The 121,896-nt window shown below is 37.2% G+C and overlaps 2 protein-coding genes across 3 annotated transcripts; one reads left to right on the top strand and one right to left on the bottom strand.

Annotated features, from left to right (window-relative positions):
- Positions 1-63,283: 63,283 nt before the first annotated feature.
- On the bottom strand, positions 63,284-77,832 carry ARL6IP6 (ARF like GTPase 6 interacting protein 6). Of its 2 annotated transcripts, none has more exons than XM_070957002.1 (5): positions 77,751-77,832; positions 77,217-77,331; positions 72,405-72,455; positions 70,131-70,263; positions 63,284-63,670 (listed from the first exon to the last, which is right to left on the bottom strand). In XM_070957002.1, the coding sequence occupies exons 1-5, from the start codon at positions 77,775-77,777 to the stop codon at positions 63,577-63,579; spliced, it is 420 nt and encodes a 139-aa protein (XP_070813103.1). In that variant the 5' UTR covers positions 77,778-77,832; the 3' UTR covers positions 63,284-63,576. The 2 variants fall into 2 exon arrangements, with proteins under 2 accessions (XP_070813103.1, XP_070813102.1); XM_070957001.1 differs by having other exon boundaries at positions 77,424-77,788.
- A 65-nt stretch (positions 77,833-77,897) lies between these two features.
- PRPF40A (pre-mRNA processing factor 40 homolog A) lies at positions 77,898-119,938 on the top strand. The gene is made up of 27 exons (XM_070942052.1): positions 77,898-78,607; positions 85,849-85,986; positions 88,790-88,870; positions 95,420-95,450; positions 97,623-97,645; positions 100,386-100,460; positions 100,543-100,653; positions 100,952-101,072; positions 103,658-103,682; positions 105,000-105,296; positions 106,224-106,332; positions 107,032-107,096; positions 107,201-107,365; positions 108,345-108,453; positions 108,893-109,043; positions 110,338-110,471; positions 110,806-110,920; positions 111,078-111,169; positions 111,367-111,483; positions 111,986-112,123; positions 112,820-112,915; positions 114,001-114,087; positions 114,186-114,282; positions 114,382-114,443; positions 115,967-116,095; positions 116,604-116,666; positions 118,657-119,938. The coding sequence occupies exons 1-27, from the start codon at positions 78,200-78,202 to the stop codon at positions 118,747-118,749; spliced, it is 3,132 nt and encodes a 1,043-aa protein (XP_070798153.1). The 5' UTR covers positions 77,898-78,199; the 3' UTR covers positions 118,750-119,938.
- Positions 119,939-121,896: the final 1,958 nt, after the last annotated feature.

Here is a 121,896-nt window from a genome sequence, read left to right on the forward strand (position 1 = left end):
TTGATACTTTAATGAAAAGTTTGGACAGAATGGATTTGTTGAAAACAACTATCAATCAATCAATCAGAATACAGCTGGAAGGGATCTTGGAGGTCTTCTAGTCCAACCCCTGTTCAAGCAGGAGACCCTATATCATTTCAGACAACTGGCTGTCCAGTCTCTTCTTTAAAATTCCAGTGATGAAGCAGCCACAACTTCTGAAGGCAAAGCTGTTTCATTGGTTAATTGTCTTCATTGTTAGGAAGTTTCTCCTCAATTCCTGGTTGCATCTCTCCTTGATAGTTTCCATCCATTGTTTCTTGTCTTGCCTTCTGGTACTTTGGAAAATAAGTTGACACCCTCTTCTTTGTGACAGCCCCTCAAATACTGGAATACTTTTATCATGTCACCCCTTGTCCTTCTTTTCTGGCCATACCCAATCCCTGCAACCATTCTTCGTATGTTTTTGTCTCCAGTCCAGTGGTGGGTTGCCCCCGGTTCGGACTAGTTCTATAGAACTGGCAGTAAAACCGGCGGGAAGCTCTGCCCACTAACCCCAACATCATCAGGAAGCTTCTGTGCATGCCCCATTGTGAACAAATCCATCAGGCTGAGTTTAATCCTGACCGGCTCAAGGTTAACTCAGCCTTCCATTCTTCTGAGGTCAGTAAAATGGGGACCCAGATTGTTGAGGGCAATATGCTGATTCTGTAAACCGCTTAGAGAGAGTTGTAAAGCTCTATGAAGTGGCATATAAATCTAAGTGCTAAGTGCTATCCTTTTTGCCTTTCAGTTTATCAAAGAGATCTTTGTGCAACCATGCTGATTTCTTCTTCAATTTCACTTTTTCTTTTTCAGTGGTATTGTGTTGGACTGGGCTTTTATGATCATATTTTTCAGAGTTTCCCATGCTTCTTTCCCTCTTTAGGATTTTTTATCCATGGTATCTTTCCCAAGCTCTCTCTAAGTTTGTTAAAATCAGCTCTTTTAAAGTTTAAGACACCGGTTGGATTATATTCTGTTAGAGTTAGGGTTAGATTAGACAACAAGATTAGGTAAAGAACTGACCCTTGTTCATGTATCTGACTGAAGTTGATTAATTGATCATGAGGAATGAATCTGGTTTTATTTGTAACTCCAGTGTTCAAATCCATATCATGGTTCGGTTAAGTCTTCATTATTTGCTGAATGAAATAGTGAATTTCCTTGATATTGTACCTTGTCTTTAATACATTGGTTTCCACAGAAACCAGTCGCCATATCTTAGGTAAAATATGCCTATCATGTCCTCCATCAACACTACCTAGGTGACAGCAGTAATTATACTAATTGCTTTGAAAATGAAAAAGTGCAGCACATTCTGAAAATTAATATGGGGTGTTCAGGGAAGACAGTAAACAAGTGGCTTTATTCCCTGAAAATTGTGTGAGGAAATATTGCCTTGGAAGTCTAAGAACTTTTACTAACCAAACAACAGAGAATTCACAACTAGGTCCAATTGTTAGCTCTAAATCACATTGTGATTTGTATTGTGCTATATTGTTCTATGCACCAAAAGGTACATAAAGTACAATAGTTGCAATAAGCCAAAGTGTTGAGAAACTGCTGTCTTAAATGGACTGGGGTAAGAGTAAATTTGTCTGCTTATATATAGGTTGGGTTTAATCAAATGCCTTCAAAGAGAAATGTAAAAGTAAGATAAACTTCAAAAAGTAAGACAAAAGCAAGATAAACTTCAAAAAGCAACTCATGAATGTTAAATCCTGCAACTGAACTATCTTTCTGGACTCCAGAATAAATTAATTTCTTGTTCACATAAGATCGCTAAGCTCTATCTGTCTATCTAACTATCATTTCTCTAATATCTATCTACTATCTATCTATCTATCTATCTATCATCTACCTACCTACCTATCATCTATCACATTAAACTTACATAATTTTATTTTAAATATTGCATATTATTGTTTAAAATATGAGAACTAGCTCTAACTCTGACCACCATGGTAGGAAGTAATATGGTAAGGACAGTATGAAGCTGACAAAGATGTTGTCTCATAAATAAGCATTTGACAGATCATCCCAAAGTAACCATTTACAGTATGTAACATTAGTGTGTTACCATGATTTGTATTTGGCTTCTCTCACACAGTAGTGATTTACACTTAATCTAAGTGTCCCTAAAAAACAAGAGATGCCAAGGCCTGAATGCTTGGGTGAAAAGACAGGGCTTCCAAAGGAAAATAATATCAGTGATAGCCTGGCTTCCAGGGTTTATCAAAGGAGTACTTTCTATTTGCCACATAAGGCCTCTCTCCCAGCTGTGGGATAGACAAAATAGACAAAGAATTCAACATTCTAGAGGCATGTATTGGAAGAGATGCTCTCACAAATATCAAGATACTTGTGTCCTCAATACTTGGTATCAATGTGCCCATAGACATTTCTTTTAATTTCCAGCTGGCTTCCTGACCTACTCTAGTTAGCTATCCTGTGGAAAATGCAAAGACCCAGCCTCCAGAAACATCTACACCTGTACTTTTGAATTCCACATAGGGGCCATAGATATTCTCAGCAAACAAAAATGGTGGGAGACTAAAAGGTAAAGGTTCCCCATGTACATATGTGCTAATTATTCCCGACTCTAGGGAGCGGTGCTCATCTCCGTTTCAAAGCCAAACAGCAAGCGCTGTCCAAAGACGTCTCTGTGGTCATGAGGCCGACATGACTAAACCCCAAAGGCGCACAGAATGCTGTTACCTTCCCACCAAAGGTGATCCCTATTTTTCTACTTGCATTTTTTACGTGCTTTTGAACTGCTAGGTTGGCAGAAGCTGGGACAAGTAATGGGAGCTCACCCCATTACACAGCACTAGGGATTCGAACCACTGAACTGCCAACCTTTCGATCGACAAGCTCAGTGTCTTAGCCACTGAGCCACTGCATCCCTCTGGTGGGAGACTACAGCCGGGCATTTTGTAGTGGGGTCAATTGGTCACTAAATAAGACATCACTCAATAGGAGGTTGAAAGTTGCTATCTTTAGAAATCAAAGACGATGTCAGGGAGCAACATCATCACTTGCTTTTTGATAAATTTATATTTTATAAGTGGCACCATCTACTGTGCATTCATTATGTGAATGGGCAAGCCCTGTGGCCCATTCCTTTCTTCACTGCCTCTCCTTGCTTCTGGCTTCTATTCATTCATGGAAGAAAATTGTCAAATGGTTGTTTCTATCTCTGGATCCATTTTCACTCCAGCTGCCAGCTTTATAGTCTCATGCTATGCCTAAATGAGCATGCCGGCCTTAAGCACTTTCTCCTGTCAGGCATTTAAAAGAAAAAAAAAACCTTGCTGAATAACCAACAGCAAAAGGTGTCAATTCATCTCCACAGTGCTTGCCTAATGCTCAGAATTACAGAGCTGATGGAGAGGAGAAGAATGTCAATTAGGATGTCAGATCCCAAAAAGTATAAAAGAGACATTTTCAGCCAAGGGGCAGCAAACAAAATGAAAGAGTGAATAGAATAATGGAAACAAGGAACAAAAGAAATATCTCTCTTGCCATTCACTTTGATTGATCCATGGAGTAGCTAAAATGATAAGTCTGATGCTGCGAAATCCAGATACATAATGAACTCAGGGTTTCTAAGGCATTCTGCTAAATAAAGGTAGCTTGGGGTTTTTTTCTTTTGAATCCCTAACTGAATTAATTATTCTGGAAAAGACAAGTAGTTTGACCATCTTAATAGAACAGGTAAAGCATGGGCAATGAAAGATCATTTGCTGCCCTTTTCTTATCCAGTGGTGGAGATCTTATAACCTTATACCTCAACGGGCTGCTTGACCACACTTTCCAGCATTCCTCACCACTAGACATCACTGGGATAGCAACTGAAGTTCAGCAGCATTGGAGGACAATATTGTTACCCATGTAGCTTTCCAGTGGGCCCTGAAGATGTGGCTCCCCCCCCCCAGATAGTGGGCTAAGAATGCTGTTTGGCTGGTGCCTGGAAGGCAAAAGGTACTTTAGCTATGCTTTTATGGGTTGTTGTGAGCTGCTTAGAATCATTATATGAGATAGGCATCCATATCAGTGGTGGGTTGCTCCCAATAGTAGTAAAAGCGGCGGGAGGCTCCACCCATCCGCCCGGACGTCATAATGCGCATGCACAGAAGAACACGCGCTCCCGTTACGAACCGGTAGTAAAGGTAAGTAGAACCCACCCCTGATCCATATCACTCCTGAAAATAAATACATAAATAGATAAATATCTTCCCACCTTTGTTGCAACAGCTAGAAACAATCTGTGACATTGTGAGATCCACATGACATGTTTGAATATATTGACTTTCCCCCCACTTGATTCATTACCACAAAGCAGGATCTTTGCACATGCATACCTTTAGACATAGGAAGCTACTTCTTAAGATGAAATGTAGCTATGTGTATATATAAAAGCCTCAATCTCTGCAAAAAATCATTGGTTCTAGCTAGGAGCATTTTTATTCATACCAGGTTTGCTACCATTGTAAAATAACAACAGAGTAACAGAAAAAGACAGTGTAGAATGTAGACAAAAAAGGGAAGGCTGAAAACAATATGAGCCTCCTTTTTTTACACTCCCACATCCATAATGTGGACTCAGATTTGATTTCAGTATAGCATTAATTATAGAGAAAACATGTATACATAGGTGGTCACTAGGAGTGAACAATGACTTGATGGCACATAACCAGTCATTCACAGCATTAAATCGATAATTATAATTGATTAAAAAAATGCATTGTTTGTCATAAGTAAATGCCTTATTCTCAAATGGGGAAAATGTATATATATGGGATATCAGGGGTTAATTTATTCTTCCTTCCTTAATGTATTCATATGTAACCACTCCCATCTCTTACTCCTCCCTATTGATATAAAAGGGGATGCATGCACCTCCTTCCTCGCTTCTATCTACAATCAGCAGAGAATATAGAATGCCTACTGTAAATAAATAGTGCTTTGTTTGAATACTTAGTTCCTGAATTCTTTATTGAGTCTGATCCTCAAAATTACGCAACAAGCTGGTAGCAGAGGATGGTTAAACTGACTCAATAAAATTAAATATGCCTAAGAAAGGAAACTCTAAAAACAAAAGAGAAAGACCCAACACCAGGGCACATGATAAAGATATGGAAACGGATCAAGAAATGATCGATGAAACAACGACCACAATAAATAAAGAATCTGAAGATTGCATCACAGACAACGAAGAGGTAACTAATGAAATCGATGACCAAGAAGAGAACGAAATAGAGGGCAACGATCTCAGATCGGAGATACTGAAAATACTGAAAAGCCAAAAAGATGACTACAATCTCATCGCGAACCTCCGAGACATCATAAAAGACAACGGAGCAGCGAGAGAAAATCACACAGTAACGGCTGAATCTAAAGAACTAAAAATGGTGAGCGAATCAAATGTAGACGAAAATGCAACGAAAAGAAAAACTAGCGATCCCGCTCAAAATTTTGAATGGCAGCCATCTTGGTTTCAACCGACCACTAAGATGAGAGAAGCAGAACCAATCAGGAAGCTAGATTCAAAATCCATGGCGCGAAAGGCCATACTTAATGTGAAAAATAAAAAAAAGACTCTATTCTTCTGAAGAATCAGATACAGACATCGAAGAAACTTCTACCAATTTAAAAATAAAATCTGCCATGAGGACACTATTCGCTACATTTGGCCCAAATTTAAAAATTACAAAAAAGTCAACAGAAGCAGCTGAGCAAAAAATAAAGAAGAAACAAGCAAGCAAACAAACTCTTCAAAATTCACCGGCTTCTATCCGGACGACGAAAGCACCAGCACCTGAACCCAGAGGACCCTGCAAATTCTCCCCCACGCCACAGACGCTTCCGAGAACCAGAGACTTCAACCGGGACGGATCCAACAAAAGAGAGCGAGCGCCGGCCATCTCCTGGACACCCAAGCTCGAACCGGAGACCGAGTCGTCGGAGGAAGAGCTCTGCGACAAGACCACAGCAGCGAGAACCTCTCCCGACGACTTCAGAAGCGAAATGAGCAACGCGCATGCGCGAACACAAGCAGACATCTACGAAGGACACGAAGAACAGAGAGAACCATTCAGACTCGTTGCGAGCATACCCACTCTATTCTGCAATTATCAACATTTACAAGATCATGGACAACCCCCAGTTGTAAGTAATGGAACTAATAATATTGGGACCGTGCCCAATGACTTCCCAAAACTAAGAATAGACGGTATTAATTTGCAGGAATGGTGTCAGCAACTTCAGGTTGTTTTTCTAAAAGAGAATTTATTGTTTTTTATAACTAACCCCCCCAAAAGGCCTTGGACTCTAAAGTTGGACTGCCTACACCATAGAGCATTCTACTTATTAATATCTAGCATATCTCCTGCTATGTATCACAGTATTAAGCGTAACTTGACTGTCTCAGAGATTATTCACTGCATGTTTAAATTATTTCATAGTGATAGTGTAGCAACCACTACAAGAATGTCTAAAGATTTCTTCTCAGCTAGGGTAAAACCTGGGGTTACCATAAGTGAACATCTAATATCTTTAAACAAAATCAGAGCAGAGCTACATTTAAGGGGAGAAATAATTTCAGATCAGACAATGAAAAGTGTCATCATTAATTCATTGGACCCATCATGGGATAACTACATATCACATTTGGACACAATTAATTTGGGATATTTATCCATAGAAAATTTGTCAAATAAATTAATAGCTGAAGATAATTTAAGAAGAAGCCGCTACAATGCACACATAGAACATAGACAAAGTAAGAGAGTAGTGTTTCAAGAAAAATATAGAGAACCTATTGAATGTTTCAATTGTGGATCCAAAGAACACTGTAGAAGAGATTGCCCTAAATCTTTCAGAGAAAGACAAAAACATGATCATAGGAGCAGATATAATAACAGACAATCATCTGCTGATAGACATAGATATAGAAACTCACCCAATTTTAGAGAACGTAGAGGGGGCAGAGATAATTCAAGAGATAGAAAGTCTGAATCACTAAATGGACTAGATAAACAAAATGTAACTAACATACAGAATCCAAAGGATAATACTTGGCTCATTGATTCTGGGGCAACAAATCATACAACAAATGACAAAAATATATTATCTTCCTTTATAGAAGATAAATTTGTTATTAAGGTAGCCAATCAAGAAAAGGTCCAAGTTATTGGTAAAGGAAATGTAAACTTACCCGGTCTAGGAAAAATAGAGGGGGTATTATTAATACCAGAAATACCTCATAATATACTTAGTGCAATAAAACTAAGTAGAGACTCTGACATAAATATAGTATTCTCAAAAGGAAAAACAACATTAGAGAAGAATAAAATCAATTTTGGTAATGTGGTTATCAAAGGAGGCCTACCATATTTAGTCATAGAAGAAAAATGGCTACACAATATTAATTCCAACATAGAAGATGACACTAACATAGAGAATGAGGACAATAGCAATAGTGATAATGAAGAACATGAAACAAATCATAATCACAAAAACACATCTACCAATGACACACTCAATAACAAAAAACCTACAATTGGAAAACCAATTCATGATGAATGTGCACATATATTACATAGGAAATTGGGACATGCTAGTTTTCCTGTAGTACAAAAAATGATTGAACATGCTGAAGGTGTTAAAATAAAAAATTGTAAAAATTATTTGGAATGCTCAGTATGTAAGTCCTCAAAACTCAGAACTAGTCCTAGACCAAAAAAGGCAACAAGATCAACCAATTACATTTTTGACCTGGTACACATGGATCTAGTTGGTCCATTAACCCCATCAATCACATATAGAAAACGATATTTTCTAACTATTGTAGATGATTATAGTCGTTATGGTTTTGTCTATACTTTGAAACACAAAGATGAAACATTTCAAAAATTTAAAGAGTTTTACAAGTGTGTAGAAACACAGCATAATATCAAAATAAAACAAATCATGACAGACAGGGGATCTGAATTCATGTCAAAAGAATTCTCCCAATGGTTAAAAAACAGAGGAATGCTACACTTCACATCTAGCCCTTTCTCTGCATTTCAAAATGGAGTAGTAGAGAGAAAGAACTCGACACTACAAACCATGATTAGATGTACATTAGAAGATGCTGGCTTAGGAAAACAATTCTGGTCAGAAGCATTAGTATATTCCAATTATACTCAAAACAGAACTTGGTCCAGCATAGTCAACAAAACACCATATGAACTAATGTACAATAGAAAACCCAAAATAACACACATGCACATATTTGGAGTCACAGCGGATGTACACATACCAAAACAATTAAGACGTAAAGGATAAAAAACATATCAAGAAGACTTAGATTCATGGGATACGAAACAGGCACAAAAGGATATAGGTTTATTGATAATAACAACAGATTTATAATTTCTAGAACAGCTGTATTTCATGAACAGGCCAATTGGTCCAAAATACATCTTAATGAAATATTCCCAACTACAAAGACAGACACTGAACATCAAAACGAAACAAACAGAAAAGAACTCAATCACAATACATACAAAAACAAAAGTAAAACATGGACAAATAGTCACTACAGAATAAGAACAGATTCATTAACAAAAAAGGAAGCAAGATATCTACACGATAATGATAGTGAACCAAAAATAACAGTCAGAAGTAACAGAAACCAAATGCCAAACAAATATAAGGATTACATAATGCACTTGAATAATGAAACATCAACACCTAACACTTATGAGGAAGTGTTAAAGCTTCCCATTGAAGAAAGAAAAAAATGGGAATTAGCTATGGCCAAAGAGATGGACAGTTTGCGAGAAGTAAACGTATTTACACCTACTCCTGCTCCAAAAGACAAAACTATCATAGGCACCAGGTGGATATTCAAAATTAAAAATTTAGAAGAAGGCAACACACTATATAAGGCTAGATTAGTCACACAAGGTTATGCTCAAAAGTATCCTGAGGATTACACAGACACATACTCCCCCACAGTAAGGACTGAGAGTGTTAAGACAGCTTTAGTCATAGCATCTGCACTTAATCTTGATGTCTTTCAATATGACATACAGACAGTATTTTACACGCAAAACTCGATAAAGAAATATATGTAAGGGCACCTCACAGCCAATACACTAACAAAAATGAAACTTGGTTATTGAATAAAAGTTTGTACGGACTAAAACAGTCTGGCAAGCGTTGGTATGAATGTTTAGTCAACGTACTCAAAACTATGAATTTCAATGCCACAACTGCTGACAATTGTTTCTTTGTTAAAAAAGATGGTGATTCATTAGAATTTGTGTTAATTTATGTGGATGACATTTTATATATAGGTAAACATAAAGAGAAAAGAGATACATTTGTAACAAAACTAAATGAACATTTTTCTTTAAAAACATTGGGGAAGGTAAACAAATATCTTGGAGTTCAAATCAGTAAAACCAAAAAAGGATTTAGACTTTCTCAAAAGGATTAAATTATAGAACTCTTGAACAAATGTAATTTGAATGATGCCAAAACTAGTGATACTCCAATGCAGGTTGATTTCTTAAGAAACATGGATGAATCATCCCCTGAATTTAAAGACAATACTCTTTACAGATCAGTTATTGGTTCCCTTTTGTACATATCCAATTGGACTAGGCCCGATATTGCTTTACCCCTTAATTTGTTATCCAGATATGTTGGTAAACCCTTGATGTATCACTGGGAAGCCATTAAACGAATACTAAGGTATTTAAAACACACCTTAGATTTCTGTCTACTACTGGAACCCAATAATATTAAAGAGCCCATTCTCACTTGTTACGCTGATGCGGATTGGGCAGGTGATACAAAATGCAGAAAGAGTACCTCGGGATATATATTCTTTCTTAATGATTGTCCAGTCTACTGGTATACTGGAAAACAAGATTTAGTAGCCACCTCAACGACTGAGGCAGAATATGTTTGTTTGTCCAAAGCCTCTAATAATCTAGTATGGTTTAATGATTTATTAACAGATGTTTGGAAAAAACCTTCATTACCATTTATAATACATGAAGATAATAAAGCTGCTATTGAGATATCTAGATCTGATGCCATTGGCCAAAGAGCCAGACACATAGACATCAAATTCAAACATGTAAGGCAATTATCTCAAGACGGATTCATTAAAGCCATCCATTGTGAAACTTCAGAACAGATAGCTGATATATTAACTAAGCCTTTGCAATCTAAACAACATAAATACTTAACTTCAAAACTACAAGTCTTATACTGCTCTGAATCTGAATGTAATTATTGTATATCGAATCGGCATTTAGAGGGGGATTTGTCATAAGTAAATTATTCTCAATTGGGGAAAATGTATATATATGGGATATCAGGGGTTAATTTATTCTTCCTTCCTTAATGTATTCATATGTAACCACTCCCATCTCTTACTCCTCCCTATTGATATAAAAGGGGATGCATGCACCTCCTTCCTCGCTTCTATCTACAATCAGCAGAGAATATAGAATGCCTACTGTAAATAAATAGTGCTTTGTTTGAATACTTAGTTCCTGAATTCTTTATTGAGTCTGATCCTCAAAATTACGCAACATTGTTCAAAAGCCAAGACAGAGTGAGGACAGTATTTATGATCTCTCCCTGGCACACATCCATCCTCCTTTTTCATGAGCAAAATTCAACATTGATAAATTGTTACATTTAGAAAAGCAAATATATTTTGCATGGTTGCTTTTCTTGATAATCAGAAGCATGCCTTCCTTTTTCTTACTAATATATGAGGGTGAAAATTATTTTTTGTCATAACTTATATAGCCCAAGATATAAAGGACTGATACAAAACTTTTGTCATTTCACAGTCATATTTGAAAAAATAGCCATGTTTCCCTCAAAATCCTCAGATTGATCTAAGTGTGATTATTGTTTATTGTTCTATCAGTGGCTAATACTGGGTTAACCAAATATGTTCAATTCAAAGTAGGGACAATTATCCATATTTTATTTATTTCCTTTTCCATGTTCTTCCATGTTTTTTACTTTTTTTTCAAATAAATCACATAAAATTGCTTTTTTATCCACAAATATAAAACTCAGTTCTGTGATGTTTTAATTAAGAATATTTGTGAATATTTATTCATGTATTTATATTTATATAGCCTTTGATTTGCATAATTTATTCTATTTCTACTCATGATGGACAGGGAAATAGATTAAATATTATATTGAATCCCTAACTCCATAGAGATTTTACTCATTTTGCTAAGAACTGGTCACTGTATAGAATGGAGTGAGATCTACAGTAGACAGTCTAAGGTTAAAGTTTTGGGGATTTGGGGAAGAAACCACAGAGTCAGGTAGTGCATTCCAAGCATTGACCACTCTGTTACTGAAGTCATATTTTCTGCAGTCTAGTTTGGATCGGTTTACCATGAGTTTGTATCTATTGTGTGCTCTTGTATTGTTTTGGTTGAAGCTGAAGTATTCATTGGCTGGTAGGGCATTGTAGCAGATGATTTTATGTACTATGCTTAGGTGAGACCGAAGATGGCGAAGGTCTAAGTTGTCTAAGTCCAAAATTTCGAGCCTGGTGGCATAAGGTATTTTGTTGCGAGCAGAGGAGTGAAGGACTCTTCTTGTGAAATATCACTGGACTTGTTTTATTGTATTAATGTCCGATATGCAGTGCGGGTTCCAGACAGATGAGCTGTATTTAAGAATTGGTCTGGCAAATGTTTTGTATGCTCTAGTTAGTAGTACAATATTACCAGAGAAGAAGCTATGCAAGATTAGGTTAACAACTCTTAATGCTTTTTTGGCAATGCTGTTACAGTGAGCTCTGGCACTTAGATCATTTGAGATGAGTACTCCAAGGTCTTTGACACAGTGAGGGTGGTCTGTTAGGGCTTATCCGTCCAGGTTGTATTTTGTGTTACAACCTGTGTTGTTACAAACTGTGTTACAAGTTTGTGATTTTTTTTGCCAATGTGTAAGACAGAGCATTTGTTGGTTGAGATTTGGAGTTGCCAATTGTTTGACCATTCTGACACATAGTCAAGGTCTTTTTGTAGAGTAGCAGCATTGTCAATGGTGTTGAATAGTTTTACATCATCCGCAAAGAGAATGTAGTTGCTTATAATAAGATCGCAAAGGTCATTTATATAAAGTATAAAGAGTGTGGGTCCTAAAAAAAAAGTTTCTAGCCTGATGCCTTAACTACCACACCAAACTGACTGAATGCGATTTTGAGTTTCTTTAAAACTTCATCCAGGATGAAAATTTTTTATATATTCCCAATCCCAAAATACCAAAAGACCTGAAATTTGGCAATGCCATTGGGTAAGCCCTAGAACCACAGTTTGCCCATTTGGGAATAGACATAGCCCTAAGTAAGAAAAATAATTTTGAATAGAAACCTCAACTACTATTAAAAGTAGCTTTTAGTAAACTAGTAAAAGTAGTTACTATTAACAGTAGCTATTAAAAGATACAGCAGCTTGGATCAAGGAACCCATTCATGCCCATGTACCTGGTCCTATTACAGAGTTAACCTAGCACTATCCTGCGGCTATAGGATCTGTAATATGAACAGCAACCATGTGGGAAATTAAGATCCTTCTGCAGCCATAGCAGATACACTTGCCAACCATATTGCTTTCCCTCTCCAGTCCTTTGTGGGCAGTAAATGAAAAGAAATGGAAAGAAACCTGTAGAGAAACAAAAACAATTCTTGTGAACAAGTGGCAAATTTTCTCAAAGATTGCCAACAGTTTATAGAAGTAATGTCCCAAGAAACATGTACTAAATCATAAGAGAAGAAAGGGGGAAAAGCAAAATGCTGAGTCTGTATTTTGAGCTTTAAAAAATAAAATGGAATTATAGCTATTGTTTTAGTTCTGTAATTTTATTTAGTGAATTACAATATTTCTGTGTCTCTCAGCAATTACCTGTAGTCTTTGATTTATGACCATGATGAAGCCTGCTCATTAGTCATAAGATGTGACAGTTGTAAAGTGATTCACTCATGACCAGCCAAATTTTATGAACCTTTTTTTTTTTTTTTTTTTGGTCATTAAGTAAACACAGCAGTTGTTAAAGTTCACTAGGGGGCATTTTTTGCTGAAAACCAGAAGTAAACACTAGTTTTTAGCAAAAACATAGTAAAATGTGGTCACATGACTGCATAATGCAGGCCGGATGCCAAGTGCCCAAAATGCAGTCTTATAACCATGGGGGAAGGGCAGCTTTCGGGAACTTGGGAACCAGATCTTAGGCACTTTTGGGGGAGTCCATTGTAACTTCAAATGGTCACTAAACAACCTGATTGAGGACTATCTGTATAAAAACAAATTTCCCTCCATTTAAAACATGATTGATATTAAAAGTAAAATTAACCATCAAGCAATAGGAAAACAAATGGTGGGAACAGAAGAATCAGGCTGGGAAACATGAGAAAAGAAAGATCAAGATTTTCTTCTCCTGAACCTGCAATGCAGCTCCCAAATTGCAAAGCCAAGTGAAGTTGGCTGAGCTATTCCAATACATTAATTGGCAATCCAAGATGCACTCCTGGAGAAGCCATTCAGAACAACACTTGTCATCTGGCAACTAAGAAATAACCACAGTTGACTAGCTCGGCTGAGAAAGATCTCCAACAGAGTGAACAATTTGTTTAATGGCAGCTGAAGAACTTTTCAAATATAATAAAAGTTTTTTAAAAAGTTTATTTAGCAACTTCCTGTTGTGTTTTTGTTGCCTAAAGTTGAATTCTGGGATAAGAATTAACATTTTTGTATGCATTATTTCTTACTTGTTTTACTTTGTTTTAGCAGTAAGTTGAGCGGAAAGGAAGAACTTACCATGCAGACTGAAAATGCATGACCACCATTAAACATTTGTTTTAAATAGCTCCATAAATTATGGATATTCTTAAAATTCATGAAGATCAGTTCCCAATTGAATTGAGATTTTTTTTAAAGAATAAATTAAGGAACAAGACAATGAAATCAAAATTAGATCATAAGAGAAAGTATTGGAATAGAAACAATCTTAAATTACATACAAAACCAGCAAATTAAATGGTTTGCTGACCTGGAGAGAAAGTCTTGGGATTCTATACAAAATGAGGCATGTGCAAAAAGAGAAGAAGACCACAGAACACAAGGATGAAAGGAGGAGGAGGAGGAGGAGGAGGAGGAGGAGGAGGAGGAGGAGGAGGAGGAGGAGGAGGAGGAGGATTAAAGAGGAAGGAGAAGGAGGAGGAGAAGGAGAAGGAGAAGGAGAAGAAACAACTTGCAAAAAATGGGAACAAATAGATTTAAAGTAGTGCTCAGTTAATGATCACAATTGGGACCAGGACCTTGATTGCTAAGTGAAGCAGTTGCTAAGTGGAAAATTACAAGACTACAGCCATTTTTACTTCAGCTTTCCTTTGTTCTCACTCCCAGGAACCAGCAAGCAGGTCTGCTTCACCAGTGATTTGGCTGGTGATGCAGTCTGGTTGGGAGTTGCCCAGTTCTTATTGGACCTATTAGGCTGCCCTCCATGCACTGGGAACTGCCTACATGGCCCTTTGGCCTGGGCCACAAAAAAGACAAGATGCCTATCTCTCTGAGTAGCACCTGAGAACCATGTTTAATAGCATCTCTCAACTCTTACTAAGATTCCTTATAAAACGGACTTAGCACTGTTTATCGACACAGCATTTGATCTGATTTTTAAACATAGGACCAACGCTGTCTTGACAAAACATTAGTGTTGTGCTACACAAAAGGACAAACTAGAAATAGACCCAGGTTTGTCATCGTTGGGTCCATTACAAGTTTTCTGCTATTTCTGTAAGAAGAGATGCCACACAGTCATACTTTTGACTATTTTTATAGTTTGGAGGAATGGCTTTTTGCCTATTCCATTCCAATTTTGGCACGACTAAATGCCGCTTTACCTGAGCTCAGAAATAGACTCCTTGATAGCACAGGTGTGAAAGAGAGGTTGCATCGAGCAGCAGATTGAGGGCCACACACCCTCCACTTTTTACCTTTTCACTTTTCACTAGAGGTTCACACCTGCAGCCTCTGGGTTGATTTGTCTGACAATCCATTTGTTTTCAGGTTTATCCATAGTATTCTCAGAAGTCTCTTCTAATTGTTTATGACTCAACATGAGCCAGGAAAGTACTCCTCAAAGGTCCTGGAATATAGTTCTCAAAAATCTGAACTGACCTTACTTCAGGGGAGCAGACTCAAGAAAAGGAACTAACTGAATACAGCAGCTCTATCAACCTACTTGCTTCAGATAATTTGACAGCATCAGGAGTATAACCTCTGTCTTTGGATCTCAAAAACTGAAGAACAATAATTGCCTTTGCCTGACTGTTAAGAGTAGTGTACAGTCAGAGATGCAAAATACTATCCCCAAATATTTGAAGCATGTCAATTATGAATGCTGACAAGAATAAGGAACAAAAGCGTTAACTGCACATTTGATGACTGATATTCTCCTTTGTACTCCTATTTCTGCAGGTAGCATATGTGCACAGAAATTTGTCTTTGATAGATTTTGTCGAAAATTACCCTTTCTCCATACCTCCTGTCTTAACAAAGGACATTTGGTAATAGATCATAAGAATTAGTTACAGTCTTGAATTGTTAGAGAAGAAGAGCTTATATGTGTCCTTTTAAGAAGTTGCAAAATAGAAGGGCGCTAACAAAGGACACAAAAGAAGCTCAGTGACACTGCAAAGGAAAGGGCAAAAATCACAAAAGAGAAAGAATAGATAGAATTTCAAAAATGAAGAAAAAGAGAGCTGACCTTCAGGATTTCACTGCTAGGCTTGAGACAACTCCAAATACAGAGCTATATCCAAGCAGTGCTTTAATTTAGAACATGGGGGATTAAAAAAGATATTTAAAATAATCACTTGCAGGTATGTGCCCTTCAAAAATATTCAATCTGCCAATGTAGGAATCTCAATAATGTCCTTACGTCACCCTGATATAGTGCAGCTTGTGGTTGCTTAGTTACAAGAAAAAGAAGTCAGAGATCTGCGTGGTATTTTCCTGATGCCCAAGGCTCCCTTTTTTCTCACCAACAAGGTCCAGCCAACCTGTGGGATGGGTTCTGGCATTTTCAAAGTGGGAGGGAACAACCCTGAAACCCTGCTGCCAGCCAGGAGTGATGATTCTTATTATAGGAACCAAGGATTGACTTGGTATAAAGTAATGTTCTATGTTCTGAGACCAGGACGGAGGACACAAAATATATAATCTATTGATAGATAGATGATAGATAGATAGATAGATAGATAGATAGATAGATAGATAGATAGATAGATAGATATGTCAGATGTAAATGCCTTATTCTCTAATATGTAAATAATGTATATATGGAACATCAGGGGTTAACTTATTCTTTAGACTTTAATGTATTCATAATTTACAACTCCCATTCCTGGCTCCACCCCTTGTATATATAAGGAGCCATCCTCCCCATTTTCCTTGCTTCTATCTTGAATATTCAGCGAATATAGAATGCCTATTATAATTAAAGAGAAATATATTTAAATCTCTAACTTCTATTATCTTTATTGAGTCTGATCCTGAAAATATTGCAACAAGCTGGTAGCAGAGGATGGTTAATTGACTCGATAAGTAATTAAAAATGTCCAAGAAAGATAGGCCCAACACCAGGGCCTACAGCAAAGAAATAGAAACTGATCAAGAGATGATCAACGAATCCACTAATGCGATTTCGAGAGAATCCGAAGAATACACCACTGAAGAAGAAGAACTGATGAGTGAAAATAACGACCAGGAAGAAATTGAGATAGAAAATAACGAACTCAGGTCAGAGATATTAAAGATACTAAAAAGCCAAAAGAATGATGAAAGCCTCATCGCGGACCTCCAAGAGATGCTGAGGAACAGCGGAGCAGCGAGAGAGAAAAACGTCATTAAAGAAAAACCCAAAGATCAAAAAACTGTGAGTGAAATGACTACTGAGAAAATAGTTGTAAAAAAGAAAAGATGTGACCTCGCGCGAAATTTTGAATGGCAGCCATCTTGGTTTCAACGAACTTCAAAAGAGAGTGAAGCAGAGCCAATCAAAACGCTCAGTTCAAAATTTCTGGCGCGAAAAACGCTATCAGACGAAGAAAGTGAAAAAGAAGTCTCAAACTCTTCAGATGAATCAAAATCAGAAAGTGAAGACGATTTAACAAAGTCTCAAGTAAAGTCAGCAATGAAAACGCTTTTTGCTGCTTTTGGGCCAAGATTGAAAATTTCCAAGACATCAACGAAGAAGCAAGAAATCAAACCGACAACTCAAGACCTGCACGCTCCCATCCTGACTTCGAAAACGACGACACCCGAGCCCAGAGAGCCATGCCGATTCCGTCCTACACCGCAGACAGAATCGAGTGCCAGCGCACACAAGAGAAAGAGAAGAACCGTCGCCATCACCAAAGCCCCAAAAACCGAGCCAGAGACCGACTCATCTGAAGAGGAGCGGATCGAGAGAGCTGAAATGGAGAGAACCTTCCACAACGGCGCCAAAGAAGAAATGAGCAACGCGCATGTGCAAAACTACGTAGACGGCCCCGAAAGACTTGAACTGGCCAGAGAACCGCGCAGACTCGTTACAAGCATCCCAATGCCGTTCTGTAATTTCCTGCACTTGAGAGACCACGGACTGCCTCAGGTTGTAAGTAATGGACAAAATAATGTGGGGAACTTACCCAGTGACTTCCCAAAACTTAGAGTTGATGGCATTAATTTACAAGAGTGGTACCAACAGCTTCAGGTTATTTTCATGAAAGAAAATTTACTATTCTTTATAACTAGTCCTCCAAGAAGACCTTGGACTTTAAAAATAGATTGTTTACATCATAGAGCATTTTTCATAATAATTTCTAGCGTGTCTCCTGCAATGTATCATAGCATCAAACCAAACCTAACTGTATCAGAAATAATTCAATGCATGTTTAATCTATTTCACAGCGATAGCGTAGCCACAACCACAAGAATGTCTAAGGATTTCTTTTCTTCTAGAGTGAAACCAGGGGTTTCTATAAGTGAGCATTTGATAAATCTAAACAAAATAAGAGCTGAGCTGCAATTGAGGGGGGAAGTGATTTCAGATCAAACAATGAAAAGTGTTATTATCAATTCACTTGATCCATCATGGGATAGCTTTATGACACACTTAGATACCATTAATTTGGGATATTTATCAATAGAAAGTCTATCTAACAAATTGATAGCAGAAGACAATTCAAGAAAAAATCGTTCCAGTAACCAAACAGAACACAAATCTTTTAGGAAAGTAGTCTTTCAAGATAAATATAATGAGGCCTTTAGATGCCACAATTGTGGATCCAGGGAACACAGTAGAAGAGACTGTCCCAAAGTCCCAAGGGAGAGACATAGGCCAGAATATAGGAGCAAATACAATTACAGACAATCTTCCACAGATAGACACAAATATAGAAGTCCACCAAATTACAGAGAAAGTAGAGGGGGTAGAGAAAATTCAAAAGAGAGAAAATCTGGGTCACTAAATGGGCTAAATAAACAAGACAGCACCAGAACACAACAAGATGAGAACAATAATTGGCTTATTGATTCTGGTGCAACAAATCACACCACTAACAACAAAAGTATATTATCTTCATTTACAGAAGATAAGTTTGTGATAAAGGTAGCTAATCAAGAAAAGGTTCAAGTATTAGGCAGAGGAAATGTGACCTTGCCTGGTTTAGGGAAAATAGAGGGGGTATTATTAATCCCAGAAATACCTCACAACATACTGAGTGCTATAAAACTAAGCAGAGAATCTGACATCAATATAGTTTTCTCAAAGGGGAAAGCAACTATAGAAAAGAACAAAACAAATGTAGGTACTGTGATGATAAAAGGGGGTCTACCCTATCTGATAACCAAAGAAAGATGGTTACATAACATTGATTCAAATATGGAAGATTGTATTGAAGCAGATGATGAAAATGTCAGTAACAGTGACAATGATGAATGTAAAATAACTCATGATAACAAAATTACACACAATGAGAAGAAACCAAAAATAGGTAAACCAATTCATGATGAGTGTGCTCACATCTTACATAGGAAGTTAGGACATGCAAGCTTTCCCGTAGTACAAAAAATGACTGAACACGCAGAAGGTGTCAAAATAAAAAATTGTGAAAATTATTTGGAATGCTCAGTATGTAAATCCACCAAACTAAAAACCAGTCCCAGACCAAAAAAATCTAACAGATCAACTAACAATATTTTTGATTTGGTACATATGGACTTAGTTGGTCCATTAACTCCATCAATTACCTATAGAAAACGTTACTTCCTAACAATAGTGGATGATTACAGTCGCTATGGTTTTGTTTACACATTAAAGCACAAGGATGAAACCTTTCAGAAATTTAAGGAATTCTACAAACGCATAGAAACACAGCATAATATCAGAATAAAACAAATTATGACAGATAGGGGATGTGAATTCATGTCTAAAGAATTCTCCCAATGGTTAAAGGATAGAGGGATGCTACATTTCACGTCCAATCCATTTTCTGCATTTCAAAATGGGATTGCAGAGAGAAAGAATTCCACACTACAAACCATGATTAGATGCACATTAGAGGATGCTGGTTTAGGCAAACAATTTTGGTCAGAAGCCTTACATTATTCAAATTACACTCAAAATAGAACATGGTCCAGTATTGTGAATAAGACACCATATGAGGTGATGTACAATAGAAAACCCAAATTAGCACACATGCACATATTTGGAGTTACTGCAGACGTACACATACCTAAACAATTGAGGAGAAAGGGAGAAAACGTATCCAGGAGGTTAAGATTCATGGGATACGAAACTGGAACCAAAGGGTACAGATTCATTGATAATAATAACAAATTTATAGTATCCAGAACAGCTGTGTTCCATGAGCAGGCCAATTGGTCTAAATTGCACCTTAATGAAATATTTCCTAATAAAAGCAAAGATAATATATCTTGCGAGGAAGGAACAACAGAAAATCAAAATATTAACAAAAGTAAGAACAAAACCAAAACTTGGACAAATAGTCAGCATAAAATAAAGACAGACACATTAACAAAAAAGGAAGCCAGATATTTGCATGACAACCATAGCAAACCTGAAAGAAATATTAGAAACAATAGAAACCAAATACCAAATAAATACAAAGATTACATAATGCATATGGATGGAGAACAAATAACACCTAATACATATGAGGAAGTATTGAAACTTCCCCGTGAAGAAAGAGAAAAATGGGAACTAGCTATGGAAAAAGAGATGGAAAGTTTACAAGGATTAAATGTATTCACACCTGCGATCGCACCTAAGGATAAAACAATTATAGGTACCAGGTGGATTTATAAAATTAAGAATTTAGAAGGAGGTAATACCTTATACAAGGCCAGACTAGTTGCACAAGGTTATGCACAAAAATATCCAGAAGACTATACTGACACTTATTCACCAACAGTGAGAACAGAGAGTGTCAAAACAGCTCTTGTAGTAGCATCTGCACTCAATCTGGACGTGTTTCAATATGACATACAGACTGCATACTTACACGCAAAATTAGATAAGGAAATATATGTAAGAGCACCACACAGTCAATACACTAATAAGAACGAAATTTGGTTATTAAATAAGAGTCTGTACGGATTGAAGCAATCTGGCAAAAGATGGTACGATTGTTTGGTAAAAGTACTTAAGACCATGGATTTCAATGCCACCACTGCTGATAACTGTTTCTTTGTAAAAAAGAGTAATGATCATATTGAATTTGTATTAATTTATGTGGATGATATTTTATATATTGGAAAGCATAAAGAGAGCAGGGAAATCTTTGTAAATAAGTTAAACGAACATTTCTCATTGAAATCACTAGGTAGAGTGAATAAATACCTTGGTGTACAAATTAACAAAACTAAAAGGGGATTCAAACTTACTCAGAAAGATAAAATCATTGAACTCCTAAACAAATGTAACTTAAATAATGCCAAAACATGTGACACACCTATGCAAACTGATTTTCTTAGAAACACTGATGAATCTTCCCCTGAGTTTAAAGACAACACATTTTACAGATCAGTTATAGGTTCGCTCCTTTATATATCTAATTGGACTAGGCCAGATATTGCATTACCTCTCAATTTATTGTCAAGATATGTTAGCAAACCAACCTTGTATCATTGGGAAGCTGTCAAAAGAATTTTAAGATATCTGAAAAGTACATTAGATTTTTGTTTAATATTGGAACCAAATAATGACAAAGAACCAAAAATTACTTGTTATGCTGATGCAGATTGGGCTGGTGATACATCATGCAGAAAGAGTACCTCTGGTTATGTTTTTCTATTGAACGATTGTCCAGTTTACTGGTATACTGGTAAACAAGAACTGGTAGCCACTTCTACCACAGAAGCGGAATATGTTTGCTTGTCTAAAGCTGCAAATAACCTTGTATGGTTCAATGATTTGATCACAGATGTTTGGAAGAAACCTACTTTACCATTTATTATGCATGAAGACAATAAAGCGGCCATTGAAATATCTAGATCCGATGCAATTGGACAAAGGTCCAGGCATATTGATATAAAATTTAAGCACGTGAGACAACTATCTCAAGACGGATTCATCAAAGCAATACATTGTGATACTTCTGAACAATTAGCTGATATATTAACAAAACCCTTACCTTCTAAACAACACAAATATTTAACTTCTAAATTATATGTATTATATTGTCCTGAATCTGAATGTAACTGGTGTTGTATAACGAACCGGCATTTAGAGGGGGATTTGTCAGATGTAAATGCCTTATTCTCTAATATGTAAATAATGTATATATGGAACATCAGGGGTTAACTTATTCTTTAGACTTTAATGTATTCATAATTTACAACTCCCATTCCTGGCTCCACCCCTTGTATATATAAGGAGCCATCCTCCCCATTTTCCTTGCTTCTATCTTGAATATTCAGCGAATATAGAATGCCTATTATAATTAAAGAGAAATATATTTAAATCTCTAACTTCTATTATCTTTATTGAGTCTGATCCTGAAAATATTGCAACAAGATAGATAGATAGAGATATATAGAAATAGATATAGATATAGATATAGATATAGATATAGATATAGATATAGATATAGATATAGATATAGATATAGATATAGATAGACAGATATAAAATAGATTCTAGTTCTTTTTTTCCCAATAAAACCTCTTCCCTTTAGGTCCTTTTGGTTTCACTTATTTGGAGAAAACTCCAAAACGTTTGCTGACTATTTTGTAACTTTTAGGTTGGTCATAATAAAAACACAATGCTGTCCATGTTTTGAATTAAAAAAAAAATACTGGACTCACTGCAAAGCTCATCAATTTGCTTTTCTGTCATGTGTTAAATCACACCTTGAATTAATCTTGTCAAATTCAGTTTGTTCAATTCCTAGCTGATGGACAAAATAATTTAATAGACATCATCATTTTGCTTAAGAGTAGAAAAATTTTTGACAAATACCAGCTTGTTAAAAGTTCTTTCAAATTCAACATTACAACAGCATGCTTAGATTTTGTTTCAGAAATGTGTGTGTGTGTGAACAGCTTGTTCCCATTTCAAGTCACACAGTCCTTTGCAATCACAGTTGGTTACTCAATAAATTACCTTAATGCAGCCAAAGCCACATCATGAGCTCAGCTAGGAAAGAAGCAGCATGAAAAGATCAAATTTAAATAATGGTTCTCACAGCACTGAGCTTGCTCATTGACTGTAGAGTTGGGAAGACAAATACAAAGAAGCCTTCATAATAGAAGCAAGGCCTGCATTAAAAAAACATGACAAAACAAACTGTTTAAAAATGCATTAATGGCACACGGTTACAAAACAGTGGAGAAAGCCCCTGTCCAAAATGCTAGATAAAATAATTGGATGCCTCATTTTTAATAACAAATGTGATGGAGGAGTAAATGTTAACAGCCTGCAGCCAGATAGTGCATCTATAGGTTAGTTCCTTTAAAAAATATTGTTAATGTGATGCAATCAAGTCAATGCAATTGATTAGCTACTCTCTTGCATTGCTTGGGTGACAGAGTAACTAAAGAATCAATACCAACCCCCAGGGAAGGATAGCTGAGGACTGCTAAATGCCATGCACCTCCCTCGGTGCCCTCTCCTGGGACACTAGCCCCTGGGAAAGCAGCATCAAGTTTCCACTCATAATGTTCTCAAAGCAAAAACTCTGAAAGGGGAATGATAAGAGTACCAGATCAAACATCTTGCAAACGCCCAAGCATGCTGATCTCCCAAAAGGCTACTCACCAGGGGTGAAATCCAGCAGGTTCTGACAGGTTCTGGAGAACCAGTAGTGGAAATTTTGAGTAGTTCGGAGAACCGGCAAATACCACCTCTGGCTGGCTCCAGAATGGGATGGGAATGGAGATTTTGCAATATCCTTCCCCCAGGAGTGGGGAGGGAATGTAGATTTTGCAATATCCTTCCCCTCCCATGCTCACCAAGCCATGCCCACCAAACCACACCTTGCCCACCAAGCCACTCCCACAGAATCAGTAGTAAAAAAAATTGGATTTCACCACTGCTACTCACCTCAATCACAGCACACCTAGAATCTATGTAGATGGTCAACTATAAATTGAGGAGAAGAAGAATAAGGAGATAAAGAACTAAAACTATGGAGTCCTTGATGATCTCTGAACCCTGAGCTACATATATTCTCTTCTACTGAAATGAGTAAAAATCCCACTTTCAAATCCCAGGGAGCCAATGGAGATTTAACTCTGGCCATAGATCTGTCAGGGGAATTCCCCATCCATCCTGAGATGAACTATGCATCCAGAAATCCCTCATTCCACTTCACCTCTAGACTTAAACATGCTTTGGACAGATGGTTCCTCTCAGCCTAACTTTTTCTAGCTACAGAATGGGGACAATAATACCTATTTATCTTACCAGGCTGTTGCAAGCTGTAGAAGATGGGACTATGCAGTACTTTAAAAGGTTCTTGACAAGGTCTTAGTGAACTATGTTGTTGTAAGAAGAAATCTTATTTTTAAAAAAACAGGATCAAGTGATAGGGATGAAAAAGAGACACAACAGAAGCATATCTGCCTTTACTGTATGCTTTCAGTTGTACATTTGGGTTAAAATGTGCAGTATTACTAGCATTTAAAACCTGAAGATAGTGCTTGACCAAAGTTCAATGCTACATTTTGTAAATTTACATTTTCTGTAAACACACATTATGAAAAAAATGGTAATTCTGGTGATATTTTTCTGCTCTTTTGAATAGCTAGCCTCCAGTCAGAGATTAGGAAAACTGAATTATCTGTCCCACTGAAATACCACGTGCTACCCAACAGGCAAAAGAAAAATGGTGAAGCAAGAAATCATTCAGGGAAGATTAGATTAACATTTATGCTGCATACAAGACTCTCCTCCTCCCACACAATGTGCCATTCTTGAAAAATGCCACAACAGTCTATTATTAAATGTTTACTAACATAATAAATAAATATGGTACATATGAACTCCAGTAATAGTAGTAGTAGTAGTAGTAGTAGTAGTAGTAGTAGTAGGTGCCTTGGATGCAATCCCAAAACAACTGGAGCACCATTTGAACACCATAGGCATTGACAAATTTGCTATCAGTCATTGCAGAAGGCAGCTTTACTTGGAACAGCTTCCATCCTTTGACAATATCTGTAACACTGTCAAATATCCAGATTTAATACTCACTACAAGATACTACAAATATTACAAGAACAAACACTACAAACTAATACCATGAAAGCTAAAATACAAAAATCGACTGACAATCCAAATTGCCGACTTTGCAATGATAAAGTTGAAACTGTTTCACATTTAATATGTGCGTGCAGCAAAATCGTGCAAACTGATTACAAAGCTAGACATGACCAAGATGCTAAACTAATCCACTGGTCATTATGTAAAAATACAATTTACCTGTATCTGAAAAGTCATGGGAACACAAAGTGAAAAAGTTGTCAAAAATGAGAAGGTGAAGAGCTTGTGGGACTTAGAACACAACATGCCAGATATCACAGTTGTCTAAAACTGAAGTGTATAATTTATTGATATCGCTGTACCAGGAGACGCCAGAGTCGAAGAAAAAGAACTAGAAAAAATCATGAAATATCGCGACCTGGCCATCAAAACTATACAATTATGGATGAAACGTGTGACAATGATACACATTGTCATCGGGGCACTTGGCACTATGTCCAAGAATTTTACAAAATACATTAAGAAATTACAGCTTCCTACGATAACACCAGCGGAATTGCAAAAAACTGTGCTACTCAGAACATCATACATTTTAAGAAGATACTTGGTCGATATCTAGGATGCTGGCAGCAACTGTATCAACCATCAGTGCCAAACAATAATATTTGTGATACATTTTTAAATGTTCAGTTGACTGAGTTTCATGTTTAATGAATAAAAGTATCATCATCATCTTTACTGTGCATTTAGAAAATATTCCACCAGCACCAGGAAAAGCTTATGACAACAAGGTGAAAGTGATTCTTAAATGTTAACAAAGGCTAGCTGCAAACAGGCTTAGTTTCTCTTTGTGCACCTGAGCAAAGTTGTCAGAGACCATTTCAGTTGCCAGTTATACATTCTTAAGAGAACAATTATTCCCACTGCCAAGCTCTTAATATCTTCATCCTTTCATCCAAGTTATCAGAACCAGAATCTTCCTGTGAACATGCAGGTCAGATTGGCCAGGATGTGACTTTCAACCAAGAAACTTAACCAATTGATTGTTCTACCTTTTAAATGTCAGCCTGTGTTCTTCATAATGAGCATCACAAGAAGCTAAATGGATTTGTTATTAACAAGATTTTATCTACCACACCCAACCTAAGCCTTTATTTTAAATATTTATATACTATTATAACTCTGTAACTTAGCAGTGGTCAAAACTGCTTTGTTCTGATCAATGTCTACAAACCCCACTTCCAGACAAAGGGATCTTCCTCAAACATCCCTTGCATTGTGTAAAATCCATTCTGTATCTGTACAATCCCACAGCACCATCTGTGTTCAGCAGCTAAGCTGTTTATTTCTATTCAAGAGTGATGGATGTAAAACAGCACTATAGACAAACTTTTTGCAGAAGCCATCTGATTCTCCAATTTCTCAAATATGTGAGAACTCTTGCTTCTTCCTAGTTACTGGTCCCTTACCAGTCTCCCTCCCCACCCCCCAATAAAGGCTCAACTATTATGTTTTTCAGATCTTTTACGTGCAACTAAGAGATAATAGCTTGGTGGCTTTATAACTCCCTTTCACTAAAAGTGCTCAATCTCCAGAGTACTGAATCTTTACAGAAAAAATGAATGGCAGGCCAGAGTATTGATTGAATGCTGTCATTTGTGCTATCTCATCAATTGCAGAGAGCAATTATGGTCTCCTCAGTATTTTGAAGTTAGCAGCACTGAATTTCATCACTGGTGAACTAAAAACTTCTTTTGAGGTACAGGATAGCAGAAATGCTGAAAGTACTGAAAAGCTCCAATAGGAGATCAAGTCCAATGTTTCCATTTATCAAAAACAGGACATCACTTTACATGATTGAAAATAGGCCACGAAACATTCACACACTGCTCAGGTATATCACTTTCCAAGGTATAATGCATTGTCCAGGTCAAAATAGGCAGGAAGATTTGTCTATCACTTCTGTAAGAAAACCATCACCACTATTTTGTAAGTCAATGCAGGGCCTCATATTTTTCTGTCTTCTCCCTCCCTCCATTTTACCCTTAAGTACAATTTCTCAAATGTGTTAGGTTACAGGAATATTGTTTGCTTCATTTTTCTTTCCTAGTACACCATCGTATCTAGGACAGTAGATTGTCCAATAGATCAAGATGTCACAGCATATAAAAATGCTCACACTCTCACTGAGAAATACAAGAAGCATTAGAGAGAGGTATAGGTAAAAACATAATCTTGGAGTAAAGAAAATAAACATAATATATAAATTAAACCTCATTTATAAATGACAAATAAGTGTTTGTCTAGTGAGCATTCAAAATTAACTTGTGAGTCAATGATCATCTAGTTGAAGGTCATGTGCTTTGACCACAAAAAGACCTTTACTGGCTGCCTTCTCAAGTGCCACTGAATTGGGGATGCTGGAGATTTCATATTGTGGCTGTGATGGAGGGGGGCCTCGATGGACCTTATCTCTTTTACAATCTACTAGAACAAATGAGCCTCACAAGCAGTTTACACTAAACTGTTTTTATTTACATAAAATAAAACAAGGTCTATTCAAAAAGAATATTAGATGTCATTCTCTTTCTTAAGAGTCCTGTCAGCTCTCTGGTGTAATCGCTCTATGCGATTGGAGTTCAGGCTTTTCTTCCTCAGAAGGAAGAGGCTTTAGTGACTTCAGCTCTGCCCCTGATCCCAAAGAGAAAGTCTGCTGGCAAGCATCTCCTTTTATACTGTCACAGTGGCAGTTAGGGGAGGGCATAGAAAAGCCCAGGAGATTCAAAGCCAGGAGCTTCTCTCTGATTGGCTTATTTAATTGTCTAAACCAAAAGCCATTAATAGGCACAGCAACTGTGAGGGAATTTTTCTCTCACAGTGGCACAACGGTGCCACCAATTTAAGCCTACTCTTAATCAGAAATAATCTCACAAGGACCCTTCCTTACTGGAGCAGAAAAATTGCTATACATGCTGCAATGAACTCCCAAAGAAAAATGAAGAATATTGAATGAGTGAGTGAATAAGTGAGTGATGAATGAATAAAAGCTCTTCTACTGAACCAGGCCCCTAGCAGGGGTGAAATCCAGCAGGTTCTGACAGGTTCTGGAGAACCGGTAGTGGAATTTTTGAGCAGTTCAGAGAACCAGTAGCGGAAATTTTGACTGGTTCGGAGAACCGGAAAATACCACCACTGGCTGGCCCCAAAGGGGGGTGGGAATGGAGATTTTGCAATATCCTTCCCCCTGGAGTGGGGAGGGAATGGAGATTTTGCAGTATCCTTCCCCTGCCATGCCCACCAAGCCACACTACGCCCAAGCCATGCCCACAGTACCAGTAGTTAAAAAATTTGGATGTCACCACTGGCCCCTAGCTCTATTCAAAAATAACAAAATTCAGCTGAATTTGAAGACTTCCAGTGGCTCTGCGGACATCGAGGACGGTCTCCATTGACCGCCAGCCACCCGATCTGTAAAAACCGCCCTTGCAGCGCTAAACTGCTGTCCGGCGGTTTGATAAAACTCTCCTTCGGGCAAAGAAGGAGAGGAGAGTCAGAGGGGGCGGGTAGAGCTCCCCGAAAGTCCCTGGATTAATTCCAGGGACTCGGAGGGTGAGAGCTCCCCAGTTCAGCCCTCCCTTTGCTCCGGATCGCTGGTGCCTCTGTTAACCAGAGCCAGACGTCTGCGTCCAATTCTGCCGGCAAACAGTGACTTCTAATGATTTCTAACAAGGCAGACAGAGCGGAAGCAAGAGTGCAAGCTTTTTAAAAGAAACAGAACTTAACTCCGTGAATACATTGTTGCAAACGGAGCTCTCTTGAGCTGGAGGCTGGAGAGGAAGCCTTTGTTATGGGCGGAAGGGAAAGTTAAAGTTAAAGGGAAACTGCTTGTTAAGAGTCTTCTGCCTGAAGAGAAAACTGCTGGGGACTGAGAATAGTTTGAAGAGAGGACTGTTTATTTTGAAAAAACTCTGAAATAGACATTGTAAGACTGTTTATAAGATTTTGTGACTGTAAAAGGAAAAAACTCATTTTAAAATAAAATGGCTGCTAAACAACTAAAGCCACCAATTTCTAAAGGGGGAGGAGGTTCCCCTGTAGTGACTCAAAAACAACAACTTCCGGCTGATACACAGTCACAAGACCTTAAAGAATTTATAATGGGTGCCCTGAACAACCAGGCAGAAATGATGAAAGAATTCTCAGAGGAGTTAAAGAAAATTAAAGATGTGGTGGAGGAAAAACATGATGCAATAAGAGATGACATTGTTTTTGCAGTTTCAGGACTGGCTACTCATATGTTAAAGATTGAGGAGAGAGTACGGGAAATTGATGATGCTAACTTGGAGCTTGCAACTAAATTAGGAGAGGTTATGATACAAACAGAGAAAGTGGATGACGAAATGGTTATGTTACAATACAGATCAATGGAATTTGCCCTGAGGCTGAGAGGTTTGAAAGAAAAGAGTGGTGAAAATTTAAAAGATATTTGTTCCAATGCTTTAGCAGAGCTGATTTCAGAAAGGCCAGAAGATGTGGCAATTCAAATGGACAAAACCTATAGGGTTAACTCCTGGCTGGCAAAACAAAAGCAGCTACCAAGAGATGTGGTGATTTATTTCACAACAAGGAGAATTAGAAATGACATTCTGCAAGCTTCTTATAGAAACAAGATTAAAGTGGATGGACAAGAGCTGGTGGTCCTGAAAGAGCTTCCTCCTAAAATGTTAAGAGATAGAAAGCAGTTTGGTTTTTTGGTGAATGAACTAAGAAACCAGCAGCTCCAGTACAGATGGGATGTCCCATTTGGGATAATAGTGACATACGCTGGGCAAAGATATCGCTTAAACACAGTTGGAAAGGCAAAAGATTTTTATGCCAATGTTTTAAAGGCTGGAAGGCCACCCACACCAGGGGGTGCTAGAAAGCAATTGGAAATGATACAACAAGAGAAAGATGGAGGGCAACCACAAACCTATGCTCAAGCTTTAGCTGGAGGAGCTAATTTGGAAGAAGATTTATTGTTGAGTGGGGGTCCACCACCAACCCTTGAGCCATTAAAGATGATAGAGTTGCCAAAAGATCAACGATTGACAAGAGCCACTTACAAACAACATCTGGCATGACAGCCTCAAGATTCAACCCAACAAGTCCAAAAAACACAAGCAGTGGGAGGAGCTAGGCCGAAGTCTAAAATGGCGGGGGAGGTTCAGCTGATGCTCTCAAAGCTTGGAGGGCCCAGAGATGGCAAATAAATTCTTATCTTGGAATGTCAACGGTTTAAATTCTCCACAAAAAAGAAAGAAAATATTTCACTACTTGAAGCAATTTCAGAATGATGTTATTTGTTTGCAAGAAACGCATATTAAATCCTCAGATCAGAAGTACTTGATAAATTCGAAATTAGGTACACATTTTGTGGCATCAGCACCAGAGAAGAAAAATGGCCTAGTTATATATGTTAAAAGAGGCTTATTGGCCAATTTAATTGAGGCTGACCCTCAAGGTAGATATATTGCAATTGAATTAATAACACAGAATGGGAAGCTGCTTGTAATTGGAGTATATGCACCTAATCAACAACAAGACAAATTTTATAAACTTTTACATACTAAAATACTACAATGGGATTATAGATCTTTACTTCTAATGGGTGATTGGAATGGGGTAATAAATACCCAGAAAGATAAAAAAAGTCTTTCCAAGATACCCATGCGTGCTAAGTTGCCTAAATCTTTTTTTGATATTTTGGAGGATATGGAGCTCAGAGACATTTGGAGAAAGGAACGTATTGGAAAGTGATTTTACTTTTTTTTCAGATAAGCATCAATCTTTTTCTAGGATTGATTTTATATTAACCACAAATGATCTTTTTTCTAGGGTGAAGAATACGAAGATATGTCCAAGAACTTTAACTGATCATAGCCCGGTTTGGGTGGAACTAGAGCAGGAAAGAGGGGAAAGGAGGTCTTGGAGGTTAAATGAGAATTTATTTAGATATGAAGATAACTTGAGTGAACTTAAAAAACAAATGAAAGAATTTTTTGTTAACAATATGAATAAGGGAACTTCGATGGAGATGGTATGGGATGCAAGTAAGGCATATATGAGAGGAACATTAATTTTCTTGAACAATAAATATAGACTAAAACAACAAAACAGACGGAAAGAGATAGAGGAGGAAATTAAAAAGAAAGAACAACTGCTTATAATTAACCCGGGAGATAAAAAGGCAAAAGATATGATTAATATCTTAAGAGAGCAATTTAATATGTTAATGGCTGGGCAAGTAGCAACCAGCATACAATATGCCAGACATAATACATTTTGTAATGCTAATAAACCTGGGAGATGGTTGGCTTATACGATGAGAAAAAAACAAAAATCACGTGTTATAGACAAGATAGAATTTAGAGGTAAGGAGATTTACCAACAGAATTTAATAAAAAAGGCTTTTTTGGAGTTCTACACAAAGTTATATGCTAAAGATGCAATTCAAGATGTTGATATTGATAGATATTTAAAGATGGAGATTCCTGAATTAACGCTGGAACAGAGAGAGAGATTGAATCAGCCAATAACTTCCGAGGAAATTGTTGGGGCAATTAAACAATTAAAAATAGGCAAGGCTCCGGGAACAATGGACTAACAGCTGTTTATTATAATCATTTACAATCTGAAATGCTAGAACCACTCAAAATCTTATTTAATAAAATACAGGTAGGAGGAGGAGTACCACCTTCCTGGAAAACAGCCTTTGTCTCACTAATTCCAAAGGAAGATCAAAATTCCATCAAACCTGAGAATTTTAGGCCAATTTCACTTTTGAATACTGATTACAAAATTTTTGCTAAGATACTAGCTAATAGATTAATGCCAGTTATGCAACAAATAATTCATAATGACCAATCAGGGTTTATAAAAGGGAGACAAATGAAATATAATGTTAGACAAATTGTAAACTTACTGGAATATTTGGAAAAAAATAATCAAGTCCCTGCAGCGTTTATATTTTTGGACGCAGAGAAGGCATTTGATCGCTTGAACTGGCAATTTTTGTTTAAAATAATAGAGAAAATGCACTTTGGGGAATATTTTACACAATCAATTAGAGCAGTGTTTCTCAACCTTGGTAGCTTGAGAAACACTGAATTAGAACGATATACCAGCAGCAAACAGCACAAATTATAGTCAATGGAGGTTTAACAGAGGTTTTTAGAATTGAGAAAGGAACAAGGCAGGGGTGTCCTCTGTCCCCATTGTTATTTATCTTGACCTTGGAAGTGCTATTGAATAAGATACGTGACTCAGAAAAATTGAAGGGTATTGTAATTAGACATCAAGATTATAGATTAAGAGCATTTGCAGATGATTTGGTTGTTACCTTATCCCAACCTATAGAGTCGGCTCCATATATATTGGATATAATTGATCAATACGGGAAAGTATCAGGATTTAAAGTTAATTCACATAAGACAAAGATGATAATTAAAAATATGTCTATACTTGAAAGAGATAAACTAGCAAGATTAACAGATTTTGAAATAGTTAAAAAGGTTAAATATCTAGGAGTGTACATAGCAGCTTCAAATACAAAATTATATAAAAATAACTATGAGGTTCTTTGGCAGAAGGTACAGAAGGATATGGAGAATTGGAAAAAATTACAGTTGTCTTTATTGGGAAGAATTGCAGCAATTAAAATGAATGTGTTACCTAGATTTTTATTTTTGTTTCAAATGATACCTGTGCTTAAGAAAGATGAAAATCTGAGAGAATGGCAGAAAGGTGTTAATACTTTCATTTGGGCTGGGAAAAAAACCAGAATAAAAATGAAAATTATACAAGATACATGTGAAAGAGGGGGTCTCAAAATGCCTAATTTAAGATTATATTATGAAGCAGCGGTCTTATCACAAATTAGTGACTGGTTTAACTTAACTGAGGTGAGAATTTTGAATCTAGAAGGTTATGATTTGTTATATGGATGGCATGCCTATTTGTTATATGACAAAAAAGTGGATAAAGTATTTAAGGCTCATATACTTAGAAATGCTTTGTTGAGGGTTTGGAAAAAATATCAATATAAGTTAAATTATAAGATACCTGTATGGGCAAATCCTAGACATGCAATAGAAAATATAAGTATAGAACAAAAACAGGAGGTTATTACCTATAAAGAGCTTCTTATTATGGAAAGGGGGGTAATGTATCTGAAATCTTTAGATACATTGAGAGAAGAAGGTATAATTTATACATGGTTTCAGTATGGTCAACTTCAAGCTAGATGGAAGGAAGATCAAAAAACTGGCTTCGTGCAAAATGAGGAGAATTTGGTGAAACAAATTAGAGATCAAAAACAAATGCATATTAAAAGGTTGTATAATGCTTTATTGGAAATAGACTCTGAGACGGAACTGGTTAAAGATTGTATGATTAAATGGGCACAAAACTTTCAAGAGCCAGTAATGATGGAGACTTGGGAAAAGATTTGGATTAGAAATGTGAAATTTACACAAGCACAAAATTTAAGAGAAAATTTTTATAAAACGTTTTATAGATGGCACTTAGATCCCAAAAAAATATCATGTATGTATCCTAATGTGCAAGCTAAATGTTGGAGATGTGACTGTGATGATGCAACTTATTATCATATATGGTGGACTTGTAGAAAAATCAAAGCATTTTGGATAAAGATCTGGTGGGTGATGCAGAATATTCTTTAAAAAAGACTGAAATTTACTCCACAGTTGTTCTTATTGGGTATAACTACGGACTGTACAGTTGCAGAGACTAAACTGATTTTGAACTTGATAACAGCAGCAAGATTGTTGATAGCACAACATTGGAAGAAGGACTTTTTGCCTACTATTGATGACTGGATATTGAAAGTAACTAATTTAGCTGAAATGGCTAAAATCTCAGCATATTTGAAGGATCACACACAAGAAAGGTATATACAGGACTGGAGAAGATGGATTGATTATATACAAAATAAGTATCAGACCAAAAAATATCAAATAGCTTATGAATGATTTCTTTTATCTGTATAAGCGCTATATAAGTGATATTAGAAGTTTTATGTCTAAGAAGCAGGATTTTATCTATGGAGGGTTAAGAATTTTTTTTTTAGGGGGTGTTAGTTTAATGATTGGTTAAGCAATTTAGTTTATTGTTAAAAGTTAATAGAAATACCTTGTGTTCTGCTCTGGGAAGTCGGGGAGGGGGAGGGGGGGCTGGGTGGGAGGGTTGTGGGGAAATTGTGTTTGTTTTAAAACTTTTTCAATAAAAAAAAAATTCAGCTGAATTTGTAACATTAGTCATTTAAAATAATAGAAATGGAGTTGGCTGTGAAAAGAAGAGAAAACTTAATGTGAAGAATGTTGTTAACGTCTCACAGTTTACTCAAAGGAAGCCTGCAAGGACACTGCAGGACCTGGTGAGTGACAAGGTGGTGGTAATGGTTGAAGCCCCACCTTTTTTCTTTTTCTTTACATGTGGGGTTTTGTTGCACGATAGAGATTCCCATCTTGACTTTTTTTGAGATATTCCCTCTCCATGGATAACCCTGTACCCCATGTGACATTATACTTGCAACAAAGGGGAGGGTGGTCTTTTAATGTTTTATGGTAGCTATTTGCTCTGTATCTCTCCTTTGGCACCCCCTCCCCCTAGAATGTGCAGCACTAGCTACAAGCAAGATAAAATTTTACATTTTCATTTTTATAGCTATCACATGTTGTACTATCAATTCATTCTCTATTTAATAATAGAATGGCCAGACTAGAAAAGTCTGATCTTAAGATCCCTAATGCCCAAAGTAATTTTTCCTTTAACTTCCCTATTGTTTCTCTATTGCCCCTTAGTTATGACAACTATTGCTAATGCACACAGACCTACACTTAGCTCTTATTGTTAATAAAATGGATAGGGGAGGCTACCGCTTTGTCTGCTTTAAGCAGGACCAGTCTCAAAGTGCACAGATGGTAAATGCCAGCTCTGCCTTCAAAAAGCGACAGGCTGCCAGTCAATAAGGAGACAGCAGGCACAGCAACACAATCAATCCATTGCTTTCAAAGACATCCAGACACTCTGACTTCAGTGGAAGCCTGTTATTAAATGAAGTAGGCCTTAACTTAAAAAGAGAAAAAGATTTTTCTCTCCACAAAATGCCTGCTACACTTTGTTTCCTTGATGATTCTTGGCAACATGCACTAATTTGATTTATTAGAAAGGCTGAAAAGCACAGACTCAAACCCTCATAACTCTCCTTCATCATTCAAGAACTCTCAAGCATAGTATTTATGATGCAATGATGAAAATTAACATTGAAAGGGGGAAAAAAGTGTGCACCATTTTGCCTTGTGACATGTATTTCTGGCTTGCTGCTAAGTTAAAAAGCCTCATAACTGCAGTCCAACTTTTGTATTACTGAGAAGACTGGCTGGTTTTAGAGAAATAGTCTAAAAAAGAATTAATAAGCCATGCTCACCAACATTATTAACAATTATGCCACCTTCCCCAGTTTGGCCATCTTTGTATATACCAGAACAATAACTAGGCAAGGAATTGGTGATGTTGTCCCAACACACCAGATAGGATACCAAAATAGATAAGATTTCATTGATCATGTCTTGGAGAAAGAGTTGTCACAGCATAGGACAAGTACACACAACAACACAAAGAAGAGGCCAGGCCATTTCAATTTTGTTGCATTGCAATTTAGAACTTGAAACTAATTGATCTTTCCTGTTCTTGGAATTTAAGATTGTTTTGAAAATGATTTTATGCTATGATTTGGATTTGGGGTGATTTCCATTATTTAAATATTATATGCATGATTTTTTTTTTGCAGTATGAATTTGATTTCACAGTCTAGTGAAATGTATAGAAGACATGATTAATTAAGCAATAAAGAAAAGCCATAAATAAGGTAAAGCCCACTCTGGAAAAATACCTGAGGTAGGCAACAACTTTAAAATTAACAATTCCTTGTAATATTTATGCAGCAATTAATCATTAGGAAATATGTTCATTAATTAACTACCGATTTTAACACCCGATGTGCTATTTTTTGGGAAAGAAACCTTTTAATTAAAATATATTATAGCCATCACAAATAAGAAAATAAGACACTGCTATTACATACATTATAATCCATACCTATATATGTGTGAATGTGCATATGTGTGCAATTTTTCTCAAGATTCATTTAGCCTATACATACACAAATATACTTCTATTGCTAGGCCAAATTACTGTTGAGGAAAAAAAATCAAGATTTCCTTGTAAATATAAAAAATGAGTAACAATTTATAATCAGGGTGTCTACCGCTACTGTCTCTCTAGAATGATCATCAATCTTTCTGGGGAAAAAAAAGATCACTGAGATCTTTTCTTCCAGGCAATTTATTTGTGAATTTGTCAATGTTGTAATAAGAACAGCAATGCCAAAAGAGAAGCATCCCACACATTCTTACTGCAGAATAAGAATTTTGGGGGCTGAAAGCCATATTATATTTTTCTACTCTGCATGAAATGTACACAGAGATGGCTGATGACATAGGGGTGTGTGTGTGTGTGTTTGTGTTGTGTGTGTGGGGGGGGATGTGTGTGTTTGGGCTTAGAGACCATATTGATGCTTTTAAGTCTCGTTGAAGTAGCATTGGTATCTTAAGCATTATAGAGACTTCAGACATCCATTCTACTCTTTAAATCCCTTCAAATAGACAAAAAAAGGTTTGGAAAAATCAGAGATTTTGAGGGCTGCAATGGATTTCCTAAGCATTGGCAAAGCTTAGGGCAGCCATTTGATTCACTCAAGTCCCCCTCCCTCATGCAAAACGGAACTCAAATGTTAGTTCCATTTACTCTGGTGAACTCCAGGGACAATAATAGGTTGCTGGCAAGATCATATGAGGCCGTCAATGCACAAGTTAGTTGGTCTGCTTTACTGCAATTTGGAATCTATTTTCCGTCCTCTACTTGCTGTTTATTTTGTATTCCTTTCTCCAAATAAAGATATTACTAAATATCGTATATTCACAGATAGTGAACTCTTCTGATTTTGCGCTGTCAATTTTCCCGGAATTTTTTCCAGCCTTTCTAGGCTTCTCAATTAATATAATCTTGAACAATACATATACATAAGGAAAATACAAGGGGCACGGTAATGGATGCTGTAAATGCAAATTACAATCAATTTCTACTGTATAGCTTTATTCCATTATTTCAAACGCTAAGTGCAATTACAGGTATGAATATAAAGAGAAGCATCCTCCCTTGTGCCAGCCAGCTCTCTGCTGACGATCAGCGGCATTTTTCCACAAAAATCAAAATAATATTGTCTTTTATACTTCCTTTATAAAAGGTCACACAAAAAAGGAAAATAATATAAGTTTATAGTTATACTTTAGCTCTTCAAGTTGTTTTTCATGTTGCAATTTCCTAAATATCTGTCATAGGTATCAGGGGATTTTTAATCTAAAAAAAGTTGTCTCTTGGTCTGAAGTAAAATGATACCTACAGGATAAGAATAGATAATGTACTACCCAGCCAGTCTTTTTAACTTATATTGCCCAGAATCCTTTGCCATTGATCATGCTGGAGTGTCCAAAACATCAAGATCAAGTTTACTCCTACCATAAGGCAAGATAAATTGCCTCAAATGAATTCATCTTGTAGTTGTTGGGAATGACATCATATGGACCTCAATCTCTTTCTTCAGCTGTGGATAGGGAAGAATAGAAAAAAACCTCAGTTGATTTTGTCTCTTTGATTTCAGTCCTTCAGCAGTAATAATGATTTAAAAAAAGAACATGCGGAAGACTAAAAGAAAACAGGAATACTATTAATTACTTTAAATACATTGTTAATCTCATTTCGAGTAAGTCCAAGCATACTGAACTTCTATGAGCACAGCAGTATTATTGTATCCCTCAGCTTCTCATATTAAATAACACGTCACCTTTTCCATATAGATGCTATTTAGCCCAGACTTTTAAACCAGCAGTCCTCCTTGTTGCTACACTTCTTATTATGAATCCCAATTCAAACTTTTTTTTTTTGGCCATTGTTCAATGACCAATTCAGGTGCTTCTTTAATCTAGGATGACATGATTAATGCTTGTAACAAAAGGACATTGTTTTATTTAATCCACAGGGAATTGCTTTACTTAATGCAAAGTGAAGCATGCAATTTTTTTAAAAAATTGTTTATATTCCTTTCCTGCCCAGCCCTCAATATATTGCTCTGTAACTGAAGATGTAAAGGAATGGAGCAGAAAGAGTAAGCACTTAGTAACTTTGCTTGGAATAGTATTTAGTCAGGAATACAAAACATCCCATGTGGTTCATCAGCATTCTTGGTGGCAGGATTGAAAAGACCTTCCTACCACCACATATAATAGCAGGAGGTTGCTGACGTCATTATATCTAATCTTCTCTAGATCAGTGGTGGGTTGCTACCAGTTTGCCCCGGATTGGGTGAACCACTAGTGGCAACGGCGGGAGGCTCCACCCACCCGCCCAGATGCTTCTGCGCATTGCACGTGCATGCGTGCCCACGAGCGAACCCGTAGCGACGAGTTTTGAAACCCGCCCCTGATCTAGATGTGGCAAACTTCAATCTACTTGGAAGGGGGGAAATTGCAATTTTCCTCTTTCCCCTCTATCCTTTCCTCCTCCCATTTTCACTGACTTCCCTGTTTTTCCCTCTCTGCTGTACCATCAGGCCATCAGGTAAGTAAGAAAGGCTATCAGGTTCCAAAGCAGTTCTTCCAAATTATCTTCAAGTATAGCTACATTGATGATTTCATGGATAGAAGATTACTTGAGAATACCAGACCTAAAGGTAGACTGGGAAGTAAAGCAAAAATAAATCAGAAATCAAAGGATAATCGTTTTCATCCTGTTGCAAAACCCCCGAAAGCAGGGGTGTCAAACTCGCAGTGTCACATTGTCATCACGTGACATTTCGTGACTTTTTCCCCTTTGCTAAACTGGGGGTGGATGTGGCCAGCACATGACACATCCGGCCCGCGGGCCGTGAGTTTGACACCCTTGCCTTAAAGGAAATTCACATGAACTCACCAGGGGTCAAGTTTGGCTTTTAACAAGAATTTGTTTTAAATGTTTAACATTTTATCTCTTAATTATTACAAATCAATAGCTGTGTTGTTTTGAGTTTGTGTGCTTCTCGTTTACTTTTTCCTATTCTAATCTTTTTTATTATCAGTACATTGCTGATTTCTGCGTGTTTCAGTAAAAATTAAAAAAGAAAGAAAATGAAACAGTAGGAGGACAGAACACTCCTTATTTCTTTTTCTAATTTTCCACTCAAAAGCTGACACCCTCAAACTGCTTTCCTAAGAGAACCTGAAATTTAGGAAGAACAATTTTGAAGTATGAATTTTGAAATTTGGCCCTTTTCTTCATATGAGCTAGCAGTATGTTGATGCTGATTTTAGTCCTTAAAAGTGTGAAAAGAAATTATGAGCAACAGCTCTTTCAATTGAAGAGTTTTGAGCGAGAGTTGAATTTCCAATATTGTAATGAGAACAGAAATACTGGACTCTTATCCATCAGATATACTACCGGTATATCACCCCCCCTTCAAATGGGTTCTGCTGACATTGGTTAGCAATGTCAATCAGCATAAAGACTGCAACTGTGTTTGTTTTAGTTTATTTAATCTATTACCTGTTATATTCTGCTGAGGTTGTAAACTGAGACTACCCTGTTTTCCCCAAAATAAGACATCCTCTAATAATAAGCCCAATCGGGCTTTTGAGCGCCTGGCAATAAAGGCCAAGAGCTTATTTCAGGGATCAAAAAAATATAAGACAGGGTCTTATTTTCAGGAAAACACGGTTTTGAGAATAAACTAAAACTGCCAGTACTGAAAAGCCTTTCCAAATATAGGCTGAACATACACCAATAACAATGCTGCACAAATGAACAGGATCAAAGTTATAAACTTAGTTCAAGCAGAAATCATAGGTTCCACTTGGTGGGGACACCCATTTTGCAGTTCAGGATTCTGCTTTAGATTATTTTCTAGGACTTGAAAGTTTTAAAAGGGATGGCAGCGACCTAATGCCACAGTCACTATTTCAAATTCAAAGACAAACATAACATGCCAAAATGTATATGGATGACCCGCTTACAACCTGCTTACAATCAAACATACCTTTTCCTGGGGCAGCTGCAGCTGCAGTGCATAATGCCAGGAAAAGAGGCAGCTACTTTCAGAAGTCGCAGTGAGTATCACATTTGTTACAGGGGTGGGTTCTACTTACCTTAACTACCGGTTTGCAACGGGGCTGTGTGCGCGCATGCTTGCTTCGCTCATGCGTGCACGCACTCTTCTGCGCATGAACAGAAGCATTTTGATGACGTCGGGCGGAGCTTCCCACCGGTTCTATAGAACCGGGGCAACCCACCACTGATTTGTTACCCTGCACACTCTGAACTACCTTTTGCCTTCCAATCTGAAGCACTGCACAGCCTTATCCTTAGGTTTTGAGTTGAGGTATAAATGAAAATAGATGTGTTAAGCCTCCATAATAACATACTTTTCTCTTGTTTCCTATGTACTACAACAAAATTATTTGTTGGTTTGCTACTGAATTCTGATGGTACAGTTAGGGGATGAGGAGGATTCTGGGATTGCAGAATAAGAGGCAGCCAAATATAGGCCATGGCCTGTGAACTTCTTCTCAGACCCCAGGTTTTGGCCTGAGGCCTTTGGGCTCTAGAAAGTCTCCTTTAGTTTTGTGTTTTTTGAAGAGTTCTTACTGTATAGATACAGAAAAAGAAAATCCCATTGGCTCTTTTCCTTAATAACTGAGTCAACCATGGATTGATGGTAATGTGAATTCTAAATCAAAGTTAATGAGTTCAGCCAATTAGTACAAAGACAGGTCTAAATCCTTAAAAAGTTTAGTTTCTTTAAGGTCTGTGTTATATTTTATTCCTCTGGTCAATTGTTCTTGTGTTGTGCTACATGAACTGATCTTTTCAACTTCTACGTTCTAGACAAGGGTCTGCAGAGGCATCAAAAGGTTTTCTAGACATTCCAACTTTACAGTTATTTCGGTGTTCAAGTGTAAGAGTGAAAAGAGGACAGTAACTGATGGAGAAAGTATAGTTTTCTTGAAAATGTCCACAGTGGGGTTACCCTGATATTGTCATTGCAAAGGGGAAAAAATAAATAAATGGTAGGAATAAAAAGGATAAAATTGACAGTCTCCTTGTGGCAGTTCAGTTTGTGGGCTAAAAATATGGCTTCTGGATGACTATCAGGTAATCTAGGATTGGATGGTGCCACAAAAGATGAGTCAGTAGACTGGGAGAGGGATGACTGGATTATTAGTGCAGGGCAAAGAGGTCCGAATGCCATCTGGACTCACTGGAAGAAATTTTTTAAAAAATACTTCTAAAAATAGGAAAAGAGATTATTAAAGGAGACAGTCATTTAAAGTATGATAGATGGTTAAAACGCAATATCACTTTCATCTGGAACAAAGGCTATCATATTGCATATACTCTTCAGATACAGTTTTAAGGTATTTTGGTAGCAATCCATCAAATACAACTCAAAGGTTGTAAGTGTTGTTCGGTACATTTGTTTCTTTGTCCTTGTTCAAGAACTTCCACTCCCAAATCTCCAGCTCGATTCTAACAACATATGGCATTTCATTTCTGAATTCTGTGAATGTCAGAAAATATACCGTGTCATCAGCATATGGTGGCAGCTTTGGATGAAGTCTGAGCTATGTGAATCTCCCCAGTCAATAGAAGTGACTCATTGCCTGAGATAATTTATTGTGCCATCTCAGGTCATTCAGTGCAGCGAACACTGAAAATGCAAAATAAGATAAATATAACATGAGTATGTCAGAGAGAAAGATTGATGGGAGGCATAGGACATGTCTTAATGGAGCAGCAAAAAGACCATCATCTGGCAGACAGTACCTTAGGGAAAAAGATAAACTTAATGGCAAACAGACGTGTAGCAACATGGAAAAAGATGTGTCGTGCTGTTTCCCCAGCCCAGAAAATTAGGCCAGAAGAACCACGTACAAAGTAGAGTTCAGTAATAATAGTGATAGGTCTGATGTTAATGGGGCACAGAAGAGAGCCTTCCCAATGAAAAGCAGGAGTTATTTTAAAAGCAAGATGTCAGTGCTGAGAAGATTGTCTATAATCATGCCTTCTGAAAGTTTCTCCTTTCTTAATCTTGTTATTGGGGATCAAATAGTACAGTATTATTGCAGGCAAGAACACAGGCCTGAATTCTAGCATAACAAATAGATTGTAAGGACTAATCTGAAGCTCAAATAAAACAGGGAAGCATGGAGGGAGGGAGGGGAAAAGAAAGAGAGAGAGAGAGAGAGAGAGAGAGAGAGAGAGAGAGAGAGAGAGAGAGAGAGAGAGAGAGAGAGAGAGAAAGAAATTTTGAATGAGAAGGCAAGTCGGACTGTATTTGTATCTTTAAATGTGCTGCAGGTAATGATATTGTATCCCACAAAGGAGTAAATAGAAAGAGAATTTATCTTTAGTTTGTATAGTAGCCAGCACTGTTCAGAGTGTAAGTCTGAACAGGAGCTCTGTTTCATATTGGTTAGGGATCATGTGGGGCTATGAAAATTTGTGTTGAGCTTTTTGCCAAGTATGCAATGCAGAATTTATGTATATTACTGTCTTGCTCTGGAACATAGCTTGTTTCACTCAGAGAACATTACTCTGGGTTTCTTCAACCTGTTTTTCCTTCTAACCAAGAAAAGGTTACACATTCCTATCCAGTCAGATTCATTTTCCAGATTCAGGATATGATACTAGCTAAAGGCAAAACTAAAAAAAAGTAGAGTGGGTAAATTTTCCTTAAATCACATCTAGATCCTAGTGACTAGACAGACATGTCCATTTTAGATGAGGACACATCATTTGGTTTTCAGTAATATAGCTGGTTATTTTTTCTAGTACTGCTATATAATCAACATATCCTCTGCCATTTTGCAGTAGAACAAGTATCAAAATATTACCATTCATTAATTTGTTAATAGACATGTAATATGTATTTCAGTCATCACCATTCATTTAATGAATAAAATTATTACACAGTTCAGGCAAATTCCCATTTTCTCTCCCAATCACTCTTTCCCTCTTTTTATATGATATGGATATACTCATAACAAACATTGCAATTATGTCTGCTTTTTGAATCTCACGAAAGATCTAAATGCAATGCTTTAAAAGCCTGATAGTTACACATTTGTTCCAGGTTCCAGGTATCTTTTTCTCCATTAAGACAAATTGTGGGAAAATTCAAAAGTACCAAACAAAGCAGCACCTGTGGCATTAATTACTGAACAATTGAACATTCAGCAATCTCATGGCTTTTGACTCCACTGTTTTACAGAAATAAAATATTTAGAACAATCACCAGATCTGCAAATTGAGAAGACTGCTTTAGAGCCTGTAAATTGAAGGAAAAAAAAAAAAGCAGATGTTACATGCATGGCTCTGTTCCCCTGCCTTCATTTCAATATTCACTTCCCTATTTTTTAATGTTTTATATTATTTTCCTTAGCAATTATGGCTAAAATATTTATGAACCTCAGGACAGCTAATTTGTCAAATTTATGGTTCACCAGACTGAGACCCAGAGTAATAATACTGAAAAAATCAGAGATTTCATTTAACATTTCCTGGCTTTATACAACTGGTAGCACTTTCTTGCCTTATGACTAATCAATATGATGTAATTTAGTACTTTACTTTTCTCTGAAGAGAATAACATTGAGCTGGCAAACTGCAGCCTTTGCTTTTCATGGAGATTCTCTGCAACCCATTTCTCCCCAACACACACACACACACACACACACACACACACACACACACACACACGCCCCATAGGCAGAAAGGAGGACAAGTGGCGAAACAGAATGACATCATGAATTTCTCCCCTTATGTATTTGTGTGTGTGCGCATAGTAATATAACTGCAAAAGGGCAGAATGCGTGTTACAACATGAATTTCACTAACATTATGGTTAGGCCATTCCCAAACGACTAAGCCAATATTTAGCAGATTTCAACAGCACCGTTTGACCTCTTTTGGGAGATGGGTTTAACAGTGGTGATATTATTTCCATTTTTCCATCTGCTCCCATCTCCAGAATGAAACCCTGGCCCACAGAGCAGACAATTTTTCACTCTGGGTGGGTTTAAAGAATGAAAATGGGAGCAATTTTCCCCTGAGGGATCTCCTGCTCTTACCCCAACTAACACCCCCCCCCCCCCAAAAAAATAGCCATGTCTGGTGAAGTGATAACATCCACAGATGGCCCTTGATGTCAAACCCCTCAACATCTGGAATAACAGTTTTTCAAAATGTTTCCATTCTGTTTATCAGAATGAAAGCTTTTTCTTAAACATAAAAAGGTACTTGCTAATCCAGATTGATTCGGTATTTAAAAAAAGGCTTCCTCAGAAATCCACTGAAGAAAACAATTGCAACCTCATTCTCTTTCCTGAGTGCCGCCTTCTCCTGTCTGCACTGAAATCTTAAATTCAACTTTGAGTTTCCAAGAACCTCTCAAGCTTGGATGCCAGATCTGCTTGCCCAAGTGGAGCAACATATATCGCCATTATTAATCACATTAAGACAGTAAAACAGGTGCCATTTGAAAACAAAAAAAGCAAAGAAATCAGCATGAGTGTTTCGTGCAAATAACCCTGCTGTACCCCGGCCTTCAAGAACAATTGTTCCTGATTACGGAGCCAGTGTCACTAGGCAACAGTGCATCTGATTTGAACATTGCCATCTTGTGCTGGAAAGGGTAGATTGGTTCAGGTGAGAAGATGCGTCTTATCTGTCAAATGACCCATATTGCTATTTTAAGTAAAGATTGCTACTAATTATACCTCAAGGCAAGATCTATATGAGATTTTATTGTTTTTCCAGGTCAATGTTATAATGCATAACTAGAAACATGGGACACTGCCAGTAGAAAACAGGTCTTCCCTGGTCATTTCCTAAAACATCTGAATGCTGATGTTGCAGGAGATGAATTATATTGACTGTTCTACCAATGATATCCCATCCCCATCTTTTGGCCATTCGGGAATGGAAGGCTGCATGTTTGAGATCTAATATGAGCCCAGAAATAGCAATTCATGAAAAAAACGAATATCTAAATCAAATATAGATAGAATATCTATCAAGCCATGCCTTTAGAGCAGGGGTGTCAAACCCAAGGCTTTGGGGCCGGATCCAGCCCATAGGTTGCTTAGATCTGGCCTGCGGGGCTGCCCTGGAAACAGCAAAGAACCAGTCCATGGTAACTCTGCCAGCAAAAATAGAGCTCGAGAGGGCCTCTGGCAGCCCTCCCAACTCCATTTTTGCTGGTAGAATGTTGCAGGAGCTCGGGAGCCCATTTTCACTGGCAGAGCACTCGGGTCACCACAGGTGCCACCGACAAGAGTGACGTCGAGCTGGCCATGCCCCCTTGGCCACATCCCCCTGCCCCCCCCAAGGTCAAACACAACCCTGATGCGGCCCTCAATGAATTCGAGTTTGACACCCCTGCTTTAGAGTGTTTTCTTACTTGAAAACAGCTTTGAATAATTGGAATTGGTCAGTATAAATCTACCGCTGACTGTACATGGAAGAGTGCAAGTCAACAAGTTTTGGACAACTATTGAGTGTAGAAGACTAAGGAGACAGACTTGAAGATGAAATACAAGAACAATTATGAAAATACCAACTTAATCATAAAAGAGAAGGGGTGAAAAAGAAGCCCAAGATTGCCCTGCCTTGATTCTTTTCTACACAAGAGGAGAAAGTGAAAGAAACTGTCAGATTTTCAAGATTCTGTTATTATAACCTCCAAATACAGAATTCCAGTAGTCTTTGTAGAAACATGTTTGTTGACTTGGCCTACCTCAAAGGGCTGACGATGAGGATGGCTGTAATATTTGAAGTGCTATGTATGGATGACTTCTTGAAGTTGTAGAACACATCCTGATGAAAGGATACCAAATTTTCCATATTGTAAGGAAGATACATTTTTCTTTGGTTTTGTCTTACTGCATTCACACATTGCTGTAATCAGAAATTAGGAAGATGCAAGAAAGATATCTATTTATATAATGAGTCCTTGAAAATGCTGTTTGTTGTGATTGTTCTACAAAGGACACCAGAGTCAGAAGTAGACTTTTCTACCTCTACTTTCCTGAAACTTCTATAACGACTACCGGAATTCCAGACAATCTACATCAAATACAATCCATGATAATAGAGCACCAGAAAATCATAGGCATGCTTAACTCTCCAAACTACACCTCTCCTTATCAAGATACATGCTATTTACAAATTTCATGTGATGCAGTGGCTTTTGTATGTGAATAAAGCAATGGCTCATCATCAACAGCAAGGTTCACTGTGTCCAACATGATTGTGATGCTGCTAGAACTATTACCAATTGTGAATTTATTTCAAAAGTAGGTAATTCAATAATCATAGTTGAGTCCTGAACACTTTAGTTTATCCTGTAGGGACAAATGAGGCAACCCACTAGTGTTTGTGTGATTGTGTCTCCTTCTATTTTGTATGTGTGCTGTCCAAGGAACAAAATCCAAGCTGCATTCAAGCAGAGGCTAGAAGCAGAATCCCCTTTTGTGGATTGAAGATTGACAATAGTGGATCATCAGTAATTAAGGTAACTAAATCCCCTATAGTTACTAGTTGAAGCATTTATCTCCCCAAACCATGCTCAGAGCTGTCTTGTCAATTTGTGCATATTTTTTCCTCTAAATATGGATTTTCACTGGGCATTGTCTGCACATCACACTTGTATTGATTTTATAGCAGACGGCACAGTTGCTATGGCTTCCCTAAAAAAAAGCTAGAAAATACAACTAGGTGAGCATATTGAGCATTTTTTTTTACCTTCCCATCCAGTATAACATTTCCCAGGTTCCCTGGGGACAACCAAGTCCCTGGAGACATGTAATGACTAGTATTCAGTCTGGTTAAGATTGTGGTGTATATATTCCAAGAGTTCCATCAAAGTTTTCCATCCTAATAGAAGTGCTTATCAATCTATTATTGTCCCGATGGTGGGTTAAATTGCCCTGATGGACAGGAATGATGTAATGGACTCAGAATGAAAGGTGTTTTGTTTCTGTCTGCCAAAATCATGCTCAGAAATAAGGTCTCTCTTATTTTTGAACCTTTTTTAAACTGTTGTTTATCAGGAAAACGCACCTCGTTTTGAATAACCAGGCTGTTTCAAAGTAGGCAATGTGATCTGGGGGGGGGGGACACTTCCAACTGACCCTTTTTTGAAAAGGATCACATACCTTCTGATTTACTAGAGGGATAGAGAGAGGGGGGAGGGGGAGGAGAAGAAGAGAAATGAAGAAAGGAAAGAAGGAAGGAAGAAAGGAAAGAAAGAGAGAGAGAGAGGAAGGAAGGAGGGAAGGAAGGAAGGAAGGAAGGAAGGAAGGAAGGAAGGAAGGAAGGAAGGAAGGAAGGTCTTTACATGGCAACCAGGAGATCAGATGAATATTTTACTGCTTCCTTTTTGTTAATTGTATGAATTTAGTTTTGTGCAGCAATGAAAAACAAATTGTTTTGGAGAAATTTCCTTTTCCTATTACCTCAGCTCTATATCCCCTCTGTTTTGGCAATTTAGTATTGCAAAGACTAAAATTAGTCTCCAGTCATATATAAATGTCTGTTGCCAGATGTCCATAATAAGAGTCATTTCTTGGAATAGCTTTCACCAGCTGCTTTTTTTACAGTCATGACTTCTGCTGATTACATTCTTTCTCACTATTTTACACTGGGATTTTTTCAAACATTAAAATGTCCCTTGAATTAATAAATACCCAAACTAGCTTGCCTATGATTTTATCTCCCTGTTCTTTACTTGCAAGTTCCTTTCTTGGAGCTCATAGCTATTGGTTAAACGCAGCAGTGATATTATCAGTTTACTTAATAATTCTGAAATGGCTTCATTAAAAATCAGCAGGAGAATGTGTAGTCCTGATGCAGATTTTAATTACTAAGTTCAGTTAAGGCAATATAAGGTTATTGATGAGATACATTTCACATATTATTTGTAGGTAAGAGATCAAACATCCCCAAAATTTGGAGATACAATTTTCCAATAATTATTGCCATTCATTCATGTTTGAAGGTAGACATCTGAACCTTAAATATACAGTTATGGATAGATGTTCAGGTTAGCATTCTTGGGTGCAAGATTTTGAGCATATATTGTTTCAGCTACTAAAAGCACAATCTGTTATGTTTTGCAGCTTTTATAAACGGATAAATCATTGCTGTGAATTCCACTGAGTCTGTATTTTATTTGTTCTGTTGTCCCTTTGTAGACTAACTTTCTTTGTCAGAAAACATAGCCAATAATATTTAAAAGGAGGGGGAATGCTCATGCCAATTTTTTGACATTGTTAACCAATATATTGCATCAAAAGAAAATCAAGTGAGCCAGCAATCTTTTAGGCAACACATAACAAGAAGCAGAAAGGAGCAAGGAGTTCTTAAAATGACAGCTCTACATGTATAATGCAGCTTTTCAGCTATCTAAGGCAGAGGCATCTGAACTTTTTGGTACAGCAATCCTATTTTTATTTGGGAGAAAGACTACCTTCCCTTCCAATTATATAAACTAGAAAATAATAAATAGCAATAATACTTGCAATTAATTTCAGTTCACTTAGTGTGTTGGGTGAATTTGTCAAATTTATTTTTAGATGAAATGAATGGAATTAATTAGAATTCAATTCATTTAAAAATAAACACAATACATAAATATATATTTAATGCAAATGTAATTTAACATTAAAAACTGAAATACAGTAAACAGAATTTCATGTGAGGAGAGAAGAGGAAGGCATTCAAAGGGGAAAAACATTTGAGCTGAACCACAAAATAAGATGACAGCTAGAAGATGACTATGAAATTTACAACAGACAACAATTCATGAAAGCAGCTGAGGCCAAAAGCAGCATGAAAACATACTGGAAGTAACTGAAAGGGGGGGGGAGAGACTTTTAAGGCCCTTAAGCAGGATAAGACATCACAACTGGTGGCATGGCATAGGACCCGAGTACCTTCGAGACCGTCTTCTGCCACCAATAGCCTCCCACCGACCAGTCCGCTCCCACAGAGAGGGTCTCCTCAGGGTGCCATCAGCCAAGTTATGTCGGCTGGCGACACCCAGGGGGAGGGCCTTCTCTGTGGGAGCCCCAGCCCTGTGGAATGAACTGCCCCCAGAAATACGTAAGATCTCCGACCTCCTGGTGTTTCGCTGCACACTGAAGACCCTGTTGTTCCGCCAGGCTGGGCTATCAACATAATAATTTTAAATTGGGGTATTTTAAATTTTTGGGGTTTTAAATGGGCCAAATCTATTTAATTATTTTAATTTTTAATCATTGTTATGTTTTGTGTTTTTAAATTGGCTGTACACCGCCCTGAGTCCTTCGGGAGAAGGGCGGTATAGAAATAAAATAATAATAATAATAATAATAATAATAATTATTATTATTATTATTATTATTATTATTATTATTATTATTATTATCTAACTGAGGAGAAATTGACAAAGAACACCAGCATCTTTACTGTGATCTCTTTGTCTTAAAATATCCATCTCCCAAACTAACATTTAGATGAATTTTTCAACAGTATCAAAAATCAACTCAGTTTGGGTTCACCATGCAATTTGACAGACAAATCAGGAAAAGCCTCAGGGCTAGAATGGTATCACTTTATAAATTGAGAAAGTTGTAGAGAATCCCAAGCAAAACAGCTGACTGAAGTCTTGAATGACTGCCTAAATAGCAATAGCATTTAGATTTATATACTGCATCCTAATGCTTTATAGCACTCTCTAAGCAGTTTACAATGTCACCATATTTCCCCCCAACAATCTGGGTCCTCATTTTACTGACCTCAGAAGGAAGGAAAACTGAATCAACCTTGAGCCAGTCAGGATCAAACTCGTGGCTATGGCAAAGCTAGCCTGCAATACTGCATTCTAACCAGTGGTGGGATTCAAATAATTTAACAACCGGTTCTCTGCCCTAATGATTTCTTCCAACAACCAGTTCACCAAACTGCTCAGAAAGTTAACAACCAGTTCTCCCAAATTGGTGCGAACTGGCTGAATCCCACCACTGATTCTAACCACTGCACCACCATGGCTCCTATGAATGATGTGAACATATGAATGATCGTCCTGAACTATGGAAAACTTTGTTTCTAATATTCAAACAAGACAACCTAGAAAACCCTGTTAACTACTGCCAAATCTCTCTTCTTTCTTTGGTTTACAAGTTCTTTACTCAAGTTATACGGAACAAAATAGAGGAAAAATTTAGATGGACATCATTCATGAAAGTAACCTAGTTTTTGCAAAGGATACTCAACCATTGACTTCTTCACACAATTAACTTGCTGATAGAACAAATAAAAGATATTCACATACCTTTCATGCATACTTAAGGTCACTGATTATGAAAAAGCATTTGACATAGAAATACACGCAAAGGTAAATGCTTAAAAATAATCAAGGCCTATGAAATTAGACTTGACACAAACTTGACATCATTCATTTTCAGTTCACCAATGACACTGTCATAATCCATCATAATATCCAAGAAGACAAACAGAGTCTAAATAACTTCAATATTGCCAATAAAGCAGCTGACCTGAAAGTTAACAGAAAATCAGTTGTAGCTTCCAATATAAATGGCTGATTGAAGATGTCTTTGCAAATGAGCAGAGACAATGATCATTGTGAAGAATGAATGACCAGCAAGTAGACCAGACCTTCAAGTTCTCAAGAAAACAAGAGAATAAGCAATTGCCCATGAGCGGTCTGAATGGCAGAGACTAAAACAGCAGTTTCCTGTAGGTTTGAGTGCCAGGAGCCAAGGGAGATGACATCTTTGTTCTCAGCAGCAGCTAAGCTTTAATAAGGACACTAAACCAGAAAAACTCACTTTGTAATCACATTCAGAAATGTTCAGTTCAAACACTTTATAGATATTAGAGAGAAAACCATAAAATGACAAGCTTAATTTGACATCTGGTGAGATTTACCTTTTTTTTTGGATTATTTAAAATAAAATACAATGGGCAAAAAGAAAAAGGATTTTGATCTAAGAAAGTTTTAAACAGACTGGGAGGCCAGTGAAGCTTTAAATATTTAAAAAAAAAAGATTTAAAAAAGATTTTTAAAAAAAGATTTAAAAAACAAGTACATAATTAAATAATGTGGAAAACAACTGAAGTATTAAACCCTTCTATCAATTGTGGCTTGATGGTTGAAAATGGACACTAGAGGGAACCAAAGGACTAAACAGGAAAGAATTTTAAAAATGATTTGTTCCCTTAAATTTTTAAAAACTTTTTAATAATTTTAATAACTAACATATCAGTAAGATGTACAGATATCAATGGATAATTTTTTTAGTAGATGAAATTACTTTTTTTTTTTTAACTAACATAAGATATTATAGAACAGGGGTCTCCAACCTTGGCAACTTTAAGCCTGGCGGACTTTAACTCCCAGAATTCCCAGCAAGCTGGCTGGGGAATTTTGGGAGTTGAAGTCCACCAGGCTTAAAGTTGCCAAGGTTGGAGACCCCTGTTATAGAAGACAACAAAATTGAGATTACCCAAATGGGAATACAAAAGACAAGATCTGATCTGAACAAGAAATCCTGGATGATGCCTCTTTGTGGGATTTATAAAATAGGCTGGTAATAGTTTGCAAAACTCCTCTTGAATTGATGAAACATCAAATCAATGTACATTAAAATAATGTAAATGTTAAGATTGTGAAAAACAAAACAAAAAAGGATATTTGATCAGATACACATCCTTTTTGTGAGTAATTTTGGTTATTTAAAAATTAAAAATATTTTTTCTTTCAATGAATGTGCATTATTTGTTCATATGGCTACTAAGTTGCTAGGACATACAGTATTTATTTAAGATGTTTGAACCTATCTATTTAATAAATGGAACTATTCAGTGTTTCCTTTGGCCTAGGAGCACTATGTAAAAAATATTGAGACATTAAACGTCCTATGAGCCAAGAAAGTTTATACTACTACAGCTCTCATGTCTTTTTGCAATCTTTAATTGGGTGAAACAGTGCATCGTGGGGCAACAATTTTTAAATCAAGGTATCTCAAATGGACAAACTTAAAAAATGCATCCAAACTTCAGGACCATTACTCCTGTGGTATTGAAATCTCAAAGATCTTCAGACCAGTTCCATTCATAAATTTATAGCTGCTGCTGCTGCTGCATCACCACAGTTAGCTATGTTCAAGTGATTGTGATTTTTGACTACACTTCTCAGAAATCCATAGGTTGCATGGAGCAAGGAAAAGACCCTATGTCCAATCGCTTGGTGGGAAGGCCTGACTGGCAAGTGACAATTGAAATGTCCTACTCATAGGAATACTAAACTATCCAAGGATCTCTCTATGTTCGTTGTATAATGTTTCAACCAAATGTTATCTGGCATTTTCAGTTAGACATTACCTACTAAATGTATTTTCATGTAGAAGAGGAGATGCCATTTATTATCCTTTTTATATCAATGAAAATATCAAAAGCACAAGGTAGACATCTCTTCCATGTTAAAGAAGAATGCCTGTGTGGTTATGTACTTGTGACAAACCAAAAAAAGTGCAGTGGGTTTTACTTTTGGCTTCATAATAAAATACAATTTGCATTTCAGCATAGCTTAGATCAAATAGCCCTAGAGAACAGAAATTCATAATGAAAAAGCAAATGCTTTGCTGCCTGTTTAAGCTTTGGCTATTGGGAAAAGATCATTTCCAAGGGCAACCTGGAAGATAAGTCATAAGTTTATTTGTCAAGCATATATAAGATAACAGGTAAAAGTATAAACATAATTTGAATACATGAAAAGAGTAAGTAAAAAGGAATATTAGGACAGGGACGGTAGGCATGCTGGTGTATATCTGTAGAAATCACATTTCCTACAGAATAAATTTGTTGCTGTTAGTTTGTACTAGTATAGAAGTATATTTAAACCTGCATTTTCTTTCTTTGAGAAGAATAGTGAATGAGTGCCTCAAAATAATCCCAAGCAAGAATGACAGTTGGAATGAAAAAGACAACAAAAACAACACTTATTCTCATTTAATTTGCAAAATGTGCCACACAAAGCAATGGAAACTGTCAAAATATATTATTTGTTCCATTTTCCAAGCTTTTCAAGATAATCAGTATGTGCTCACATGTGTGCAATTACTGAAATGCAAATTAAAAGTAGCAACACTGCTTAAAATCAAATAATGTTAAAGTTGCATTACTTAATTCTTATCACAACAAAAATAATACAAAAAATAGCAATCCCTTAAAAGTTTAATCAGTGTTCCACTCTGCCTCCTATGTTGTTATAATGTTTTAAATATCTACTTACAAAATGAAAAGTTTGCATGTAAATTGATTTTCTTTGTTAACAGAGTATAATTAAATTCATTCAACTTTCTCCAGATGTTTACATATTGTATATCAGATTTCTAGGAAAACACATGTAATAGTTATCTCATATGTTCTCCGGAGATATAAATTAAAGGAGTTTGCAACTACTGTATACTTAAAAACACAAAGTATCTGCAAATCAAAGTATGAAAATAGATTTCATTATCCTAAATTATGTTATATTTCCCTTAAGGTGCAAAGTGTCTGCATTTAATTAACATTTTTTATTTAAGGAAAGGTAATGTATATCACTCTTATCATAAAGAGTGATATTGTAAAACAGTATCACTTTTTAATTGTAAAACAACCAATAAATTTCCCAAGGTTGTAATGCTGACTTGTCTTCCAGTCAAAGTGGATAAATCAGTGGCACCAGCACTTAAGAATGGTAGAAAAAAAGTAGGATTTCAAAGTAGTCTGAAGTGGAATAGATTGGCATCTATTGAATCTATGAAAAAAAAATGGTTTTAGTTTCTCCTGGGGGGAGGGGGGAATGGAAGAGCACTTTGTCCTAGCAGATGTTTCTGATTGAGGGTATTTTGAAAGAGCCAGGGTGATCACAAGAAGTATGGCAAACAGTTAAAAATATGTGTGCTGAAGTTCAAGTAGATGTAAAAGTAGTAGTAATACAGTTCCAAAGGTGCTTTTCCACAAGGCACTAGACTTTCTTGGTTTTTTTCCTTGAAAACTCCTAGCTTTACATATATACAGATAGGGTGAGTGAGAAAGCATTTAGAGGTAATGGTAAAATTACATATTATGTACCTCTTTCATGTTACTCAGAAAACGCTTCTAAGATATTTATATGATATTAAATATAAGAAAATCATAGCTAGATAGCTAGATATAGATCTTTTGAGTAATGTATTTCAAGAACTTATTAGTTAACAATGTCTCATTTTAGATAGTCCAAGAGAAATCAGTGGGATTAAGAGAACTTCTGTAGGAATTATAAATTCACTGGCATTGTGATTTAAGTCTATCAGTAGTGGTAGTAGCAAACCACATGAGGGTTATAAATAGTATATATCTTTTGTGTTTCGTTTACAAGTAAAATTCAAGAGAATGAGATGGGATGATATTAAAAAAGCCTATTATATGTGTTTTCCATTAATTCTTCTTATAAGACTCTGGGCAGAAGTGGGATGTTGTTTACAGAACATGCAGCTGGTATTAATATAATTTTCTTTTGCTTGCTTTAAGTTTCAAAGAGCAACACCTAGCACCATAAAATGTGTAAGATATGAGATAGGCATAGATAAACAATTGGGAAATAAATGCCAATCTATATACTTGGCTAACCAATTCTGTTTCATTAGTATTTCATTTAACAGAACTGCTATGAAAACTAAAGGCGCAAAGCAATTTTCATTTTCTGCTAGCTTTAAGGAAATTCCCAGAATATTGAAAATGTGCTCGCTTTGACTATTTTTTAACAAGTTTACAGGATCTTAAGAAAAGGTCTACTGTACCAGCTAAGGCTTTCAGAATAGGTATCACATATTAAGAAAATGCTCATTTATTTTTCTTACATGATAATTTGGAATATGGCAGGTCAGTTCCATGTAGTGGTTAAAGGCCCCAGCTAGAAACTGGAAGACCATGAATTCTATGAATAAGATATATAAGTTGGTTACTAATTTTGGATGTTTTTTTTTATATTCCAGAAATAAAAAGATATAGAAAACATGGATCTTATTTCTTTTCTTTTTTTTCATTTTTCTTCTTTTATGATTAATGTATTTTAAATACTATAATATAGGATTGTTTTTTTTAATTATACAACTAGTACATTTTGTTGCTCTGGTTTGTTAAACTTCACCATTTTTTTAAAAAAAAAATGATGACTTACTGTATTAATTATACCTTATCAATGTGGCTTGGGTTTTTTTTTACCAAGTTTTAAGTTTTTAGTGTCTTCACAGAACCCTGGTTATTGTATAGATTGGAAAAAGAATAATGCAATAGCTTATGTAAACAGACATAAAATACTGATGCAAGACACTGCTAGTCCTCATCTTATGACACAACTGAGCCCAACATTTATGTTGCTAAGCAAGACAATTGAGTTCTGCCTCATTTTACAACCTTTCTTGCCACAATTGTTAAATGAATCGCTGCAGTTGTTAAGTTAGTAACATGGTTAACTGAATTTGCTTGTCAGAAGATTGCAAAAGGTGATCACATGACCCCAGGACATTGCAACCATCATAAATATGACTCAGTTGTCAAGTGTCTGAATTTTGATCACATCAGTGTGGGGATGCTGCAATGGTCATAAGTGTGAAAAACAGACGTACGTCCCTTTTTTCAGTGCCATTGTAAGTTTGAATACTAAACAAAGTGTTGTAAGTCAAGGACTACTTGTATTCAAAGCCTTATTTCACTGATTACATTATATTACACTCTGGCTCCAAGATTAGTACACATCCCATCCCATTTGAATCTTGCCACTCTCCTATGAAACAGCTAAGGCTAAATGGCATGAATTCAAATCCCACCTTAGCCAAGAAAGCTGCCTGGATGATCTTGGGCCAGTCCCTCTCTCTCTTCACCCAACTCACCTCACAGGGTGGGGAAAAAAGGAAGAAGTAGTGTTGGATATGTTCTCCATCTTGAGCTGTAAAAATAATAAAGGCGAGATATAAATAAATAAGCTTCCTAGTTTGAGGTGTGGTACCAGGATTGGGAAGATTAATTTGACTTATGAAACCTTTATGAAACCTTATGAAACCTTTACTTATGAAAGATCCCCAAGTGACTTTGGCCCAGTCATCCAGACCAGGCTTTCTCTTGTCCTAGTCTGACGCTGAATGCTATTACAATATCTTTCAGAGTAGGCATTTCAAGAGCAGGGATAAAAAATCTGCCTGGTTCTCCAACCACAGAGGACTGTTTTTCTCCAAGCAATGGCTCAGAATGATGCTTCACTCCAACTCTGGCACTCTTTCCCTTTCTTTGAAGACATCTCAAGCATAGATTATTGAGGAATCCATATAGGCAGCATGGGAGCATATCAAAGTCTCACATTGCTGATCCCAGTACCTGAATAGTAGGTAGAAGACTTATGTTCTGCCTCAGGTCCCCCTAGAGATAAACATTTGGGTGAGACAAGATTATGCTGCCATGAATGCTGAGCAAAGTACACCTCTTAGGCAAAATCTTACTGAAAGGTACAAAGCACAATAACTTTAGTGGCAATTATGCCACTTCTGCCTTTAGGCATTTTTTCAGTTGCTTTGGCTTTTTCTTCCTTTTTCATAATTCAAGGCTTTACCCCTTATAGTTCCTCATTACAGTGAAGAAACAGAAAGCATTCTGAGCACAAATGTTGTACTGCCGCAAATAAAATTGAAAGGAAGAACAGATAAATCATAGCTTAGAATCTAATTTCTATCACAGGCGTCACTCCAGTAAAGTGGTGTGCTTTCAAGATAAGCCATTTTGCAAATCTGATAGGAAAAAAAAACATTTTAAAAAGCAAAAACTTTAATGATTATCTTAAACCACAATCCCAAAGCTACATTAGCCAAATAGCATATGCTACAGAATAAAAATACTAAGCAATGAACCCTTCTCTCAGGTCACAAGCATTTTGCCCAACTCTTTGGTTAAACATGTTTATTCCTAACATGACAGAGGAAGTGCTTGTTCTAGAAAGAGGACAAGGGAGTAGATAAGAAGTCTTTTAATCTTTGCTTTATAAAATAAATCATATTTTTAAAAAAACATTTCCACTTCTTTTCTTCTCTAAGGCAGCAGGAAGCAAACTGAAGTGTTCCAAAATGTATTGGTCATCATTCCTTACTATTGTGTTAGCTGAAACTTATGGAACAAGTAGTGCAAAATATCTACAGAACATGTGTCTACCTTTGTTTTATACTTTGGATGCAGTAAGCAATCTGCAGATCACATATGACCCAACTTAATTTGCAGACCTCTAGCATGCTAAGAATATGACATTTGATTAATTTAATTTTCAAGTCTGCTATAAAGTATGTTAAATTACGTTATAAAACAACATAACATGTTGTTATATAACATGTTATTATATAATAATACTGAATATTTTCCTGCAAAAATGATTCTGCAAAGTTAGTGAGCTGTTCAAAACATGCAAACCTCATTGCTTAGATTCTACAGATGCCCATGTAATGCCCTTTGTATCAATGGTGAAATCCAATTTTTTTTTACCGGTTCTGTGGGCGTGGCTTGGTGGGCAGGGCAGGGGAAGGATACTGCAAAATCTCCATTCCCACCCCATTCCAGGGGAAGGATACTGCAAAATCCCCATTCCCTCCCCAGTCCAGGGGAAAAAGAGGTACATAATGTGCAGTGAAATCCAAATTTTTTTACTACCGGTTCTTGGGCATGGCTTGGTGGGCGTGGTGTGGCTTGGTGGGTGTGGCTTGGTGGGCATGGGAGGGGAAGGATACTGCAAAATCTCCATTCCCTCCCCACTCCAGGGGAAGGATACTGCAAAATCTCCATTCCCTCCCCACTACTGGGGGAAGGATACTGCAAAACCTCCATTCCCACCCCACTCTGGGGCCAGCCAGAGGTGGTATTTGCCGGTTCTCCGAACTGCTCAAAATTTCTGCTACCGGTTCTCCAGAACCTGCTGGATTTCACCCCTGCTTTGATTTAACAAAAGGAAGAGACTGACAGTGCATGGTTAGAATTTTTGAGTATATAGATTTTTTGTATTGCCGCTCAGGAAAGCTTTGATTTTACTTTATTTATATACTTCCTTTCATTCTGGACTTCAGAGTGGTGTATAAAATAATCCTTTTTTTTTTTTTTTTTTTTTTGTGTGTGTGGCTACAATACTGTGAGTGGTTGAGCTAAGCACCGGACCAAAATCACCTAGTATGCTTCTGTGCTTAGGCGACATTAAAACCTAAGTTTCCCTGCTTCTAGCCCAAACTTTAGCCACAATCACATACTGGTTCTGAAATGGCTTAGATCAGGGGTGATCTTATCTTTGCTATCAGTTCGCAATGGGATCGCATGCGCGTGCTTGCTTCACTCACAGGCGCACCAAGCTTCTGCGCAGATCGCCTATGACAACATCTGGGGTGGTAAGTGGAGCATCCCGCTGGTTTTACTACCGGTTCTTGTGAACCGGTCCGAACCGGGGGCAACCCACCTCTGTAGTGCCGTTGAATAAGGCATTAAGATCTAAGCCCAACGTTTACTTTTTCATAATAATAAAAGCTAGCCATTTCTGTAACAACAAATCTAGATCACAGTTTCATCTTTTTCCACTCAAGTACAAAGTCCAGAAATGATTTCCAAGTCAGACCTTCTTTTAAAATGCAGGTTAATTTGCTTCTACCTTGTTCCCTCCCTGACAGCAGCAAAGGAGAAATAACATTAAGAGCAAAAATGCTGCGAAGCCCCCTTCTGCAACCTTCCAGAGAGCTAAAGGGATGACAGCCAAGTTAAATAGTTTGAGACCTGAAGGCCAAAGGTAAACAGCCACCAATATTATAACCCAAGTGGTATAATAATAAAATGCCAAATTAAGCCCTAGAAGCATTATGCCAAACTCCTGCTCAAGTTGTAAATGTAAATTTATAATGAACTAAATGCCATATGGTTTTATGAGGTCAGGGGAGGTGGGACTGGTAGGTGAAAGGGTTTGCCTTCCAGCTGATCTTGATTCCTGGCACTACATGGACAATTCCATGCAGTTTTTAAAAACTGAATATTTTTCATAGTGGTTTGCTATGGACTTCTTTGTAAGGCTGAGGGACAATGACTGTCATAATCAATCATTTGGCTTTGTGCCTAAGGTAGGGCTAGAACTCCCAGTTGCCACATTTTTAGGCTGGTATTTAAACCATTTAAATCACTACAGCACACTAAACTGGCTTTCAAAAAGCCACAGATACTATGGTATTAATATATCCTAACATATGTTTATTAAGTTATTCAGTCAGACTCACTAACTATTTAAATATAAAACAGCTTCTATTTGGACAATTATGCAATTTAATGTTTCTAGGTCAATAAAGTAATATAAAAGCCAGAACAAAGCTCAATTGTATTTCTTAGAAAAGTAATTATCTACTCTATTCCAATTGTTTTAGTATATCCTTTGGTACATATCCAAAGGAATTCATGCAAGTTAATAATCTGAATATTTTTTTTTAAAAAAAAACACCAAATACTTTAAAATAAAAGATTTTTCTCCAAGCAAGTATGTATACTTAACAACTGAGATTAAAAGTACATAGGAAGTCCTGGTAATAATAAATCTATAGAAAACATTTCTAACATATGCTTCATTTGAATGGGAATAATTGATTTGTGAACATTATTTTATTCAGATATCAAGTATTACCTATAGTTGCTGTTTTACTTACCTTGGCTATATAAATGCCTTTTCTTTTCTTGTGTGAATTTATTTGGGAAAAAAAGATAAGAACTGCTCTAAACCTATTTTATTTCAAACTTTGCTTTTATCACATTCTCTACTATAAAAAACATATCTGTTTTTTACTATAAAAAACATATCTATGCATAGATACATATGGCTAATATAACATAGAAAATATCAAGTAGTGCACACACGAACACACACACACGAGAAGTCCAAAGAGAAATTTGGAATATACATATAAGCTTATTTTTAAAAATCTCAAATTTGGATTTCATTTTTTAAGCAAGTGCAGATTAATGTGCTTTAAAATCTTTAGACTTCCTACTAATTGAGGAAGGACCAGTCTGAAAGTCTTGCATATTTGTTCTTTGATATCTATCCAAGGACAGTCCTCCATCTCTTCTTCTATATTCCTTCAGGCCACTACACAAAATTTGATTATATTTCTTTATATTTCTCTGGTTGCTGGCAAAGTGTCCAGGTAACACTGAAATACTCTTCTTTAACTAACATTTTTCATGGAATGTGTTAACATTTAATTAGCTATCCACATCATAATTCCTCAAATCTCCCGATTCCTGTCACTGCAGTTCCCTTTTCTTCATGCAACATGGATCAGGAAAGCAAAGAGCTATAGAACTAATTATCCTGGGTTTTCTAATAATTAATCACACTTATATACCTTTCCACAAGCAATTCAGTATGGTGTTCAGGGTTCTTTCTCCTCCAACAGCTGTATTATCCTCTCAAGAACAATCTTGAGAGCTAAACCCATGCAGGCATTATCAATCTACAGCTCTTCTGGGAGGTAATCCCCATTCCCACTGACATCATTTGAATATCTCTATGCATAGCGGATTCCACAAAAGCCAAGCCCTGCCTTGTGTGGAAGTCAAATTGCTTTCCAGCAAATAAGAGGTTCCTGCTGAATTTGCAAGTGCTCCAAGGAAGCAAACGTCATTAGAATTATGGGATTAGAAGAGAATTTGAATAAGCAAATGCTGAGAACTCCAGCTTGACGGGGCTTGAACAAAGCATTCACCACTGTTCCAAAACTACACAGAGAGATTCAAGGTTGCATTGAGAGCCAGTTTGGTGTAGTAGTTAATGTGCCAGGCTAGGAACTAAGAGAATGAGTTCTAATGCAGCCTTGGGCATGAAAACCAGTTGGGTGATTTTGGAGCGATCATTTTCTCTGAGCCCAACTCACCTCACAAGGTTGTTGTTCTGGGGAAAAATGAAGGACAAAGGAGTATTAGGTATGTTTGCCGCCTTGAGCTATTTATAAAAAAGAATAAAGGTGGGACCAAAACCAACCAACCAAACAATAGATCATTGAAATTGGGTCTTCCAGTCCTAGTACAATCCTTTAATAACTACAGTACGATTGCTGCACGTGAAAAGTGCTGGCCAGATTGAGAATTAAGCTTAAAAAGCAATGCCTTCCTTCAAGGGATAAGGATGCATTGAGAAGAAGATGCAATTTCACAATGAGCTGTGATGAAATTTAATCAAATAATTTAAATAAAAAACTTATGCCTATTTTATAATGGAAGAAAAATTGCAGAGGGGGGGAGGGGGGAGAGAGAGAGAGAGAGAGAGAATAATCAAAGAAATACAAAAGCCCAATTGTAGCTCCACTGCATTCCAAGATTGCACTGCGAAGGCTAAGTGGCACAATGGTCAAATTTTGGAAGCATTAATTTCTAGCTATAGAAGAAAAAAAAAAAACTCCTGGGAAGTAGAGCACTTCTATTTTTGCCTAACACCTAATCCCAAATTATGCTGCTGAAGTTTGATTCCAACAGCACAATTTGGATCATTTTGCTGAGAGCATTAGAGTGCTTTTGAAAGAACAGAAATGGGAAACTGATTCCAACTGAGAGGCTTCATTTGCCGTTCCTACATTTAACCTCCAAAACATTAACTAACCTGGCCAAAACATTCATCCATGACTCTTTCTGAGCCCACAACCAATCCTCCGGCTGTGAGAGCAAAAACTGATTTAAGAATAGTTTAAAATAATTCAATTATTTGCTCATTGTAGACACCGGAAAATTAAAATAGTTGATAAATATTACAATTGTGCTTTGCTATTCATCAAATGGATTATTATCCAAATGTTTTTGCATGCTGTGTTATTAGTTTTGTGGAGAAAAACATACCAACAAAGAAGTATAAAACAAAGGATTTTTTTAAAATAATTTTTTACTGTATAATCAAAATGTAATGATATCATATGACATTGCTTAAGAATCAGAAAGAAATTAAACTAACATTTTAGATCCAAACTCATTGATGGAAGAATAATCGATAAGAGGGGTGAGCCTTTCAGTTCCTGCAGATACTGATACATTCTTGTAGCTGCTGAAATTTTGTTCGTGATAGTTAATGAATCTCTAGCACAGATTTTTGGTGAGTTCAAGGTATAAGGGGAAAAGACTTTACATCCATCAAACGTAAACTGGTTTCAACCAAATATGTTATCAACCCTTCCTTATGTTGAAAGAGAATAAACAGGTTTACACTGAATTAATTTCACTACAAAACGCTTAAATCACTCATTAAATTTTCCTGTTGTTCTAATGTGCAACAGGAACTTAGTATTTTAGAAATAATCATAATTCAACACATACATGATTTTTTTCTGTATCAATACATTTTAATAAGAACATGTACCTCTTTAAAGTAAAGGTAAAGGTTCCCCTTGCGCATATGTGCTAGTCGTTCCCGACTCTAGGGGGTAATGCTCATCTCCAATTCAAAGCTGAAGAGCCAGCGCTGTCTGAAGACGTCTCCGTGGTCATGTGGCCAGCATGACTAAATGCCAAAGGCGCATGGAACACTGTTATCTTCCCACCAAAAGTGGTCCCTATTTTTCTACTTGCATTTTTTACATGCTTTCGAACTGCTAAGTTGGCAGAAGCTAGAACAAGTAACGGGAGCTCACCTCATTACGTGGCACTAGGGATTCGAACTGCTGAACTGCCAACCTTTCGATCGACAAACTCAGTGTTTTAGCCACTGAGCCACCATGTCCCTTGTACATCTTTACTTATTACAAATAATGTAGAGTTCAATTTTTTCATTTTGCCTTATCAACTATAAGTACCTTAATTTTTAATTATTTTTAAACACCACAAAATACCAATTTAGCATCCAAGAACACCAAGCTATTTAGACAATAATTTTCATTGTTTCCCGTAATTTCTAGTCCATGGTAGTCTAGAAATGAGGCTACTCTAATACAAAGTATTTGAAGCATAAAGGCTGGGAAGGCAGAAGGGTTAATACTGCATATTGAATACACACATGGGAAAATACCACTTCAAATCATTGTATCAATGAAAAAAAAACCCTTTCAAAGCAATTTAAGCTCAATACATGACCTCCGTTAATGAATAATATATAAAAAAATCTAATTCCAGTAAATAAAACACTTTGAATTACTTAGTATATAGAACAAATCCAATAAGTTGTTGCTATATATATGAGGCATATTTTTAAATTTATTTAATGGTATACAGAAAATACTGTAGGAAGATCTTCAGAATTAAACATCACCATTCATTCTTAGTCGAGCCTGTCAAGTGGAATCTGAAAATGGTTCCTTAAATGCGTGGGTTGACTTTCCTTGTCAAATTCCATCAGTTCATGTGTTTTAGTATTTTCCCTCGTTTTAAACAAAACAAATTGGAAGTGTAGCAAATACCATATTGTGTACAAATGGCTGCCTGGTTGGTTTCAAGGGCTATATTCTGAAATACAGATTTAAAAGCAGATTATAAAAGATACCAGGCTATAGTGAAAGCTGCCACGATTCCATTCAATATAGCCATACTATAGCCCATATGAAAAGAGTGTCCAGTCAGTCGCCTGAAAAGAAAAGAAGATCAGTTAATTGATTAACAGATTAGAGAGGACAGATATTTCAAGCCATGAAACATTTTACACAGATAAGCTGGCTTCATTTTAATGCTTACTATATGCTAATATGTATCTGCCTCTGAACACAGTAATACCATCTAGTGAGCTGCCCTTTTCATTGTAAGGAGTTAACGTAAACGTTAACTCCTTCTCAGTATTTTAAATTTGTATACAAACTTTTGCATTTAGTCACCACCTAAGATCTGCACCAATGTCCTATATGGAGATCTCATGCACACCCCACTAGCCAGCCTTATAAACCATTATGGCAAATATTGCAGATAAATTTCTTACGTAGTGTTAAAAATGTTTGTGTAAAAGTTTTTGGGTGAAACATGCTGCCATATCCCAATCAAACAGGATTTGGATAATAAGGAATTGTGGAGGAATGAACTCACAGTAAGTTTTAAGACCGCCTAAATTATACAACTAATTTTTAGGCATATGTTTGTTCCAACATAGACCGGCAACTAGCCTAAAAATGTTTTTTTCATTATTTTAAACGATCACTACACAATATAGTCAGTGTATGAAAACACTAATAAATATTACTTAACTTGACACGTTTAGACTTACTGTATATGTTTGTCTATTCGTATGTACCAACACATACAATGAAAACTACACATAAAAATATGCTATTCTTGGCAGAAGTATAGACACTGTTTGCCACTGCCTTCTTTTGGAATATGCAAAATAACATGAAAGCTTGGAGTTTGCAAAAAAGCACCTGAAGGACTCTCAGACTGTGAGGAACAGGATTCTCTGGTCTGATGATTGAACTGTTTAGCCTCAACGCTAAACATTATGTCTGGATGAAACCAGGCACCGCTCATCACCTCCCAATATCATCCCAACAGTGAAGCATGTTGGTGGCAGCATTAGGACCTCAAGCTGGGTGAAGGTTCACTTTTCAACATGACAACGATGCTAAGCACACAGCCAAGACAACGCAGGAGTGGCTTAGGGACAACTCTGTGAATATCCTAGAGTGGCCCAGCCAGAGCCCTGACTTGACCACTATTGAGCATCTCTGGAGGGACCTGAAAATGGATGTCCACTGACGGTCGCCATTCAACCTGACTGAGCTTGAGAAGATTTGCAAGGAGGAATGGCAGAAAATCCCCTTTGCAGATGTGCAAAGCTTGTCATGCCATATCCAAAAGGACTCGAGGCTGTAATTGCTGCCAAAGGTGCTTCAACAAAGTGTTGAATGAAGAGTCTGAATACCTATGCCAATATGAGATTTCAGTTTTTTTAAAATAGATTTACAGACATTTCTAAAAATCTATTTTCCCTTTGTCATTATGGGGTTCTGAGTATAGATTAATGAGAAAAAAAATGAATTTCGTCAATGTAGAACAATGCTACAGCATAACAAAATCGACAGAAGTGAAGGGGGTCTGGATACTTTCTGAATGCACTGTATATTTTTTTAATTCTTAAGTATAGCCTACAACCAGGCACTCCATAGTGGCCTCCCATTTCAGTTATAACTAAATCTAACTGTTTAACATCCAAGATCAACAAAGTCTCTAGCTGTAAGATATGTATTATATTTTGATAATAAGAATAACAATGAATTCAAACTCAACTGATTGAATTCTGATTGGCTTATTAAGATCTATTATATATGGATTTTACATCTTTTTTATAATATTTTTACATTTTCTGGAATTCTCAAGAAAAGAATTTTATACTTTGGATTGTAAAAAATTATGCTACAATACACTCTGCTGGCCAACTCCTGAAACTGCTTAATTTGTTGTCTTAGTATACGAATGTGAACATTGCTCCTAATACAAAAGCCAACAAAGGGCCATTTCTATTAGATAAAAGCAAATTATTGAACTTATTTAAAAAGTAAATTTGTGGTCCATTCATTCTTAAACCTTATTTTCTTGCTTTACCACACCTTTAAGTACTTCGTGATTTACCCATAATAATCATGTTCATTTCTTTTGACAAATACAATTCCTTACAATACACTATATATTACACACATATTTTTCTGCCATCATTTCCACTTAAATTTTTTCCTTCTTTAAGGGACACAAATTAATCAGCTTATTCTGTTGTTGTTTTTTGCAACAACAAAAATTATAAATTACATTGTTTATATTACAGCCATTTTTTATCAAATATAATTGTGCGGCCTTCAAGAAATTTATTTTTAGATTTATATTTTTTAAAAAATACTTAAATTTCAAAGAAAAAATAAAATATGTAATAAAAATTAGGGGAAAAAATAAAAAAGAGGAGACATTTAAAAGTGTGAGAAAAGAAAGAAAAAATAAAAAAGACTTTCAACTTTCCTCAGTACAGATACAAATATATCATCGGTAAATCATCTCTTATTCTAAGTTAACCATAATATAACCATCATCTAACCCTAATAGCATTTACAATATGTTTACAATCTTAAACAAATCTAATTATCTAGTCATTAATTCAAAAATACTTATTCATCATTATCAAGATAAATTATAAAAATAATCAATAATTTAAAAATAAATCTAAACAAAATCTTAAAATAACCAAAGTAGTTAATTTCAAGGTCTCCATCAATTCATTTTTCCAAATCCACTCTTTAGTCTCTAATTTTTACATTTCTTTCATCTCTCTGTATTATAGTGCCTCATTGATAAAATCCTAACAAAAAACTGAGTCCCACATTTCCTCCATTCTATTCATCCATCATAGCAAAAAAAGTTCTAATCTCAATGACACAACTGTCTCTATATTTTTTTACAAAAATCTCATTAAACCTTAAGATTCAGATTTCACGATGCTTCATACAATCTATCTAAGCTGCACTGCAAATCATTCAGGTTCTCAGATAACAGCATGTCATCTGTATACGGGTATGTAATGCTGTGAATATACAAGCATTCACTTCTTTAACCAGGATGCTTCTGATGGCACAAGCATTCCCTATATACATTTATCCAAAAATACATTAAATCGAGGAGACATCACGCAACACAGACTTGTTCTTTAAGCAGCACTGAACCATTTGCTAAGCATTTCATTTAACTTTATGTCTGGTTATTCCTTTCATATATTTCTCTTATAAGCCTTCAAAAAAAGCTTCTCTGAGTGAGGGTGCCTTTCCCGCCGCCTTGAAAGAGGCGGTGGTGAGGCCCCTCCTCAAGAAGCCTTCCCTGGACCCGGCTGAATTAGCTAACTACCGTCCGGTCTCCAACCTTCGTTTTGTGGCGAAGGTTGTTGAGAGTGTGGTGGCACGACAACTGCCCGGGCACCTGGATGAAGCTATCTATCTAGACCCGTGCCAGTCGGGCTTCAGGCAGGGTCACAGCACAGAAACGGCATTGGTCGCGTTGGTGGATGATCTCTGGAGGGCTCGGGACAGGGGTTGCTCCTCTGTCCTAGTCCTATTAGATCTCTCAGCGGCTTTTGATACCATCGACCATGGTATCATGCTGCGGCGGTTGAGAGGGTTAGGAATAGGGGGCACCGTTCTGTGGTGGTTCTCCTCCTTCCTCTCCGACCGCTCGCAGTTCGTGTTGGCAGGGGGGCAGAGGTTGACCTCGAGGCGTCTCGCATGGGGAGTGCCACAAGGGTCGGTCCTCTCGCCCCTTCTGTTCAACATTTATGTGAAGCCGCTGGGTGAGATCATCTGTGGTTTTGGGGTGAAGTGTCATCTGTACGCTGATGATACTCAGCTGTACATCTCCACCCCAGACCACCCCAACGATGCCCTTGATGTGATGTCTCGCTGCCTGGAGGCCGTGCGGGTCTGGATGGGGAGGAACAGGCTCAGACTCAACCCGTCCAAGACCGAGTGGCTGTGGCTGCCGGCGTCCCGATATAGTCAGCAGGTGCCATCGCTGACTATTGGGGGTGAATCTTTGCCCCCCACAGAGAGGGCTCGCAATCTGGGTGTCCTCCTGGACGCACGGCTGTCTTTAGAAGAGCACATGACGGCCGTGGCCAGGGGGGCCTTTTATCAGGTTCGCCTGATCCGCCAGTTGCAGCCCGTTCTGGACCGGGACGCCTTGCGCACGGTCACTCATGCCCTTGTCACCTCCCGGCTGGACTATTGTAATGCTCTCTACATGGGGCTCCCCTTGAAGAGCACTCGGAGGCTCCAACTGGTCCAGAATGCGGCCGTGTGGGTGGTTATGGGCGCAACTCGTTGTGCCCGCGTGACACCCCTCCTGCGCGAGCTGCACTGGCTCCCAGTGGTCTTCCAGGTGCGATTCAAGGTGTTGGTTACCACCTTTAAAGCGCTCCATGGCATAGGACCCGGGTATCTTCGAGACCGTTTTCTGCCACCAATAGCCTCCCACCGACCAGTCCGCTCCCACAGAGAGGGTCTCCTCAGGGTGCCATCAGCCAAGTTATGTCGGCTGATGACACCCAGGGGGAGGGCCTTCTCTGTGGGAGCCCCAGCCCTGTGGAATGAACTGCTCCCGGAAATACGTAAGATCTCCGACCTCCGGGTGTTTCGTTGCGCATTGAAGACCCTGTTGTTCCGCCAGGCCCTGGCTATCAACATAATAATTTTAAATTGGGGTATTTTAAATTTTTGGGGTTTTAAATGGGCCAAATCTATTTAATTATTTTAATTTTTAATCATTGTTGTGTCTTGTGTTTTTAAATTGGCTGTGCACCGCCCTGAGTCCTTCGGGAGAAGGGCGGTATAGAAATAAAATTATTATTATTATTATTAAAAACATTTATCATACTTTTCTAAATCAGCAAATGATCTGCTGGGTAGAATAGTCTGCTTCCTCCCATAAAACTATATTTCATTCATTAAATTCTGCTCATAGTAAGTTATCATAGTCTTTCAATTAGATTTATGCCAAATAGCTTTCCAAATACCCTTAAACTTCTGTCATGCACACATGCAGCCTTTAAAGACAGATTAAACAAGTTGCACAGCCACTCCACAAGCAAATTACAGGTAGTCCTCGACTTACAACCACAATTGAGCCCAATTTCTGTTGATGAAACACTTGTTAAGTGAATTTTGCCCCATTTTATGACTTTTCTTGCCACAGTTGTTAAGTGAATCAATTTCAATTTTTTTCAATTTTTATTTATTGATTAGCCCTTTGGGCCATATCAAGTGCAGAATTACAAAGACAAATCATTACAAAGGTTTGGTAAAACAAATTAAGTAAGATTGGAATAACTCGCAATTAAAATACAATTAGAATAAAATACGATCTAAAATAAAATCGAGATAAAATACAATAATTTAAAGTACCATTTAAATATAATTAAATTTATATTATAATGTCGCCCCTGCATCTACCCAATCAATGTTAACTGCTCTGTTAAGTGAATCACTGCAACTGTTAAGTTAGTAACATGGCTGTTAAGTGAATCTGACTTCCCTCTTGACTTTACTTCTCAGAAGGTCACACAAAGGGATTGCATGACCCCGAGACACTGCAAATCGTCATAAATATGAACCAATCACCAAACATCTAAATGTTGCTCACAGGACCATAGGGCTAGTGCAACGTTTGTAAGTGTGAAAAACAGACATGTCACTTTTTTCAGTGCCGTTCTAACTTTGAACTGTCACTAAACAAACTGTTGTAAATAGAGGACTACCTGTTTATTGACATTTTAACATTTAACACAATATTTTAACATTTCTCCAGCTACATGATTACACCTTCAGCATTACAAGTTTTCAACATTCTCATAGCATTATAACTTTTAATTCTTCCGTTTTCTTCAACTGAGTTTACAGTATTCATTTCAATCTGACATTATTAGCCTTTCTACAAAAAATTCTAAAACTCTCCTCAAAGATTTCTTAGCTTCAGTTTATCCCATATAATTTTTTCACTTTAATTTTTAATTCTATGCATGGAGTTGGACATCGCTTCTTTAGGTTTATTCATCCAATTAAAAAAACATTTTTATTTCCAAATAAATTGCTGTATTTTTCTGCCTATTTTGATGCTAATCATTCTTTGATCTCTTTGGCTATACCACTAGCACATATCTTTCTCACCTTTTTTGCAGCAATATTTCACATATTTTCCTTATTCATAGACTCTTTTACTTCATCCTTCTATTAAACATTTTTTTACATCTGCCCTATCAGTACAGTTCCTTGAATCTTAATTTATGCTTGTTACTTTTTTTCCTCTAACATTGCAAGTCACAGTCTTCCATATTTATAGTCATCATTAGATGAGCCATTGCCCATTGTGACTTGCCAATCAAAGTTTTTACAATCAAATTTTTACAACTTTTACAAAGTTTTTAATACAATAAAAAGTATAAATTAACCAAGAAAACTCCTCAGTATTGCAGGAGATCATGTGAAAACGTAGCATGCATATTGTATCAATTTCTTAAGGCAGACTTTTAAGCCCAATATCCATTCACATTTGATACTTTCTAAACTGATACTCACTTAAATCGTGCAGGTGAGAGTGGAGTAGGAGGAAACATTCCTGGTTCAAATGAATCAAAATAGATAACTGTCCAGGAAAAACTGCAACACGACAGCCCAGTCATCATGGCTAGAACAAGAATACTCCAAAATCCTTATGGAAGAAAAACTCAACTGTAAACAAGGAAGACTAGAATGTTTTGGATGTAAATACATACACTGATTCAGAGGATTTTAAAGATCAATATGCAATTGAAACAAGAAGGTTATTTTCTTGGGATAGATGGACAAACAGCTGGAAAAAGTCAAGGATCTTTGTTTTTATATAAGATAACTGAAGTGAGATTATTATAGGCACAAAGATGGAAAGATTTGGCACCACTCAGAATAGAGGAACGGTTAGTAATGATGATGGAACCTGCAGAAATGATTAAATTTATTTCCTTGACCAGAGAAAAAACATCTATGTTCATTGCTGAATGGAAACCCCTGACAGTCTTTTTGCATGAAACAGAAAAAAATGAACTGATGACTTATAAGAAAAATAGATTGCAGAAAAAATATAGTTTTTTGATAATTAAAGAATAAGAGGGAATTTTGTATTTGTATTTGTATTTATAATTGCTGTAAAGAAAATAAGAAACTACTTCTAATTCTTTCCATTCATTCTTTTTGCACATTTAGCTTTTACAGGTAATCCCCAGGTTACCAGCGTTCCCTTAGCAAATGTTCAAAGTTACGCGATAAGCGCCCCCTAGCATTCATGAACAAGTTCCGAAACTACACATCTTGCAGCACCACAGCAGTTGTTCGCCCTTACAAACAACTCAGAGGCTCTGCAATATTCGTCCTGCACTTTGCCAGCCAAAATGGAGGTTTGGAGGGGCAGTCCTGTCCCTCTGACGCTCTGTTCAGGCCTCTGGAGGCCTCACCCAGCACATTGCAGGCCGAAATGGAGCGTTGGAGGACACTCCATTTTGGCCTACAATGTGCTGGGCGAGGCCTGCACAGGCCTAAATGAAACTGCACAGGAGTGCACGCAGCTGAGAGGCTGGAGAGGAGACTGCTTGCTGGATCTTTGCACAGTAAGTGACCCGGCATGGCAGGTTGGAGGGGGAAGCAATTGTGGGGAGTATGAGGTATTTCATTGGGTCGGGGAGGCCTGGGGTGGTCTTAGGCAGATGGCCTCTTCCACATGGCCTTCCCCACCCTGAAATACCTCTTGTGTACTTAACGAGCCTCACATTCGATTAGCGTTCAAGGTACGAGATTCACTTCCACGAATCCTTGGGTTACGAATGGAATGGAGAGGCCACATTCCATTCCTAACTTGAGGACTACCTGTACTTTCTTTTTTCTCCCTTTTCTTTATATTAGTTCTTGCTAGCTTTTAAGTCCTTTTTTGAATTTTTTAAAATAAAAATTATGCAAATCATGAAATCTCAAAATTACAACTTCAGCATTAACATACGGTATGCAAAATGCTGAATTCAAAATACCCCATTTTAAGTTAGAAAAAGCTGGACCAGTATGTCTGGAAGTATCCCAAGCTCACAACTTTCCTCTGTTTCAAAAAGAGGTCATCTTGACCTTGAACACACTTCTGATACAATTAGTATACATTTCAAATGTGCATATCCCTAACAAAAATGCCCGAATTCTACCACCAAGAAATAACAACTACCTGGAATAAACCAAAAAGTTAATGGACTTATATCATGTCCAAGGAAAAAACACAACATAACCCAAAATATATTTAGTTAGTCTCTTACTTATACTGGACCTGCCTCTATTTAACTGTTTTTAGGATTGCAGTCATGATTACTGTGTTTGCACTTTACTTTTTCAACTTACTGATCTGTAGAAAGTGTTCATCAATTTAAATTGAGAAATGGAATGGGTAGAATAAAGACTATACATAAAACTCTGAAACTCTTATGACTGCCAGCATACTTGGTGGATATTACACAATTTGATACAATTTGAAATTTAAATGTTTTTGTATGAGGAACCCCATCTATTCTACTCTCATAAAAATATTACTAGATATAGAACAATAATATGCTTTATTTTTAATAATTCTTATTAAAGATTACAATTAGAAAACAAAAAGTAACTACAAAAATTCAAATTTGTAGGTAAGAAAGCCGATCAGTTATAGGTATTTTAATGATACAGCAGCATACATTAATTTATGAATGAATTGCAAAATGTTCCATTTCTGTCAAAAGGAATACCCACCAAATATAAGGAAATTGTCACAATTCCAAAATGAAGTTACAAAATAAGCCTCACCTAAAATGCTGGTTTCTGTACTATCCATTTTCTCTTTTTCATGTCCTGGATCTGTAAATAAAAAAAGTTTATTTTTACTTTAATTTTTAAAATTTAAAATGTTTAAAGAATTTTAAAATTTACAAGGAATTTTAAATCAAGCCAATTATTATGGAATGGGAGACAAGAGATCAACAACAGTTTTCCTACTAAACGAGCTTTCAGTTTAATATTCAGAGAAAAGCATTGAGTTATATTTTGAAAATTCAAAGTCTTTATTGTCATTGTACATCATGTATACGATAAAAACAAAGAAAAAACAACAAAAAAAGATGTAATTAATTTTTTCTGCTATTGTGTGTCACTTAAGCTAGATGACTATGATCTCTGTAGTAAGACATAGTAATGTGAAGAAATATTACTGGATATCAAACATATGTTTGTTTTTAATAATTTTTGATTATTATAGTTGCAATTAGGAAACAAACACAAGCTACAAAAAAATATGAAAATAAAAAGTCCCTGCTGCTGAAAAACAACCCCACAGCACAATGCTGCCACTACCATGCTTCATTCACTGTTAGGATGATATTGGGGCAGGTAATTAGCAGTGCCTGCTTTGCTCCAGACATAACATTTAGAATTGAGCCAAACAGTTCAATTTTAGTTTCATCAGATTAGAGAATCTTGTTCCTCACAATCTTAAGAGTCCTACAGGTGCTTTTTGGCAAACTCCAAGCGGGCTTTCATGTGCTTTGCACTGAGGAGAAGCTTCTGTCTAGCCACTCTGCCATAAAGGCCAGATCGGTGAAGAGCTGCAGTGATAGTTGTTCTTCTGGAACTCTGTCCCATCTCCACACAGCATCTCTGGAGCTCAGTCAGAGTGACCATCGGATTCTTGATCACTTCTCTTACTAAGGCCTTCTCCCCCAATTGCTGAGTTTGACTGGGTGACGAGTTCTTGGAAAAGTCCTGGTTGTGCTTAGCTACTTCCATTTGAGAATTATGGAGGCCACTGTGCTCTTAGAAACCTTCAGTGCAGCAGAAAGTTTATTGTAACCTTCTCCAGATCTGTGCCTTGCAATAATCCTGTCTCTGAACTCTGCGGGCAGTTCTTTTGACTTCATGGCTTTTGCTCTGCTATAGTATGTATTGTCAGCTGTGAGGCCTTCTCTAGAGAGATGTGTGCCTTTCCAAATCATATCCAATCAATTTAATTTACCATAGGTCGACTCCAATCAAAGTGCAGAAACATGTCACAAGTGGTCAAGAGAATTCGGAAAAACCAGAGCTAAATTTCAAGTGTTGTTGCAAAGGATCTGAATACTTATACCAATGTGATATTTCAGTTTTTTCTTTTTAATAAATTTACAGACATTTCAAAAATACTGTTTTCACTTTATCATTATGGGGTACACAGTGTAGATTAATGAGGAAAACATGAATTCCAACAACTGTAGAATCAGGCTACAGTACAACAAAATTGACTAAAGTGAAGGGGGTCTGAGTAGTTTTGGAATGCACTGTATATATAAAGATATAGGGATATGTGTGTATGTATGTATGTATGTGTAATGTGCATAGATGTGTTATGTAAACTTGTTTTTCCCAAAATAAGACCAATTACCGCAGCTACAAGGCGAGGCAGAGGGGTGGAGCTGCCCCATGCACCCTGCACCGTTTTACCTCAGAGCCCCCACAGCCAGCCCATTCACGCCCTGACACCTGTCTCGCCTTGTGGCTGTGGCACTGGTGCCTCACTCAGCCTCCTGCTCCGTTGCAGCTGTGAGCAAGCAGAAGAAGTGGGCTGGAGGCCACGTGGGCTCCTGCTAGACATGGCTGCCAGTGCTGCCACCGCAAGGCAGTTGTCAGGGCATGGATGGTCTGGCTGCAGGGGCCCTGAAGTAAGCTGGTGTGGGGCAGTTCTACCCCCACCCCTGCCTTGCCTCACCTCGTGTTGGCAGCACCACGAGCAACCAGATGGCATGGATAGGTGGCAGGCTGTGCACTGTAGGCTTTTAAATAGGGCTTATTTTGTGGGTAGCGCTTATATTAACTTCACACATAAAAATCATACTAGGGCTTATTTTTGGGATAGCTCTTATTTTGGGGGAAACACGGTATGGGTATGGATAGATATACATTTTCTTTTGAGAGCAAGAATTTCATTTTTAATGTGTGCCACTGTGCTCAGAGTAAAAAAAAATGACAATAACGTTTATGCTAATATTAAAAGATTAAATTATTGCTAATATTAAATTAGCAATAATTTAATTATTATTTAAATATTTAATAATTTATAATATAATAAATTAATATTAGGTCCATGGCATAGGACCTAGTTATCTTCGAGACCGCCTTCTGCCACCGACGACCTCCCATCGACCCGTGCGCTCCCACAGAGAGGGCCTCCTCGGGGTGCCATCAGCCAAGCAATGCAGGCTGGTGACCCCCAGGGGGAGGGCCTTCTCTGTGGGGGCTCCCACCCTCTGGAATCAACTGCCCCCAGAGATAAGGAGAATCCAAGACCTTCGTGCCTTCCGCCGTTCCCTTAAAACTTTCCTTTTTCAACAAGCCGGGCTGGCCTAACAAATCCTTTTAAATGATTTTAAATGATTTTAAATTTGTCTTTTTAAATTTTGGGCCAAATTGAGATATTTCCTTTTAATCTGTTCTTAATCTATGTATTATGTATTATGTATATATGTGTTTTTACTTGGCTGTACACCGCCCTGAGTCCCTAGGGAGAAGGGCGGTATATAAATCTAAAGTAAAATAAAAGTAAAATAAAATAAAATATAATATATAGTATAATATAATTAAATTATAATAATTTAATTATTAGAAATATTAAATATTAAAAGATTAAATTTATGCTAATATTAAAAGATTCAACATTGATTTCCTTTAGGAAACAGCTAAGAATCTATCTCTAGCATAGATTTCCAGCCATCACTCCAAATAGACCTAATGCTAATCCTAAACATAGATTAATTTTCATTTGCAATTGGATTTTCTAACAAATTTTACTGTGGTCCATAAAGAAAAACCTGTCAACTTTGTTTCATTTGAAAAATTCTAGGAATCTACTCTAGCACTAATTTCTGGACCTAACTCTAAGTAGACCTAACTAACTTTTGTTTCATTTTGATTGGAAATGTGTTTTTACCATGTATTTTACTGCGGTTCACAAAAAAAAAAAAAAAAAAAAAAATCAGAAGTCAATGTCACTTTCCTGAAAATACAACTCAGAAGATATGCCTAGCAATAGTTTTTGGTCACGACACCAAGACCTAAGCCTAACCATAACCCAAGATTCATTATACTTGAAAACAGGATTTTCCCATGTGTTTTACTGTGGACTATGAAGAGCACTAGAGCAAAAGATGTCAATGTCGCTTTTCTTAGAAAATCTTTAAGAATCTATCCCGAGAGTAGTTTTCAACAATGACCATATGTAAACCTAATCCTAAACCTAACACTGACCATAGATTGTCAAAAGTAGGATTTTCCAATGTATTTTCCTTGATCCAAAAAAACCTCAGAATAAAAAGCTTGTCAACTATCCTTTCCTTCAAAAACCTTGAGAGTCTATCCATATCATTACTTTTTGACCATGTAGATCTAAACTTAAGCCTAACCAATATTCATTTTCAATTGAAAATCAACAAGTAGGAATGAAAAAAACTGTTAAAGTTCCTTCCTTCAAAAACCGTAAGGAATTTATCCCAAGCATTAGTTTTTGGCCATGACACCGAGTAGACTTAAACCTAACCCTAACCCTAACCCTAAATTCATATTAATTCAAATGGGATTTTCCCATTTATTTTACTGCTGTCCACAAGCAAATCAGAATGAAAAGCTGTCAACTTTCCTTTCCTTTAAAAGCTTCGAGGAATCTATCCCAAGCATTAGTTTTTGGCCATGACACCAAAACCTAACTCTAGCCCTAAATTCTACTTGGTTTACAGCTCTTTGTTCTGGCTTTTCTGTGGACAATAAAATACATGGAAAATCCCTTTTGAATTAATATGAATTTAGGGTTAGGGCTAGGGTTAGGATTAGATCTACTTGGTATCATGGCCAACAACTAATGCATGGGATGGATTCCTTGAGGTTTTTGAAGAAAAGTTGACAGCTTTTCATTCTGAGTTCTTTGTGGATCACAGTAAAATATATCAGAAAATCCCTTTTGAATTAATAAGAATTTAGGGTTAGGGCTAGGGTTAGATCTACTTGGTTAGGGTTAAGGTTAGGGTTGACAGCTCTTCGTTCTGACTTTTCTGTGGCTAAGGTTAGGGTTAGGTCTACTTGGTGTCATGGCCAAAAACTAATGCTTGGGACAGATTCCTCGAGGTTTTTGAAGGAAAGTTGACAGCTTTTCATTCGGATTTGTTTGTGGACCACCGTAAAATACCTGGGAAAATCCAATTGCCAATGAAAACGAATCTAGGGCTGGAGTTGTGGTTGGAAGCTAATGCTAGGGACAGATTCCTATTGGTTTTAGAACGAAAGAAAAGTTGACAACTGTGGATTTGGAGTTGTTTGAGCACCACTTTAAAATACATGGGAAAATTCCATGGCCAAGAAACTGAAACTAGGGTTAGATCTTCTTGGAGTCATGCCCAACAATTAATGCTAGAGATAGATCCTTGGAGGTTTTTCTAAGTATAGCAACTTTGACAGCTTCTCTGTTTGAGTTGTTTTTGGACCCCAGGAAAATACATTGGAAAATCCCATGGCCAATGAAACTGCATCTAGGGTTAGGGTTAAGGTTAGGTCTACCTTGCCCTGTTTGGGGAAGGGGAGCCGCTCTCTCCCGCCCTGCCTCACCTCGCAGCGCCAGGCAAGCGATGGCTATCAGGAGCGCCAGCAAGGCAACCATCGCCAGGCAACAGAGCACCGAACAGGACCTGCTCGGCCACTTACTCCCCGCGGCTTCGGAGCCCTGTCAAAAAAATAAATAAATAAAATTTCAAAGCCCTCCGTGAACTCCGCCTGACGTCTCAACCAGCCCCCTTCACCTCTGCCCTAACTAACCGCAGCAACTGCATGACGCGCCTCCATGGCAGTGGAATATTTGCTTCTTGGGGGGGCAGAAAGGCGGGGGGAAAGCCTTCCAAAGAGCCCTTGATCGAACTTGATGCGGCAGCGGCAGCAGAAGCGAAGCCCCGCTTGCTTTTCCGAACGCCGCTGTCTCCCGCCTAGCCACGCCCACCGTCTGAGCTCGGAACTCCCATGCTGCCCTGTTCCATTTAGGGAGGCTCAGCGTACGCGCGTGGGTCGGGCTCTACCTTCCCTTCGTCGCCACGTTCCTTTTATTTTATTTATTATTTTCCCGCCTGGTTTTACGGCCAGAAATGGTACCTCTCGGCTTTCCGTAGCTCCGCCCATCAACCTCCGTCGCTCGGAGCGAGCTGTTTTCCCAGCGTCCTCTGCGGTGCGCGCGTCTCTCTTTTCCCCCTCCTCGCTTCCATTCCGGCTCCTACTGCCCCCCTCCCCACCCCGCACACACACACACACACACTCCAATCTTGGCCGTTCGCCCGCCTTCGGCGAGAGGAGAAGCAGAAGCCCCTCCCCTACCGGCGTGAGGTTTTGTTCTTTCCTCCTCCGGCCGCGTGCGCGGTGATCCCACCTCGCAGACTTCCGACCAGTAACCCCTCCTCTCTCCCCCCCCCCGCACCCGCGTCCCCGGTCCGGTCTCCCTTCCCTTCTTCTCTGTTCGGTTTCCGGCTAACGGTCTCCCCTCGGATCTCGGCGGAACTAAGCAGCGCCGGCTCGGCGGAGCCAGGCCTGCGCCAGGGGGGAAAGCGATGTCAGGTGGAGACTCGGCGGCCGCCGCGGCCTCTCCTCAGCCGTTGCCCTTCTCGCTGCCCAAGCCTCCCCCCCTGATGCAGCTCAACCCCGGCGAAGGCGTGCGCCCTGTGGGAGCTCCTGGGCCGGAACAGTCGCCGAAAAGCGCCCGCATGGGAGGCCGGCCGGACTGGCCTGCCGGGAAGCCCGTCAGTCTTCTGGCACCTCTCCTTCCTCCGCGCGGGGAACCCGAACCGCTCCTTCCCTTCGGGCCGTCCTCTCGCCAGCCTCTCCGCGGGAGGCTCCTCGGCAGGGGCGGCGGCGGCGGTAACAGTGCGGGCAGCGGGAGCCTCCTCAACCCTGCGATGAGGCTGGGCGGCGGCGGGGGAGGAACCGGCGGCGGCGGCATGGGCCGAGATGCTGTTATGGTAGGTGGGCAGGCGATTTTTATTTTTATTTTTTTTGGTGTGAGGGAAAGTGGGGGGGGAGGCGAAAGTTAAAAGTTTTACGCTTTTGCTTCGGTTTCAGCTCCCGTCCCAAATTTCATCACCGTGAAGTGAAATTTAAAAAAAACAAAACACCCTCATTTGAAGGTGAGGAGAGGGAGTCATTTGGCCTCATTTGAAAGTGAGGAGGGAGTCTAGTCGCAAGGGACTCTTGAGTTACTCTCCGCTCCTGGAGTCTGCCTTGGCTGCAATTTTTCCCCTCAGAGTTTATAAGTGCAGGTATTTGAATGGTAAACGGTAGGCTGGGTGGTCTTCGGGCACAGGTTTTTAGACCCTTTAGCATCCAGCCGGTATGGGAGGTTTAGCTAATGCCTGAACGCTGGATGAACGTTAAACTTGTTGCTTGATATCTATGGAGATTCTACAAGTCATCCAGGTCATGGTTGTCCCAAAGGTGCTTCCCCCCCACCCCTCAAGAGGCAACTGGACTTTCTGGTTTTCCTTTGAAGACGTTTCGCTTCTCATTCAAGAAGCTTCTTCAGCTCTGAAGTGAAGCAGCTTCTTGGATGACAAGCGAAATGGGAAGAAGCACCTTGATCATCAGTCTGTCAAATTGGCTTTCTTTTCCCAGCACTTAGAAAGGAATGCTAGAAAGGCCTGTTAAGTGCATATTTTCCCACCATTCAAGAGAATGGTGAGACTTAATCTTTGCAGCAGCGCCTATGGGAGGGAATCAATAGGAATTGAATAGGAAGAAATAGGAATACCGTGTTTCCCCGAAAATAAGACCCTGTCTTATATTTTTTTGAACCCTGAAATAAGCGCTTGGCCTTATTGCCATGCGCTCAAAAGCCTGATTGGACATATTATCAGGGGATGTCTTATTTTGGGGGAAACAGGGTATTTATATTATCATTTGAAAAATCTCCCAATCAGTATTGTTGATTATGTGCCATCGCATTCTTTTTGACTTCTAGCAACCACATTGATGCCTTGATTGTCTATTCTTAATCTGTTCTTTCAGGTCTTTTTAGTGCCAGTGTTACTGAGTCCATCCACCTTGTTGGTGGTCATCTTTTTCTCTTTTCTTCTAACTTTTCCACCATTTAGAGCCTTTTCCAGAACAATAGGTGTTCAGATTTGCCAACTTTATAGTAATTTAATTATAAATAGGATTTGACAAATTGAAACTATTTGGCACAATTATTTGGAAAACCGAGCCAGAATTCTGGAGGACTACAGTTTAGTATGAATTTATTTATATTTATTTATAAATATTTGCTTATTTCATTCATTTATTGATCCAAGCAATCCATTGACTTTCATATCACTCTTTCACTGTTCACCTGCAACTCCTGATTTTTCCACTGCTATGTAGATCACCAAAAACAAACAGACAACCCTGTAGTTTTTTATACTGGCTTAAAGGGGGACAGTAAACTTGATTTGAGTCATAAAACAAAGTAATCCTTTCTATTTAGTGCTGTAGTTACAGGAGAAAAAGTATGAAGTTTCAGTGACAAGTCAACATTCATTATTATTGTTCCATGTGAATGTTACCAATATATGTGAAGCATTTGAACAGTCGTAACTTCATGTTTCATAAGTTGCCAAGTCTTATAGCTATTTTCAAATGAAGTAGGTCAATGACAATATTATTTGCAGGAATATTTAATAAACTTGTATCATTAATAGTGCTTAATTCCTAAGAAAGGTTATACCACTTATACTCAAATCTGCCTAATATACATGTTATTTCCTCTTTGAAGACTTGCTGTCCAAGTCTTTCCTGTTTGAAGATTTGCTACCCAAAATATTTCTTTACAGAATTAAGAATATAATGAAGGTATACTTTTCAGAGCAGATTATAAATATACATATGTTAATATGTTTTATTCATTTTACAATCTAAAGATAGGTGAAAAAAATCAAACCATTATTCTATCCCCCTCCCAAAATGTCATTAAAATTTTAAAATAGCAAAATAACATCTTAACAAAATGTATTTCCGTTTGTTTGCTGAACAAAGATTAGTGACTTGAAATACATAGTTTCCTGTATGTGGCTCTTGAAAAAGCCCACTTGCAAATTACCCTTATAATTATTGGAGAAAATAATACAAGCAAAGGGTGTTTTAGGTTATCTTTAGTCAGGATTATGCACAAGTAGATAGCCAAATGCTATTTAATTTAGGGTCTAAAAGTCATAAATCACTAACAAGCTAATGGCTAGGGTACATAATATAATTTATTTTTAGTAAAACTCAAGTCTGCCTCAGTATTTGCACTGAACAGTCTATGTTAGCTGATAGGAATTCATATAGCTATATTTTTAATTCTATACAGCTAAAACTTAAGAAACATACAAGCAGTTTTCATTTTTTTATTTCCATGCTTTAACTTTTGCTTACTTAATATATTTAAACCAATAAATTAAAATTAAAGATCTAATTGTTTTAGACCTGTCAGTGCAAATCTGGATGTTTTATTTAAATTGTTTATAGCTACCCAATTCCAGAGCTGTGGAGTCGGGAGATAAATGTTCCGACTCCGACTCCGACTCCTCAGTTTTTTGTACTTCCGACTCCGACTCCGACTCCCCGACTCCGACTCCTCTGTATTAATATGCGAATGTATTTTATACATTCCTTGAAGGAAAGAAAGGCAACATACATGTCATTACCACAGGACTACTGGCTGGGAAGCCAACAGTCTACTGTATTGAACAGTTTAAGCAAAAGACAAACACAATGAAAACAACAAAGTTTTATTAATTTTTTTTTTATTAATTTAATTAATCAAGTTGCTGGATAGTAGCAGCAGGCATAAACATCAGGAACAGGAACTTTACCAGTTCAAAAATACAAACCACATTATTTGGTTGTTTTAGAACAAAAACAAAGCTTATCTATATGAACCAAAAACAAAATCTGTAAAACCTAGAAATGGTTTATATTAATCTTGAAATGTAGTTATAGGCTTAGCAAATGCAAATCAATTCAATGTAGAGTTCTAAGGAAGAGAATTGCCTCTGCCAGATCCTCTTTCATAGAGGCTCTTAAGTCAGACTTTATTATTTTTAGGGCTGAAAATAATCTTTCGACACTGACTTGGGTGGGTGGCATTGCAGTAACTATTCTGGCCACATCACTAACGATCTCTGGATAAACAAGGATGGCTTCTTCAACAGTAAGTTTTGATGAGCGATCATACTTTTCAACTTCTTTTAGTGCTTTATAAAACTCCTGTTGGAATTTTTTTATTTGGACATTTACTGGTTCTGTAACGCTTATGCGACGTCGCTTTCCTTTAGCAACTTCCATTTTGTCTAAGAAGGAATCAAAGTCTAATTCTTCGTTTGAAGAAGATGATTCTGAGTTACCACTATTGCTTAAAAGAACTCCATCCTCCTGTGGAGGTATTTCAGGTCGTAATCCCTTCATGCGAACTGCTACATCATAGAGGGCCTTTTTCCCAGTAGCAATCTGTTTACTGTTCAATAAAAGTCGGCTCATTGGGTCGACATAAATAGCCGCTAACAAGATTTCATTTTCCAGCAAAAGACTCTCTCTTTTCATCATTGAAGATGCAATGCCCTCAGCTATTAACCCTCCATTTTTGTTCAGGCGATATAACAGGCTCTTCCATTCCAAGAGGAATTTACCCGGGGTTAGATCATCACATTGCAACCTCTTGGTGACAGTGAAGGGGTGAGAAAGAAGGTTCTCCAGCTCTTTTGTTTGTGTCCACTGGCTTGCAGTTAATGCAAGATTTTCATTGTCCATTTCTTCTATGAAGTCTTTAAGTTCAAGCAAACGCTTCACCATTAAATAAGTGCTTCCCCAGCGAGTTGTTTGATCCAAAATGGCTCCTTTTCCTGCACGTCTTTTCAAAATTGCATCTGTTTTTGGGGCCCTGGCTGCAACAGTTACTTGCCGTAATTTGCCAATTAATGTAGCTGCATGGCGATCTTTTAATCCATCTCTTATGGCAAGTTGCAGTGTATGAACAGCACATCGCATATGATGAATAGTAGCAAGCTTCAATGCTTCTTCAACAAAGTTGTCTAAAAAAATGTCAGCATTCTCTTCAGTTTCTAAACTTTCTCTAATACTTGCAGAGCTGTCTTCCTCTAAGTCTAATATCTGTTTGATACCTTCTTCATCTGCCTTCATCTTCTCAATTGTGCTCAACATGTTAGAAGCGTTATCTGTCACAACACATAAAATCTGTTCCTTTTTAATTTCAAAATCTTCTAGAACACCCTCCACTAACTTCTGAAGGTAATCACTGGTGTGATGTGCCTGAGTGTCCTTTACTCCGAGGGTCCGTGTTATTGTTTTGTTATTTTCATCCACAAATCTAACATTAATAGCGAAATAATTGACTCTGTGACGTGTGCATGCATCCATTTTAAGGAAGACAAAACGTCCTTTCATAACTTTCTGTAGTTCTTCCTTTTTACATTTGGCCTCCTCAATTATAAGTTTCCTTATACTTTCTCTTTCCAGAGAAACACCAAGTTTTTTTGCCATTTCTCCATTTAGGCCTAAAAAGGCTGTCTGTGAAAAGAAGGATAGTGGTACACTATTCTTTACTACCATTTCAATAATGTGGTGTTTGAATTTTTCTGGTGTCATCCTTATGGTAACTTTGTCAGATATAAAGAATTTTCTTATTTGTGATTGTTCTCCAGTAGATTTCTGAACGTTTTTTGTCACAGAAGTAGATGCAATGTTTTCATTGCTATCTTTCTCATTCACGGCTTCTAACACTTTGGGATGAAAACGCTGTAAGTGTCTTTTCAAATTTGATGCTCTTGTAGGTGCATTTTTATCAGGCCCACTGAAACTGCTAATTTTTGCATCACATTGTTTTTCACCATCATCATCTTTTCTAATACATTGGCACACGTAATGTTTTCCATCACTTGATAATGCAAAGTGCTCATAAACAGTAGACTTTGTTGTGTTTGTTGTTAGCAGTCTTTTTGCCATTGTTTAGGATGCCTCTTTCCCTAAAATATAAAATATGTTATACTAACTGGCATATAATTAGATTTTTAATATCAACATACACAGTCTTGTAAGTTGTACGTACATGGCTTTATACAAACAAATAAGCTATATATCCCAGCACTAAACCTAGACATGATTTGTCCTATACAATATAAACACTTACAGTTGAATCCAAGAAGCTGTTCCACCAAGTTCTTCTAAGCCAGTGGTTCTCAACCTTCCTAATGCCGCGACCCTTTAATACAGTTCCTCATGTTGTGTTGACCCCCAACCAGGGGTGGGTTCTAAATTTTTTTACTACCGGTTCTGTGGGCGTGGCTTATTTTGTGGGCATGGCTTGGAGGTTATGTGACTGGGTGGGTGTGGCTAGCTGGTCATGTGACCGGGTGGCCATGGCTATGTGTATAGAGGGCTGAAAAAAGTCATTTCTGACAGGTCCTCGCACTTTTGACTGGTCCTCACACTTATGACCATCCTCACATTTATGCCCGTGCAGCATTTTTAACAACCATGTCACTCATTTCACAACTGCTTCTCTTCACCATGGTGACAAGATAGGGCAAAAACGTAAAATGTGAGGACAGTCGTAAGTTCGAGGACTGGTCAAAAGGGAGAGGACCAGTCAGAAATAACTTTTTCAGCCCTCTGAGTAGTCCATATACATAAAAGGATACAGCAATAGAGAGGGATGAAGGAAGGGAAGGGAAATTAGAGTAGGAGTGAGGGTAAGAGAGGGAGGAAGAGAGGAGGAGAAGGAGAAAGGAAGAGGAAGTAGGGAGGAGAAGAAGAGGGTGAGGAAGAGAAAGTAAGAAGGAAAGAAAAGAGAGAGGTGGTAGGTTTGAGGAGAAAGATTGCTGTACAATAAAAAAGATGAAAGGGAAGAAAGCCAACCCCAAACAAATATAAAGATATTAAGATAAAGAATGAATTGTTAAACTTTAAAGAATAAAAGAGAACAAATATGAATAAATAACAATAATTAGAAACACACATACAAACATACAATGTATTTTCTTTGAACAGAGTATTTGGCCGGTTCATAAATTTAAACAGTGTTTAGTCATGTTTAAAGTTTAAGCTAACAATCAGAGTTACAAGTTTTTATAGCCTTAGCTGAATGACAGCAGTTTTTCCAATGGTTTACAGCTTCAGTCTTGAACTATTGACTCTCCATTCCCTTCACTTATGCAAGTGTCTCTAGTCCTGCAAAAAACATATTTACTTAATCCCTTATCAGTGAGAGGCTAGGTTACCCATGGGCGCTGCGTTCCCTGTAACAGCAGAACACAACACTATGGAAAGTATAAGTATTGCCACTCCTAATTGTGCGTTGCGTGCCTTATAGTGAAGCACATGAAAAGCATGCTTCTTCACGGTCACTTAACGTGTTCATTTTGCGGTTACGTGAGGCACTGCATGCATTGGTCTTTATTCTTACAGTAGAGAAGTCATTAATTATAACTTTTTGTGAATTGGGACATTTAAACTTGCTTTTTTTAAAATTCCAATCTAAATTTAGTAGGAGTCGGAGTCGGAGTCGGAGTCGGTGCATTGTTTGCCGACTCCGACTCCGACTCCAGGTACCCAAAATTTCCTCCGACTCCGACTCCTCGACTCCGACTCCGACTCCGACTCCACAGCACTGCCCAATTCAGTGGACTCTGTTGAAGGCAGTGAACTGTTATATGTATATTTTAACTACCATTTTATCAGAAAACAGGATCTGATTTTACAGTTCAGATTTTCAGAAGAATGTTTTTTGACATTCTCATCTGGCAGAAAATATATTTTGAGATTGGATCATTTGAAATCTGATGTACAATGTTTCAATCACAGAATGCCTTGTTCAAACACAAAACAGTAGTGTTTGAGTGCAAAGTGAACTGTCGTAACATTTTGAAGCATTTCAAACTCAAAATTGATTGAAATGTTTTGTACATCCCTAATACTTACTATACTTTTTTTCGTGGAGACTTGTTATATGAAAAATACAAATAGCAATTGCAATAATAAAATAGCAAGTTTTTAAACGATCATGAGTTGTAATATCCATAAAGGAAAAAAAATAAAACATATATTGACAAGATTGGCAATATTGTAACAATTTAAAATACCTTGCTCTTTGAGAGTCCTAATTAACCAGATTTGGAAGATAGCTTGTTTCTGTTTTGCTTGCTTTCCTAAAATCCTAAACTGTGTTTTTCAGATGGGACATCCAGGCATGCCTCACTATCCACCCATGGGAATGCATCCTATGGGCCAAAGGCCCCCCAACATGCCTCCAGTATCTCATGGGATGATGCCTCAAATGATGCCTCCAATGGGAGGACCACAAATGGGACAGGTAAATGGGCTTCTGTGATTTTGTTTTATATTTATATATATATATATACTACTTTGAAATGAAACAACACTGTAATTTCTATCTTTTAAAAACTTTCCATAGTTCATTAGGAATTGGCACTGATTCATATCAGTTCCCTTAATCTCTTTTTCTCATTATTCCTGATTTAAATTATTTCAGAAGATTTTTTTTTCTTAAACAGGTGTGTTACTTTTCTGCATAACATTTGGGATACGAAAGTATGTTGGCCTTACGTTCCTTACTATTTGGTTGAATCCTTACTTCTCCTTAATATATTTCTCCTGTATGTCAATAAGTAGTTTAGCCTTTTCGGATCTGGGCTTTTATTTTTCCTTTTTGTAGTGGCCTTAGCTCTTTGTGTTCAGTGTGATATAAGCAGTATAAAAAAATACCCTTCATTACTACTCTAGATAGTAATCCAGTACTCTACTGTCCATACTTACACTAATTCATACCTTGAATTTTAAAGTCACTCTTAGTATTAGTCCTGTGCTAATAGGGCATTCTATCTTCATATGACATTAAAAATCATGTAAGTCCTTTGCGTTCTGGACAGTATCATAATTTGTTAGTACAGGTGCATGTAGTTTAAACAAGGTTGAATGATGAATAGGAAACATGAAAAGTAATTTGAGCAGTTCAGCTACTTATCTTATTACCCATTAATTGCAAAGCCCCTAATTATCAGCCTATTTAACATAACTGATCAAATTCCCTAGGCCATTGCTTTGAATTAAATTGTTGTTCTGCTCACATTACTATTGCTTGGCATATTTTACTGCTTGGCTATCATCAGGAATTCATAGAATGCAAATGGGCGATCTTCTTGCACATATTACTAGAAATGAATTCCAAGAAATGTAAGGCAGGCAGATATATGTGTTTGGCACTTAAAATATGGAGAATTATGTCTTGGATATGAGGTTATTGTCCCATTCATTTAAACAACCCAAGTACTTTCTTCAAGGTATATTATTTTTCTGTTTAAGGAAAAAAACTAACAAATCTTTAGAAGCTCTTTTTTATCACTTTTGGGGGTTACCGTGTTCCACTTATCCAGTTTGTTTTATCATATTTCACACAGTTTATTCTTATTTACACGTTTTTTCCTATTGATATTGGTATTTCCTTTCTCCAGGCACTGATTTATAGATATCTTGAGTTGTGCATCAAGTGATATGTCATAAAATTAAGGCTGTCTCCAAGCACTTAAAGCAGGACTAACATTCAGAGACAATGGGTTATAAATCCATGTGTTGAGAGCCACCACATAGTTGATAAACCCCTGGAGCTTTGTGGCTTTCCTAAAACCTGGATTTGTCAAGCACAAATGTTTTATTTTATGGGGATAGAATATAATTGGTGGCCTATATTCTGAAAGTGTTTCTAAAACTATTTGGATGGAGATATTTAGGGAGCAACTCTTGGTTGGAACACACTTATTTGGAAGCAGCAGTGGGGCAAGACTCCTTTCTTCTCCTGCTTCTACAGGATGGTGGGGAATGGGAGGGCCACTCCCATTCTTTCTTCTCTTCCTCACGCTTCCAAGAAAACCTTGTGGATTGAGGGTGGAGCAGTAGCCCTACCAAATACCTCTCCCTCCACACAAGATGGAAGGTAAGAGGGAGCAATAACCTGATGCTCCCTGAAGATACATGGGAATGGGGTTATTTGGCCAACCCTTCAGGGATTGTCATTACATATTTGGGGGTTGATTTCCCTAGCACTATTTGTGGGATCTGCCGATAAAATTGGCTGAATACGGCCAATTAATTATATTATGTGTTGCCATCCTCTTAGTCCCCAATGAGGACTGATGAAAATTTCACAAAACCTTTGCCTTTCTTTCAGAAATTTTTTTCTGGTTAATGGCCATGTGCATACACAAGGAAATTAGCTCTATATGATAAATGCCTTGGGTCTTTGCCCAAGCTGGCTTCTATTAGACCCTTGTGTGTATTGTCTTGCGGCATCATTGTCAGAATAAGAATTATCCCTCACTATATTTACACTGATTTAAGGAATAAGGAAAATGATATGGTTTTAATTGGTTAAGGTAGTTTGCATCCTTGTTGCATGCCTTTCTCCGCTTTTTAACAGTTCATGTTTTTGAACCCTGCAGTCATAATTCTTAAACTTTATAGTTCTCTTCATCTTGGAACATCTTTGCAGCATAACTCTTACTCCAGCCCTGTGAGACAAGTTCTTCAGGTATTATCCTCTGTTCATAGATGAGGTAAATGAGCCCTCAAGATTAATAGAGTTTACTTAGGTCACAGGGAATTGGTTTGGGAATTAGAGGTTTTAGAGTTTTAAATGGATTGGGCCCCATTCCTTCAATGACTTGCAAGTAGTCTAATGTTTGGGTTTTTTAAAAATAAGACACAAGCATATGGGCCCATATACTTGTTTATCTTTCTGCTATCCCTCCATACCAGTCTGCTTCTTTCTTCATGTTTTGTCTTGAGTTCCCTTTCGAAAGACAATCAAGAGTAGATGAACAATTGTGTCTTTATTTGTTGGCCCTCAGCAATTAATATCTTGCCTACTTTAATTCTTCTGATCATTTAGAGCTTTAATAGTATTTATTTGGAACATCATCAGACAATTGCTGGATTCCCTTGTTAAACTTATATGCCCTTTTATAACTCTACTCCTTTGTTATGCCCCAATTTAGCTGTTTGGGAACAGGGTTAAACTATATCCTCCCATGAACAAAAAATAGTTACAGATGTAGCGTGACTAGTTGTAAACAAATACAATAATCATATTTTGATTGTAGATGCCTGGAATGATGCAGTCAGTGATGCCCGGAATGATGGCACCTCATATGTCTCATGGCCCCATGCAGCCAACAGGACCGGTAAATATTCTGCTTACAATTTTAAAGTATTTGCTCCCTACTGTACTGATTTCTGTATCCTTTTCCTGTACCTTTTGTCCAATATATAGTTCAGTATCTTTTATTAGAACAATTAACCAACTTGAGCCACTTTATTGCTAATTATTTCAAATTTATATAATGAAAAATGCTATAGTCAGAATATGATTATTTCATGTTTCATTATAAGGTAGCCTCAGATGTTTAATAGACGGCGTAACTATAAAATTCATAAATATTTTAATTTAATTTAATTGTTTTATTACAAATGCAAACTAATAATTTCATTTTCCTCTCATGCATCACTTTATGTTCTAGGGATGCTATAGAGAAAAACTTTGTTAACTCATAGGGTATGTGAAACTTAATTTTGGATGAGATAGACTAACAATCCTAGTTTAAATTTGGAAGGATTTGAAGAAAAGTACAACTACAATTGAGCTGAAAATTTATGTTCCTAAGTGAGACATTCATTAAGTGAGTTTTGCCCCATTTCTTGTCACAGCTGTTAAGTGAATCACTGTAGTTAATAACATGGTTGTTAAGTAATCTGACTTCCCCATTGACTTTGCTTGTCAGAAGGTCGCAAAAAGTGATCACATGACCCTGGGACCCTGCAACTGTCATAAATATGAGTTAGTTGCCAAGTGTCTGAATTTTGATCACATGATCATGGGGCTGCTGCACTGGCCATAAGTGTGAAAAATGGTCATAAGTCATTTTTGCAGTGTTATAACAGCAAACTTGTAAATCAAGGACTACCGTGTTTCCCCCCAAAAATAAGACCTATCCTGAAAATAAGCCCTAACTTGATTTTTACACGTGTGCCCAATATAAGGCCTACCCCCCAAAGTAAGCCCTATTTAAGACCCTGCCCACTCTGCTACATCTGGTTGCACGAGGTGGAGCGAAGTACACAGGTAAAAACCAAGCTAGGATGGGAGTGGAGCTGACCTATGTGCCCCACTCCTGCTTATCTTAGGACAGTTGCAGCCTCCCACGCCCCGACACCTGCCTCGCCTTGCCGGCCCACTTCTGTGGCTTCCACACATCCCCTGTGGCCTCTGTTTCGCCATCAGAGGCCTTCAGGAATGACCTCTGCAGCCGAGAAACGAGCTCCGAATTGATACGTGCGGCGCCCCCGGCCTCTGTTTTACCGTCAGAGGTCTTCAGAAAGTGGCCACAGAAGTAGGCCAGCAGCAGCCACACGGGCTCTGCTGGGCAGGGTTGTCGGTGCTGCTGCCATGAGGTGAGACAGTGGAAAAGATATCCCCCGAAAATAAGACTTAATGCCTCTTGGAGGCAAAAAAAAATAAGGCTGGGTCTTATTTTCTGGGAAACACGGTACCTGTATCTAGATTGCAAATAGAAGGAAGGACCAGCATTCTCTTTGTTATTTAAATTCTATGTCCCAACCTCTGCTTTATAGGTACACATGAAAAATGTGAAATAGATTATTTTGTTTTCCTAGAATGGCTAGTTTAGCTTTAATAGTTATCTGTTGTGTAACATGACTTACAAGATCCCTTCCACCTCTGTTAATCTGTATCAATACCTGTGATTTAATAGTAGATCTAGATTTCCCTGACTGTCATTGACTATCTCAAAGCAAACTCTACTTAACTTGAGAAAGTCAACTCTCAAAACCAAATTGATGCCAAATTCATGGTGTGAACAGAAGTTGAAATTGGGCATGGAGTGTGTATGGCAAATAAGTTAAAAAATTATAGATAATATTTGTAGGATATACTTCCTGATTATTCTGCATTACAATCTCTTTTCTTTGACTTAATCAGTGTTTTAGATTGTTACCCTATGTTGTCTGATAGCTCACACAACATTTCTGTTGCAAGATGTTTCTCTTCAGCTTTCTTTCTCGTTGAATCTTTAAGGGTTCAGGGAGTTTTACCTATTCTCTTTATATTGTCTCTTTGCATTGTGTTATTAGCAATATTTTTGCTACTTGCCTGATCGTCATTAATATTCTTGATTTCACATGGCTAAATAAATAGACTGCAGTATATTAATTTCTATACTAGCTAGTGAGAAAAGGAAATTCCCTCTTTTACAGGCAGTAAAAAAATACAGTGAACCAGTGAAGATGAATCAGAGTGTTTCCTATAAAATCTTTCTTTTGCCTAATTTCCACAAATTTATCCAATTTAAATATCCCAGAAAAGAATCAAAACTGAATTACTTACATTTTCTCCCTATATGCTTCCTCAATTGCTTTTCATTTTTATTGGCAGTAGCCTGTGATTTTTTTTTAGACATGCAGGCATTTCTTTTCTTTCTTTTGGTCTCCATTTTCAGTTAATTATGAAATAATACTAATTCTCCACGAACAGTATTACAAAAATCTATCCTTTTTTTATTCTATACAGTAAAATATACAGTACATTATTATCCTGTAATAATTTTCTGATCTCTTTCATCTTTAATATCTTAATTGTCTTTTTCAAAAGGTGAATTTTTACCTGATAGGTCTCTTTGAAGAGAGGCAGGATATAAATCAAAATAATATCTCTTATCACTAAGACTCATCTCTCCCCCCCCATCTCCATTTCTAGTGACTTTGCAAGTTCTTCATATCAGCTTTCTGGGAGCGGCTTTGTCATTACTCTTGTTTTGAAACAACTGCATTAGTTTTTGATCAAAATTGAAAGCGCTACCTTTAAATTCTCCATTGAGGGTGGAGACAACAGCCAGTATGGGTAGGACTCGTCCAATCAGCCTGAACTTGGTACTAACTCAGCATGCTGACTAAAACTGCCTATATAAATGATATTTGAGGATGCTTAATGTTTCCTCTTTCCAGTAATCAATGATTGAGAGAAATAGATAATTGTTAAGAGAAAGTAGTAATTTATTATATTTACAGTAAATGCTGCCCAACTCCTACCGACTCTGGGTGGATTACAAGTTGTCTGAAACTTTAAACCAAGAAAAAAAAAGAGATTTAAAAAAGGGTAAAATTGACAGGATGACAAAACCAGATGGGAACAAAGGAAAACAACCCACATAGTCTGAAGGAAGCTTCAACCAACCATTGTCAAGTCTTCAAGACCCTTCAAATACCAGCAAGTGGTTTTGGATCTTAGGGAGCCTCATTCTGGATGGTAGGTGCTGCTTTAGAGAAGGTGCACTTACAGTGTCCTAATAAATGGCATTGCTTAGTCAAAGGAACCCGAAGTGTACCAACCCTGCCAGATCAAATTAGCTGGGCAGATAATATGGAGATAGGCAGTCCCTCAAGCAACTGAGCTTCATGCCATGTAGGGCTTTATAGGTAATAGCTACATCTTGAATCAAATAATGCATTCTGGACCAGTGGAAACTTTTAGGTGGTCTTCAACGCTCTCCATATAGAGTGCATTAATCTTGCATGATTGTACACAAAACACATTCCTAAAATCCAAACGTGGAATCTGCATGAAATGGTAGTGACTGTTTACTTAACTTTACTTACATGTTATTACTTAACATGTATTTTACAAAAATAGTCTCCTTTGAGCTGAGCTTCATAGCTGTGATGGCGAACCTTTTAGAGACCAAGTGCCCAAACTGCAACCCAAAACCCACTTATTTATCACATGGCAATTTAACCTGAATACTGAGGTTTTACTACCTAAAATAATGATAAACAAGGCAGAGTTCAGCTAATTGTGGTACCTTGCTCAATAGTAGTAACTGTGAGAGGGATCTTGGAGTCCTAGTGGACAACCATTTAGATATAAGCCAGCAGTGTGCAGCAGCTGCCAAAAAGGCCAACACAGTTCTGGGCTGCATAAACGGGGGGATAGAATCAAGATCACATGAAGTTTTAATACCACTTTATAATGCCTTGGTAAGGCCACACTTGGAATATTGCATTCAGTTTTGGTCACCACGATGTAAAAAAGATATGGAGACTCTAGAAAGAGTGCAGAGAAGAGCAACAAAGATGATTAGGGGACTGGAGGCTAAAACATATGAAGAACGGTTGCAGGAACTGGGTATGTCTTGTTTAATGAAAAGAAGGACTAGGGGAGACATGATAGCAGTGTTCCAATATCTCAGGGGTTGCCACAAAGAAGAGGGAGTCAAACTGTTCTTCAAAGCACTAGAGGGCAGGACAAGAAGCAATGGGTGGAAACTAATCAAAGAGAGAAGCAACTTAGAACTAAGGAGAAATTTCCTGACAGTTAGAACAATTAATAAGTGGAAGAACTTGCCTGCAGAAGTTGTGAATGTTCCAACACTGGAATTTTTTAAGAAGATGTTGGATAACCATTTGTCTGAAGTGGTGTAGGATTTCCTGTCTGGGCAGGGGGTTGGACTAGAAGACCTCCAAGGTCCCTTCCAACTCTGTTATTCTATTTCTATTTCTAAATCTCTGTAGTTGGTTCAGCCAAACCAGCAAGCAGATCTTCTCAAGATTGCTGAACAAGTTTCTTAAGATTTGGAGAGGAAAGTAGCAAATTGTTCTAAGAAAAATGTGATAAATGCACTTTTATGCCCCTTCATTTTTTTCTGCTTTTGAAATATTACATTTAGCAACAATAGAAAAGAAAAATCTTTGTACTATCATTTCTTAGTTTTTCTCTTCATTTTCTTATCCCAATTTTCTCTGTATATTTTTACTTCTTTTCTTGTTAAAATAAAATAGTTTTAATTTCTATTATTGAAAGAGACATCGCCTTCCTCATAACTAAATACCTACCAATTATTTATCTGGAAGAAAACTGTATCACCATAAAATGTCCTGTCCAGGACAGAAGAAGGGACAGTCTCAGCCTAGATACCTTTGGTTACAAGCGAAAAAATCCAATTACCTTTGGACAGGAAATTCAAAACAAGAAAGTGGAGAGGGCAAAGCCTGCAAGATACAGGCCATGTATCTTTCCTGCAAGATACATGGCCTGTATCTTGCAGGAAAAGACAAGGTTAGGGATGCTTTGAATCCGCTGTATGGAGACCAGATAGCTTTTTTTTGTTCTGCTTCTTTGTCTGATGAGTGGTTCCAATTAACAAATATGCTTAATTCCCTCTCCCCCCCCCCCCCAATAACTTTCTCCCAAGGACTCTGCAAATACTATGATTGTCTGGCTGAAAAGTACAACATGGGTAATTACCATGGGGGCGGCTGCTTGTTTAGCAGGGGTGGCCTTGGCTATAGTGGGAGGGTTGGTTGTTTTTTTGTCCACCGCGATCCGTGACGGAAAAAAAGAGGGGGGGAAGGCCACGCATGCTTGGGCACACTTGGTGGCAGGAGAAGGGGTGGCGCAACAGGGCTGTTTTGTTCGCCGCCGATGGAGTCACCAACTGACTGACTGACCTGATTGAAGCTGAGCCCAATGTAGAGGAGACTGCGGGGTTAGTTTGGCCGGGCAAATTTGCTATCAAAGTGGAACCTGGGCACTGTGCTGCAATGTAGATACGGGAAATGGAGCAGCCAGCACAAGTTGAGGAAGAGCAGGGAGAAGAGAGGGCCGCTCTGTTGCCCGTTTTTCCATTGTCGCACCCGGAGCTTGCCCCACCCACCACCACCCAGATGCTCTCGCTTCCTCCAAGCATTTCTTTGCCTACCTGATTTCCAGCTCCGTGGCGTTTCTCTGTTACGTTTCTTGCCATTGTGTGCAGGGAAACAAAAGTTTGTGGGACTAAAAAAAAAAGTTCACTCAATCAATTCCAATTTCGTGAGATCTTTTTCTTTCCAAGAAGTGGGAATTGATTGAGTGAAACTTTTTTTTTTTAGTTCCACAGACTTTTGTTTCTCTGCAAATGACGGCGAGAAACTCGACAGAGAAACATGATGAAGCTGGGCTGGGGCGACGGCACACGTGCCCAGAGAGGCGATCTCTGGCATGTGTGCCATAGGTTCAACCAATGTAGTTTTCTTTCACAGTACAGGTAGTCCTCGGTTAAAGGCCATTCATTTAGCAATCTTTCTAAGTTAATAGTGGTACTGGAAAAACTGGCTTATAACCAGTCCTCGCATTTAAGAACTGTCAAAGTGCCCCTCAGTCCTGTGATCATAATTTGAGAGCTTGGCATTTGCTGCATATTTATGATGATCACAGTTTCCTGCAGATTGCCATTTACAACCATCCTGGCCAGCTTCTGTAAAGCAAAGTCAATGGAGAAGCTGGAAATAAGTTGCAAATTACAGAAAAGTTTGTAAAATTGGGTTCAGTTGCACTCTGCCTTACTTAATAATTACACTACTCAATAACAAATTTTTTGGTCCCTATTGGTTATATGTTGAGGTCTGTCTGTAGTTTTCTTTCTTCCTAGCCAATATTGTCTGGTTTTGAAAAGCAAAGCAAGTTCGAATCTGGTTAGTATTTGGACAGGAAATAACCAGAAAATACAAGCACAAAAGACTGGAATGGGAAGTTAAAAAAAACATCTGGCAAGGATAAACCACTTCCGCGTTATTACCTGTGTCTGTCTGTGTGTGTGTGTGTGTGTGTGTGTATAAACAAGTCTGCTATCATCTCAAATTGAAATAGGTATATATATATATATATATATTTGTTTTTTTTACAGCCAGGAGTGAACAGCATGGATTCGCAAATTGGTATGTATGAATAATCAATTATTTGTTAAGTAATTTAGGCTGTTATAAGAAATATTATTTTTTCTAATTAAAACTAAATTAAATTTTGCCGTTAATTTAATTATCAAAGGAAAATTTGAAAATGTCTGTTTTTATAATGGAACAAACAAACTTTATGGTCTTTAGAAATAATATTTTTTGGATTAAAAGTTCATCTAGAAAAATACAAGAGAAAATGCTAACAATTAGGGGAAAGAATTTAACAACAGAATAGTCAGGATTGTGTCAGCCCACTAGTTATAGTTTTATTTATTTTTTCATTCATCACACTTCTATACTACCTGTCTCACCTAAGTGACTGGGTGGTTATATTAAAAACATCTCACAAAATATCAAAGCATAAGTAAGAATTTATTTGTACTCTCCCTGGCCTCTATGGAGCCTCTTGCACATCTCTTTGCACTTTCCCCAGCCAGCACCTCTCATGTACCTCCTTGCATCTTTGCCATCCTGCATACCTGACCCAAATAGTACCTTTTGCACACCCATTGGTACTTTCCCTGGCCCTCTTGTATGCCTGCACCATCTTCTCATGCATCCTCTCTTGTGCACCCTCTTGCTCCTTCCCCCACCAAGCAGCAGCTACTTACCTGCCTGTGGGCCTAGGACTTTCTGCTGGCCTTCCCACTGACTTTGGTTGTATTGGTTACTTGCTTAATAAACATGGGATTCTGTTAACATCAACTGGGGCTGCAGGGATTGCCTTCACTAAGAAATGTGTCCACGCTTTATGGCCATATGGCTTAGGAATGGAAATTCCAGTCCCAATTGCTGTCATAAGTCGAGGACTCCCTGTATTATGTTTTGAATAAACCATAATTTTTGCTAAAATTTTTCGCAATCTGGGTGTCCTCCTGGACGCACGGCTGTCTTTAGAAGAGCACATCACAGCCGTGGCCAGGAGGGCCTTTTATCAGGTTCGCCTGATTCGCCAGTTGCAGCCCTTTCTGGATCGGGAAGCCTTGCGCACGGTCACTCACGCCCTTGTCACCTCCCGGTTGGACTATTGTAATGCTCTCTACATGGGGCTCCCCTTGAAGAGCACTCGGAGGCTCCAACTGGTCCAGAATGCGGCCGCGCGGGTAGTTATGGGTGCAACTCGTTGCGCCCACGTGACACCCCTCCTGCGCGAGCTGCACTGGCTCCCAGTGGTCTTCCGGGTGCGATTCAAGGTGTTGGTTACCACCTTTAAAGCGCTCCATGGCATAGGACCCGGGTACCTTCGAGACCGACTTCTGCCACCAATAGCCTCCCACAGACCAGTCCGCTCCCACAGAGAGGGTCTCCTCAGGGTGCCATCGGCCAAGTTATGTCGGCTGGCGACACCCAGGGGGAGGGCCTTCTCTGTGGGAGCCCCAGCCCTGTGGAATGAACTGCCCCCGGAAATACGTAAGATCTCCGACCTCTGGGTGTTTCGCTGCGCTCTGAAGACCCTGTTGTTCCGCCAGGCCGGGCTATTAACATAACGTTTTAAATTGGGGTATTTTAAATTTCTGGGATTTTTAATTGGAGCCTAACTATTTAATGATTTTAAATTTTAATTATTGTTTTGTTTCTGTGTTTTTAAATAGGCTGTACACCGCCCTGAGTCCTTCGGGAGAAGGGCGGTATAGAAATAAAATTATTTATTTATTTATTTTATTTATAAACAATAAAAAGGTATTTGTAGAGCACACTGGGTGAATTCACGCAACATGCGAAAGTGAATTCAACCAACCCAGTTGACTTTGCACAGTATATGAATCTAATCGCTGCTCTGGAAGAGAAATACTTGGAATATTGGCATGAATAATGCTTTCTAGGAAATTAGGTAGTTAAAATGTGATTTGGCTGATTGCATGTAACACACAACTAACATCTGAACACCTAAGATCTGCTTTTTTATTATTTCTGACTTTCTTTTTAAGTGTAAGTGTAGAGTAAATTGTATTAATTAAATGTGGCCTCAGCCAAAATGTGCATCCATGACATTCTGCCTGAAATAGTTCCTGGCAAGTAAGCTGTTAAATATAGGACTTGTGTGCCAATTTATTTTAATGAAACTTGAAAGCTTTTTGAATCACAGTAAATCAGGAAGGATTTGTTTTAGTATTTCCATAAAATTGATTTCTCAATTTTTTTTTTTCTGCATAGGTTTAGCTCCCCCTGGGACTCAGGTAAGAAAGGACATTTTGTTTCTTGGTAATTCAGTCATTTCTAGCCAGTTTCCCTGCTATCTTTCTCCCTCTTATATTAAAGCAAGCACTTTGTTGAGTACTTAACTTTGCCAAAGTCTTAGAACACTCATACTTAGATAGAAGGTTTGAATAGGATAAGTAATGCAGGTAAAGTACAATAACTTGGCTTCAGAACTCATAATTTGTATCATATACATAAAGTTACCACTTATGCAATTTTGAACTAGATATGATCTTTGCATTCATTTTATTCAAAACTTTACATTAAATTACATTTAAAATGTAGTAAACATTTTCCCTTGATGGGATTCATTCAAAAGTGCTTAATTATGGCAGGATCATGCCTGACGTTTCAGCTAGTTCTGATTTGTTATATCCAAACCAGGACAAACTATTCAATAATGATAATTTGGACTATTAATGAACCTCTGTTAAAAACCAGCCATAATTCTTAAATAAGGAAATCTACAGGATGTTCAAAATCTACATGTTATCAGGTGTTATGTTAAAATGCAAGCCCTGCTGTACATTTATACAAATTGGGCAGACGTGGATCCCAATGCCATGCCTGCTATTTTGTAGATTTTTGAGCCTTTCCACCAATATGTAGATACCCCTCTTCTTAACTAATTGTACTTTGTTGTTTATTTGATTAATTTTTTATGCCATATGTCTCCCAGAGACTCTTGTCATAATCTGTTGTAATTATTCTGGAAGAAGAATGAGAAGCAAGAATTGTGACTAAATTAGGCTACAATTCTTCAGTTTGCAAGTTCCCTAATAGCTAATATAGTAATGATTAGGAATTACTTTTCAGAGCATGTAAGAACATAGTATATTTAACTCCAGTCGGTGTTATGAATATATCAGAAAATGTTTTTATAATGCAAATGTGCACAGAAAGACAATTTTTAAGTTATAAAATGTTTTTGTTACTTATTGAATCCTTAAGAATTTTCAAGGTTATGAATGTACAGTGATCTTCAATTTATGACCAAAGTTGGGGCCGGAATTTTGGTTGCTAAGCAATGCAATCCTTAATGAGTCATCATGTGGCCGGATCCCATTTTATAACCAGTTTGCTGTAGTCATTGAGTGAATCTTGGTCGTTAAGTAAATCATGTGCTTAAGCAAATCCAGCTTCCCCAATTAATTTTTTTTGTCAGAAGCAAGCTGGGGAAACCATTAATCATGATTATATGAATGAAGAATGTTGCAATCCTTGTAAATTATTGCCAGTTGCCAAGTACCTGAACTGCAATCAAAAGACTGCAGGGACGGTGCAGCAGTTGTGATTTTGAGGGCAGGCTATAAGTTACTTATTCCAAGGCCATTATAACTTAGAACTATCATTAAACAAATGGCCATAAATCGAGAACTCTACCTGTAGCCATTTTCATAAGCAATCCCTATAGGCTCCATTTTCCAAACAGGGAAAGTATATAAAAGTGTCCCTACAGTGAATTTTGACTCCTTGTAATCATATTAATATGTTGATGAATTTTCTTGACTTTATTATGGAAGTGATTTTCCATTATCGTCTTCTTGGATGTATTTTTCAACTTTATTTCCTACATCTGATGATGCTGATAAGGTTTCTGACATCAGAATTGATTAGGTGCTGCCCCCTGCTGTAGATGAGTGTGGCTTATAGAAAGGCTTTGAAAAGGACAGCTAGTATTGTCTTGAAATCTCAAATTTCATGTCCTCTCATCTGAAAAGTATTCATCTTTAGTATAAATTTATTTTTCTATGTCTCCATTACTTTTTTGAGTTTTTTTATTTCAGACAACACTATTTGCATATAGCTAGGCAATCACCTGTTATAAAACAATTAAGATCATATTCTGTTCACTTCTCCATTACTATCAGCATATTTGAGACTTAGATTTGATCACTGCAATCAGTGATATCATTTCTACATAATGCAGATTTAATTTTAAAAAACACATTAAACTATAGTTAATGAAGCTAGGCTATTCTGGTAAGCATTATTACATTTAATGGAAGCAGGAGTTTCCTGTTCACCATTGTTGTAACCTAGGTTCTTTTCATCTCTGAATAACTGCCATTTTGTAGATTGGGTTATATTTCATTGCGCGTAATTTGAATCAGAAACAAGGTAGATCATAAAAATATGATTAGCAGAGATGGCAATAGCGTGTCTTATGATCTTGAAATGACAGATTCCTTTATTTATATTGAATATGTCAGAGAATGTTCGGTAAGGTTTTGTTCCAATTGCTATGCTTTTCAAAATCCAACTGAGAAGTTGGACCATTAACTCATAAGATTTGGTCTTGTCCTATTGGCACAAACTGCCATCATCAATTTATTAATATGACTGGATAAATAACTATGTAATAAACAAGCATGCATCCCTCTTGATTACATCCCTAGCATTTGGAATCTAACAAGACAACCAGATAATGAACTTTTCATTGGAACTATTTAAAAGCATTGCATAACACCGAAAGAAATACATTGGTTTATAGTGACATTATTATTATTATTATTATTATTATTATTATTATTATTATTATTATTATTATTATGTTAATATCTGATAAAGGCTTAAAAAGCAATGTGATCAAAACCTTTGCTTTTTTAAGGTACAGAAATAAAATTAAGGAACAAGGTTATCGCTTTTATATCTTGAATAAAAACATAACTGCATTTCACTGGATTAAATTTTAATTCATATATTTTCTTTATTTAGCCTACACCTCCAGTTTGTGCGGTGCAACAAGCCACTCCAACCAATAACTCTACTAATGAAGAGCCCTCAAAACAGGTTTCATGTTTTTCTCTTAACAGTTTTGTTATACTCTGTCTTAAAATCCCAAGACAGAAATAGAATGTTCTATTTTCCTTAGAAATCTACGTGGTCAGAGCATAAGTCACCAGATGGGAGGACATACTATTATAATACTGAGACCAAACAGTCTACCTGGGAGAAGCCAGATGATCTTAAAACCCCTGCAGAGGTAAAAGAAGCAACTGAAAATGTAATTATTTAACTATCCATGTCTCACTGAATGAAAAAGAAATATTTACTATTAAGAAAAATGTTTCTTTTGATGTGCAATTCTAGTATCCTAGTCTTCATATTAATGCTGCATTAGGCAGAGAGTGCCCAAAGAATTTTATTTCATGAAACAAATTGTGTGTAACTTGTATCTTTGCAATTTTGCATCTTCATCCAAAGATTCTGAAAGCATTTTACTACATTCATTTCTGTATTATAGAATGATTTCTGATATTGTGTTGTTTCCCCTTCCTTAGCAATTGTTGTCAAAATGCCCATGGAAAGAATACAAATCTGATTCTGGAAAGCCTTATTACTACAACTCTCAAACAAAGGAATCCCGTTGGGCAAAACCCAAAGAACTTGAAGATCTTGAAGGTAATTATCATGATGTTTTATCTTCAACATAAGCTTTATAGATTGTGGCAATTCCAGTTAGTGAAGGTGGGAGATTCAGACCATATAATGAAATAATCTAAGATATTTTAAATGTTTTAGTTAAAGGAATAATTGGATAAATTATTGTTGATAAAAGATAAAAAGGATACAGTCACCCTCAGTAACTATAGAGCAGTGATGGCTAACCTTTTCGCCTTCGTGTGCCAAAAGCGGGACGAGCACGGGGGGGGGGGGTGGGGGTCAAACCCACGTGTGCCCACACCCATAATTCCAGTGCTGTGGAGTCGGAGTCGAGGAGTCGGAATCAGAGGAAATTTTGGGTACCTGGAGTCGGAGTCGGAGTCGGAAGTAAAAAAAACTGAGGAGTCGGAGTCGAAACATTTATCTCCCGACTCCACAGCCCTGCATAATTCAGTACGCCTTGCCCCCACGCGCATGCACGCGCGACACCCCTGTGCTTTCCCCGCTTTTGGCATGCGATGGCACGGTGGGCCCAGTAGGCCCGGTTTTCGCCCTCCCCAGGCTCCAGAGGCTTTCTTGGAGCCTGGGGAGGGCAAAAACAGCCTTCCCCACCCCCTCCGGAGGCTCTCAGAGGCTGGAAATAGCCTGTTTGCCGACTTTCGATGGGCCCAGAAGGCCCAAAAATCAGCTGACTGGCACATAACCTGCGTGCCAGAGCTGAACTAGGGCAATGCTCGTGTGCCCACCGATATGGCTCTGCGTGCCACCTGTGGCACGCGTGCCATAGGTTCGCCATCACGGCTATAGAGGAACAACCTATTGCACAGAACCACCAGCAATTTCAGACAGCAGTTCTAAAGGATCTTAGGCAGTGATCTGTTTTTAGCATTTGAGACTGGAATTGGTAGGAAATTCCAAAATTGTACCGAAATTATTAGTGATTTATACTCTATAGCTCATACATTAGTGTTAAGATGAAAAGATCAAAGAAGTGCATTCTTTAAATATAATGTTCATTAAGATTTTGGATTACAAGAATAAACATTAATACAAACTAAACTTGGAAAAAGAGAAAAGAATAGAAAAAAGAATGAAAAGTGCAGGAAAAAAGAAAAGGAAAAGAAAGGATATAATGAAGAAAAAGAAAAATATATAAAGAAGTGATTTCCAACATTCATCACAAGTATTAACAAATTTACTAATTCTTCATCCCTTTATGGTTACAAATATCTATTCATCCCATCCCTTATCTGTGAGCAAATTCATAAAAATCAACTTTTCAGTCCTGGTCTCAGCAAATAAAGCAATTAAAAGATTGCTAGAACTTTGCAAAACAATGTTTTATTTTAACCTTAATCAAATAAGCCATTTTACATTCCTTCTTTTTACCTCTGACAATTTTAATCTTAATCCAATCAAATGTTGTAGGACTTGATTTCTCTTTAATTCTTCTTTATCCCATTACACAGATTCCTGTGTGATGAGATAAAGCCTGTTTTGGTACTTTCTCTGCTATGTCAGATTAAATTTGGTTCCACATCTGTGGTTCCTTCATTAACACCTTTTAGAATAGTGTAGCCATAGAAGCAGATAATCATTATTGACATTGTTGATGTTGTAGTTACTAATTTTTGGCTCTGTTCTCTAATATTTTTGATGTTATAACATTTTATGTCATTTTGTAAGTCCCACTGTTAACTGACATCTAGAACACGCTTGTATTTTTTCCCTTCTGCTTAGAATTTTTGGTCCCCTTTAGTGTCTAGTATCCTAAAATCATAAAGTAACTTAATCTTTGGTATGATTTACAATAGCCAGGATAGCCAAAATAAGTCTGTTTCTAATGAGAAATTATTTTTATAGTTAATTCCAAAATCTTATGGTGAAAGTCAGTGTTCCAAATTCGTTAAATTCCTTAAATTGTTTATAACTTTAATATATCAAAATCTTACTTAGCTTTTTGCTGTCTATTTTAAATTAAGTTCTTAAACTTCTAATTATGTTTTCTTTTATTCAGAACTAAAGATAAATTTACCCAATGAGTTTTCAAATGTTCCAAAAATCTCTAATAGCTTTAAGTTAATAGGTAATTTTCAAAAGTGATTAGACAGCAGGGCTTGCAAATTTAGGGTCATTATAATGCTCAACTATGGTTGTGAACAAAATGGTTAAATCCTTTGTTCCCTGGCATTCAGACCTGTGGAAAATCACTCTCCTGCTATCTGCTTGTGAAGAGCAGCTATCCAGAACACATTTGAGTGATCTCTTGTCCTCTTTTTATCTGGAGAGGTTCCAGAATAGTGGTTTACTCACTGGTTCTTTGGTCTTTGCCACGGTCATTGGCTTAGTTTTTGCGAAGATGTCTTCAGTTCACCATACCTCCGCCAGAAGTCTGACGTCTGTATTTTTAAAATACCTTTTGTGTTCTGTCATCTGAAAAAGTTATTCATTCATTCATAAAACACTTGACATATAGGCTATACTATATTTTCACTTAAAAATAAAAAAAGTGATTTTTCACATGCAGAATGTTTTCGGGTCTATCTCTAAAATGATATAAAATATCTTAAATATATAAATACTTCTTTGTTCTTCTTTTACAGCAATGATTAAAGCAGAAGAAAGCAGGTATGCTTACAAATACTTTTCTTAAATATGTCTTTGTACTTAAACTAAAATGCAGTCAAAACTGATGAAAAGATTAATCCATTTTAAAAACCTTTTTGGAAGAGGAAAAGTAGAGATTAAATACAATATCTCGGAAAGTACTTAGATAATTATATATGTAGCATCAAGGTTGAAACCAGTATGTTGAACTACATTCCGAAAACAATTGACAATCTTAACAGGATTTGAAACAATGCTAGTACTATATCATTCCTGGTTTGCATCCCAGCAGCTGAATTTTACACAGTTTTAGCTTCTCAACCTGCTGATATTAATTGTTCAGTAACTGATGTAAAGAAAGAATGGATGTTCCTGGATATTCATTTCTAAGGAAGTAATTGATATTTCCCTAGAAAATGATTCAGCCTTTTCATAAAATTAGTTAAAATGAATGCATGTTGACAGCAAATTACAGTATTGTGACCTCTTAATTTTGAGGAACATAGCAGTCACAATCTGAGGCTTTTCCTATTGATGTGTTCCTTAAGTCTTAAAAACAATAGAAAAGGGGTTTTGGAAGTTTGAATTATGAGATTTACCTCCTGCCAAAAAAACCCTTAGCACGAGGCTGCAAGGAAAACCATAACCAAAAATGGAACACCTGCCTATATAAATTTTAATTTAGAAATCATTTAATTAAATATGCACAAATAATGTATGTTAGCGACTAATTTTTATAATTTGGAAGGAAGAAGCTTGCCTCTCCGTTTTATGTAAAAACAAGTGTGGAAGTTGTAAGTTTGAATGTATAGGAAGACTTTGCCCTGTCTTAATGAGTGACTTTAAGAATATCCAGTGAAATTGATGAGCAGATTAGGAATAATAAAAAGCACATTTTATCTCAGGTGTGATTAATTAGTAGTGATTTGCACAGAATATGATTTTCATTAATGTCTTGACTAGCTTTTAAAGTATTAAGAAGTATATTAATTGGCAGCTCTATTAATAACTAATAGCCTTGTTTACTAAATTAAGTGTGCTGGGTTGATATTCTATTTATAACTGCAGATACATGGAATTATATGTGATAGAACAGCCTGCATTTCATTAGACTTTTAGTAGAAATTTTTAAGGCATTAATGCTGTCAAACACCATGGCTTGCCTGTTCTGAAGGAGATGCAGAAAGATAGAAGCTGATGCTATCCCTGTCTTGTAAATCAGTTACAAATTGGACTTTTCATGGGGGAAAGTTATTTACAGATGTGCAGTGGAAAATATGATCTTTGAGAAATTGGCAGGATTTTTAGAACAAAAAATGATTTCTATTTCTATAACAGCAAATCCGAAGAATCTGCTCCAGTTTCATCTGCTGCGGTTGCACCAGGGATTCCAGTTGCTGCTGCCAGTGTTCCTGACATACCAGTACCTGTACCGTCAGCCCCTGTTGCTCCTGCTGTGGCCTCAGCTCCAGAATCAGAGCCTTCCGCTGTGGCTCCAATTATAGAAAATGATGCTGGAATAGCTCCTTCAACAGATGAGCAGGTACAGCCAGTGGCTCCTTCTGTTGTACAAGAACAGAGCATGGAAGTTATCACAAACTCTGTGGAAGAAACACCAAAGCAAGAATCCTTGGAGTAAGTAATAGTTCTTAATAACCTCATCTCCTATTATTTTTCAAGAGAATCTTTCATTGTTTGGGAGAAAAAAGTGGGTTTCTTTTCTTTAAAAAAATGGAAGAAGAAAAGACAAGAAAAGTACTGTTGTTGTTTTTTTAGTTGTTATTAACTTCTAGTACCTTTAGGGGCTTGTCATCTTAAATTGTGCAGGAGGAAAAGATAGCCACAATGGAGGCTTGGTTAAATAGATTATCTTTTAATTTCTTTTCCATTTCCTGTAGCAAAGATAAGAGGGAAAAGTTCCCAGAATATCTTTCATTTATTTTTCCTGCTAGAGAACCTTCTTGTGAAACCTGGAATCTTTTTCTTACAGGCTTGTTTTTCCAACTCTGGGTGTTATACATGGTGTTTCTTTATATTGCCATTTCTGTCCCGAATTTCATCTCATTTATGATAGACTATATATCCAATGAACAGAGAGCAACTTGCTAGGCCCATGTCATTTTGTAATAGCCTGAAGAATTGGACAGACTTAATTTATAATGAATTAAATGATTAAATCTTTTGAATAATGAATTCTTCATGGCAAGAATATGTAATTTGGATTGTCTCAGGGGCCACTTTAAGCTTTGCATAACATTGAGAACTGCACTCCAAAAGTGGGAGGAGCCAAAATTCAAAGGGGGCTGATTTTGGAGGATAGGCTTAAGGGACACACTAACTTTCTTAAGAGTGCTCATTTAAGGGACATCTAGTGTATTAGTTGTCTAAGTGAATGATGCATGTCAAATGTATTAATATATTTGGAACTATCCTAAAATGATTAACTAGCTATTACTTTTGAAAAGGCATCAGCCTAATATTTATGATTACTGCCTCAATAGATATTCCATTTAATTAATGTTGCTATTTGTTAAAGTAACCAACTTTTTTTTAAATTGATAGTGTTGTACCCAAAAAGGAAGAAGAGGAAGCCCAACCGGTTAAAAAAACTTATACTTGGAATACGAAAGAAGAAGCCAAGCAAGCATTTAAAGAACTATTGAAAGAAAAGGTTTTTATACTGAGTCAACTATTCTTTAAATTTCAAGAATTACAAATATAATTGATTAGGAGAGTAGCTGATTTTTGTAAGAACTTGAGTAACATTCATGCAAAAGTAAATACCAAATACTTTATCTAAACAAGTGGATTTTATAAAATGTCCTGTAAAAATCCATGGGGAAAAGATTTTTTAATATGGAAGTTTCAGTTCATAGGCAAGGCAGTTACAGGTTTTTAAAGTTTCAGGCAGATAAGTTGGGATAAGAAAGAGAGTTAGGTGTGTTTAGAATTTTGGATATTCTACTTAATCATGATTTCATTCTTGGTGATTGCTGAAACATAACTGCTGAATCAAAAAGTTAATGTTTTCTGAGTGATAGTTTTAATACCTTTAAAAACAAGAATTGGGAAATAAGTATTCTTGGGCTTGCTTTTTCTAGAAATGTGAAGGATTCTGTGACATCACAGTGATATAAGTGTGTTATACATGATATTTGTCATCACTATTATATAACTTTTTCTGGGAAAATATATTAACTATATTGGGTAAAAATGTATTATCCTGAGTGTAAAATATCAAGCCAGATAACTTATTTTCCTTTAGATAACAGAAAATTACATAAGATGAAGCAGTTCTTTTTAAGCTCCTCACTTGTGAAAACAAAATGTCAGTTCCAGAACTTGTGTGATTTATCTTATATATTCACAGCGTGTGCCATCCAATGCCTTTTGGGAACAAGCCATGAAAATGATCATTAATGATCCAAGATATAGGTATCACGAGATTATTTTATTTTCATTGCAAAGATGACTAATTTTATTTTCAATAACCTAGATATAAAAGGGCTAATTTTAGTTGATGTTTCTTCAATTTGCAGCGCTTTGGCAAAATTAAGTGAGAAGAAGCAAGCCTTTAATGCTTACAAAGTCCAGACAGAGAAAGAAGAAAAAGAAGAAACAAGATTAAAATACAAAGAAGCAAAAGAATCTTTTCAGCGTTTCCTTGAAAATCATGAAAAAATGACATCAACAACCAGATACAAGTAAGATTAGCTAATATATAGTCCAATGCTAAAATCTTAGTATCATGGCTGAGATCTTTCCTTAGGAACTCTATGTCTGCACACAGATTGCAATAACTACATAGGATAGGCTGGTGGGAATGACAGTACAGGTAGTCCTTGGGTTACTATGACAATTGAGACAAAGATATGTATTACCAAATGATGCAGTCGTAAAGCAGGTCATTGCATGTCTCCGTTGCTTAGCAACTGAATTCTGGTACTCCTGATTGCTCTGTAGAACTGCAGGATTCATTAAATGAAAACTCTTGTGATCATGGGAGGCAGGAGCCGCAGGCAAGCAGGTTGATGGATGAGGGCTACAGGCTTGAGAGGGTGCCAGAGAGCATGGGACTTGCTGTTGCATAGAGTTAGAGATGGTAGACCTTAGCAATGACAGCCTTCAGCAGTCTTTGCCCATTGCCAGGCCTCGATTTCAGGCCAAGCAGTGGACAGAGTGCTATCCTGTTGGTAAATAAATATTTCCAGTTTTAGTTGATAAGGAAATTGAAGGAAAATCTTCGGATTGAATTAGAGTAGGGGTCTCCAAGCCCCAGGCTATGGCCCACAGCTGGGCCTTGAGCTGTTTGAAACGAGCCGTGGGACTGGTGGGGTGAGTGCACATGCGCATCCCAACTTGTGCACGCTCCATTCGTGCGGAACCATCACCCCGCATCACCCCCAGCCAGTTTGCAAAGCTGGATAGGTTGGGAAACTCTGAATTAGAGGTAGAGAAAATTAAGAAGAACAATAATACAAATATTAGTGGTTGATGTTCAGAATACTTTTCAGATCTGTGTTAACTGCATATTGGTTCCTTTTTATCAAGAAGAAAAAAATAACTCGATACTAGTTTAAATAATAGAAGGAATAAGATGCTGGTAGTTATCAAGGGAAAATGAAGTCAAAATAAGATGTTTTTAATAGATTTATTATGTGATTTTTGTATTCCTGTATGTAGAAAAGCTGAACAAATGTTTGGAGAGCTGGAAGTCTGGAATGCAATTTCTGAACGTGATCGCCTTGAAATTTATGAAGATGTTCTATTCTTCCTGTCAAAAAAAGAAAAGGTAATTGATTATCTTTCTAACCTAAACAGAAAAAAATCTGTGTTGTACTCTGGGATAATAATGTCTACCGTATTTTTAAACAATATATTTGAGATTCGGAGAGTAAATTTCTGTCATGGTTTTGCCATAAAAATGCCTAATGCCTAATGACTGATAGAATTTGTTTCTTAAATAATTAACAAAAGAAGAGAAAACTTGATGTTCTAGTGTTGGATTTTTCTAGAAAGGAGTCAAATTAAAAAGCCTGGTAGTTCCTTGCTAAGATTAACACTTATCACCTTTCCCTGCAAAGAGGGATTTTTATAGAATTGAAAGTTCAGGCCAAACCACAGAAATAGGGTGCAGTTGTTCAGTATTTGTGCATGTCTATCATATCAATTATGGGCAATGCTGCATTTTAGGAAAACATCACTATTTTTTATGTCTGTCTTTTTTCCAGGAACAAGCCAAACAGCTAAGGAAGAGGAACTGGGAGGCATTAAAAAACATTCTGGACAATATGGCTAATGTCACTTACTCTACTACATGGTCAGAGGCTCAGCAGTATCTGATGGACAATCCTACATTCGCAGAAGATGAAGAACTTCAGAGTAAGGATAATCATGTTTTACCTTTCTATAAAAAAATGAACTTTTAATTGATAATAGCAACTCATCTATTAAAACTGTTAAATCAAAATTATAATTGAAGGCTTCTGCAATAAGTTTACCGTTCCATTACAACCACACTCTCAAAATCCTCTCCAAAGAGCTGGGATTTATCTACCATGGATTTGGACAGTGATTTGTATAGAACTGAGTAAATATTTCCCTGTCCCCCAAAAGCTGCCTCTTTCAGCAAAGCTTGCTTCTGTTGGTGAAGATATATAGTTTGGAATCCACATATAGAGATACAGTTTTAAACTTGCGATTGTGAATAAACACATTTATTTGTATTAAGAAATTATTGTGTTCTGAGTTAAATAATTAGCATAGGGCAAGTATAGAAATAAATACTGTATCTGTGTCCAGTTTCCAAGAGGAATCGTGAATAAACCTTGCCAGTACATATGAATAAGACAACTAGGTAGGCATTTTCAGGACATTGTCATTTAGTTTTTAGAACCTCTGTGTCACATAATTTTTGCCTTCATAATGGTATGAAATAAATCCATTTTTTCATTACCATAGTTTAAAAAAGGCCCCTAGATTGGGAACATAGGATTTGAATTATAGATGAAGTTATAGAATAAATTGCATGTTTATAATTTTGAAATCTCACTTTTAATCCTGAAGTCAGTTCGTTAAAAAATCTAGTCTTCAAGTTTAAGGCTGAAAGCTATTTTTCTTTTGAATACCGGTACTTCTTAACTGTGCTTTCCAGCTAAAATGGCTTCTAATGTGGGGGTTTTGCTGAAATTATTATATTCTGAAATCAGTTTGTAAAGAAGTGACTACTTGTTTGTTTGCCTAAGACATTTCTTTTAAGGTGGCTGTTCTGGACCAACTGGTTTACTTCAGATACACAGAAACAATAAAAATCAATTTTGCCACACTTTGATACAGATCCTTCTTATTAATCTGCCTTTGCAAGTCCATGAATCAAAAGTTAAAAGACTTTATTTTATATTATATCAGATGTACTGAATGTTGTGCAAGTGCCATTATAAAATTAGGCACTTTGGGACACTTGGAATTATCAATTTCACGGTCACAGAGTTTTGTATAGCTCTATATTGCAGTGTTTCAGCACCCTATTTAGAGTGAGATAACATTAACTAGCTTAATATTTACAAGCACAAAGAAAAAGTGTGTGTGTTTGAAGCTTGGGGAAGATCACAAACCAAGCGATTTATATTTTAAGTGACATATTTAATTTTATAAAAATGTACTCCTATTTTTGTAGATATGGATAAGGAGGATGCATTGATCTGTTTTGAAGAACACATAAGAGCACTGGAAAAAGAGGAAGAAGAGGAGAAGCAGAAAGGCTTACTCAGAGAAAGGCGACGACAGCGAAAAAACAGAGAATCTTTTCAGGTTACTGAGAAAATGTTAACTTCTATTTAGTACCAACTGCAGAGCTTTCAGATATTTTAAGTATCAGCTGGGTAAAAAAAATCAGCAGCTGTTCTGATTCTGAGCATTGTGAATATTTCAGTGATCTTTCTTTGACTGCGTGGAAAATTTCTTCCAAGATTAAAAGCTGGAGGAGGAATGCTGGGCAAGAGAGATTTTAGTACATTGGAAGAGCTAACTGATTTGACTTTCACATTAGAAGTTCTTTATGCTTTTTTGGGATTGTAAAAAAGGACAGTGTCTGGCTTTTTAAAAATTTAATTACAAGATTCCCCGTTTTCCACTTTTCCCCCAGATATTTTTGGATGAGTTGCATGAACATGGTCAACTGCACTCGATGTCATCCTGGATGGAGTTATATCCAACTATTAGTTCTGATATTAGGTTTACTAATATGCTTGGTCAACCTGGTAAGTGTACCCTCCCTTGCTAAGAGATTGGGCTAAGTAATGTTTGGATAATGTGTGTGAATATTTTTGGCATTTCTTACATTGCTAAGAAATGGAGCTTTTTGAATAAAGAGAGCTCGTGACCCATGTAAGGTCTCTTCCCCCCCCCCCCCTTTAGGTTCAACAGCACTGGATCTTTTCAAGTTTTATGTTGAAGATTTAAAAGCCCGCTACCATGACGAAAAGAAGATAATCAAAGATATTTTAAAGGTGAAGTAATGTACATTCTTAAATTAGGAGAAAAGCAGAATTTTTAATCCAAATTTATTACATTTATTTCAAAATCTGCTAGTTTTGAAAATAGTAGTATTGTATTTGTAATGCAATACTAGTAGTAGTGCATTACAAATATTTGTTTCTGTGGGATTCCTGTATTTTCCAGTATTATCAAAAACGTTGTATTGCAGGATAAAGGATTTGTAGTTGAAGTGACTACTCCTTTTGAAGACTTTGTAACGGTCATCAGTTCCACTAAAAGAGCTACTACATTAGATGCTGGAAATATCAAACTGGCTTTCAATAGTGTAAGTTTTTTTTAAATATATATCAATACATGTTAACACTATTAGATATTGATTGTGCCCAATGTTATTAAATAATATTAGTCTCTAGTGTCAATATATAAAATCGGTATTGTTGAATCTAAAGTATAAATTCTTCCTCAGTGATGAAATATGCACTCAGTTGGCTATTTAGGTAATGCCAGATCTTGATTTAACACTGAAATTCTAATGCTGAGAGTTCAGAGGTCGTCATTTCAGATACTAGTCTAGCGGAAGACCAGGCCAGTGGTCCCTGTTTTGTCTGAACAGGTAAATGAAAGTTTGCACAATCCTGCAGACCAGAATTTAATCTGAAACTTATTCTTGCAATGCCAAGCTATTGTTTTGTAGATATATCTGAACAACTTCTATATATGGCAAATGATAAGAAAAGTGGTTTGCAATGATATTGCATTATGACTACTTTCCCCTTTTTTCCTGCAATGATCCTTTCATTTAATGGCCCCTTGAATCTTTAATGCAGTTGTTAGAAAAAGCAGAAGCCCGTGAACGTGAGAGAGAGAAAGAAGAAGCTCGCAAAATGAAACGAAAAGAGTCTGCTTTTAAAAGCATGTTAAAACAAGCAACACCTCCCATTGAATTGGATGCAGTCTGGGAAGATGTAAGCATGTCCTACAGCATCTTGATTTTTTTTCTTTTATTTTAAAAATTAAAGAACTTTTTTCAACTATTTTAATTATTTAACGTATTACTGGATAATGACCTTCAAGAAATGTATGGTAGTATAATCAGTAGCAAATCTTTTCCAAAGTATAAGAGGAGTGATAATAGAAATATTATCAAGGAATGTAATTTAAGTATTTTAGGAAATAATTCAGAGAAACAGTAATGAAATGGAGAAATTCTCAGTGGTGTTCTTAATATAAAAGGGTGACGGGTGTGTTTCTTTATGAGGTGCAGATTTCTTTTATAGTCATAGGTTTAATATTCATAGAATGATAATATTGTTACTGCTATTATTGCTGAAAACAAAATTTTGTTGCTGATGTAATAGTTAATGCCACTTTATGAATTGCTGTCTAAATTCTTAACCTTCCATTTTCACCAAGGTATCCATGTGTAAGATGCAGTTATGGTAATAAAAAAAATCAATAGCTTCAGAAAATCTATGATTTACCTTATAATGTTCCAATGGAAAACAAAAGACAAGAGTTGGATGTATGCAAATAAATTCATGTGAAATGTGAATTAATAAACAATTTCTTTGGGGGCATGTTTTAAAAACCAAAACATTTTCTTTTTGGGAATACATTGCTTCATAAATTTGCATTACTAATATAATTCCTTTTTGATATAGATTCGGGAGAGATTTGTAAAAGAGCCAGCATTTGAAGACATCACTTTAGAATCAGAGAGAAAACGAATATTTAAGGATTTCATTTATTTACTGGAGGTAACGTCTGACATACCAGTTTAACACAATATTTTCTAATAGATTTGTACAAGTTCTCAAAGAATGGTTACTTTATAATGTTCACTGAAGAGTATTATAGCTATGTTGATACAGTTGAAACTGGTGGACGTGAGAAAGATCTTCAAAGGGCAGCTGTGGAACAAGTCCAGAAAAATGTGGGCTGGCCAACTTCAGCCAAGGCATTGCTCCGTGGTGGCAGGAAACCATAGAACGTGTTCTAGGAATTTCCCAGTCCTTTATTCTCATGCATGATTTTTCACTTACACATTGGTGATACTTTATATTTTTTACAATAACATTATCGCGGGCCAAATAGTGACTGGGGTCATTTTAAACCCTAGGAATATATGTCAGTTTGAGCATACTACTGGTGATTGATAGTTATCTTCATGAGCACTAGAGTTTTGCAAATTCTTTGAAAAAAGTGCTTCAGATTTCACTTGGAACACCTGTTCTTCAGCCGTTAATACAGCTGTGTCTTTTTCTGCACTGGCACAACTATCTCAGAAGCTGTTCTTGGCAATTTGTGGTTGTGCACAATCACTTCTTCGCCCCACCCCCAACACCCCTCACACACACCCAAAAGTGCAAGAGGATACCAGCTACTGTGTTTCCCCAAAAATAAGACCCTGTCTTATATTTTTTTGAACCCTGAAATAAGCGTTTGGCCTTCTTGCCATGCACTCAAAAGCCCGATTGGGCTTATTATGAGGGGATGTCTTATTTTGGGGGAAACAGTAGATTTATTCTTCCTCCTGCAAAGACTGCTGTAGAAAGGGTCTAAGAAGAAGTTCCTGGCAGGCTGTGGCAATATGATAAGTGCTGAAATTTGTTCAAGCAGAATAGTTGTTCTTCAGTCTCTCTCCTAGTAGATTTGCTGAGACTTTGGGGGGCGGGAGGAGTGCAACACTGGAATAAGGTCTATGTAGACCATAAGGGAGGTTTCCAAAAGCTTCCGTTACCGCCTCTCTGTGATTTAGGCAAGTAGTATAAGAAAGCAGCACTTTTGATAACTAGGTATTTGCTGTTTCAAAGCAATAATTCTGATTCTTTTGATGTTGCAGCATGAATGTCAGCATCATCATTCAAAGAACAAGAAGCACTCTAAAAAATCAAAGAAGCATCATAGAAAGAGGTCTCGCTCTCGTTCGGTAAGGCCTTTGATAACATGCTACAGGGAACTCATCTCAAAAGCTATCTTTAAAAGCTCTTATATGTTAAGCATACTTTTTTTTTTATTTCTTTAAAGGGCTCAGAATCCGAAGATGACGATAGCCATTCAAAGAAAAAGAGGCAACGTTCAGACTCACGCTCAGTTTCTGAACGCTCCTCCAGTGCAGAATCTGGTATTTTTTTCTCTAAATCTTGGCTGGGAGGGGGGGGGGGGTGCTAAATTTCAACAATCTGATTTCCCTTTCATTTCCTAATTTGTTTTGCATCAATAGAGAGAAGCTACAAGAAGTCAAAGAAACACAAAAAGAAAAGCAAAAAGAGGAGACACAAGTCTGTGAGTATTTCTGTTTTGCATCTTTCAGTATGAAGGATTTTCAATATCTTCTATTTTCTAAGTTTTAAATAACGGTTATGCATCTGTCTCACAGCTTGTTAGTATGATCAGCAAATGTATGTATTTATTTATACATGCAATTTATGTAATTGCCTTTGGTGGTGCTAAGCAATATGCAAAGATTAAAACCAAAAAAATCATAACATTAATAGTAAAATCAATTTTAAAAACATGAATGTATCACATGTCTGTGTTGGAAGAACCATTAGTGCTTTAGTGACTAAAAAAAATACAAAACATTCAAGCAAGCACACTTAATTTCCGGACTCAAGTGCCTGTGAAAATATTTAGGTCTTTAAAGCCTTAAGAAAGACAAACAGGGTCAAGGCCATCCCAAAGGCAGGCACAGTAACAGAGAAGGATGACAGGATCTGGAATATGCCAACTCTGCTCATTCTGGTGGGGTTGACAGACAGGTGGCCTAATGCTAATAGATAATACTGCAACCAAGGATTAGGGTTTGTTTTTAAATGAGAACTTGGATTCAGTTCAGTCTTGTGGACCTATTTGCAACAGCATTGCTGCATATTTAGGTTGACTGTCACCTATTTCAGCTTACACATTAGTAACATAGAGGAATAAGCAGTACCATTTTTATAATGGTTGTGGCCAACTTCAAGCCTTGCATTTTTTTTCCTCCTCCTTTTGTGAACTAGAATTTCAGTGTGGCAGTGCTTAATATGTCAGGTTACTGAGCAAAGGGAAAAAGCCAAAATTTATACTCTAGTTAGCTTGACTTGATATCTACGGTTAAGATAAACTTCAGGATTTGATGTAATTCTGAAGAATTAGTGGAAGTCGGAAAGTTTAATCCAACACAGTTTTACAGCATTAGTTTGGAGCACATGAAAATTATTTAGACAGAGTATATTTATTTATTTATTAAATTTATATCCCGCCCTTCTCCCCGAAGGGACTCAGGGCGGTGAACAGCCGAGAATTAAAATAACATGCAATATAAAAGTTAAAATAATTAAAAATAAATTAAATTAAACGGCCGCCCCAATTTAAAACCCTTAGCAATACAATTAAAAACCCCTAAAATCTATTCAGGCCAGGCCGGCTTGCTGAAATAAAAATGTCTTCAGGGCCTTACGGAAAGTGCGGAGATCCGGAATCAGCCATATTCCGGGAGGTAGCTCGTTCCAGAGGGCGGGTGCTCCCACAGAGAAGGCCCTCCCCCTGGGGGCCGCCAGCCAACATTGCTTGACTGACGGCACCCTGAGGAGGCCCTCTCTGTGAGAGCGTATTGGCCGGTGGGAGGTTATCGGTAGCAGCAGGCGGTCTCGTAAATACCCTGGCCCTAAGCCATGGAGCGCTTTAAAGGTGAGAACCAACACCTTGAAGCGCAGAGGGTTCACATTTTAGAAGAATCTTGGGGTAGTACACTGGAAATTGCAGTATATTGCTGTTTGCAATATATTGCTGCTTTTGATTTATATTCTTTATTTTATTTTGCACAGGATTCCCCGGAATCGGATGCAGATCGAGAAAGAGAGAAAAAAGAGAGGGAAAACGAAAAAGAAAGAAGTAGACAAAGATCTGAATCTAAGCATAAATCGCCACCTAAGAAGAGACCTAACAAAGATTCTGTAAGTTTGTTTTATTTTATTTTGTTCAGTATATTAATGACTGCAACATTTCTGAATTATACATGATTTCTGGAATACTATTTCCATTCCATAACCACAGTTTACTTTGATCACACATGAACATCCCATGAAGCACATAACAATCTTTGACAGTCTTTAGTGTGGCTTGCTGCATGTGCCTTGCTCAGAGTATGTGCGTGCTTGCACATACACACACACACACAGAGTGAGAGAGAGAGATTTATTTCTAGCAAGTTGGAGAAAATATATGAATGATGCTGGGGAGAAGGCTTGCAAAAATCAGCCTGTTTGCTCATCCCTGCATGCAAATTACTCTCAACACAATCTGCCAAATAACTGTTTAAAAATCTCTAATAACACAATTGGTAACACAGCAGATCCTTTTTGCAAAATCCCTTTTCCATAAAACACATCATCATCCTGTTTGATGGGCTGGATAAAGTGCAATTTGGATAAGGAAGGTCATTCTGGCATGTTTTCTTCCCAGCACAATCCTGCAACCAACAGCGTTCGATTACAAGAAACATCAGAAGAAGCAGATCAGATTCGGGTAAGACCAGATATATTGCATTTGGTGTGGTGTAGTATGGTGGGGCATGAGAACAAAAAGAAATGAAGTTTGCACATACTTTTTATAAAATGCAATTTTTGAAAGATCTCAGAATATTTAGTTCAGTATGTTTGAACGGTCAATATTTGGAGACTCAATGAAATCTGTTCAAATCAGAGATTTAATCGAAGAGGAGGGGGAGGAGATAAGGTCAGTTTATACAGGCATTTGCCAAAAAATGAAATTTCTGTAACATCTTTTATGTCAACACATATAAAATGACACGTATTATTCATCTGAATAATAGTATAAATGTTTATTATATCCTTCTAATTACTATATTTTTGATATGCAGAATGGCACTTGAAAATAACTCCCCCACCCCCCACCCCAAAAAATTAAGGTTACAGATGACCTAGATGAAAACAAGACATGTCCTCAGGAACTTTTACATAGGCTATTGGATATGTAATTATCAGAAACAATGTTTATTTGAACATGTGAATGCCTTTGTAAGGTTAACTTAGACTAATAATTGGGGATGTGGGACGGATAGTTTGCAGTGTGAAAGTTATTTGTGCGAAATTAATTTTTTTAAAAAATAATGCTGGCAGAACCTGGTTAAGTGACAGTACCCAACTGAACTTAAGTTGATCTAGATAGCCAACTAGGATTAGTCCCAATTAATACATAAATAGGAGTTTATCTGAAGGGTCTATAGTTTTAAATTGACAGTTCCAATTATCATTTTTTCTGATTGATAATTCTAATTTTCCTTACATCTTGGATTGAGGATTCAAAGATCACCTGATCCATTTCATCTGGCTGTGAAGTGTTGATAAACTTTGACTTAGATGACTAAATGAGAATTTTAAGCAAGTTGTATTTTTAATATTTAAAATGGATATTTAATAATAGTTAAAGGGTCACTAAATCTTCATCTGAGAAAACAGAACAGTTTAGTGCTGTTATGCCAGTAACCATTCCTGATGGACTATTTGAAAAAATACTTTGTGACTTGCCTTAGGGAACATGCAAGGAATATCATTAATTTTTTTAAAGAAAAACTATTGGATTGGATGAATCAGTTGTCTATTTTAAAAAAAGACTATTGGATTGGATGAATCAGTTGTCTATCAATATGAGTCTGCTTAACAGAATGGATTCTTCTGTTAATGTATCACAGACTGATAGGTATTTTGAGTGCCAATTTTGGGTAGGTGCATTTGAAGATGAGTAGGAAAATAGCATTAGACTACTCAGTGTTAAGCACAGCCTTAAAATTGCTTCTTAAATTCTGGTTGTATCCAGATTATCCCTTCACATTCTCCATTTGCATAACAGGAAAATATAATTATTTAGCACAGAATTTTATAGAAATAATTTTGCAGTAGTTTTTTTCCCGCCACCATCAAACAAGTATGAAATCTGTATTACCTGTTGGTAACCAAATTGCTTTTCTTAATATGGAATTTGTGTGTAGCATAAGAGGTACCGCCCAATAAAATCAGTCCTGGGAGATGAGGATTACAGGGTGGGCTGGGCAAGAAAGGCGGCTGGTCCCTGATCTAAAAGGAATTGAATCAGGAGTGAAATGCTACCGGTTCGGACCGGATTGCCCGATCTGGTAGTGATGGTTGGTTCAGAGAACAGGTAGCAAAAATCCCTGCCCACCCCATGCCCAGCTGAGCCACACAATCATCAGAGGCTTTTTTTTTTACTTTTAAAAGCATAATCATCAGGCTTTTTTAAAAAAAGCAAAAAAATGCGTTTAAAAGAAAACAAAAGCCTCTGACCATCAGGCAAATCAGCTGGGATCATCAAAGCCTTTTAAAAGTATTTTTTTGTTACAACCTCTTCGGCCAAAGAGGTTGTAGAATGCAATGTTTTATCTTGGCTGTACACTGCCCTGAGTCCCGCAGGAGAAGGGCGGTATAGAAACAAAATAAAATAAAATAAATAAAATAAATTTGTCATTATCTGTTTGCAGGGTTATTGGGATACCTCTGGTAGTGAATTAAGTGAAGGTGAACTTGAAAAACAAAGGAGGACCCTCTTGGAACAACTGGATGAAGATCAATAAGAAATATTTATACCAAATATGTTTACAAATTTGATTTAATAAAGATATAGATGACTAATTTCAGGAAATGGATTCCAATGTTCTGAGTTACAGTGGCATAATTGTGGCTCTTCGGTTCCCTTCCATAACTAAATATTTGACACAGGTAGCAGTTTGGCAAAGACGGTGAATATTCAGGATTCAACCTGAAGTCCTATTTCTTATCATCTAGATAGCCTGTATATATCCCCCCCCCCCCATGTACCGTTCCAATTCTTAAGACAGCACATTAGGATGAGCAGAAAAGCTTTTTTTAAAAAAAAAAATCTTTAAAATAGTGGCTTGGAAAAATATTTAAGCCTTTCAGGCCTCTCATCTCTAAAATGGCTCACACTCAAAAGTCATTAAATTCTTTTCCTTGTCAAAGAAGCTCCAAGCGCAGGTGCACCTGCCCCTCCTGAAAAGAAGCTTGGTTATTTTCTTGCCGTTCCAATTGGGTTGGGTGGTTACTCCTTTTCAAAGACAGGAAAGGAAGAGGGAAGATGCTTTTTTTCTTGTTTTGATTTATGGTAATCCAGGAACCGGTGTTAGGTTTTTGAGAGTTACCCTTCTGGCCAAATTGATGATGGTGATTTCTATTGAACACTGACCGTAGGTTGAAATGTATACAAGAGCTTTACTCAGAGCTTAATTTTTAGTGTTAAGTTTTAAAACTGTGAAAACTAGACGATTGGTGGAAATCCTATTAGGCCCTTAATTATAAATCTGGTAAAATATACTTACAAAATATCATAGCTATCGCTTTTATTAGAGGAGAAAAATCTGGAATATTTAAAACAATTGGTAGAGGGCATTGTTTCAGCAAATCACAAAATCAGACTGTAAATTAATTGCAATATGTTGCCTTAAGGACTTTCCGAAGAATGTACCACCAAATTTTGAAAAGCAGTTGCAATACTCTTCTTTAGAAAATCAATGTTGATGTAATATTTTTCTTTTTAAGATATGTTGATCGGATGTTTAAAACTTGTTTTCCTTTCATTCTGTTCTCTTCCTTTGTACTAAATAACTTCTATCTGACGTTGATTTGATGAAGTACTATCTACCTATTCATTCAGGAGTATTGACTACTGTGGTACAGACTAAAATCTTTCTGATTTGAATATTTTTGTACATTTTTATCACTTATTAAACCTTGTCTTCTAGTGTGTACTAGTATTTTTCCGTTTTATAAAAACTTATGTAAAATTGACACATACCAATTTTACATTCTCTCACTTGTTACTTTGAAGAGTGCATGTAGAAATACATTTCTCTAGTATAATCGTTCTAACGTATGTTTAATAATAGCAACAGAAAAGGCCTCTTCAGGATATATCATAGCATTAACATGGAATATTTTATGTGATTATTTAATATAATGATGTTACTTCAAAGTTGATTTTTCACTATAGTAATTATAAGTCTTGATATTTCTTCAACTTTCTAAGAAATAAGATTTTTAGAATAAGTTGCATACAGTCAGTCATTCTGATTACATATATTAATTTAAGTAAAAGTGAAATTAGTTTGAACCAGTGGTCACACAAAAGGTGTAAAAAACGTCAGTCGGGCACTTCTGTTGCAAGACAGTGTGAGATGTGAATGAAAACAAACTCCAGCAGATGTATCTCCTGCAGTTCAATTGCTTCGACAACTGTTCATGATATGCTCCAAACTCATCTTTGCTTAAGATGTAATCTGATCATTTAGTGACAGTTATATTTGTTCCTCATCCATTGGTTCAGATAAAATCATAGTGCCATATTTAGAAAAGGACAAGGTACTGGGAAATATATTGTTGCAGAATGATGCTATCATGATTCTGGTGATAAGTTGTAATTATTCTCCAGGTTCTGGATCGTTGATGTAGAACATGATGGAATCATAATATATATTTTGCTAAACTTGTTAAAAAAACCTATTTTGAAAAACTGTAAGTGTTGTCAGCTAGTTTAAAATTCCGTAGTAGTAACCAACAAGAGACAGACAAAAAAAAAGCCACCCATTATATTAGATGGCTCATTGTGACTAAAATACTCAGGTTTATATTGAGACTAGAATCCTATCCCAAGAAAACAGATCAAAGCTTCTCCCTCCCCCACCCCCATGCAGTAATATTTATGTAAAATACTTTTATTACTTTGCATAATTTACATGAAGGAACATGTTTCTAAGTAAATATTAATTTTTAAAGCATTGTCTTTATTTTTCCATTAAAAATAAAATGCTATAAATATAACACCGTTTCTTAATATTTCTCCATATCTATGCAGGTTACATGGTAACTCAAATTTTCAGTTTATGGAGCCATTATATAGAAATGTGTTTTTGTCTTTTGTAAAATGTCTTCTAATCTTCCTTCAAAAGAGGTGAACAATATATAGCAGAGCTTTTTCCTTTGTCGTACATGGAAGTTCTGCTGTGGCTCAAGGACATTCTTAACTGGGATTATTCCTCCCACTGCGAAGCCAGGCAGGATCACTTACGACAGAATCAGCTTGCCAGTTCTTTTTATCCTGTCTCTGCCTACAAGCAAATTTCCAGAAAAACGTTTGACATAATTTTTGACTTTTCTTGCAACTTTCTTTTCTCTCTGATGCCTGTAATCAGGAAGTTCTATACTCTCCCTGGACACATCAGGGAAAGTTGGTGATTGGGTTTGCCATTCCTGGACATGGCCCTTTAAGAGAAACAAAGGCATGCTGGACCAGATTGCTCTCCTACTTACCCAAAAGGCCCTTTTTTCACAGGTGCACAATAGATAAGAGGTTAGGTTTCTTACAGCAATGGGGTTCACAGGAGTCAGTCTCTGGGAATCAAGGAACTCGGAGATTGAAGGAAACATTCCTTATGGCACCACATCAGGGGAGGCATCCAGGCTTCTGTAGTAGTTCAGGCAAGGAGACATTCCTGTGCTTATCCCCTTGGATTCCACCATGCCCTCAATGTTCTGAGGCCCTAGCCATTCAAGGAACCTGACAGCATGGTTAAGAGTATGGTGGCCACTATCTTGAAGAGATCCAAGAGAGGGAATGGCTTTTTGTTCAGTCTCTTCACCACTTGCCAACAAGCTAATTTGAGAAGGGAAAAACAATGACTCCTAGGATGCTGGGCATACATCCTTGA

This window comes from Pituophis catenifer, unplaced genomic scaffold, assembly GCF_029215685.1.
Source record: "Pituophis catenifer annectens isolate HBS135680 unplaced genomic scaffold, rPitCat1.0.hap2 SCAF_1, whole genome shotgun sequence".
NCBI lineage: Eukaryota > Metazoa > Chordata > Lepidosauria > Squamata > Colubridae > Pituophis > Pituophis catenifer.

Coding starts and splice junctions, on each gene's coding strand:
- ARL6IP6 (XM_070957002.1), bottom strand. CDS start 77,777: ATGGGCGGAGCTACGGAAAGCCGAGAG. Junction 77,332..77,750: donor GAGCTACGGAAAGCCGAGAG/GTACCATTTCTG, acceptor TTTTTTTGACAG/GGCTCCGAAGCCGCGGGGAG. Junction 72,456..77,216: donor CGCTTGCCTGGCGCTGCGAG/GTGAGGCAGGGC, acceptor TTTTATTTACAG/ATCCAGGACATGAAAAAGAG.
- PRPF40A (XM_070942052.1), top strand. CDS start 78,200: ATGTCAGGTGGAGACTCGGCGGCCGCCGCGGCCTCTCCTCAGCCGTTG. Junction 105,297..106,223: donor CCAAAGCAAGAATCCTTGGA/GTAAGTAATAGT, acceptor TTAAATTGATAG/TGTTGTACCCAAAAAGGAAG. Junction 107,097..107,200: donor ATTAATGATCCAAGATATAG/GTATCACGAGAT, acceptor TTCAATTTGCAG/CGCTTTGGCAAAATTAAGTG.